The following is a 144,179-nucleotide window of genomic DNA, read 5'->3' as shown; positions in this document are numbered from 1 at the left end:
GTGAGAGACGGAGCTGTGATTCCCTATAAGTTATTCATTTGACGTTTCCTCCCTTCTCAGCGCTTTGTAGGCTGGAATACATTAGCAACCTGGCAGAGTGGAGAGGATGCTAATGTGGAAGAGAGGGAGAGGCAGAGGAGAGAAAGAAAGGATGAGGGCAGTGGAGGGAAGGAGGCAGTCATTAGAGGAGGAGGAGAACAGAGAGAGAGAGAGGACAAGGCTTTATGATGTGTGGGAAGGCGAAGTGACCTTCCCTCTCACTTTCATCTTGGCTTTTTTCCTCCTGTTGCCTTGTTCTCTGACACACATACTCAAATACATAGTGCATGCGGGTGCACATGCATCTACACACCTATGATATGGACACAAGGCATACAATCTTGTCCTCTCTTGAATGTGCATACCTGAGTGTCAATTTTTTATACTTCTTTCCCTCCTCCATCTCTCTTCACTGTGTAGGTCCCATTGCAGCCGGGCCAGTCTTTCAAGTTCACAGTCCTGGAAACTCTGGACCGAATCAAGGAGGAATTCCAGTTCCTTCAGGCTCAGTATCACAGGTACTGTGTAGAGAGATATATATATATATATATATATATATATATATATATATATATATATACACATACATATACATACATACATACATACATAGAGGTGCATAATATTGGAACTGCAAAACCTAATTCTCTCTCAGCCCGTTCAAAGCTTTACACTTCTCGTGTTGCCTAAACCTTTACATTACCTCCTTAGTAATGGGTATAGTTTTACAGTAATTAGTGAAATCAGTGAGGGATCATTTGTTTCTATCTACATTCACTTTATCAGCGTATGTCAGGTATCCTTAAACCATCTTAGTGCATCTGTTTTAGTGCAGAGATGTAATTCTGTATTTCTGCTAATGTCTCATGCCATCACACTTTGTTAAATGATAACTGAAGTTGTTACTGAGATTATAGTTTCAAACTGAGTACAATGCAATGTGGGCGTTTTTTTTACTTTCTGCAGCTGGAGGTCGCTGATGGTCATGTAAGGAGGCTCACCAGAAGTGACCTTGGCTAAGAGAGATAAACCATCATAGGTTAAAATATCCAGCTCCTTGCTCTCACCTCAGTGAGCTACTGAACAGCCTGCTGTGATTCAGCAACACACTTTACTACTTGGCATTGGCCAGGTCGATCTTAGTGACACACACAGACCAAACAGGAACAAATCTGCTCATGTGCATCGTGAAAGGTTCTGTGATTAGCATTGAGTACAACCATACACAGTGTGCTATAGTTTTTCATCATATTAAACCATTTGGCTTTATTTTTTTCTGGATGTTGGCCTGATAAAGTGGCTTGTAAACTGACTATAAACTACAGTCACATTTGAAAAGTGTTAATGATGCACCGACAGTAGAACAAAGCTACGTTGTCATGGCCTGTTGGGTTTGGTAGCAGAACTATAAATATATGGATGTGCATAAACAGACACCCTTCTACACATGTACAGTAGGAGTGATGGATTGCAGTGGTGAGTAAGACACACCCTGCTAGCTGGTGCTGCCATGAAGGTGATATTTTTCAGTGTCACTCTCAGCAGTAATAGGCAGCATGACCGTATGACTAGAAATCATTTTTAGGCATCCTTATATAGCCCTAAACTGTGTTTGACCTCTGCAGTGTCTAAGTCCTGTGAAAACTGTAATTTATTTCACCGAACGCAAATAAACCGTTTAATCCTTGTGTGTGTCCTTTCTCGTCCTTGTTCAGCTTGAAGCTGGAGTGTGAGAAGCTGGCCAGTGAGAAGACTGAGATGCAGCGACACTACATCATGGTGAGTCCACTCAAACCTTTACAGTGATTTGTTAGTCTGACTGGGCCACTTAGAAACTCTGAGTAGAGTCTGTTGGGGTTCTAATGTAGGATTTACAGTCAGGGGACTTTTATCTGTGGTTGTGATTAGCACAATTGACCATTTCAGTGTTTATTATTTAAGAACAGGTCGGTTTTTCTCTTCCTGTGTTCTCTAATTCTTTCTCTTAAGATTTCTCAATCTCTGTCACCTCTGTTTTTTTTAGGTTTTGTAATGAAAAAATGATGCTAAAATTTTAAAGACATTAAGTTTCCAAAGTCACATGTAAGTTAGCACATTTACTGTAAATCGTATTTGAAATGACATTTAAAACAAATGCAGAGGGTCGACCACATGCGGGTTTGTTCATATCTGTTCATTATTTATTTTAAAAATGTGATTTGTGGTACATAACCATGAATCTCTGTGAAACTGGAGCACTCTTTCAACAATTTCAACAGTGTAATTCTATAAACTTTTACAAAACCAGTGTATCATACATTTTTTTCCTCTTGTGTACTGTTTATCTCGCTCTCTCACGCAGTACCTCTCTGAGATTCCTATTTTGCATATTGTTCCCCATAGTTTTCCTTCCTCAGACCCTCTGTCTTCCTCAGTCTGTTTCTCTGTCTACTCTTCCTCTCTCTGTGTTTTCTCTTGTGCGCTAACAGCCCGAGATCCCTCTGTGCCGGTGTATCTGTGCGACTAAAGGCTCACATGTATCGTAAGCCTACGTCTGTGGTACAAAACCCACATGGAGCCGACCAGAATACGATATGCACCATCTGTTAAGCTGCTCGCATTTCATAAACCTGGGAGAGCAGGCAGGATCAGGGCCGTAAGCTAGATAGACACAGATGGATAGACAGAAAGAGAGAGAGAGAGAGAAAGAACCAGACAGGCATATAGACTGACAAATAGACTGAGCACGAGAGAAAAGCAAGCAGGCAGACAGGGATACTGGCAGACAGACAAATGGATATAAAAACGCTCAGACAGACAGGCAGGAGATAAACAGATAAAAACACACACAAACACTGAGGAGACGCTACATATTCATCTACGCTTACACACACACACACACACACACACACACCCTTGTGTTCTTCTTTTCTTTTGAACACTGTGCTTTAAAGATCTTTAATCATCAGGTCAGACCTAATACTAGTTTATGTAATAACTGGTAACCAAATGAAGTCAATACCAATCAAAATATAAATATTTCTCTGCATAAGATATATGCCTTTGATATATTAATGAGATAATGACGCTGACATTGTAGTAATTATTCTTATGAATTGCCTTATTCAAAGTTAGACTGAAAGGAAAACTGACAAGTAAAATAAGAATAAAGTGTAGCTCACTAGTTGGTCAGGTTGAGTAACGATGATGTTGCATATACCCAGAACTATTTTAAATAAATCAGATGCTGCCCACAGTCATTTCATACAATTGCACAACTAAAACCTTGTTGAAGTTTTTTTTTGAGGATACTAAACGAGACCTAAACCTCAAATGGTCCCTTAAAAAAACAAAAGTGAAAGTGAAAACTGACCTGATTTTGTAAAAAATATACTTGATGAAAGTCAACGTGCTTCTCAAAGTGGGACTACAATGCAAGAAGACACATGCTCTTGCAAATATAATATGGTGCAGAACACACACACACACACACACACACACACAAACACAAACACAAAGAAAAACCTCTGAGAACCACAGACTTCTCAAAAACACCACTTCCCTAATCTCAGGCACTCCCCATTTTAGCTGTGGTTTTATAGAATTAACAGCCCAGACAAACCTCCACCTTCCCCATTGTCAATCCTCAACACCGATCCTATACAACCGGAGTGATGGCGTGCCAGCAAAGATACAGTTCTATGTCTGTCCAAAGACAGAGGCAATGGGTGACATTTGATCGAACTTTGTGCATATTAAATGTCACGGCCTTTGTGACCAGTGGGCCATAGCTGAACTGAGGAGGGGGAGAAATGGCATGGAAGTATCCTCTCTGCTGTTTGTTGAAGCTCAAGACTAAGCTTTAACAGTTCCCCAATGCAGGAGGTCAGGGAGCTGCAGATGCAGATGACGTTCCCATATAGGTTAGCATGGCAGACGGTTAGAACTCCAGGCCAAATTACTTGAACTGGCGCTCACTGTGGCATGGAGGATGGCTAACACAGTGCTATGCTACTTCATAGTCACCGTTCAGAAATGAGAGGAAAGAGGGAGAGAAAATGAGAGGGAGCACAGTGAAAGAGAGGCTCAAAGGGAAAGATAGCTTGAGAGAAAAAGGCTCAGAGAGTGTCAGGAAAAAAAAAACAGGGAGGCTGCTGAGGGAGTGAGGGAAAGATACAAAGGGAGGCAGAGATAAAGAGAATAAAAGAGGAGAGGGAGAGAGTGATAGAGGCAGGAGAGTAGTACAGAAGGAAAGAGAGAGAGGGAAATGATGAAAAGGAATGAGAGAGAAGAGGGAGAGAGAGAGATACCAGGGGACAGAATCGCAGTTTAGGAGGAGAGACGGAGAGAGAAAAAAAGATGCTGTGAAGGGATGAAATGCAGAGAGAGAGAGAGAGAGAGGGAGTGAGACAGAGAGAGGAAAAAAGAGAGTATGCAACACAGACTGCAAGAGAAAGAGATAGTGATGTGTTTGTGTGGGGGGGCGTGAAATGAAAGAGAGATAGAGAGAGAAAAGGAGAGAGGGTGCATGCACAGACACGTAAATAATGTGAAGCAACAACGGACTCGCTGTGCCCACAGAGGAGATAACCCAGAAGGCTATATTTAGCTCGTTAGGCCTGTCATCCACACTGAGGCCTGTTTCCACAGGCTGGGGCTCTGCTCACCACGCTGCACTGCTCCTGCCTCTACCATTCATCAGTTGTAAGCTCTTTAAATACTGGGGTGAGGGGTTGAAAAGTAGGGAGATGCTGATAAAGGGTTACACATGACTTATTCATGGGGAATGACTTTAAAACAGCGGAAGAGATGACAATTAAGAGAAGATGCATTTTTGTCCCTATACGGTGGCATTCATTGAATTTTATTTTTACGTTATGTAGAAGCTTTTGCTTTGTGCTGTGAACTACAGCGTCAGTTGTCTGGGCAATTGCTTTACGTCAAAGAGACGAGCACCTCAAGGCAGCTACTTGAAAATCAGTGGAACTTCCTGGTTAACTTAAATACATGCAGTTCAGCTGTTTTATGGTAATAGCCAACTAGCTATTTTGTGTTTCCACAAGATTCGTTTATTTATACTGATATTTGGTTAGAACCTTTACCATCTCGTTGAGTTTTAGCACTATATTGAAATCCATTTTTTAATATCTAGTGTTTTCACATTATTGTTCTTTCAGGCTAATGTTAATCACTTAAATGGAGCTAATATTTCTGAAATAGGTTAGAAATATCCAGATTACGTTTCACAAGAGACTGAAGGATAATGCCAACAACTGCAGCGATACTGCATTTGCTGAAGAGCTGTACTTTTCTACCAGCCACCATGTTTTAACAGAAGGTGTTTTACTCTGTTGCTAGAAATCTCCTTATGGCATGAAACTTTTCGAAGTCGGGAAGTTTGTCTTTCCCCACGTTTACTGCTTTAATTCTATAGCTGGCAATGAGAACGTTTTGCATATTTCACGCTTGGAGAGATGATGCCATAACCCTCTCAAATAGCTCCTGTCTGTGGAGTGTTGCTGCAGTAAAACAGCAGAGCCAGGGTTGGATATAGTGTATTTGTATGTTTGGCAGACCCACTCTCTTTAGCTTTTTGGATGGAGTATATGTTTTATGCTGGCTGCTTTACTAGACTGGATCATTTCTTTGCATGTGTAGGGAGACATTGGCAATGTGTAACTTTAGTGGTAGCAGCAAACACACACACACACACAAACAAACATAAAATCACACACATGGAGAGTGTGTGTGTGTGGGCGCCTAGCTTTTCTCCGGCTATTGTATTTATTATTCATGGCTCTCAGATTTCACTGCTCTCCAGGAATTCCACTGTGTATTTTTAAGTAAGGCTGCATTGTTGCCCTGGCTAATCAGGGATGCGTATGTGTTGGTCCAGTGCTTACACGAAGTGCAAGAAAGACTCCCACCTGGAGAAGTGTGTTCACTCCCGTCAGCCTTAGGTCGTGTTTTGCAAAGAGCAGATACATAAGTTCTGGTGGAAGGTGAAAGAAGGTGAGGTAAAGTAGTTGTCTCACATTATGAACCCCCAGAAGTCACAATCTTAATCTAAACACACCTTTGTGTCAGTCTTTACTCTCTCTCCTTGCTTTCCTCACAGCCGAGTGGACTTTTTAAGTCGTGTTGGTTTAAAATGTGAAAACCTTGATCATGGTCTTAGGTCTGAAGGTTTTTACCTCATTTTTTTCTCTTTTTTTTTGTTTCCAGAAACCCATTTTCCAGTGTCTTGACTGTTCTGCAGCCCCCCTTTCATTGCTTCTGTCAAACACAAAACCCTTACAGAGGAGTGAACTATCCGGCCCTTTTAATATAAAGTATGAGAAAGACATTTCTAGTGGATGGTGACAGCTCACCGTTGGGAATCACATTAGGTGGTCCCTCCATTGGTGTGTTGGTGTGGATGTGTGCGTTTGTGTTTAAGTGCGATACAGAGACGCTGCAGGGGTCTGGTGTTAACAGCCATGCTCTTGGCAAGAGAAAATACTGCTGCATTGAATTTTGTGATACAAAATTATGGTGAGACATGTTATATTGAATTGCATGTGACCAGATTTTCCCCAGTGTGCAGGGAGACTGTAGACACACGTGGACTGTGTCCTTTTAATTGAAATCTGAACTACCGCACTGTTCACACATGGAAAAAACTTAAATTAGATCAGTCTGACCAAAAATAAAATGTGCAGTTTAAAAACTATCAAGCAGTGAATGAATAATTACAGACATAACCGATCTGAGAATTTATGTATGGGAGCATTTTGGACTTGATGCCATAGATTAAAAAAACTTGTGATTAAACATAAGGCTGTTTGGTGCTTATTAAAAATGCTAAGGTGTTGAAGCGGCGTAACAACCGTAACAAAAAAAATAATCACATCATCTGTTTGCAGCTTGATAATCAGACTGAATTGAACATTGATTGCTTACCTTGTTTCCAAGTATAATCAGGACCCTAAACAGATCTTTACTTAACTATTCAATGTGTAAAACTGAACCACGTGGGTAATGACAATTAACCATAGTTAACCACCAGTGACTATAATATCATTTCTGCTGTTGCTTCACGATTGTTATAATCTGCTTTTACCTTAAGCATCCTATAGGAGGTATACATCCATAACAACATACAAGTATAAATTGGTAGTTTAATATTGACACTTAATATTACAGAGTAAAAATAATTGAATACTTTTCTTAACTGACCAAATGTTACTAGTCTAAAACTACGGCTGATCCCAGCATTTTCAAATAGCTCTAGTTTTTACATTAATACTGCATTGGTTTGAGTTGATGAGATCATTTTTTTCTTTCGTTGCTTTGTGTGAATATTGTATTTTGTGTATTGGCCTTGAGTCGTGGCTTCGGTGTTTTTTCTCATGCCTGCCATGTGGTCATTCTTTGCTTGTGAACATGCATATATACATCTGTGTGCTTTACTCATCCAGCACAGCTCCTCAGGCAGAGACGAAACATGTATATGTGTGTGTGTGTGTGTGTGTTGGATTAATGCAGCGCTTTCAACCTCTTACTCCACTCCCAGCTCATCTGTCTGATTCAGGCTGACACACTGTGTTCTCTTCAGCAACATTACAGTCACAGACTGCGTGAGAAAGAGGGAAGAGGAAGAGGACAGGTTAGAAAAAGTGAAGGAGGTGGGGAAAAAAATGGGGAGAGAAAATAGAATAATTAATGAAAGAGATGGAGACACCAAGATTGAAAGAAAAAGAGCATGAACAAAACAGAGATGAAAGAAAAATCTGAGAGCGGGCACAAGGGCATCGCCAGAGAGAGCAGACCAAAATAAAAAGAAAAGAACAAGAACCCTGACAAAGACAAGACAGTAAAGGGAGAAGAGACAACAAAGACAAATACAGGGCATTTTTGTGTGATATGATTTTTGTATGACAGAACATATGCGATGGATTTGAAGATGAATAGATAGAAATAGATGAAGAGAAAACCGAAGAATGGGAGAAGTTGAAATAATTCTGATGGAAGAGGGCAGGAAGCAACAGGGGTCGGTCCTCGCTAAACCAAACGTTGCTGTGCCATAAGATAGTGGGAGTTGTCCAGGGGATTTAAGCAGGGCCAGATGTAGGGAAGGATTGAGGCTGTTTTAAGAGTCTTAAACCCGTCTGAACCGTCTGGAACCGAAGACACCAACAGGACGTGAGTATTCATAAAGATGGACGGGGACTCCCTCCATATATGCTATATACTGTAAACATATTCTTATAGATATAAACCCCTTTAAATTCAAGGTCAGTGCTATCCAGTTGTTCTGGCTTTGCCTCTGATGAAACTGTCTGCAAGAGAAGCTGCAGAAAAGCAGAATATCTGCCGTGACTGATTTAGTTGTCACCAACTGACAGGACACAATGGAGAAGTCAGAGCCTGCTAGCCTAACCTCTGATGTGGGTTAGCACAGCGTGCTAATAAATCTTTTAGCATCAACGATGTGTGTGCGTTTGCGTTTGTGCGTGTGGGTGGGTGGGCAGATGAAAGAGACAAACTCACCCAAGAGACACCAATGAACAATACTTTGGTTAAGCTTTTTACACACATCCGTAGCAACACACCAATAAAACATGCAGGAGTAAACACCAGGTGTGTGCAAGCAGGTCACACACACATATAGATATAAGCATGCTACAAAGCCACACAGGGTAGAGTTGCGCACACACATGAATGTCCCATTTAGATAAATCACCTTGGATTAGACCCACTTCCTAAAGCTCATTTTAAAGTCTGCCAGCGTTCTTCGCAGAATGCATAGAGGAGATAGAGAGAGAGAGAGAGAGAGAGAGAGAGCCTGGCACAGTTGTCTGACACTCTCTCAGCACCATGGGGGTGGAGGATGGGAGGGGGGGAACGAAAGAGCAAACACCCCCTGAAGAATGGAAGAGTGAAAAGGAGGAGGGGAAACATGAGAGTGAAGGAAGAGAGAAACAGAAGGAGGGAGAGAGCAGCCCGGTGAAAGAAATGCTGGAATGCTTTTTTGTCTGGCATGCCCTGATGATGACAGTGCAGTGTGTATGTTATTAGCAGGAGATCAACACCAGATATGGGGTATGTTCAGAAGAGCAGAGCGTTACGGTGCGATCAGATAAACAAGAATTACACTGCAACCTCATTTATCTAAGGTATCCCGCCTGCTTGAACTGACATAACGAGCCAAAAGGCAGGCCAAAAATGTAGTGATGATAATAGCAGTGAGTAAGATGTAGACTCAGTCTATATCCATGTTTTGTTTTGTTTTTTCTATTTTAGATAAACTGGAAATTGAAACCAATTTAAAGCTCCAGAGATTTTATTCCCCTCAATTACATATGGTAGAGAGTTCTCTCGCAAATGGAGTTGCAGATGTAAGTCCTGTCAAAGTTTAAAACCGAACACAGTGCTGTTGGGCCCTACACGGCTTTACACAACATGTATACAAAATTGTTTTCTGGTTTTGGAAATAATGAAAGGACGCTTGCACATGTTGTTTTTTTTTTTTTTATTGTTAATATTCAGTCTCTTTAAACTCATTTTCTGACATGGAATTATGAGATTGAATATATTTTGGTAAAATAATACCACAATTTCATATTACAGTTTCGCTGAAGGTAAATAAACAGTATTGAATAATTTCCAAGCCCTGTGTACACATTGCCAGCAAAACCTTACAAACATGACGCTAGTGCCTCATTATCTTTGTTGTAGTTTTAAAGTTTGCAGCTTTATGGCATATGGATTTACTCTAATCTCCTGTGCTGTGGATTACTTTGCAGATACATTCACCTCAGTGTATGCTGTAGTTTTTATTCAGAATGCAAAGTATGTTTTTGCAGGCTTTCTCAAAGAACAGTTCTTGTAAGGAATCATTTTTAGCTCACATTGAGATTGCATACTTCACAATTCATTTGAGAAGAACTGTACAACACAAACACATATAGTACACACGCGCACACTGCTCTCTTTTTCTGTTCACTGGGTGGGCAGTGCTAGGTGTTCTTGGTGAATGACGTCAGGCAATTGGCTTAGTGCCCCTCTGTCAGGCTTAACACATAACAGACACACACACGCAAATGCACCACATGCATCTAGCAGGCTCCTACACACACACACACACACACACACACACACACACACACACACACACATACATAGACAAGGGATCTTGGACAGAGCGGAGAATTTAAACAGAGACACAACAGAGGAATTATATAAACCAGAATTGTGTGTTTGAGGGGGGTGAAATTGCACACCCAACAGACCAAACATGTAGTGTAGTACTGCAAATTTAGCTACGCAGGCAGTACAGCTATTGCTATGCAGCAATCTAGACCACAGTCATAGTGCAGCTATGCTTCCTGTTGTGCAGACTGCAGAGTCCACCTGTTAGCGGTTGGTGACACACACGATATCAGGACTATCGTGGAACCTGATTGGGAAGCAGTCCTTCCCTATTTAAGACACACCGTACACTGCAGGATGTAATGTGGTTTATCTTGTCATTCAGTAAACATTAGTGGTAACTGTTAACATGCAGTACTACACTTGAACATTCACAGAATACAAAGCACAGTTGCAACTACACTACAGTCCAGACTCCCATAGAGCGTTGTCAGTAGAGTGCTGTACAGACTGCAAAATAGCACAATAGTCACTTCACTGCTGTCTAGCCTACACCCACAGGACAACTGGTACTATATTTCAGTCAGTTAGTCGTCTCCTTTCTGCCTCTTCAAAGAAATCCTTTACTGGTCCAAATTATTGTGGAACTAAGTTTGTTGTACAGTTAAATGAGCAAATGTTTATCTGGAGAAACTTCTCAGATGCCAGATCACTCAGCTTTTAGCTTCTTAACACATGTCACAGTTTCAAACCCTGATATTGTAACACTGCACTCTGCGCTGACAATCAGCGTCTTGTCTCCTTTGGGTTGAATGACTCAGGTTTAAGCCCTGGCAAATGAAAAACCTTCTAAATTGCTTTAAGCTGTCCTGAAGGTGACACCGTTGTCTGTCTGACTTTATGCCAAGGAAGTCTGCATAGAGAAAATTACCCTGCAGGGACCAATAAACTATTACAATCTAATATTGTTATTAGCAGTAGTGTTGCAGATCTCTGGTGACTGTTCAGTGGGGGACATTTCTACACAGTGAAAAACAATACGCTGTAATGTTAATATACTGTTTTTCTCGATAATTATAACTTATGCTATGAAGTCGTCTTTTATATGATTTTACCAGATTGTCATTATCCTTATGGAGTTAAACTGTATTTACTGAGAAAGTCTTTAATAAGGACTCTGCTTACAACTATGTTACAGTGTCTGCGGGGAAGACTTACCATCATACATTTATTACATTGCTGTCCATAATGTTGTGATGGTTGTATAGTACCTACAGTCAGCCGCTTTATTTTAGTTCACACTGGAGGTCTCTTGCTGAAGCCGGATGCCGAAGTGAGCTCTGTTGCCACTTACAAGGTTTCATTGAAATACTGGGGACCTGGTTGTAGCACACAGCACACTACACCGTTAGCATAGTGTGAAAAAAGTGAGATACTAAATGAAAAGAGGATGATAGAGAGAAGGGAATGAAAGAGGAGTGAGCGAAAAAGAGAAGTAGCGAGTAATGATGGCGAGGTGGAGAAGCTGATGGGAGAGATGGAAGGAGAACTAATAAGGAGAGACAGACAGGAATTGAGTTGAAAAAGATGGGGAGGGCCGAGGAGAGGTGTAATGATGGAGAGGTGAAGAGAGATGCTGATGAGACATGGAGAGAAAGAGAGAGAACAAAGAGAGATGTAACATTTCTTTCATGCTGAGAGGGCTGAAGGAGAGGCAGACATAGAAACACAAAGAGCTAGCTCAAGTATGTTTGTGAGTGTGTGCTTTAATTTATGTGTTTTTAGATGTGTGAATACTTGTTTGAAACATTTGAAAGAGATCCTAAGATATATGTGTATGTTTTGTGTGCATGAAAACATTTTTTGTGTCAGTCTGTCCATGAGAGAAATGGAAGGGATAAAGCTAAACACACAGCCAAGGTAAGCTTGACAGGGGGAGAAAAAGGAGAATATATAGATATAGAATTTGCCAAGGATGAGAGAGACCAAATATACAAAACGAGGGAGCCATGCAGAAAATGGAAATAGAGAGAGAGAGAGAGAGAGAGAGAGCATGAAATGGAGAAAGAACATAAAGGAGAAAGATGATGGATAGGAATGACTAAAATGAGAGAGTAGAAAAGACACAGAGTGTAAAGGACAGATGATACAGCAGATAGAAAACAACAGGGGGGATAAAAGAGAGAGATTAATAGGAAGGAGATAGAGGTGAAGAAGGTAAAATATGTGAAACAAAGGATAATTGGCAAAAAAGAGAGAAAAGCTGTGCAGAGTGTGAGGGACAATGCAAAGGAGTAAAGAAGGTGATAAAGGAGAGACAGCACAAGAGGGCGACAGCAAAGGAAAAGCAAATATCAAAGGACTCACACATACATCGCAGACTCTGTACCAGGGACCCAAATTAACCCTTTGACTCATCAGACAAAGTGACAAGTACATGAAAAAGCTTTTTCCTGGCCAAAATGATAAATTCCTTTTGGTGTTTCAGTAGGTTGTGTCATTGAGATAATGGTGTTATTATGAAGACAAATTATGTTGAAGACAAACAGAAACATAAAGATTATAATATATTGCGTATTTTGTTATTAAGTCTATTTTCATCCTAATGGACGCTTAATATTCTTTTTGAGAAGTTTTCTGTTTCTGCCTTTGGCGTGCTGGTGAGACACAGAACACTTTATCACCACAGTGTCCACATTAAGAGCAGCACACACCAGTGACGGACACTTGTTGCAGGATCCTTACTGTTATTATTCTGCTGTTTTTTTTTTTTCAGCATAGACATTCGCTTTCCAGATTGAAACACAGCAGCCACAGTACAGTCGTTGTCTGTGCTGTCAGTTAAGATCATCTTTTTGAAATACTCACCCATTTCAATAGTCCCGCACTCGGTTCATGTCTCTTCCAATATGCTTTATAGATGCTATTTCACATGACGCGACACTGTCTGAGTGTGTTGCTCCTCATACCGTAGTCAACCTCATACAACTTTGTTTCTCACAGAACTCTCTTTGTGCAGGTGCTTCGTTTGGTTTCCATTGTAAAGGCTGCCTTGTGCTCTGTTTAGGCACAGTAGTTACCTGGTTATGGTTAGGGAACATTTACAGTCATGGTTTAAATAGACTCTTGATTTCTGTCAACATGCTTTATTATTCAATCTGTCCATCTCAATGTCTTTTCTCAGATGTTTCGTGGCTGTAGAGTATGTCCACCTTTGCTTCTGACAGATAATAATTTATATGGTCACTAGAGGCATGTTAGGGAGTTTTTGTTTCCTGACTCGTGATATCAGCACTAACGTTTCTCCCAAATGGAAAAAAAAAAAGTATATTTTATTGAAATTATATTTAATTAAGTAAACTGCCAGGGACCACTGTGCAGGTGATGGGTCATCTTAGTTCAATTATACAAGCTGATAATCTGAAAATGACATAGACGTTAGTTTTCATCAGATGCATAACATGGTCAGATTCTGTTGCTTTTCTTCTAAACTAAGACTCAAACACTAAGAATTCAACACATTCCCTCAGACTGAAATTGAATTTATACATGGGTAAAAAACTGACATTGCCACTGAGGCAGCAAAATATGTCAGAGCATGTCGCAGCCTCTGGGAGAAAGAATGCAACGACATATGAAACTGTCCTGAGCTCCTCCAAAAATCTTCCCGTTTTTGTATTTAGTCCACCTTTTTTATTCAAAATTTCTTAGTGTAGTTCTGTACCTAATTATGTTCATGCCAATAAAGTGAATTTGAATATAGATAGATAGGTAGATGCATGGATTGAGACAATGATCGCAAGTGACTAAAATGAGACAGGAAGTAAAAAGATAGAAATGGAGAGTTAAAGAACATCTGACAGCACGAGAAAGAAGGAAGGGAATAACTGGAAGGAGAAAGGAGGGCAGAGAGAAAAGACGCAGTGACAGCTTCTGAAAGATAGAGATAGGAGTGAGAGGGAGGGACTGAATGAGGTGGGGAATAAATGGAGAGAGAAGAGAGTGATAGAGTGAAAATGAGCAAGAGAATACCGAGAGGACGAGAGAGAGAGAGAGTCGTGTCTCGCTCTCATCAGTCAGAGTGTTGCTCATCCGGCAGCAGAGGCTGTCTTTGTCTCCGTGACGGATCCTCGCTGTCTGTGTGCCACTCGCCGCCAACACCATTACAGAATATTACTGATGTACACGTATACACAAACACACATACAGAGGAGAGAAAGCAACACGTTTAACAAGTGCACACATGCAGAGGTAGCAGCATAAGGCATTTAGCAAACACACACACACACACACGCACAAACCAATATATTTATTGTGCTAGTGTCACATATATATGGGAACACAAAATACAAATAGATTTACTGTCATTGGCCTGATTGATTAATGGCCATATTGTGTGAGCTCTAATCTTGATGGTGACATCTGATTACAGGAGCTGGAGTATTAGTCAACAGATCTGATGTGTCTCAGGTCGAGGAAAGCACCGCTGATTTATGAACTCTAATTACTAATCCTTTGCCAAGAAAACAGTTGATTGTAGACTTTGGCAGATGGCAGTCTCAGTTAAGTTGCTTTTTAAGTTGTTGGGTGGATTTTTTTTCTTTTCTTTTTTACAGATTGCATTTAAACCTCTCAGATGTGGCCTGTCTCAAAGTGAGCTAGACCACTTCCAGATGTGGTCTTAATAGATCTCCAATTGCAATGACTTTACAGCCTGCATTAACCATTAACATGTGTTTCTCTTTAAAATATCAAGACAGATTGTATGTTAGTACCAGGTATAAAAGGGATATTTGATTATGCAACGTTAGACCATACGCTGTACCAACACTCAGATACTCATAGTGCATGACATTCTAAGCAAACATTCACAGAGGAAGGCTCATTATTCTGATAGCCACCAGACATATGTGTTCATAGGGGCACACACGCACACACACACACACACACACACACACACACACACACACACACACACACACACACACACACACAGTGTTGTGTTCATTTGACAACTGTGCATAGACTCTAATTGTCAAACTATAACCCTCGCACCCCACACACAGACACACACATGCTGAGACACTGATTGCACATAACTCGCACCGAGACATAAATACCTAATTATTTATACACAGACACACATTTGTTGTGCTATGCACACACACTCTTTCTCTTTCCCATCTTCTGTCTCTCTCTCTCTCTCTCTCTCTCTCTCTCTCTTTTTTTTATTAAAACCACAGTGACAAAATGCAGCATATGCAGCTACAGTGAGCAACAGATGTTCAATGAAAGATACTGTGTGTAAGACTGAATGTGTGCTGTGTATAAAATGCTAATGAAGCTCTGTCATCTATGTTTGTCTCAACAGTACTATGAAATGTCCTATGGTCTCAACATTGAAATGCACAAGCAGGTAAGAAGGATTAAACTCCAAATGTTTTATTCTCTTTACATTGTTGGGCTGATGCTGCCATTCGTGGGGGTGTACCTGTGTGTGTGTGTGTGTGTGTGTGTGTGTGTGTGTGTGTGTGTGTGTGTGTGTGTGTGTGCATGTTTGTGTCATTTTCTGTGTAGCAGCTGCATTTATTTAGTAGATGGGAGGATGTGAATGTGTTATTTCACACCAACGTATGCCAATGTGTCATTGTATGTGGGTGGGTTCTTACTCCCGTGTTCTTTTGTGAGTTGAATTTAAATAAAGTGACATCCACATATGTAATTAAAGTGGACACTTTATTAGAAACACATTTTCACTACAGTGCTGCCCAGTTTAAGTGTTAAATCTAAACAGTCTAAAGTAAGGTAGTGTTTAGCACATGGTTGCTGTCTGACATCACATTGTTTTAATGTTTACTATATTGGCAGCCTGAATGACTTTATTGTATATTTGGATGAATTATGAATTATTATCACGGCTGATGAAATATTTGTGTGCCTTTTACTTGGTTATTGTCAAAAGCAGCTATAGGTGAGAGGAGAAATAAGTACTGATATGAGAGTTAGGCTGGTAGAAAGAGTAACCGTAGCAATGGTAAAGTTATGTTTTATGGTCAGGACGGGTGTGCAAAGTCACCCACTGATTCTCTGAACAATGTAAAGACCAAATACCAGGTTGAAGGTGATAAAGAAAAGGTCAGTGTGAATTGTGTGTCATTTCCATTTACTCTCACAGCGATCCTGTACTCTTGAATGTAGTAGATACGTCTGATGAGCAGCGTATCCTCCGAGTAACAGGTGACTGCTTGTGCGCCCCTACGCAGTGTGCTAATTAGCCGTCTGAGTCAGGAAAGGAAGATAGATAGGCGCTCTGCCAGATACATGTCCACACAGACAGACGGAGGCAAAAGGCAGACAGGTAGCTTACATGAGATCTATGTTGACAGACCTCCATGCAGATCGACAGAATCATTATCTAGGTGAATGGCATATCCCTTTAAGGTGACTGCCTGTGTCTCGCTCTTTCTTTTTCTCTGTCATGCTCACTTGCTCTCTGTGGTGGACTCAGACACTGTCATGGAAGACAAGGAGGGATTTGTTTTTCACATTTTACAATGAGCTCCCAGCGTGCCCTGCATATGCATTCAGAAAGCAGCTCATTGTTTGAAACAATCTCTTAAAAACGCCTTGAAGTGAAAACCTCTGCTCTCTGCACTTTAACCTCATAATCATTGTGTCATTTAGCTATCACGGTAATTATAGCACAGACATGTCAAACAGTGGGTTTCTGTCCAAATATCGACTGTAGTGTACATACTTAATCCAGACACCAGTGCTGGCTGAAGTTATGTCCCATGCTAGAAGTTCGGGATTGATCGGTATCAGCTATGTTAGACCTCAGTCCACATCCCTTGTTATTGTAATGTTGTGTTATTGTGCTGCACATGATGCAGCTCCCACACATGTGCCATTTCCTTCTGTTAAAGCATGGGTACCTATTTTGGATTTACGTTATTGCAACAGAGCAGCCTCAGCAATCATACAGCAGGCGGCAGTTTCCACAATGACACAGAGCCTTACTCACAGTGCCTCTATTAGAGGAACATTTTGCAGGCGAGATTTGACTCTAAAGTGATGCTCTTTCTGAGTTGGTAGATTTGTTGTTATTGTCCCAGTCATCTTTTTTTTTTTGCAACACTACTAGAATAATATTAGGCACAGTAGTAATAATAATAATAGAACTGCACAAAACCATACAAGAGCACCCACAAATTAATGTGGGTCAGTTTAGCATGTTAGATTTCAAGAATTACAATAGGTGGATGTGTTTCAATTGTCATTTGTCAATTGTCATTAAAATCCGAATCAGCCACATTTCACCAAAATAACTAGAAAAGCAAATGAGAATTTTAGTTTATTTGGCAGCATCTGTGTGTTCGTGAGGATACTGTGTGTAACAGAGACAAGGCAAAGGCTGTTGGCATGATTCAAGATGAATATTACTGACAATGACTTAATTCATTGCTTGTGATGTGTCTTAATGTAAGTTAACATTTAATTAAAATGAAAACAAGGTGTGCATATTACCCAGGATCGTGTCAACGTAATTCTTAACAACAGAAAAAAATAGCTTCATGTTTGAAGATGAAATTTTGTAATTTTTCTCCTGTACCATTCTTTCCAAATCCAAATTCAGTTAGATCCAAATTCCTTCATTTGGAAACTGACTGATGGATGGGAAAGATTGATTCCTCAACCCCACAGCAGACACAGCTATTGACAAAGCAATAATAAGAAAGGGGGTGAGAGAGACCAGTGGACACCATGTGAGAGAGAGAGAGAGAGCGAGGGACCAGGGAAGAAAGAGGTCAGGGTATTGGGAAAGCTACTTTAAAAATATAGCTTTACGAGCTTCTGATCATTTTGCATTGGTGCATGAGAAAGACAGAGAGATGGCTGGCAGCAGAGCGAGGCAGAACTGGACTGTCAGCTCTGGTCGCCAAAAAGAAGAAATGGACTAGAGGGCTGGCTGCACCTCTGAGAGATGGAGAGAGGAGCAGAGACGGGAGGAGGGGAAGATGACAGAGGGAGGCCAACGAGGGGAGAGTGAAAAATAGGAAAGAGAGCGGGGAAAAAGGGGATAGGGAAAGATGACAGAAGGAGACCAAATCAGGTGAATGAGAGCAAAAAAAAAGAGGAATAGATGAAAAAGGAGAAGCCTGGCTTCAGTGGATGAAGCTACAAGAACAGTGATCAGCAGGAATATGAGATAGAGTAAACACAAAAAAAAAAAAGGATAGTTGAAAAACAGCATATGGGAACAAATGAAAACCAACAAGGATGGTGAAAGGGATAAGAGTGGGGGTGACAGGAGCGTCAGAGAGAAATATGAGGCAGATAGTAAAAGAATTAAAGTATCACAGATAATAAAGGAAACAGACAAGGAGAAATCAACAGAAATAGAATAAAAAGAAGAATGTGTGGAGAAAGATGGATAGAATTTAAAATGAAGGAACTGGTATAAAAAAGATTTAGTGATAGAAAAATCTAGCGTAATGAATTTGAGAGAAAAGGAGAAGTTGTAGAAAAGATGTTACTGTTCAAAGGGAGAGGGGATGGAAAAGTGAGTAGGATAGTCTGAAAAAAGCGAGATCATTTAAAAGAGGAATCTGATATGAGACTGCAAGGAAAAAAAGAGCACGTAGGGAAAAAAGTAGTTAAGAGAGAAAAAAAACAGATGTGACGGGGAGAGCTAATGTTGGAAAAAGTGAACAGGGATGAGAGGAAAAGAGGGGGAATGAGATTAATTGAACGGATGAAAGAAGAGAGGGTAAACAGGAAGGATGGAGCTTTAGAGGAGACAGATAAAGACCTCAGAGAACAGATGAGGGGGAAAAGGAGTTGGAGATGAAAATGGGAGCCAAGAAAAAAGCAATGGAGGGAAAAAGGATGGCGAGAGAGGGAAATAGAGAGAGAGAGAGAGAGAGAGAGAGACATCAAGAGAGGGAGGGGTGCTTTGAGCTGCAGTGAGAAATAATGAATCATGAATAGATTTAACAGTATCTGGTCTTATTTCCTCTCCTCCTCCTTGTCCTCCTCCTATTTCACCCCCCTCCAGCTTCCTCCTAACATCCTGTCAAGATCACTGCTATTGCCTCTCTTCCTTCTCTGTCTCTTTCTCTAACACACACTCTGTCATTATCAGTGGCAGGGCCATCTCATGTCCCGGCATTAATTGAGCTGTAACAGTCATCTTGTGCCTCCCTACCCTTCCCTTGAGCTTCTTTTGCTTTTTTCTCTCTCTCTCTCTATCCTACTCGCTTTTGCTGTTTAAATTTCATACTTGCTCTTTATCTTCACCCCCTCCCCACCTTCCACTTCCCACCTCTATTTCACAATCTTGATCTCCTTCATTTCCTTTCTGTTTCTCTCCCTTCTTCTCTTATTCTCTGTCTCTTTTGGAGACGATTCTATCTGAACTATATGAAGGCACAGAAACGATAACACCTCCCCCACTCTCTGAGCTGTATTGATACATCGAAACACACGCACACACATGCCATCACATTATCTCACTTGGTTCACTTCCATTATAATATCGCGCGTGTGTGTGTGTGTGTATGTATATATATATATATATATATATATATATATATATCTCACCCCAGGAGGAGTGAGAGAGGCTATAAGGACCTTACACTGCTCTCTCTGGTTGTTCTATATTCATTGATATAGCACTTTTGGGGCCTGGGTAGTTATTGCCCATATCCCCTTGCTATGTGCTGAGGCATAACATGTATATTCAGTGACTTAGTAATTTAGACAGTGGCTGTCAAAGGGCAGCTTATAGATTTAATGATGCTCTGTATGTGTTTTTGTAAAGTTTGTGGCGAATGGATTGAAGCGGGCTTTGTATTGACAGCTGATTCTTGCAGCACGATAACAGGATGATGGTGGGTGGTGAAAAAAGAATAGACTTTTTGTTGGATTTGTGTTTAGCAAAGGGCAGTGGCAGCCTCAAAGCTTGTGACCAGAGTGTAGCCTGGGAAAATATGAAAATACAGAAGGCAGGAAGTGAATGAGATATGCTTTTTGTTCCATCAGCATTTAGCTTCATAGGCCCATTAAGCAAGGCAGACATTTGCTCAGTGTTAGTAAGAAGACAACCACAGCAGCACTAAACACTAGCTAAACATACTTGTTGGCAAGGATTGGCATGCATTTATTGTGAATTTAAGGTAGAAGTCTATAATTTTGGTCCAAAACCTTCCCAATCTTGGTATGTTTAACGTAATCTTGAGCAAAAAAAAAAAAAAAAGAGAATAAATAGAAATAGAAATAGAGCAGAGGCTGGTCTGACCCAATGACTACACTACTACATGTGAAAAAAATTTGGCTCGAGTGAAAAGTTTAACAAGATCTAGGGACCATTTGTAAGAGGTCTAGACAAAGTTATGGAAAATAACACCATGTCTTCACAGAAAGTGTAGTGTTAGCAGAACAACATCAGCAGCTTTGTGCGTCACAGGACAAAGGAGGTGTTGACGCACTTTGGAAACGTCCTGAGCGAAATACTGTACACAGTCGCATCAATTACGTGTATAAAGTACTTGAAAATAGATTAGAAACATACAAATATGCTTTGGTTTGCATTTATGTGCAGTAAAACATGAGCCTTTATCTGTCCTATGTAAACAGCTGGAGCACATCTGTTCTGTCAGACGCACAAGAGGTGGATGACTGGAACACACAGCTGAAATGTGTCTGTACTGACACACTGTATAAACCCTTTCTCTGATAGATTATTGTCAGTTACCTTATTCTGCAGTGACTGTGAAAATCATGGGCAGCTGTGTTAACATGATCACTTTTACTTTTACTGTGTGGCCATGCACGTCCTTCTTATCATCATCCTTTTTATTCTCATTCACTCAGGTAAAAGACCTATTGGTACACGGATCTAACATATTCAGCACTAGTGTTGTCTTAAATGGATGTTCCTGGGTTTACCTGCATTTGAAACATGTTCAGTCCGGGTTTGACTGACAGTTTAACAGCCCTATTGGTACATAAAGGTGCACTTTGTGATCACATCATTTGCAGTATCTCCACCCAGCTCGGCGTGACTAGAGCTCTTAATCAGCCAAAGTAGTTAAGAACACCTGTGTGGGTGTGCACAGGCTTTACTATTTGAGAAAACTGAAATTATAAATGTATAGCTACACACATTTAGCTGTGCGGATATAACAGCAGGTACAGTTGTGCTAATAAATTTCCATACCCCTGGCACGGTTTCAGAAACACTGGACATTTTCATGATTATGCAGAAAACATTTCTTTCTAAGGAAAGTGTTTAAGAAAAGTGTTTTACATGTTGAGTTATGTTTTCCATTTTTCCGTATGGCAGGAATGCCATTTTGACTACTAAATACCAATAAACCATATATAACGTCAGTGGTGAACACTTCTACTTCCACAGTGACACTAAATGATGTTACATGGTAAATTGATTTTCCTACAGTTTCTATGTACAAGTAGCATGCATACGATTTTGCTGGTCTAGCAACTACAATGACACAGATTTTGTAAATAGTAACATATTTGTTTCTCATACCTTGCAGTGAAATGTGTATTTTGACGTGCACACATACTGTTTATCTTCATAGGTGCAAAGGTAATGGGTGTATTCCTCAGCAGCTTGTATTATTTCTTTGCTGGGATAGGGGCCCCAGTCAGACCCTGGGGCCAGCAGTATTTCAGTCATAGCCGAGGTACATGGTTGTCACTGAACATGTTGGGATTTGTCAGTGCGTCACAAAAATGGTCAGACCATAATGCCTTTCAGAAATAAACACCAGAAATTAGTGTCTTTAGGAAACAGCAGTGCATGAAAAACACATGTTGCATCATACAGTTACTGTCCTCCTCAGCAGGCATTAGAGAATCGTATCGCTGGGAACAGGCAAATCCCATCTTTGACACCAATTTGGATTACTGTATGCTGTTAATTCATTATGATTGTGTATGTACGATGATTACCACTTTTAGGTGTGTATAAATGTCTTCCTGATTTATTTAGAAATCAATATCTAGAAACCAAACCGCAGGATGTCTAATTTAAGCCTTTGTGTGTGTTGGCTGATTGAAATGCTGTGGATTCAAGGGTTAAAATCCTTCAAACAAGATGTGCTTTTTACACAAGGTTACACATAGAGATCTGACACCAATTTACAGTAGGTTTGCAGGAGAAAATCATGTTGTTAGGAAGCTGCTAGGAAGCTGGGATTGTAGCATATTTGTTTGCATTTTAATAGCCTGATACAGAAGGATGCTAGGCAACAAGGCTACTGGGCAGCACGGGTGCTTAATTAGAGATTAGACAGTAGGAACCTGGAGGGGCCTGTGTAGTTGAAAGCTGGGTCACAGTTGGATTTTTATAATGTTATTAGATGCTACATGGCTTTATAGACGGTTAGGAAACAAACATGGTACAGATGCAGATTTTTGAAATACTTTGATTCTGCTCAACCCACAATATACAGATACAACACTCAGCTGGCAACAAGAAGAAAAGATGGAATATAAAAAACTACACAACTTACAGTAAGTGGATCACAGATTTATAGACAACTACAAACAGCCACACAGGAGTGTGATCAAGGTGGAAAGAAGCAAAGAAGAAAAACAACAACAGGAAGATTGATGCTATATGCTAAAGGCCTTTCTCTTAAAACTAATTACCAATTGATGAGTGTGTTTAGTGCGATCATGTTTGTGTTGACAGCTGCATCACATTCTTAGTCAAATTATTCATAACTTTTTCAGCTTTCTGTTTCATTGAGATTCAACCTGTCAGTAATAAACACCTCATATCAGTGTCCCAGTTTTACCTTTAAAGGTAAAGGTGTGTGTAGTTTAGAGTATAATCTGTAAGTGATAATGTCCTAAATGATGTATTATATCTATCCTCCTGATCCCTCTTACACATTCCCATCTTTCTGCCCATGTTACTTGATCCTCTGCAAGATTGACGTCACAAATACTCTGCCCCCATGACAAGCAAGGCAAAGTTCTCCTGTTGTTTATCTTGTTTATATTGAATTAAAATCAGTAGAATATCACCTCAAATCTTTTAATCGTTGTTAAAGCTTCAGAAATATAAGTATCTGAAACACCTGAGCATTTTTTTTTTTTATTTCAAAGCTGGAATTTCTTTACATTTTCAAATGAATTTTTAAAAGAATATCCTTCATAAAAATTTAACAGGCTAATGGGCAGAAAAGTAGCCCGGTGGTGAGAAAGAGCATCTCATTACTGAATGGTGTCAGTGTGTGTCTGTATGTCCTTGAGCTGGATATCAAACCTCTTGCTGGTTACTAATTTTAAGCCATTTGGGATAATAACAGTGTGAGATAAAAGCTTGGGTAAAGCCAAACATAAATCACATAGCACTAGGGACCTTGAACTTGATTATGAGACTCTATTAATATTAGCCAGTATATTATTGAAGTTGTGTTAACATTTAAACATTTGCATATATTTTCTCAGTAGTACCATAAAAAAAAACACAAACACTACTATAGATAGCATCCCAGGTTGAGTCACTACAGACCGTATAAGATTGAGTTTTTCCATATATTTGGCCTTTACATATTGTGTCAGAATGCGGGATTTACTGTGTGGCTCACAGAGCAAGCAGGATATTATAGGAAGCTGTGTTTGATAGTCAGGATGCTCAGCAGCCAGACTGTTTCCCCTGTGGACTCCTAAGGACAGATGAAGCAGCTGGCTGTCCTTCCTTCCTGCTCTCTCCTTTCACTCACCAAACATATGAGGCTGGTAGTGTCAGAGTGTGTGTGTTTTTTTGGGATAGAAAAGAAGGAGTAGCTCGGTCCTCTTCTTTCACTCTTTTCTTTTATGTGTTGGTTTGTTGCATAGGAAATAATGTCAGGCTTCTGTTGGCATTTTTCATACGCATAAAAACGGTTTTGAATCAAGCTGAAAGGAGAGCTCAGAACAATCTGAGGGCAAAAGACAGAAAAGAGGGTGAACTCTGAAGATATAAAAATGAATAAAACAGAAACAGGGATTGAGGAAGATTAAAACGGAGTACAAGCAGGAGAGCAGGCTCACATGAGAGAATATTTATCTGTTTTTGTTGTATTAAAAAAAGTGTGTGTTTGTGTGTGCATGCTCTTATCCTCTCACCTAATTAGCCAGAGCTGTCTAGCATTTTTATGCATGTATTCGTGCACATGTGTGCAGTGTGTGTGTAAGCGTGCATCTGTTGGTATATTTGGCTGAAGTTGTGACCTGAATCCTCATCTCATTGGGGAGAGACTGAACGGGAATGAGAATGCGAGCGAGAGATGCCTTCATTTTCAACTCACTGCTCCGGTTCATAATAGGATTGGGCTTCTCTCTTTTTCCCATTTTTCTTTCTCAATCTCACCCCAACCTCCTTGCCTCATATTTTTTCTCTCTGTAATTTTCACCACCTAGTCAGTTGTGGTTTGATTTTTTTTTTTTTTTTGATTTTTTTTTTTTTGTACTGGTTTTATTTAAAAGACTGGATTAGCCTGCATATGTGGGTCAACTAGAACAGGCTTTTGGGAGGTCAAATGAATTTGTATGCCTGTGTTTATGGTATGTGTTTGCACTCTCTGTGATCAGTGGTGTGTGCAGTCCCTCTTTGCACATGTAGCATCTGTGATGTGTGTGTGTGTGTGTGTGTGTGTGTGTGCAGCTTTGATGTCTCTCCCTGTCTTTCACTCACTGTCTTCATACACTGTGTGTGTGTGTATGCTTGTGTATACATGTATAACAGAGCTCATTTGTGAATAATGAGGCATAAAGAGAAAGTGGCACACAGTGTGATATAACCCTTAAGGAATGATAGAGGTTGAGAAAAGGAAAAACAGTGAAAGAGAGAAAGATGAGATGAGAAAACAAGTGATTAAATTCCCAAGGAGCTAGCCTTTTAGCGTAATAGCTTTGTCTCTCTGGCAGAGGAGCTCTGAGTAGCTACACAAACCATATGGGGCTTATCTGTGTGTGTGTGTGTGTGTGTGTGTGTGTGTGTGTGTGTGTGTGTGTGTGTGTGTGTGTGTGTGTGTGTGTGTGTGTGTGTGTGTGTGTGTGTGTGTGTGTGTGTGTGTGTGCGTGCGTGCGTGCGTGTGTTTGTGTGTGTTTGTGTTTGTGTGTGTGTGAAAGCAGCATGTTCAGTGACCAGTGCTTGAACAAATAAAGTGCCAGTGCTCTGGACAAGCAGCTGCAAACATGTTGGTTTAATGTTAGGTAACATATCGAGCAGCATGTAAGTCTGCTGTACGTTCCATGTGAATTCTGTTTCTGTATGAAAATACATTTTGTTTTTCATGTGTGCAGGTAATTATTTTTGAAATACTGTAATCAGATATAGCAAATGACATTAACAGGTGGAAATTTAATGCACACCGTGTTGTTTGCTTTTTATTAGGTATGGCAATGCTGATCATTCCGCTCACCACTTTAATGCAAACAAAAGATCTCAACAAAAATGAGATGGATTGGCACGAGATGTGGTTTCCACACAATTTGTTAGAATTGATTTGGTGCTCCCCTGACGTTTCTGTTATTACCATTCTGAGGTTCACAGTGCTGATCCTGAATAAAATGTCTTAACAGGTAGTAGTAAAGGAATCATTACCTGCATATTAGTACTGTCATTGTGAGCTTGTTTTCATAATGGTCTTAGGAGTAATTGCCATTATATACCAGGGTAATTCTGTAATATGTGAGTCATGTTTCCAAAAGTGAAGGACAGTGAAATGTCATGTTGAAATATAGCGAGTAGGGAGACACAGTGCTAACACAGATAACACCACCTGTTTCCTACAGTACAGTACTACAGTAAACCTGAGGCTATCAATGCAGAAATCTGCAGCAGCTGAATTCAGTCTAGACCGTTCTTCAGTTTTCTGAGTTTCTTCAGAGCTGGAGTATTTTTCTGCTCCTGAAATTCAAAGTCCATTCCCAACAAGGACGTTCTGGACTCGGAAAGTTTTTAGTCGGTGCTGACTGTACCTGCACTCACCAGGACATAGAAGTACATCAAATAAATTATTGAGTACTAATGTGGCCAACAAATCTGATGTCCCAGTACTCTGCGTGGACCAGTCCGATTAAAACACAGCAATATGTAAATGCATATGTGAGAAACTGTATTGTCCTACACCATAGTGTGCTTGAATGAGACTTCTAATAACAAAACTCATTAAAGTGTGTGTGTATATGTGTAATGCACATTTTTGTGTACCTTTGCATGCATGCGTGCATCCTGGGTACCCAACTCTGCTACTTCGGCTACTTTGTGTCTCGTTGTGTTACGGCCGACATGAGTTTGAATCCGTATGCAGTCTGTCAGTGCAAGCTGGTGAGCTGGCACAGTGTGAATATGACTAATAGCTTAGTGTATAATATTGCCAAGGAGAGCGAGATAGAGACGGTTCTTGTTGGTTGTAAAACTACAACCCCAACTGTGAAGCACAGGTTTTGTGTCTCATAGTCACATGCCCTAGAAAGGTGATGTGTGGATGTTTATACCATTGTGAAGATATTGTTGCACAGTCCTCTCATCCTCAAAGGGACTTTCGAGTGTTGAAACTTCCTTTGAGAGTTCAGGTTAAAGTTAGGATTAGATTAGGGTTAGACTTTTAGTTGTGATGTTTGAGATTAGCGTTCTGGGCTAGGAAGCCCCAACTCACAGCAATCGGAAGACACAGCAAGGTGTGTGTGTGTGTGTGTGTGTGTGTGTGTGTGTGTGTTTTTCAAATTGCTTGTGTATTTGCATATTGGGGAACACACATCTCTGTCCTCACATACTGTACATGTGTTTGTGTCAAGAGGCAGTCTGTGTGTGTCAGAGCGGTAGAAGTGAGCTGTCGGTCTTTATTTTTCTTTCTAAATGTTTCTGCTGCCGGGGCTGCTGCCTATCTTGTATTGGTTCTGCACTGAAGGTTGAATTGGTGTCTTTATGTGTGTGTCTGAGGAATTGTGTGTGCTTGTTGGTCTCATGCTGGGAGGCTCTGCTTGCTCTGCACACAGCTCTTTGTACGTGTGCTCTCCTCTGCTCTGTTTGGATTGGTTTTCTGTGTGCCCTTATTGCTTTTGTGTGTGTGTGTGTGCATGGCAGGGTTTTTATGTACATAATTTTGACTGTGTGTGTGTGTGTCTGTGTTCACAACTGTTTGTGCGTGTACTTGTATGTGTGTAGTTGTATTTGTGTGCACCGTTCTGCATGCACGTGTTGTGCGTGAGTGCTGCGGTGCTCGTGTGTGCTTTGCTGCTCTCCTTTCCACTCTCTCTCCCTCTCTCCCCCTTTCTCTTTCTCTGTTTCCCTTCCTCTCCTTCCAGAATAGAGGGGCCATCAATCAGAGGCAAGGGGGATAGAGGAAGGCTGGGGAGGGAGGGAGGGAGGGAGGACGAGGAGGAGGCGAAGAGGAGTTGGCTTAACGCCAGGGATGAGGAGCTGGCACGCTGCCCAGAGGAGAGAGAGGGCGGAGAGAGGAAAAAACAAGACTGGGGAAGAAAAGTAAAGAGAAGGAGGGTGGAGGGAGATTGTGGAAGCGAAGCAGGGCAGAGAGAGAACAAGAAGGAGAAAGAAATGGGAGAGAATGAGAAGAAGGGCAGAGAGGGAGAGAGAGAGCAACAGAGCAAGGCCAAGTGCACTGAGGGAAAACAGAGGGAGAGGACAGGCAGGGAGCGAAATACTGGAAGTGTAAAAATGAGGTGGCAGAAAAGAGAAAGAAAAAGGTTGATTGCATGGAGAGAAATGAGCAGAGGGGGCTGAACGAGTGGAAGCAGGAACTGAACAATCAGTGGGTGATTAGTATGTCACCGGCTACAAATATTTACCTTAAACTGTTCACAGAGGGGAGAGCAGTCCAATTAGAAAGCAGGGGACAGAGATAAGCTCCAGGATTGTGTTTGCATGTGTGTGCGATATGTAAACACCCTCTGACTCTTGAAAATAAATGAGGGTATTCTGCAGCCATACACACAACCTACAAAGCCTGTGAGGCAGTACGACAAACACTTCATATCATCTTGTGCTATTTTTTGCAAAAATATCAGAGCAGATGCTTTGCCTTTGGATAATTACAGTGACAGGACATTACACCTGTTGGGGAAGACGCAAGATGATGATCATTCAAAAGTTTCTAAAATGAGATACTGTGTGTGTGTGTGTGTGTGTGTGTGTAGACCTACTATTACTTATCGTGTGGTCGTCATTAACCTAAAGCCCGAGGTGGTCTCAGTACTCTCCTTGTCACCACAAAATTATTTTGGGAAACATTTTTTTTTCCTATTAAGGTAAAGTTGCATCCTCTTTAATTAACATCTTATATCACAGATTCGCTGATGCAGGTGGTGACTTTGATATTCCCACATACAACTGGAATCTTCTGCATGTGAAGTTGTTGTCCAGTCAGTTTTCCAACCTATGTCCAAGTATTCAAGCAAGAAAATACTGCAGTTACAAGCAGGAGGCCATATGAACTGAACAGGAGCTAAGTGAGATGTTTGTTGAGTAAAATTCAAGTAGAGGCTCATTCACACACACACACACACACACACACACACACACACACACTTGCTGCCCCATAAAGCCGGCTCACTCAGCTGTAGTGGGACTCAGAGGCTGGCACAGCTGGCGTTGCCCAAGCACTCTGGGCACCGTCGCCCTCCTCCCATGCCAATCTCAACCCACACTCATCACATTTAAATTCACGGAGCTTTATTGGCAAGATAAACGCGGCCAGTGTTGCAGGCCGTCATTCTGGGAGACCAAATACAATGCTGATCCTTAACAGTAAAAGCAGCTTCCTCTTTGTTCCAGTTCAAGTTCACTTCAGTGTGAGGAGTGAAAAGTGTACAAGGAAAACGTGAGTCAGTTCATCCCTTCTTTTGCGTTCTGCAGTCAGTTTGCAGTCCATAATTCTGGTCTTCATTAGAAGCTATTGCATATGAGCTTATTTCTTTCCATATTTCTTTCATACTTCTTACAAGCCAGTAAATATTCTACAGTTACACAACACAGGATGCCTTGTCTTTCCAAGCGTTTGAATGAAAACATCTGGTGCAAATCTTCTCCATTAAGAGCTCCTCCCTAAAAAACAAGCCTTATCTTTGTCCGACCAGTCTCATCCTGGCTCATTAAAGAAAATTCTTTGTGCTGATTCACTGTTACACCATCCAGCTAGGAACTTATTTTGGGAACGTGATTATTTTACTTTTTATGTAGCCTTGCTGTCTCATCTATTTCTATTTCAGTTAATCATTTTCTAAATTTGCCTTTTGACAGGCAGGAACTTGTTGCATTCGCACTGTGGGTTAACCATGTGGGTGGCAAGAGGAGTAGTAGTAGCAATTGCAAAGTAAATGCAGGATAATGATTTTTTTTTTTTCCAGTCAAGAAAAATAAAGAATTACTACTCTTATGCAATGCACAGCAGTAATTGTTGTGATTTGGTGCAGTGAGCCAAGTGTTTTATCTCCTGATTGACAGTTGAGTGCAGGTGGTAAATGTTGGGTCAAAGGAAAACATGTTGCTGTGGCATCAAATATAACCTTCACTTTTGAATGTTTACATTTTCTTGAGAACTAACTCTGAGTTTTTCTTCACGATGCTCCGTCGTCTGCAGCAGAAATAGCAAAATGTGAAGATGAAATTAGGTGGAGAAAATTCACTGCCCATTTTTTCAGCACCGACAACCTTCTGCACTTCTCTTTATTTAAGCCACTGTGTATGTCTAGCACTCTGCAATTCAAATAGGGCAGTTTTTTGGCCTTGATGTAGTGTACCATGTTTAGCTATAAAACCAATAGCACACACTACAACAAGTCTGTCGCTCCAGTCCACTTTCCTAACCTTTTTCAGTGGATACAAACAGACGGAGGACTGAAGTCAAAAGACATATTAAAGCTGAACAACATAAGGTGAAAACACTTGTCCTTCACTGTAACCGTACCAAAGCACTGCTCATTTGCACAAAGTTGCGTAACATTGCTACTTCTGCCAATCTGGTCAGATCTATGCTCTGGCTACGACTGTGCCGTCTGTTGGGTGTTTTCTCTAAGTCGTCGTTTGAAGCGAATCAATGAAGTTTGTTTTGTCTGCATTTGTTCTGGTGTGAGCATGAGGTTACTTAAACAATCTTAGTAGTATTTCTTTGTTTGTTTGATATACTGTAGGTATTTTTTAAAGTTTCGTTTAATTGACCATCCAATCAACACAGAATACACTAAGTAGACGTGGTGCTGGTAGGTATTTGGTGTATTTGTCACACAGGTTTTATTGATATGCAGCAATGAGGCAGTGTGATTATATAAACGTTATGCTGGTTTTCATTATCATCCTGTCAATGATATGACAGGATGACAAGTCTGAGCATGTTGCCACTGTATGTCTGTGTCTGTGTGTGTCTGCGTGTGTCTGCGTGTGTCTGCGTGTGTCTGCGTGTGTCTGCGTGTGTCTGCGTGTGTCTGCGTGTGTCTGCGTGTGTCCGAGCCTCTGGAACAGGCTGTCCTTGTCGTTATCCATATTCTGAAGAATATTTAGGGGAATTTTCACTCTTCTAAATGAAAAGGTGTTGTTTACCTCTTCTTCTCTTCTCAAATATATTTTAGTTATGTTTCATATAAAGCCTCCCTCTGTCTCTGCTTCTCTTTGTCCTTTTGCCAGCTGGCATCATATCTGCCCTCAGGTGTTTATTGACCAGCCCCCTCTTTCCTTTTGTATCTACCCATCCATTCATCCCTCCATGCATTCATCCCTCTATCCACCCAGTCTTTGCCAATACTCCCTGGTGGCTGTGCTTTGGCAGGGCTGTGGAATGAGACTGTGCCATGTTGTTTCTGACACCTGGCCTAGATCAGAGCGCTTCAGTCCAGCTCACTTTCACTCTATTGTGAAACCCATCGGCTGACTGGCATTTTGCATTTATAACATCATCCACTGCCTCTCAGCCAGAACATGGAGTTGGGGGTGATGTTGCTGTGCTGCAGGAATTGAATCGTTGACAACACAGTGTTTTTTGTTTTTTTTTAGGAGGCATAAATTGATATTGTGCAACTTTAGGTAGATTTTTAGTTTACAGCTTCTGTTTTGCAGTTTCTGCTCTGCTGTTTCATCTTTTGGTATTTATATCTGTTCATTTACATATATTTATACCATATAGTTTTCAGTCAATGTTATTATGGGCTTAGAAACAGTAAAAGACAGCAGCATGTCAGGGTCTGTTTGGTTCTGACATATGGTCCTCTCAGATGTTTTTTTATTCTGGCCAAAAGTGAGCCAGGTTATATGAACTGATATGTTGGCTGATGACAGCCTGCTCTTTGAGAGGTAGCAATAATGGTGTAGTTTATCGATACAGAGATATATCTGAGTGGAGTTATTTATTCACTGTAGATACAGTGGAATAAAGTGGACAATGTATGTCCTCATGTACAAAATGTTACCATTTGTCCCTAGAGTGAAATCATTTTCATTATAGGTTAGAGAAAGAGATGTGGTATTGATAGAGATTACACAAGTTGCTGTTCATGTACCTGGGCTTTTCCTAGTCGCCACTGTTTAACTATTGGGATCATTATCAGTGTCAAGAATGACAGCATGCCCTGTCTGCAGGCTGCCATTCATGTAAGAGCCTCGTACAGTGACGTTTTTTATTTCCCTACTGTAGGAGAGCAAGAAGGTTGTGGGCTCAATTCAGTTCGAACCTGGATTGCATGTTTTTCTCTGTCTGTGGGTTTGGGGTTTTCTTTGGGTACTCCAGCTTCCTTCCACAGTCCAAAGACATACAGGCTGGGGTGAGGTTAATTGGTGATTCTAAAATGCCTGCAGGTGTGAGTGTTTGTCTCTCTTTGTGTGTCACCCCTGTGATAGCTCCGTTACCCAGTGTCAGCTGGGATTGGCATTGACAACCCTGGATAGCAGCAATAAGCGGTATATAATGGATGGTCAAGCAGTGAGGTTTAAGAAAAGTGATATAATTTTAATAAAGGAATATTGATGACTTTGGTTATTACATGTTAAAGTAGTGAACTTTGTTACAGGCGCAATAATCTATTTTTTCTGCCATCTTCCTCTGCCCCACTCTCACTTCCCTCTCTGTGGTCGACCTTCATATACAGTACAGGCACACACGGTGCACACCTCACAAATACAGAAATACACTGGGCAGCTTAGGTACAACCACCTGCAGCCACAAACATGTATATGGCGTGATGAGGCTCTGTCTCTCCAGTTCATGAAGTCTTAGTGTGTGTACCTTTAACTCTATTAGAACCATTTTTAGCTTTATTCTATCATTGTGAGGACATTTTGGAAAAGTGAGGACAGTTTTTCAGACTCCTGTTTGAGGTTGAAGGTTTGGTTTTATGGTTAGAATCAGGTTTTGGTTAGGGTTAGGCATTTAGTTGTGATGGTTAAGTTTGGGGTAAGGGTCTAGGGAATGCAATATGTATATGAGTGTCCCCACAAATACATACATCTCTGAGCGTTTGTACGATGGTCTATACAGCCCTCTTAGCCACCGCATTTCCCTCTGTTGCCCATTTGCCATCTTTCTCTCCTCCTCTTCACTACCTTTAAGTGTCACAAACATGTGTTAGAGGACAGAGGGATACAGAAATAGACAAAGACAGAAAGAGGAAGGAAAATCAGAAAATGTGTGTGTCTTTGGTAACGTGTGGCTGCAAAGAAAAAACAACTGATGTTAGAGGAAGTAAAGGGGCTGCTGAGGGAAAGGAGGGAGGATACATTAACACAGAGGGAGAATTATATAGAAAAATAGAAAGATGAGAGAAAACGAGACAAAGAGAGCGGGGAGGGGGTGAGGGGAGAGGGGCAGGGTGATGGGAGGAAGAGGATGAATAGGGTAATAATGGCTCAGTGTGAGAGCTGTTGTAGAAAAAGAGAGAACGGCTGAGTGAAGAAGAGAACAAAATGAGGCTGAGGGCACTCAGACAGATAGAATTAGACACACCGCAGAGGTTCAGTGTGTGTGTGTGTGTGTGTGTGTGGGACAGCGAGAGAGTGTGTGCTGATGTTTTTATGTGTTTGTGTATGCTGTATTGTGTGTTCATGAAGCCGTGGATGGTTACCAGGTTTACCTCGTGTGTGTGTGTGTGTGTGTGTGTGTGCGTGCGTGTGTGTGTGCGTGCGGATGGCTGAGTGGGGGTACGGTACCTGAGAGCAAGATGTTATTCACCATTTGCAGACCAAGGAAAAGCATTTTTATGGATTTTTCAAATTTTAGGAAATGGACAAACATAATGGCACTGAATAGCCAACTGTGACAGGTGGAGAGCTTGAGAGAGAAATTCTCAGAGGTTTTCGCCTCTTTGTTAATGTGTTTGTTCGCTCATATGTTTGTGTGTGTTTGAGAGTAAGAGCCTGAGGAAGACTGAAGTGGCTAAGAGTGCGTGAGGCTGGGCTAAATGAGAGTGTGATGGTGCTAAAAGACCAGATGATGACTGGAGCGTTAATGCTGCCTCCATCCTTCCACCTTTGCTGTTCACTCCCACATTCCCACACATTTTTCATCTTGCAGTCCCGTAGAATTGCCACTGACAGTTTTCCTTGCTCATTAAGAAGGTGTTTTAATGCTGCAGCGGCTTAATGTGCTGTAAGGAGATATCATATGAGCTGTGCTCATTGTGTACTTATTATCCCATAGTATGCAACACGATAATATATCCTTCTTTATCTGTATCTTTTGCTCTTTCATTTGCTTCTCTTTTCCTCACAGGCGGAGATTGTCAAGCGTCTCAGTGCCATCTGTGCTCAGATCATCCCTTTCCTCTCTCAAGAGGTAAGAGTCACCACGGCAAGACACACTTGAGCATTAACACGACCTACTGTATGCCTGCACATAGTCAGGAGATGAGTATTCACTTGCAGGCTTATTTTATTATATCACATTTCTTTGGCTGCAGAATAATAAAGAAACTACAATATATCAAATACAAGCCCATCATGTTAAAAAGGAAAATAAATGAGTAGTTCCTCCTCCATCCTGTAGAGGAACAATATGTACATCAGTTACAGATGTGCTTATTGAAAAAGTGTGCAAAAGCAGAAACAACTGCCCATTATTATTACAAAAAAAAACTTTGAGATTGTACTTTGTCGTGTTGTAGTAGATTTTATAATTGAGGCATAGATATTAAACATGGACTGTGTTAATCAATATAAACTTTTCTACTGTCTCATTTTAATGATTTTTTTCTTTATATTAATGACAACATTCATTAGCTTTCATTTTGTTGTTAGGATGTAATTCCCAGAAAAACAACTAATTATTGCAATAAGTGACCCTGTGTTTGATCCTTCCATCCTCCCATTTCCCTTATATCTTCATGAAACACAACATCTGGATAAGTAATAAATAAATGTTCCAAATCAAATAAATTCAGTTAAATATTGCAAATAGCTGAAGCTACGTTCAAATCTGCAGAATAAGCTAAACCGAGCTAAATTCTGTTTGTTCTTAATTGTTGTGTTTTTCAAAATGCTGGAAAAAAATGTCACATAATAAGAGTGAGGGCACAAATGCATCTCTTACATACAAACCATGCTGTTATGGCCTTAAAGTGCATATACTGTATAGTTCAGTTATAAACATACTCACGAGAGTTGACTAGTGTGACAGTTGTAATTTCCATTGCTGTCTTATGATCAGTGCTGTGATCTTTGAAAGAACCACTTTGAAAGATCCAAGACCATCACGTCAGTTGTTTGTCAGCTGATCCTTGTGACAGTAATAATTTCATGTCCCAAGGTGCTTTGGGTTCGCACATGTGCCAAATGATCTTTTGTACCAAATGATCTGTGTGAAATAAAAAAAAAAAAAAAAATTTCCCCCAGTATCACTGTAACTGGAAATAACGACAAACACTAATTGTGGTATTAAGAGCCATTATAGGATTTCATAAAGAAAACTCCAGGATTTTAAGAGTAAATAAATTAGATTGTTTTCAGATCATCTATATCTCATTATGTTTAAATTAAATACAGCCACACCTAAAAATTTGCTTTGTGCGTTCTTATCATTACCATTTGTGCATGTGTGTATGTCTCCACTAGTTGTGATTTAATGCAATATTTTAAATTCTGTCTGCATATTACAACCTAAATGTATATATATTGTCATATAGTGTTGTATTTTTGTTGTGGCCATGATGATATAACCGATTAGATGAAAGTAAACCCTTGGCATATTATTCCAGTGTGTGTGCATATATATTATATGAATGAGTATGTAATGGGGCTGTACCTGTATGTGCGAGTCTGTAGACCGATATACAAATCACACGTTTACTGTATGTCTGTGAATGGAGACAGAAAGGTCACAACTTTGGCAGTTTAAACAATATTGACAATGTGTGTTTGTGTGTGTGAGCAGTGCATATTTGCTTTTGTGTCAGTGATAACATTGGGATTTTGTGTAAACAGAAGTGAGGTTTTTGTTAGTGTGGCACTGAGCATGTGTGGGTACATGTTTTAGTGCACACACGTGTCTGTTTAAGTGTGTTCCTGCTTGTGTGTGACTTTTATGTTGTGATTGTGTGATATTATGTGATTGCGTGGTTGCTCAACCCAGACACTGATAATTATACATCCTGTATTAGCAGAATTTGGTAGTTTCAACACATTTTTCCAGGTTTGGGCGATGTAGCACCAGGGATGTTACTGCAGTGTCATTGCTGATTGTACATGGACGATACTGTGCATTGTGGTGACACTACATACTGTGACACACAGCATGGATAATAATTCTGTCTTCTTCCTTTCTTTTGCTGTTTGTGTGTTTTATGTACTGTGTATTGTGTATGTGTATGTCTGCAGCACCAGCAACAGGTGGTTCAAGCAGTGGAGAGGGCCAAGCAGGTCACCATGGCTGAACTCAATGCCATTATCGGGGTGAGTCACCTCCATTCATCACAACAACACATGCACACACCTACGCATACACACATTAACTCATGCTGGGGCCAGGCTGTACGGCTTTCTGTCTGATGAGATACTCACTGAGTCCAAATGTATGATTATATAGTCTTTTATTCTTGCCGCAGCTCGACTGACGGCTGTGACAGTCACCACAGTGACACTTGCCAAATCACGTCTGTCTTTTGATGGTGCCAAGGGACAGTTTCTGGAAATGAGAACGTAAATGCAGAATGGCAGCTGCATTAGTCTGTATGACACTGGCCGTCTTGTATTATGAAGAGCCTAAACAAAAAATGAGAACAACCCTGCACCTGTGAGCTTGCATGGGGTGTCTGTCCCTTCAGGAGAGGTAAAATTAACAATGTTTAAATCCAGTAGTGCTGCAGGACCTAAGAGCAGCAAGCTAGCCTCCAAAAGGTATTTCACTGAGCACCACTACTCAAATAAGTTAACGTTAGCTATATCAATGTGATGTGGGCCGGTCAGACCTCCAGGCTGCCAGGGAGAGAGGCCTTCTGGGTGTCCTCCTCTAGAGCCACTACCAGGCAACAACATAATCATGACTTATGCATTGTTGGTGTTGATGAAGCGTCTCCTCTCCGGACCAACCTGGTGCAGCCATCTCCTTATTGAAACTTGGACCATGGACAGCGAATATTTAATTACCAGCTGTCAAGGGCAAGCTGCACAACAGAGAACACATTTGGAATTCTGGACAGCAGACTGCAGTTTTCCTTTCCAACACTGCACTTGAACCTGACAAGGTGACAATAATAACACTAGCTGCACTGTGTGTTCACAACTTCCTCAGGGAGAAGGCGTCAGATGCCTACTTGCCCTACTGCAACCTTTGCAGATGTGTAGGATGAAATCCGCAGGATCATTCCTAGAGCTTGTCGAAGGGATAGAGGACTCTGCTCTTCGGCAGCGAGCAGGGCACAGATGTCACAACCGCTATCAAAGTTCATTGGGATCATTTAAAATCATGCTTTCTTTCACCTGCGAAGTCTGTTTCCCGGCAGAAACAAAATGCAGGAGTTGTCTACAACTTTAAGTCACAACTGTTCCCTTGGAGCAGAATATTATATAATATCACGGACACAGTTGATTCTGTTCATTTAGTATTGAGCCAGAGTCTTTGCAGAATGTGCAGTTAAAGTTAATACATTTTTCTTCAGGTTATTTAAAGAAGAAACTTCAGAATTTGAGATATGTGTGCTCTTATTGTAATTCAGTGTCACATAACATCCACAGTGCTTGCATCCCATGCCTCACTCTGAAACTTTGCAAATGTGCAAATACTGCAAAGTTACTTAGAAAATAAACAATGAAATGGCTTTTAAGGCACAGTGTAATCTAATGACAATACCTGAGAGGTTCAGTGAATGGTGTAAGAGCATCAGAATAAGCAGGTGAAGCAACCTTGTTCACAGAAGCTCTTCATCACATGGCTCTGGTATTATGCTCAGATGGACCACAAGTATTTTGGATAGTTGATTATATTGATATTGACTATTGGGTCCCTGCCAAAGTTTCTGATGGTGAGACTTTTAGTTCAGTTTCACATGCGTTAGTCTCATCTTGGTCAATGGGTCTTTGATAAGCTTCATTTTGGATTTGTCTTGTTTTTCATCTGTTTACTTGATGTGTGATCAACATCCTGACTGGCACCAACCAGTGTTAGGGCAATTTTTAGATTCTTGGTTGAACCCTGACCTGGGAGGGCTGCCAGAGATTTAAGGAAGATCATTGGATTAGATATTTCTGTGGTGAAAACGTCAGGCAGTTGACGCACAGATATCTTTAGAGTGTTATGTATTCGGAACATGAGCGTATGCGGCTATTTATTTATGTTTAGTGTCCACTTGTTGGCTTTGGCTATTATTGGAGCCAGCATGATGTTCTGACCTCTGAGACACTACAGAAAGTCAGCTGATTAAATTATGTCTCTACATTATAGATCAGAGAATTCAATCATCAGATGAGGCATTAGTGTAAAACTCACGATTCAGTAGGACAGGAATTATTTTACCAGCTGATGCTGGTATGAAGCCAGAAGAATAAGTAGTGGCAGCAGCAGCTGTGACATTACATGCTGTTTAACAATTTTACTGAGCACTGTTGCTGATTTTGGAGGATCTAAGTGAATACACCATGGAGTAATGAATCACTGCCTCTAGTGAACTACCTGGGGATGAGTGATTTATAAAGCTCCTGACTAATATCAGTTTAAACGAGGGACTTTCGAGAAATAACACGGCATCAACTTTACAGAGTAGCTAGTTCAACTCTCAAATAAACATGGTAACCTTTGCTCAGTCTCTCAAGTGAGTTCTAATGACATTAAATAGTGTCAGAGCAGTGATCGCATTGATGTCTATTTATTGTACGACAACAAGTATGATGTGTTCGCTGCATTAATTACAGCTCAGTGTCAGGGTTTCTGTGTTAAACACTTTAGTTGCTCAGCTCCTGAACGACAGATGGCTCATCTTTAAATTAAACTGAAGGCTGAACACAAGACGACTGACACACAATAGCGTATCAGAAAAACATACGTTAACTGTAGAAATATTTTTCAAACTCAAAAACGCACCTCGCATTAAATAGCGCACGATCACCTGACCAACACCGACATATCACACACACACACACACACACACACACACACACACACTTCTCTGCACCTATGTCTTTACACATGGAGACGCAGTGATGCTCCTGAGTGCTGGAGTAGATGGGACTTTCCAGAGCTTGTCAGAGCACTGATCACATTACTGTCTACTTAAAGCCCTTTGTTCCTCCCAGCATTGCAAGCACTGCTGTCTCAAGGTGTTGTGTGTTTGTGTCTATGTGTCCAACACACCAGCTTGACAAAACAACACACATCATAATGCTTCCCTCAGGATAATAGCCTTTCTTTATCTGTAGCTGCTCTTCCTGCTCGTTCTCTTTTTTTTTTTCCTCTGTCCATTTCTCTGTGTTGATTTCTGGCTTTTCTCATCTCACCCTTTTTTAATCTTTTATCATTCTCTTCCTCTCGCTTTGACCCTGTCCACGTTTCTCCTCTCTCATTGTTTTTGCTGTGTCTTATCTTTTGTTCTCCCTTGCTGCTCGTCTTCTTTTCCTCTTCCTGAACTCATTTACCTCCTCATCCTATCTTCTCTATCCTGTTCATCTAATTCTCCTTCACTTTTCGTTCCTTCCACCATGTTTTTCTTATGTTCCTCTCCATCATTTACTCTCTAACTCAAACATTTACTTTTACCCTCCCTCTGCTTTCCATTGGCCTCTTTCTCCCTTTTCCTGTTTCTGCCTTTACTTTATTATAAATCCCATTCATCAATTCACTCTTCTTTTTTTTACCGTCTTGGTTTTCATCCTCACTTCCTCTACTTTCCCTGTGTATCCTCCATAATTCAATTTCCCTTTACCCGTCTTTTCTTTTCCTTTCTGCACCTTGCTGTCCATCTATTTCACCCCTTAATCCACTAATCTCTTTAACATCCTATCTTGCCTCTCCTTATTTTCCACTCTCACTGTTGAACTCCTCATGTGGATTTCATTTCATTCACCTCCCTCCTGTCCTTCTCGCCTCCACTCTTTCAAGCACAATCCCCACTTCCCCTGACTTTCTCCTTCTCCTTTGTTCTTTGTCACTTTCTCCTGATCAATTTCTATCCCTCTTTTCTTTATCCTGTCTTTTCTAACCACCCACCTTCTTGTACGGCACCATTCCTCCCTGATCCCTGATCTCTGCCTCCCCACTTCCTCCTTTCCCTGTGGCCACAGCAGCAGCAGCTCCAGCACCTGTCTCACCACGCCCCTGGCATCCCCCTGACGCCTCACCCATCAGGCCTGTCCCTGGGTGCAGGGGGCTCAGGACTTCTGGCGCTAACCGGTGCCCTGGGAGTCTCAGCCCACCTTGCCTCCAAAGACGATCGCAACCATCTTGATCCTGAGCATCTCCGAGGTAAAGAACCAAAGAATTTTGATTCAGAATTCTGTTCCAAAAAACATCTTTAAACATTTGGGCAAGATGATCATGAAGAGCAAAATCCAGCATGACTAATAAGATGTAGTAAGAAAGTCAATGACAGCATGCTCTTGTCTCCTAATAAAGTCAGTCGTTTTAAAACTTTGGACTCTGGGAGTAAGTTATATCACTCTTCCTCTGTTAGATTACAGCAGAGCTATGGCTGCCAAAGATAATGTGATAACAAGTTAATGCAAATTCCTTTTAATGCAACATTTTTTTTGGATGCACAATTAATGATCACATGTTCTATGATTATTGTTCACCTTTCCTGCTTCAGCCTCCAGACTGTAATCAGGAAGCACAGGGGAGACTTCTGCTCCAGGGCCGAAGTTGTCTTCACTTCAGTTAGCATGGTCTTAAGGAGCTATAACATTTTTTAGATGCACAATCGCCTGTTTTACCACGTTCTGCTGCAGTGCCTTGACTCGCCTTTCTCTCTCTCTCCTAGTTTTAACTCGACACATGCTCCACCCAAAATACACTGAGCTGTTCTCACAGAGACTGTGTCACTCTTACCAGCCTGCCCTGTAGTTTGGGGAAATTAGGAAGCAGTGCATTGTAAAGTTGGACACTACATAATGTTATTATTACTAAGTTACGTTACATGCAGGTCAATAGGCCCATCTGTTGGTGGCTGTTGGGCTTGAGTTTGCCATGTTGTGCTTTCGGCATATTTTTCGAGCATGCACTGCCTCTGAGGGGCACTGGAAAATATTCTGGGCGGTATTTAAATTGCATAAAGCAAGCAATCTATTCCACTACTGAACATTTGAGAAGATGTGTAACAAGTTCAATACAAGTGCGGTGGTGAGTGACAGAGTAAGAGACTCATCCAAGTGGGAAATAATCCAAATGAAACCAACAGACGTGTGCAAGGATGAGCTCTTTTTTTTTTTTTCCATAAGACGTTTGTGTTTCTGCATGTGTCTTTATTTCAGTTTGATATATTTAATACAAGAATGGGCAGAACAGCAGTGAGAGAAACTCACAAGAGCTGCAGAATAAAAAAGATCATTTTATCATTTAAGATAAAATGTATAGTAAAACATACATCATGTGTGGTGAGGAGCTTTTTCATGATTTCCACAGCAAGTCACCATCTTCACTAAATTTGAACTTCCTTGTTTAGACTGTATGGACAGACATATTCATGTGCTTGAGTAGGAGAAACACTTTCTCCCCGTGAACTTTCGTTCACCTCGAAAAAAAATATCTTATCATTGCGCTCTGTTTCAGGAGCTGAGCCAACAGAAGCTTTCTCATGAATTAACTGAGAATTCAAAAGGAAAAAGAAGGAATGAGTGAGAGTAGAAAGGCAGATAGATGGAGAGATCACTGTGTTCATATTGGCTTGTTAAGCATATCTGCATGTCTGCAGCTGTGTGTGTTTCTGTTTGCACATATGAGAAGAATAATGAGTAAAAAGATAGTGAACATTGAAAGAGGCAGCAGGGGAAGACAGCAAGCTTTGTCTGGTTGGAGAAGAGAGAGAGATAGATAGAGATGGGAGAGGACACTGGAATCAGGCACAATAGTGGGTCTGTGTCTTTATTAGAGGAGCAGCCTTAGCTCAGCCTAACCTTGGCTGACTGGGGAGACTGTTATTATTATCAGGACTGACGTCAAACTTTCTCTCTTTTCCCCTTTCTCCTGTCTCACTCTCTTTTTCTCTGTTCTCTGTCCTCCCTTCTCTGCCCGTTCCCAGAGGGAGCACCCAGCAGGGTGAGTAGTTGTATATTTGTGTACATTGATACAAGTGTTGTGTACACCCACATTTCACTGGTGTGTGTGTGTGTGTGTGTGTGTGTCCGTATCCCTGCATGTGCGTGTGTGACAGTGATAAACTGAGGGAAATGGAGACGTGCTGTAAAGTGGCCTCTAAAAAAGGCTGCGTATTGCTGGAGCTCAGCCAGGAGCAGCACAGCTCAACACCAGCACAATAGCTGCTCAGCACCATCAACCTTGAGGTTCTCAAGGTTTTCTACATCACAGTAACATCTGAGCTCACAGCATTTCGCTGTTATCTGGAAGAAAGTACAAATTGAATCAATGGAGGAACAAGTAGCTATTTATCAGCAGCCCAAATGTTATTGTAGTCTACAAGACTTGCTTAACAAATTATATGATTCAAAGTTAATGGAAATGGTATGAATGAGCAACTCATGCTAAAAATAAAACATGCAAATTGTTCCTAAGAAAAAAAAGACTAGAGTAAAAGTTTCTAAACATTTATTTAAGTTTCCACCACTATTATCTATTGGATGTTTCCCAACAGAACGTGTGCTGCAATATCATTAGTTTATAATAGGTGTACAATCGCACAACTATCATTATGGTAGTGAAGTGAAACCACAGCATTAGAAAACCTAAAATGCTGTTCATGCACCTTCTATGATCATTGTGAACAGTCCATGAATGACTTGTACATTATAGTACATTGTCTAAATGCTTAAGTATTTAGCTTCATTTTGTTTTAGTGCTGCTGCATAGACCAAAAAGATGCACCCTGATCTCTAAGGCTACTGGTCTCTGTTAATCCATTCACTGTCATAGTGTATTGTGTATTAACCGGATCCTTTCAAAAAGGTTTCCTGTGTTTTGGTAGAAACTGTAATCAGTGAAAGAAGATGAAGCAGGAAGCCTCAATAACATTTCAGGTTTTCCTTTTGTTGTGTTTCTTCTGACATGATGACATTTTGCTATAATACAGCTTTATGTGACTTTGTTTGGATTAAAGTGTGTGTGTGTGTGTGTGTGTGTGTGTGTGTGTGTGTGTGTGTGTGTGAGAGAGAAGAGTACGACTAAGTCATTGTCCAATTATACTAACCCAGCTGTGTGAAGTTCAGATTCAACTGTCCTTTAATTAAATGTAAAGGTGAGATGCGAGAGACCTGTCTCAGGTTGATATAACTGAAGGATGAAAAAACACAAATTCAACTTGAAACAAACTAAGTAAATGCAACATGCAGTCACACATGAAATGTATACACGTGTTCATTTTGCCTCAAGGTTTATTATTAGGATTATTTTTTGTTTTTGCATGTATTTTGTGTCGCCTTTAATTTCCTGGAGAATTAAAACAGTGCAAATGGGATGATTGAAATTCAGTGGATGTCTATGGTTTGTCCCGTTCTCTCTCTGTGCTGCAGATTGCTGTCCTTTATGGAAGTCATGTGAACACTTTCTAACTGTACTGGCTGCAATGGACAGCTAGCCTTTATTAGTGCAACTCTTGATAACAAAGAGAGGGGGGGGGGGGGGGGGATTAGAGGGGACCTGGACAGTGAAATTGGAAAGGGAAAAGGAGACGGATTGAAGAGGAAGAAAAAGACAAGAAAAATAGGGAGGGAAAGGTTGTAAAGAAATACCAGCAAGCCTTTTGTTCTGGCTTTTATTGGGAAATGAAAATGATTTAAGAGCACTACTGACTTTATTTCCCTCCCCCTCTCTCTATCCGCAATGAAACCCTTAGCATAATTTAATTGCTAAACACAATGCTGATTGTTAAGCACCAGGAAAATATTTCTCTCATGAGTTGAGGTTTGTGCTTAGGCAACTTAGGCAAGCATTACAGCGTTTGGGAAGGGGCGGGGGGAGGGATGCATATCAATTGGCATTTGTCAGAGAGCGCTGCATCAGTAAAACCTACTGGAATTTTAAATGGAGGGGAAAAAAGGGACAGTGAGAGGAAGTCAGAAAAAGTAAGAAGAGGATTGAGGAGGAGGTGGAGAAGAAGAAAGAAGAGAGGGAAGTTTGTTGAGCTGCACTGAGGTCCATTGTGTGGTTTCTTCCCTCCTCTGTTCAGCACTTCTTCCTGTCGGCCCCGTGGGCTCCTTCCTGTGTGACTCATTGGTGTGTTAAACCCTCACTGTTCTTGTCTTCCCACAGGGGGACAGAGAATGACAAGTGGCCTTCGCCAAGCTTCTAGCCCCTGCCCCTATGCAAAAAACAACACAATGCTTTGATCTGCTTTTTTGAGTACTGAGCACCAGGCCAGGCTGTATTGTAAATAAGCCTGCACAGCTTTATTGCTCAATAATGAGAGTCATATTTTACATGAGGACTGGTGTCGAGGGGAGAGGACCTAACTAGCTTTGTAGGCTGTCCTGTGTGTATCCATGGCTACGTTTGAACCTGTGCTGACGTCTGCTGATTTTACCATGTGCCGGTGTGTGTGTGTGTTGTGTACTTGTATCCTGTGTGTTTTCTGCTAATGTATGTGACTCTGTCCAGTGCACTTGTCATTGTCTATACGTGAGCTCATGTGTTGTGTCAGAGTGACTGTGTCTGTGTTTCTTCACACCATGACCTGTATGGTTGCAGAAGCGTTTGTGTTTTCAGGATTTGTTCAATACTGGGATTGTAAAAAGATGTTTATTTTTTTTATTGTTATATTTCTGCATTGCAACCTTTCATCACCTGCTTTTCCAATGTGACAGCATGGGGAGTATTGGCTCATACATGTATTTGCGTCCCTGTCTTTCACCAGAGTAAGTCAGTGTCATCAACAGACAGTCAGCCCCCTGAGGAGCGGCAGGGTCCATCAGGAGGCTATTCCTCGTCACAGGGAGGAGCCGAGGCCAAGAGGAGGCGCTGTGATGACAAAGAGTCTCTTCCACCACACTCCTATGTATGTGTTTGGGTCTTTGTTCATCTAAGATGAGATAAGCCCTAAAAAATGTTAAATCAAATGCTGTTAGCGTCTTATTAATATGCATGTCTAAATATTTTTTACACTCTAAAGTCACATAAGACTGGGACATGGGTCTGTGTGGCTTTGTGTGCACATGTGATATGGCCTATGACATTATAGGCCGCATGGGGGTCGGGGCCCTGCGGCCAATTAGAGCTGTGTTTGCTTTGGATGGGTCCAGTGGGGAAGAGCAGGGAGCCAGAGGCAATGTAATGCCAGGAGAGAGACAGCCAAGGCAGATAGCTGTAATGAATTAGATGTCTGTGTGTTTGCAGTCTGGAGGATTGATTGACACCGGGAGTCTGTCTGTGCGAGACGGCCTCCAGCTAAATCAGTTTGGCATCAACAACAACAGTCCAAATCTTCCCATTAGTTCAGTGTGAGAAAAAGCACAGTTTCCACTTTCTGAGTGTTTTTCCTGTCTTTCTGTCTGTCGAGCCACGTTACAGCTCCCTTTTCTCTCTGTTTGCCTTTTGCTCTTCAGTATCTCTCTGTCTCTTTATCACTGTCTCTCAATTTCTCTACTTTTCCCTCACTGTCTTGTCCCTGTTTTCTTTTTATTCCATTTCTCTCTCTCTCTGTATTTTTGTTCTAGGAATAGGCTGTAGATATAGACCTGTTTTGGCTCTGTATAATTAGCTACTGATGTCACTCCACACTGATGTCAATACGAATATCAGGCCATGATCACATCAAAGCGCTGTTGCCATGGTGACTAAGTGCCATCGTTCTCACCCCAGAAAAGACGAGAGAGGAAGAGAAAGAGAGCGATGGCTAGGCGAAGAGCAAAAACGTGCCGTGGATGGAGAAAGAGCAACAGTGTGTGAGTGTGGGAGAGAGAGAGAGAGTGATCGAGATGGTGTTTGTGTGGGGGAGATGTTTGGTGAGAATATATGGCACATATACCTCTGTGTTAAATGTTGCATGGTGGACAGGCAGTGCAAGGGAGCAACAAGCAGCCAGCGATACTGATACATATTGATCTGTGTGTGCACTTCTGTGGCAGTGTGTGTGTCTCCATCTTTGTTATTAAAGTTCTCTGTGTACACATATCGTATATTGTATGTGTGTGTTGGCGATAGAGAAAAAAAACTGCTGTCTTACCCATTTTATGTCCTTTTTGCTCCTCAGGACAGTGATGGAGACAAGAGTGAAGACAATCTAGTTGTGGACGTCTCCAACGAGGTAAGACTGTATTATTTAAATTACATGTTATGTACTTATTGACTGTGATCGCTCTAAGTGATGAATGCATTGACATTTACCATGTGGCTTCTCACTTCTCGTCCCCATATAGAGCATTTAAGCAACTTTAGCAGCACACTGGTAAACACCACGCAGCATTTATCTGCTAAAGGGCCAGATATTTCCCTCAGGAGTAGGTAGAGACCAAAATCAAAGCTAAAGGGAGAGTGAATATTGGACTTATATTCATCAGTTGGACAGAAACAGGACTAGAAATGAATGCTAATGACGCTCTGTGTCTGCAGATACAGCTGCAGTTAACAATGTCAACCTAAATGCTAATAAAATGTATTGTTCAAAAAAAAAGTGAAGTAAATTAAAAGCAAATTCATCTGTGTGTATGCTAAGACTTCAGCATACCCTGATGACCTGTATTTTGTAAACAGAAGTATTAAAATAGCATCTTGAATCACCTTTAAAGCTTGTAGGTAACTAATTTAGAAGATTAAAGGTAAGATTATTAGTCTGAGTTAGTCAACAAAGTGGAAGAAGAGAGAAAGTGACAGGGATGAACGGGTCTGGATCATGAATAGTCTGGTAACTTCAGCCAATGTTCACGTTTGAAAAAGTCATACAGCTCAAAAAACATCCCCATCACAAAATAGTCCTTCAGATTATTCCACCCTCACTATAAATGTTTACTCAGTTTTTGTGTTCTTTATTAAAAACAACTAATGCACTAACAAAATTCACACTTCACTCTCGCTCTGCATCTTCACTCTCACAGCTACGTCCTTGTGCAGGAGCTGTACATATACTTACCAAAAACATCTTTGATTTTCTTATGAAAGCAAAAGTTACAAGCAGCCTTTGTTCGACAGAAGCTCCCTGACACTGTGCTGCAGACTGCACATAAATAAAGCATGAATCCAACATTGCGAGGACCAGCGCTGCTCATGGGAATAACTATAGATGTACTTGGCACAGCTTCGAACCGCCCTCCATCTCCTGCATGACCCTGCCTGTCTGGCTGTCAATTGTTCAATTTTACACAACTTTTGTCTGTGTCAAACTCCACTTCTAAAACAGTTACGCTTTTAATTGAATTTAGTTTTTGACTCAAGTATATGACTCAGAAAATATGTTTCGGTGTCCTTGGTATTTTATGGATAGATTTGCCCTTTTTCTTTGTTTCCTCTGTATATTGATGTTGGACACAAAAGCACAACTGGTCTCCTGTGATTTAGAAACTAGTAAAAAAGCTCCAAGTAAAAAATGTAATAAAAGTGAGCAGTTGGGTTTTAGAGGAAATGTATATGTTTCGGGGCATAAACATGTGCAAGCTTGTGCATGTGTATGTGTGTGCATTTATAATTGCATATGAGCATGTGCACATAAGATAAACTTTATTCATCACCAAAGGGAAATTCAGGATATGATGCCATGTGCTGTAACTGGACGTGAAGGTTGTTTGAGTAGATGCTCAGTTTAGTTTTGGATTCTTTAATTGTAATTAGGTAACATATTGCACTAAAAGACCTAATATTATTGTTTAATACTTGATTATTTATTTTGTTTTAGTTAGTTGGAGGCAGTGATTATTTCAGTTCATACATTTAAGATGTTCCACTCCAGTTGGGCTCATGTCAGCAGTTATTTCCAGTATTGATTGATCTCTGCCAAATAGTTTTGAGATTAATAGAAAAACCACATGCACAGCCCAGAGATATGCACAAAGAGAAGCAGCTTTCTTACACTTGAGAAACTGTGTGTGAAATGTGAAACGAGTCAGCAGGTATGTAGCTACTTTAGCCTTTTGCTGCAGCTTCCTTGTAAAGAGCACAAGCTCCTGTGTAAGCTCATTATCAGCCAATGCTGTTTTGTATTTTCTAATTCTCTTCACATCGACCATTTTTGTGCATACTTTTGCTCTTTCCTACCTCTTGACACCTCTGTTCCTTCATCTCTCTCCACTGTTTCTTTTTCTTTCACTCCTTTTCCACCACTCCCACCCTGCTCCACCTCCTCCTTTTCTCCTCCCTTCTCTCATTAGCTAACTGCAGTCTGCTTTATTTAATATATGCAAAGCCGTTTATGCCCCTGGAATATTTTAGTTCTTTAAATACTTCATGCAGTGTAACAAAATATGTTTTATCTAAGCTCTCTGTATTTTGATTTTGCACACAAAAGTGGAACCACTCTCTTGTGTGATTTGGGAAGTGGTACAAAAGCAGGAGGAAAAAATGTGACAAATGTTGGTAATGGTAGAAGAAGGGAGGGAAATTCTGTCTGTGTGTGTGTGTTTTAGAGCATTTTGAGGATGCGTATGGGCATGTATGTCCATCTGAGTGTGTACACGCCATGTGTTGTTGTTTTAGGGTTGTTTTAGTGGACGATCGTGTGTGTGTGCATGTACGTGCATGTATAGGCTTTAAAGCGTGTGCTGATCGCTGTGACCCAGTGAGAAATGCTTACTCCAGCACTCTGTTCTGGGTGATGCAGCGCTGGCTCAAGAGTGGAGCTGTGGCTCCAATGATGAAAGCAGCAGTAACAGCAACATTATCTTCAGGTCTCTTCACTTCTATACCAGCAACAGTGACAAACACTAGTGTGATAGTGTTTCCTGAGCTCTGAGCAATGAGTCCTTTAATAAATCACAACACAGACTGTGAGTGTGGAGGTTATGTTGTGTGGTTTAAGGCAGAATATACTGATTATTCCTATGAGCGAATGTACAGTAAATTGCAGTTCATGGAAACTGTTACACATGCTAGCACAACATTCAAAACAAAATAAAGAACAGGCCCAGCAGCTATAATGAACAGGGATGCACCACCTGTGACTAAAAATACAACAAAAAGACTCAAGCAGCCCTGCAACCAAACTCTGCATAGAAAAAAAATGCAAGGGGTCTTGTTCATGGTCTTGGTTCTTCAGGTCTGAGTGTGATGATTGGATAGAATCCAAAAAGTAGAGCAATACAAGTAAAGGTGTTGTGTTTTTGGCAAATTCCGAACAGGACCAGTCCAACTTATTCTAAGGCATTACATATGTGGTGCATGTGAATGTGTAGGAAGTGCATTTCAGAAACACCATGGTGAAACTGCTTGCTTGCAGAATGCTTCATTAAAAAGAAAAGGTTATGACGAAATGCTGGAAATGGACCTGAATTCAGCTTAAGGGCTAAGACTTAGATCGGCCAACAGATAAGCTGAAAGAAATAAACACAGTTTCCCGCATTTTATTTTGTTTCTCCTTGTTATTCAGGAGCCTAACTCTCCTGCAGGCAGCCCTCCTCACTCCCCCCATGGGAATGGGTTAGACCGTGCCCCAACCCTAAGGAAAGAGCTCCCAGGCTCCTCAAGCACAGGAGAGGCCCCCTCGACCCCAAACCCCCGCAGCCCCACCCCAGGGAAGGCCAAGGACCCTGCACAGGTAAGATAGATAGATTCTTAGGGACTTGCTGCACATGACTTACTGGGAAAGTCTGTGTACTTTTCCTTATTGCAAAACTATAATTATCTGAATTATTTCCAGTCTTTCATCTAAATAAGATGGTATTTGTTAAATAAGATGGTATTTATTCACTTTGTATCCTTAGGTATTCTATAGGAGCTCTATTCCTGTTGCATCTTGTTCTGTCATTTTTGGTGTTTTAAGCTATTGCTATTGTGGAATAACTACATGGAAGAACTACATAGATATCTAGTGCAGATTAATGTAACTAAAACAAAGACATGTAGTTAACAGGGAGTCTGGAGGTTGTTGTAATGAGGGAAGACAATATTTTTGTTATATTTCTTGCTTCACTTCTCTGCAGATGGATAAGTCCCAGTCTCCGCTGTCAAAATCTGGCACCCCATCCCCATCCCACCGTGAGGCTCTTACCCCTGGAGCCCCAGGGGCTCCTGGTCCCAGCACGTCCTGCCTTCGTCTGGTCAGCAAATCAGCAACCAGTGCAGACCCTCTTGGTGAGGCGTTTTACACAAGATAGATGACGTTTTAAAAATGAAAAATGGTTTTGATATTGGAACTGTTGACATAGGAGCTTGCTAAGATTAAAATACATGAATGTAGTACATGTACATGTACATACTTTCTACACTCAGTGAAAAAGTAACTTACAACTTATCTCGAATTGTAATAATGTAAACAGAACATACTCACCTTGCCCATAACTTTAAATTTATTTTGAAATTTAGCACCCAGGATCACCAAATTAGACGGTCTACCTCTCCCTTCATGTATCTTCTTGACCCTCAGTCTTTCCTTTTCCTCACTGGCTTATGTTGTGATATTACTGTGGTCTTGTCATTGTGAATATGTCACTGTGCCAAAATCTCTTGATTTAGTCAGAGCAGCATGTGTCTATAGGACTGATGTCTTACAAATAAGAAAAAGTTATGCTTGGTCAGAAGTTGAGTTTCCTGTTCCGCCACTTTGTTGGTGTGTTCGAAATAAAGTTTACTGTAAGACAAAGTTATTCATTCTTCTGCCCCTCTGCCCCTGCCTTTGTGCTTGTGTTCTATGTATTCTTCCTGTTCTTTCTTTCCATCCTTCAATCCCTCTTTTTCCCCTTTCCCAGCTCTCCGCAGTCCCATGTCTGTGCCCCCTGGTTCGTACCCGGCTCATTTTGGCGTGGTGTCCCACGCAGGACTTAACGGGGAGCTGGCCAGCCCAGGAGGTTTTGGTGGGGCTCTTACTCTTTCTCCACAAATCAGCGCAGCAGCCAGCGCCTACTCCCGAAGCCCCATGGTGAGTAAAGGCCAAATTATTCATCTCTGTCAAGGTTTGATGAATAGTTTTGTATCAGCTCTAACCCTCTAACTGTCATAGCGTAGCCTCAAAGCTAGATGAATGTGTTCTGTGTTATCAAGTAGTGTTGTTCATTTATTATTTACTCAGCGTTCATGTTTGCATTCTCAGATTCACTTTGATAGTCAGAGGGTTTTGTGTTTAAATGGCTAATCTGGATCACAAAATGCTAACCTGAGTAGCACTACTGAAAAAGGTTAAGACTTTCATCAACATGCTGTCTTCAGTAACTGTGCACACACTGAGCATCAGAAAGATTTATATGAACTCAAACTAAGCCAAGCAGTCCAGTCTGAGTTTTATTACTTTCCTGTGGCCAACATAAGTCTGTACATGTAGAGTAGCTCCAGCTTTGTTGAGGTGTGTGTCAGGCCCATGTAGCTGCAATCAGAGTAACGTAGCTATAAGCCAGGATGTTCACTGCAGTGCCCTGTTCATCATCAGTTTGAGGAAGGACACTATACTCACATCACATATTAGAGTCAGCACACTCACACACTTTTCACTGTCCAGACTTTATAAGCCTGTTTCAACTTTAAAGAAAAATGCATGTGAATAAAATGAGATTGTCGTTGGTCGTTGTCAAGCTGCTTGTCCACTGTTTTGTTCCTACCAGGTGGCGTATGACTCTCGGTCTCACCTCAGGGCTCCGGGCCTGGCTTCCTCTCTGCCTGGCTCCTCTGGTGGAAAGCCGTAAGTTAATGCTTCTATGGCACATGTGCTGCACATTACACGCACTGAGGCTCTACTCCTGCACACGTGCGAGCAGAAGCAGCTTCACTATGGGATAAAAACTCATTACCTGAAAATCATGTTTTAATGTGTTTCTATTTGCATTACTGGGATCTAATATTCTTAATTAAATACCAAGTCAATTTTCCTGTGGTCCAATTCCAAGTTGCACACGAACATTGATTTTCTTTTCAAGTTAATACTAGTTAAATAATAAATAAGACAAATATGTAGAAGCAGAGCAAAAATAATTTTGTCAGATTACGAAGATTGATGTAAATTTTTGCATATACTTTAGTCAAAACTATCTGAATGATAATCTAATAATATTTGGATAGGACTCTAAATGAGTGATACACTAGCTTCTTCCCTATTTTTTACTTATTCCTTTCTCTTTGCTTTAGTTCTTTTCTGTTATAAATACTATGTAAATATGGAAGATGTCTGTAAAATTGAGCAGAAATAAAATCTTTTGCTCTACTAGCTTCTTCTTCTGTGTTTTATATACTGAGATTCAGGGATGGAACTAGAAAGTTTTTCATGGGGGGTGGGGGGCAAAAGGATTTGGTAGGGTTGCATGAGAAGGTGTTATATGCACAGTAAAAATCTAACTCTACTTTCATTGAACAAAAGATTCACAAATATATTTTTATAATATATTTATTCTTCCATCATTTTAATAAACACTTCCCAACAGTCTAAGTCTTAGACAAAAGGAACAAAACCAGTGTGGGGGATGAGCTGGAGCTGGAGCTGGGGGGCAGCTGCCCTCCCTTGGCCCCTGTTGATCCGCCCCTGCTCAGGTCTTTTCATTATTTCACATTAAAACCTGAAAGCTCTGAATACTGGAAATACTGATAATGTCTACAGCACCTACTTGAACACACTTGGACATACTCTCCAGCCATAACTGGCTAAAGAACAGTGTTTTTTTGTCATTTGTGGCAGAGCAGCAATTCAATCTTGTGGTGCTAATTTGAAATTATAAAATAGCCTTGGCTCCCAACCGCTACAGTATCGATCAGCCATTAGCAATGCCACACTGTCTGCCCCGTAATACAATCTGCCATTATGCATTCCCACCCACAGCTACGGTCGGCCAAGTAATTGCCAGAATTCAGGCAAATATTAGTGAAATTTCAAGGCCATTATGGTGTCATCAGACTGTACAATTTGCACACTGATGTGTGTGTGGTTGTTGGCGCATCATATGTATTCACCCTTAGTTTTTCTTCCTGCATGCACATATTTATTGACTGATTGATTCATTCCATCCAGTCTTACCTGTCTTTAAACCATTTCTCCAGTCCTTCAGTCTCCTTCACAGCACCTAACAGTCCAAATTCAGTGTATTTTTAGTTCTTCAGCTCTCGAGTATTGATTTGTTTTTGTTCCCTTCCTTCTCTTTCCTCCCCAGTGCTTACTCGTTCCACGTGAGCGCAGACGGCCAGATGCAGCCGGTGCCCTTTCCCCCTGATGCCCTGCTGGGCCCAGGAATCCCTCGCCACGCCCGTCAGATCCACACCCTGAACCACGGAGAGGTGGTGTGTGCCGTCACCATCAGCACCTCGACGCGTCACGTCTACACCGGGGGAAAAGGCTGCGTCAAGGTGTGGGACATCAGCCAGCCGGGCAGCAAGAGCCCCATGGCCCAGCTGGACTGTCTGGTGAGATGTGAGGGAAGGAAGCCAAGAAATAAGCACGTCACTGACAGGCATTCACTCATCAGGCAAACAAACATGAGTAAATGCTGTACAGTATCTTCACTGAGCTGATTTAGTTTTACTGGCTGTAAATGTCATAAATCCTCCTCGATTTTTATAACTGGCATCATCGAAATGTCCACATTAATTTCCTCAATGTCCCCGATTATATTACCATTCGCTCTATAAAGCCTCATACCCATGTTTTTTTTTTTTCCTTAATGCAATTACTACAGGTATAATCTAACTAGTATTCTTATCATGTCCAATCAGAACAGGGATAACTACATTCGCTCCTGTAAAATCCTCCCTGATGGGCGAACCTTGATCGTTGGCGGGGAGGCCAGCACGCTGTCAATCTGGGATTTGGCCACACCCACTCCTCGTATCAAGGCGGAGCTGACGTCATCTGCTCCCGCCTGCTACGCTCTTGCCATCTCCCCTGACAACAAGGTCTGCTTCTCCTGCTGCAGCGACGGGAACATCGTCGTCTGGGACCTTCATAACCAGACGCTGGTCCGGTAAGAGGAGCAGGAGGAGAGGACGGTAAAAGGAGAAAAACAGCCAAACTTTAACGTCTTACAAGTAGATTGTTGTCAGGAGAGCAGAGATGGGAGAGAGACAAAGGTGAGGGACAGAAAGGTTGGAGGATGAGGGAACATTTCAGAAGAAAGCAGAAGAAGGAAAAAGAGGAATGAGGATAAAATGAGGAGAAATGGTCGCAGTCTAGAGCTTCCTCAGGCAACCCCGTATTTAGGTAAGAAAGAGGTGGGATGAACTAGCCACAGGGGCTATGCATGAGATGAAACTGCCAGATCTGGCAAACTAGGACTAAAAGAAGGAGAAACAGAGGGAGTTGGGAAGGGAAGTATCAGGTGTGGGTGGGGTAAGTGCAGAAAGATTAAAATATATTCAGCCTGACACGTCCAGTAGAAGAAAACAAACACAGGATGTAGAGTCTGTACTGAGTCTGTAGATTGCATATTTATCTCAGAGTCTGTCTGTGTCTCCTCCCTGCAGGCAGTTTCAGGGCCACACAGACGGTGCGAGCTGCATCGACATCTCCAACGACGGCACCAAGCTGTGGACGGGAGGCCTGGACAACACAGTCCGCTGCTGGGACCTCCGAGAGGGACGCCAGCTCCAGCAACATGACTTCACCTCTCAGGTACACGACCGAGTACATAGTGCTCAGAAATACACACTCATACAACCACATACTTCACAACAACATGTCAGCTGAACATGTATGTAGAAATAAATTTAACGTGCAGCTCATTTACACACACACACACGTACACCATGACCTCGCCTTGCTAGTACTGAAATAAATACACACCAGTAGAAGCACATAAACACAACCATGATTCCAGTTTATATACACACACACACACACACACACACACACACACACAAACACACAGTCTCTCTCATTCAGTCGACTGTCACAACAGAGAAATAGAGTTGACCACTGTTGTCAAATGAGTTTCGATCCACACTGTAATGACTGTCTCTCTCTTCACCTCCTACTTCCTCCTCTCTTTTGCTATTCTCCCTTTCATTCTTTGCCAATACCTCACTCTTCATTTATTTACTCTTTACTTCCATTATGATTACACTATTTTATTTTTAACTGCACAATCTTTCCTCATCTTTCTCCTCCTTGATATTCCTGAACCCCTGCTGTCTACCTCTTTATCTTCTGTCCTCTCCTCCTATCTCTCCATGTTTTTCCCTCTATCCATTTCACTTTTCCCGTCCTTATTTTCACATGCCTTTTACTCCTTTCCCTTCCTGGTCTCCAGATCTTCTCTCTGGGCTACTGTCCGACAGGCGAGTGGCTGGCTGTGGGAATGGAGAGCAGTAATGTGGAAGTCCTGCACGTCTCCAAGCCTGACAAGTACCAGCTGCATCTCCACGAGAGCTGTGTTCTCTCACTGAAGTTCGCCTACTGTGGTATGTGTACATGCTGTCTAACTTTGACTGGTCCCTAAACATATCTAACTTGCAATACAGCCATGGACCAATACTTACCACTGCAGTCTAAGTACTATATATTTTGCTTCTTTCACACTTTAACATGTAGTACTGTGTGTGTGTGTGTGTGTGTTATTTCAGGCAAGTGGTTTGTGAGCACAGGAAAAGACAATCTGCTGAATGCATGGCGGACACCATATGGAGCTAGTATTTTCCAGGTAAGACACAAGCGCAGTGCCCTGAGAATCTGTATGCTATGTGCATGTATGTGCACTTGCACTGACTTGCATTCATACTACTTGACCTTGAGTTAAACTTAAAGTTCTGACCCTAAAATTTAATTACGTCCCCACAATGCATGTGTGTGACCAGGTTTCAGTCCCCACAACGTGAGCAATACCAGGCAGACAGACATTTGTTTTTATGTCTTGTGGGGACTTGTAGGCATTTACTCATCTGTAACTTTACCTCAACCTTAAACCAAGTTGTCTCATTAAACTTCAGTGATTTACATTGTTAGGACAAGGATTTACATTGTTGGGACGAGTTCCCAGAGTAAACTGGTTTCGGTCCCCGCAATGCACAAAAAAGGAACACACATACACTTTTGAGGCAAAATAGAGAAAAAGATGAAACATGAGGGCAGCGCAGTGGTGTAGTGGTTAGCAGTGTTGCCTCACAGCAAGAAGGTTCCTGGTTTGAAACCCATCAGGGGCCTTTCTGTGTGGAGTCTGCATGTTCTCCCTGTGCTTGTGTGGGTTTTCTCCAGGTACTCTGGTTTCCTCCCACAGTCCAAAAACATGTATGTCAGGTTGATTGGTGACTCTAATTTGCCCATAGGAGTGAGTGTGAGTGTGTGAGGTTGTTTGTCTCTATGTGGCCCTGTGATGGACTGGGGACCTGTCCAGGGTGGACCCCTGCCTTTCACCCAAAGAGAGCTGGGATAGGCTCCAGCAGGTCCCTGGGACCCTGGTTAGGACTAAGGGGGTCTAGATGATGGATGGATGGATGAAACAGGAGATGAGAAATGTGTTTTTAAATTCTATATTTGTTGATTTAAGGTGACTTGTAAAGGTCTGTAGGGGGCACAGGCTACACAAATACACACATAATTCCATCATGCCTTCCAACTGCTTCATTTGAGAAAGAGTTGAAACTTGCATATTCAGGGATGCAGTATTTTCAGCCAGTTCATCTGGGTGTGAATGAAACTAGGTGAGATGAAGGTGTGTGTGTTTGTGTGTGTTTGTGTGTAGCTGTGTGGCTGTCATATTCCTGTAAGCTACAGTGGGCAGCAGGGTTGGCGGCTCTTGTCTCTCCCTGTGGACTGAATGCTGCTATCTGCTTTGTTATCCAAATGCCAAATGTTTCTCCTGCCAAACAGCTCCCTCCTGTCACTGTTTCACAGAGCTGCTTCTCTCTAAGTCTCTTTTCTGGTTTATCCTGTCCTTCCCACTTTCTGTCTCCTTACTTCTCTTTAACCCTGTGCTCCTCTATTGCTCCATCTACACTCATATTTCTGCTCTCCCTCTCTCTCTCGTTTATTCTTGTCCTTTCTGCCTCTCTGCCTATGCGCTGTGTTAATCTGTACCTACCTCTACCCTCCTGGTCCTTGTCTGTGTGTATGCCCGTTCTTTCTATCGTCCCTTCCATAATTTTTAATCCTTTTTTTCCTATAAATTACTTCTTCACTTTTTCTTCTCCCATTTATTTGGCTGGTCCATTGCACAGCCGCTCCTCCTCCCCCTCTGTGCCATTTTAATAAAATAAGCTAAGCTGTGTTCACAGTATCAAGGTTTTCCTAAGCTTTTCATTGGCTTCTGTTGCATAGTTGCTTTATAGGATCTAAATAACAACTGAGGTAGTGTTTGTGTTTTGGTTAATTCTGTCCAGTAGGTCAGGTAGTCTTTTTATTGTGTAGTCTTTTTTTTTGTAGCTGGAGCTGCACAATTTGCATATTTTTATTGCTATTTATTTTTATTGGAATGATTAGTCATTTAATTGGTTTGTTGATGAGCAGAAAAAAATGTGGATGTCAGAATAAAAATTTCAAGCTAATCTCCAGATTTCGCAGTGTTAGACAAAACAAGCAAATTAATGTATATTGAGCTTGTGATGGTTATTTTTATATAGACCAAAGAAATTGAAATGACATGCTAATGCTACATGCTAATTTCCATTGTTACATTAGCCAAAACCTTGTGCTTAACTCATAAAACACCAAGCGCAATAGCTAATGTTAGCATCAGTTAAAACACATGGACCATTGTGACTGTATCTACCTGTTTTGACTACCTGGTTGTGTTCAATTAATCTACAGACGTACCTTCTCAGTGTTTCCCTCATGTTTTGTCAACTACAGTGGTCAGTGATTGATGTATATGTGTTTTTGGGGGCCAAGTAACTAATTTCTTCCCAATAGGTCAGGCACTTCTCTATTTATTTGTGCTAATTGTAATTTGTAATTTGGTTTGGTTCCTTTAAAACGTTCTGATACATCTTATAAAAATACAACTTAGATATTTTTGTCATGGACAAAACAGCTAAGTCTTGGTCCTATTTCCACAGTTGTCCCTTTTTCTAAAGAGAGACAGACATGCAGCGTATTAGAAGCAAAGAAGTGAAGAACTAGAAGACTGAGGAGTTGTTTTCAGAAAGCAATTAATGTAAAAAGTATTAGACATCCAAAACAGAAATGAGATCATAAAGAGTGCAATGCTAGTAAATGTTAAGTCTCTGTTTCAGAAAAGGCTTTCCTCAGTGTTTCTGCATTTTATCTCTCTGTCCCACTCCATCTGTCTCTAAAGCTTTACTTTCCTCTCTTCCAAACTCATCCTTTGGCTTGTCATTGCATCCCTCCCTCCTGAGTGCCCTCAACTTCCCCCACCTGCTATCTTACTAAGGTATGAGGAATCCTGTGTGAAATGGCCTCTCACCGGTGGCGTGATGATTGACAGCCCTGCTGTGCCTGTAGCACAGAGGAAGTGAAGGAGGGAGGGAAAGGAGGCGAGTTCAGAGAGGAGGAGCTGACACAAGGGGGGACTAAGTGAAAGGGGAGCCTAAGAGGAGAAGTGGAGGAGAGTCTGGAAAGAATGGAAGGAAGATAAATGATGATGGAGCAGTAGGAAGGAGAGGAGGTGGAGTATAGGGGGGGGGGGTGTAGAGGGAGCTTTAGCTAATCTAAAGCCAGGTGCCCCATTCTGGCTTTCAGACAGAGGAAGAAAAGAAGGATGGTGCATTTTGCCAGTTCATGGATACCATCAGACTTGTGCTGCTAGTGATGCTTAAACCTGGAGTTAATGAGACTCTTTCTCTTTCTCTTCCTCTGGAGTGAAGCAGAGAGACGGAGAAAAAGGAGAACGAGAGCTATGCATCTCACGCTGAAGCAGACAAATGAGTCAGCATCCTGGAGCTGTGGAGTTGTCTGTTTGGAAATAATTGCCGACTGTTTTGAAATGCAAATATGTCTTGTATGATTGAGTATTAAGTGATGACTCATATCTTTTCTAACATTTCTCTTTCTGTGTTTCTTTCTGTTTTTCCTCCATCTGTCTCTTGCTATTATCTCTCCCTCTCCCCGGTTTGTGCCTGTGTCTCTCGCCCGCTCCCAGTCTAAGGAGTCCTCGTCTGTGCTGAGCTGTGACGTCTCCCCGGACGACAAGTACATAGTGACAGGCTCCGGGGACAAGAAGGCCACGGTGTACGAGGTGGTGTACTGAGGGGCCTGGACGAGATAGGAAGGGACAGGGACACGAACTTTGGGGTGTTTTTTTTTTTTTTTTTTTTGGTTTTTGTTTTTTTTTTTGCAGGTGGTGGGGTGGAGGAGGCGCACCCATTTGCCCTGCCAACTTCTCCCACTCCTCATTACATCAGCAACAGCAGCCCCTTTGTCTCAGTCCTCTTGAGTTCTCCTGACCCTCACCCCTAATGCATTACCCCCCTCCCCCTTTTTGCTGTGATATAAGCTACTATGGAAGCTCCCAAATGCACCTTGCCCTCCATCCCCTTCCACTTTTCACCCAAGGATGAGGCATGATCGTAGAGAGAGAGAGGCAGAAAGGGAAGCAGCGAGATAAGAAAGACAAAGGAAAAGGGGCGGTGGAGCATAAAGATAAAGTCAGGAGGACAAAGAGAAAGGCAAAAAGGAAGAGAGAAAGCGAGAGTGCGGAAGGAAGAGAAATGAAAGGGAGGAAGAGGAGGATGAAGAGGAGAAGGAGGAGGGAGGCAGGGTAATTAGGGCTGTTTCCTGATTAAGAGCTCAGTGGAAGGGAGGCCCCCAGAGGAGGCGCGGAGCAGCACTGTGGGAGCGCCAGCCAGGAGCACTGATACCACACAATCGATTCATTAGCCAGACAGTGGAAGCCTTAATGAGGCTGACGCCGCAGCTCGCTCTCCCCAGCGAGCGGTGTCAGGAGCTGGGGAATGATGACGCTCTGAGATGGAGGGGGGGCGCTTCATATATTCACATATGCTGACATGAAACATAGACCCTCACACGCACGTCATCAGGCAACAATACACACACTCAGATACACCCCTCGAGGTAATCATAGGAACACACAACACAGAGCACCAAATGAAACATTCATCGCAGCGCTCCCCGTCTCACTGCTTAATATCTATTTTATTTTGGTCTGACAGAGGCAGCTTCTAATGAGCAGCAGAGTCAATGGGATTCTCCCATGGCCCAGAGACACAAACAGAGAACATCAGCTGAGCCGTTACCTTTAATTCCTCCGGATTGTTCTCCTGACACCGGGCGCTGCATTCACTCTCATTAAAGGCACTGTCAGCTAGATGAAGTAGCAGCACACCAACATCACTGTAAAGCAGACGAGAGGGCAAATTAGCACCATCCGATTACACTGTCATCAGCAGCCAACTAAGCAGCAACTAATCCGATTCCTTTCCAATTTTATGCAACTACTTGCTGTTTTTACTTCCGAACCATATGAGCTTACCTGTTTATCAGACTCATTATCGCCATCTCTGCCTGCTGATGTGCTAGTGCCCAAACCACAAATCTTGTTTGATAAGCTGTTGCTATTAATACAGACGCTAAACAGCTTAAATGAGAAGTTTGTCATATTGTGAAATATGTTTCTTCATTTTCCTGCCTAGATTCAGTTGAGAAGATTAATGCCACTCATGTACGTACGCAAAGTGTGGAGCTAATTTTAACACAAAGACTGGAAATTGGGAAACAGTTAGCCTGGTGCTAATTGAATGCCACAAAACCCGCCTACCAGCACCTCCAAACTCACAAGTTAACGTGTTATATCTAGTTTGTTTAATCCATTCAAATGTCAGTGTGTAAAAATGTGCACATTTCTTAGTGGACTTAAGAATCTTAATCAGCTAGCTCTCAGCAGGAAAGCGAATGAAAGTTGTCCCTTAAATGTCAAACTTTTTCTTTAGACCTGATTCTTACTTTTCAATCCTTGTATCATATTATCCCAGATTGGCAGACGACCTGTATATCAGAGCTCACTGCTTCTGTAGAACATGCCTCACCAATGTATAGAGGACAAAGGCACATTTCAAGCTTTTCTTTTGTTACTCAGTTGTTTTTTTTTAACGAACAACGATTCCTCGTCTAACATAATGATCTGTTTATATATTGGGTTTGCCTGTGACTGCGCTGGGGAAGCAAAGAGGAACACACACACACACGGAAACATAAAATCAAGTGGAACACAGGTGGGAATTTTTTTTTTCCTAATTAGTTTTTCTTTAATCAGTGTGTTTTATCCTTGGCGATAGTGACAGACAGAGGCCACAGAACATCAGCCAATCTGTGTAAAGTAAAAAAAAAGTGGGAGAAATGTTCCTCTGATGTTGGTTGTATTTGTTTTATCCCCCTTTTTCAAACGTGGTAGTAAAATACTATAGTCTGTTTTCAGTCCTTACTGTGTAATTATACTACATTTCCGTTAAGTCCAGGTCAGTGTACAGAAAGATGTCAGCTGCGACATGACGATACAGAATTAGCCATCAAAGAGGTCCCACTTTTTACTGCATGCTTGTTGCACTAAAGCTCCAATTCTGCTGATGGAAGGAGATAAATCAGATTTTATTCAGTCACTACAATGATTGTTCTGACAGCCGCAGTTTATCAGAAGGGTGAATCTTAGATCACGGTGTGCTGTTTAGTTCAGCTGTATAATATTTTAGCAACATGTGTCCACGTTTGGCACTGCAGCGCTAATGCAGGAAAGAATTACGAGGGACTAATACAACGGCTGCTGTACCAGCGAGAAGTCAAAATCATCTGTACAGTTTAATGCCTTTGCCTGCCTTTTTCCCTTTCTGCCTGTCAGCCACAGGCAGACCTAAATGATATTCTCATACACAAGCTTGTACACTACTCTGATGCTGTATAATGGCTATGCATTTGGTGGTATAGTGTGAATATTTGGGACATTGTATTTGATACTCTTTGACTGTCAGTAACGTCTGTCCCTTGCCTGTGCTTTCTCTGTTCAAACAGTATAAACTCTTTTCTTTTTACAAGCTCATGTTTAGTTCCTCTTTTAAAAAGCCAAGGACATTTTTTTTATGCACTGTGTCTTCCCTCCTGATGCGTTTCCAATGTGCTGTACAAAAAGTACTACTTGTGAAAAATAAAACAAAGTCGTGTTCATCCCGTCAGTTGTCTCCTGCATTCATTGTTTTTGGCTATGGGCTCTAGTGGTTGTCTGCGTCTTTGGTTCAGGCTGAAATACAGATGACTACAGGTGTTCCCAAGTGAAAGATAAATATATTGTTTCAAACTTAAATTATACTTTTAGTATATAGAGTGGGCTAAAACTTGCCCAAACACTGCCTGTGTTGAAACATAGTAAAAGTTTATTTTTGGTAAGTCTCCAAAGTACAAGATTAATAAAGGGTTACTGATACAAAAAGCATATGCAAAGTCTATTGAAGTGAAATCAATAGTGAATTAGTAATTTAGCATATTTCTTGAAAGTGCACTTTACTGTAAACATTTTTACATATATTTAGTTACATTTTCAAAAGGTATGTTAAATTAACAATACACAAAAAGCATCTTCAAAGTAAATTTTTGTAAAAGTACATTGAAATAATTAGTAATTTAGCATATTTCTTGAAAGTGCACTTTAAACATATTTTTAGTTGTTTTCCAAAAGTATGTTAAATTAACGATACAAAAAAAGCATCTTCAAAGTAAATTTTTGCAAAGTACATTGAAATATCAATAATTAGTAATTTAGCATATTTCTTGAAAGTGCACTTTACTGTAAACATATTTTTAAATAGTTATATTTTACAAAAATATGTTAAATTACTGATACAAAAAAAAGCATATTCAAATTTTTGCACTGAAATGATAAAAAAAAAAAATTTTTGCGTATCCCTTAAAAGTGCACGTTAAAGATATTTCTAAATATATACACATTTCAGTATACTTATTTAAAGTACACAGTTTGTGTTTCTAGGTGTGGTAAAGTGTTCTCTTGTAAGTGTTCTGGAAGCTGCACTGTAAATCTGCTTTACTACATTAAAAACATATTTTTCACGTATTATTGGGTACTTTTGCTTACCAAACTAGTACACTACTGTTAAAATATACTTGAAACATTTCATGTACACTTGTTGCAAATGTAAAAAAATATAGACAGACTTACTAATACACTTTGAGCCAAAGTAAATGTACTTGAAATATTCTCTGAACTTACATACTCACATACTTGTAACTATACAACTATGTATGAAATACAATAGAACAATGTTTGAAATTTGTAAAAAAAAAAAAAAAAAAAAGTACATAAAGCATATTTAAGTCTTTCTGAAAATGAGCCCACTAATCATAATTTCTTGTAAAAAACATGTAACTTTTCATGTATTACTGGGCACTTTTGCTTACCAAACTAGTACACTACGTGAAATGTTTCAAGTATATTTTAACAGTAGTGTACTAGTTTGGAAAGCAAAAGTACCCAAATACTTTTTATGTAATACATGAAAAATATGTTTTAAATGTACTAAAGCAGATTTATAGTGCGGCTTCCAGTGTATTAAGTGCAACTTAAGTGGTTTTATTTAACAACTTCAAGTATAATTAAATTTACCATTTAAGTATAAGTATACTCAATGTACTTTTTAAATGTTCAAAATATATATTTTTGTTTGTTATATTATTCTAATATGTTATTTATGATCTATCTGTTTATTATATTTTATAGTCACATTTCTATGTTAAAGTAAATATAAGAGCTGCAGGACAATCTGAATTTCCTCCATGGGGGAAGGATAAAGTTTTTCACTTGGGTGGTAATCTTTCACCGCAGTGAAGCATAAGCTCAGTTCTTCCTGAAAATTGAAGTGTTTTTTTTTTTTTTGGTCATACCTACAGTCCTTGGTTTTGCCCTAAAATAAAACAAGAATCTGTAAAAAGTGCTGAATATTTTCTTATTCTACCACGATCTTGTAAAGTTATATGAACTAAACTATTAGAACTAAACTATTAGTAACTTTTAGAATTAGTAATAAATTGGACTGTTATATATTCTATATATAACAATATTCTAAAAAAAAAAAGTCATGTAGGTGCCATCAAAACAAAAGGTGATTTAATGAAGATCTTTCTAGTCACATCAGTTTTATACTCACAGGTTGCAGGGTTGTTTTGCTATATCAGGGACACAGGGTCTAGACTATCCAGGCAGCCGGAGCTGTGCCATGTCGGAAAGGTCTGTCTCAACCACAGGTCATAGCTTCTTCAACAGCGTAATGGCCCAAAACATCTACAAGTACCAAGAGTGCCTGAGAGGAAAACACTGGACTGTTCTAAATGGCTCCTAGAGTTCTGATCATAATCCAATGGAACATCTTTGGAAAGAGGTGAAACTCACAGCAGGGAAAAGGCACAGATGAAGAATCGGGGCAGGTTGCTCAAAGAGCTGGGAAAAGTACATTAATAAGCTATGAAGAGTGTTTGTTTGCAGCAACTGCTTCCAAATGGTGTGTGACAAAAGATCAGGCGAAGGGTTGATGCAATTAGCTGACATAATCACCTGACATATTTTTGTGATTTATTTAGGTGATGTATTTAGACAGTATTCACATTCACGTGACGTACTTACATGACCGACATATTTAGATGTATTTGCAGAGTATAGTGGGTGAGCCTCAACCGGAGTGAACCACCTTCTTGGTCATGGCATCTCCCACAGTAACGTCACAACAGCTGTGGCTTTAAAAATGCAGGAAAAAAAAAAAAGAGTAGAATTTCAAAAGGAAAACCAGACTTTAAAAAAAATCTTAAAATTTATTAACAGAAATCAAATGACAGAATGGACAAACTAAGAGAATGTGAATTGCAAATGCTTGAAAATTAGGACATTTCTTTTCTTTAATGTTTGGTTTTAAACAAGAGAGGTACCAGATCTGTCCATAACAAGTAGCAGATCGCAGTCAGTCCAAAACAAAGAGGTCCCAGATCTTGTTCTGGCAGGACCCCCTTACCAATTGAGCCCCACACATAACGGATACATCGTCAGCCTATAGGTAGACATGGTGAGCTTGTTAGCAAAGTACAGAGCAACATTACCCTCATTCATGATAAACGTATTTCCTTTGTCAATCAGATGGACACACAGCAGTAAGTAAACAGTCACTTTAAAAAAAAAAAAAAAAAAAAACATTGCAACGTCATGTTTCTGCATAAGACATTGAAAGAAAAATATAATAAAAATCAATCACATCAGTCTCCACAGAAAGAACCAGTTCTGTCCAGCCTTCGATCAACAGTTTTACTTTACTCAGATTTCCATTTATTGCATATTTTGAAACCATATTCACTGGATTATCTTAATGAGTCTAAGTCCCCAGTGAGACGACCCTGCTATACAGTTTGACTCTGGGGTTAAAATAACTTCATCTAGCAGTTCTTCGCTGAACAATCTGACCAAAGCACCGAGCAGGCAAAAGATCTGTTTGTTTATTCTTTACTCAGCTCCTGACACTAGCTGTGAACTGTATGAAAGCCATAATAGCCTTGAGGCCCTTCCACACTCTAATTACAGGTAATAGAAGGTCAAAAGCTGTATTTCCAACTTGGCCAAAAGAAAGTGAAAGAAGCTAAATGAATTCATATCCACCTGCATGGCAGCAATCCATTACTAAGAACAGGAGATAAATGCCCTGCTTGTTTTTTCCTCAGGTTTTCTTCTCAGAGTTAAAGCTTTTTTTTTTTTTGTCTCAGCAGGACAGCAGGAGCCATAATCACTGAAGAACCTCTTGGGTATTATTGCTATAATAACCCATTCCACAGCCTATTGCACTGCACATCACCTTTGTCTCACCACACTATAAGCCAAGTCAGCACAAAAACAACTGTTCAGCTGCATCATTTACCCAGAGCTCCAGTCACAGAGGTGCTCTGGCACCTTGCTGTGAGTACACACATTTCTGCTTGATATGTCTTAAACAAATGTTTTCCTTTTAAACATCCCAGTTAAACTTTGGGAGAGTCTGACTTGGTTTGGTGGTTGAAAAGGCCCTTTTTACAGCCTAACAGGCACATACATGCACGCGCACACACACACACACACACACACACACTCACACACTCACACACACACGATCTGCCTCATTTCCACCATTTGCACTGGTCTGAGAAAACTGATATAATCTAAGCTGTTTTTGTAAGAAGACGCTTAAAGGAAAAAAAAAAAAAAAACCAAAAACAAATGATAGACTGCTGATCAGACAAAAACGGCACAGAGACAAACCCCACACTACCACCTGTCGTCTCAAATCCAAATCACCGATAACATCCTTGTTGCTTTTGAGAACTTTATTTACATGTTCATATATAGTAAGGTTCATGATGCAGTTGTGAAAATACCTGTCTGCCTATATGTGCCCTAACAAATACAATAGAAAAACACATTTAAAGTTGGGTTTTAAGGATCAAGATGACGTAACAGAGGCGACACCCCCAAAGCTGGAGAGTACCATCCAGTTGATTCTTTAAACTGGCTTCAGTTTTCTGTCCTCTAGGTTGTGGTTTGCTGTTCTGGGCTGGTTTCCCTAAACACATCTCCAAAATAAGTTCTTCTTTGTTCTTTTGTAAAAGCAAAATAAACAAATAAAATCAAACAAAGAAGTCTCAGGACACTTTAGAGGAAACCGAGCCCTGTTCTGTCATGTATGTACTGGAGATGATACAATCATGTTGCTGCTGAAACTTAACCAGGAGGGGGAAAAATAAAAAAAATAGCCCCCAGCCCACCACCCTGCCATCTGCCATGCATCTGCTTCCCCAAGGAGCAGCCATGTGCTGCTGACTGAGCTGGACCGGACCAGCCCAGACTAGGCCAAGCTGACCTAGGCTGGGACTCTTTACACAGCATAAAATATGGACTGTATTTTTCCATTAGGGGTTTCCAGCCCTCCCAGAACCCTTCCCACATTTCCTCTGTCCCACGTCTGTCTTTTTCCAGTCGATGCGGTCCAGCTGTTTACGAAAAATTCAAAGGCTAAAAAAAATAACTGTTTGCTAATTTCTTGTTCACTACAGAGGTTTTATTTTGTTTTTAAAAAAGAAAGGGAACAAAAACAAAGGTTCTTTGGAGGAATCCCACAATTGCGCAGCTATACACTAACCAGCGTTCTCAGAGCATAAAAAGTTCAATGTTTGTTTTTTTTTTTTCCAGAGATGTGACTTTGTGCCCCATTGCTCGCCTTTCTCTCATTTCTTCCACAAACGTAAACAAAACAAATTACGAGTCGACTGTTTTCCATGCCACCGGCGCTCTTTACAGTCATTGGTGAAGGAGAGAGACTTGGCCCCCTGATTCTAAGTTTTGCTTTTTTCAGCCAATCAGAGTTCAGTAGATGACTTCATAGACTGTGGCCTTCTTGTCGCCGGAGCCGGTGACGATGAACTGGTCGTCTGGGGAGATATCGCAGCTGAGAACCGACGAAGACTCCTTAGACTGAACACAGAAAGAGGAAGCGACATTAGCTACAAACAGCCAACGAATCATTGTTTTATACAAACAGTGACAACATTTCACATACCGGCTGTGGTTCAAGTTCAAGTCAAAACTAAAGTATGTCTATATCCCAAACCCTCTAATGTTTAAACACGATGATGGAAAATAGGAAAATCTGAGGCTTTTGACAAATTAATGATCAGACCAGAGACTGCATTTTCTCATCATATTTCATACTTAATTGTTGAAGGAGACAAAATAAGGAAAATAACACGGTCAGGATTGTATATTTCTGTGCATTGAATCCAGTACCAGACGGTTTACCTGGAATATGCTGGATCCGTAAGGGGTCCGCCATGCATTCAGGAGGTTATCTTTGCCTGTGCTCACGAACCATTTACCTACGGGACGAAACACACACAGCCATCAACAGATAAAACCTCAGGGGAGGTGAGATACGGTGAAGCTTGAGAGAAAGAGCTGCTTTTGTAAAGAAAGGGAGGTGAAAAGAAAGGCAGTGTTTCTGAATAATGAGAGAAGCAGATCTGTTCTGCTTCCCTGTGATTAAATACCCTCAGGTAATGTGATGTAACCAAACCATCAATCTAGTCAGTCAGTGTGTGTGTGTGTGTGTGTGTGTGTGTGTGTGTGTGTGTGTACCACAGTAGGCGAACTTCAGTGAGAGAACACAGCTCTCGTGGAGGTGCAGCTGGTACTTGTCAGGCTTGGAGACGTGCAGGACTTCCACATTACTGCTCTCCATTCCCACAGCCAGCCACTCGCCTGTCGGACAGTAGCCCAGAGAGAAGATCTGGAGACCAGGAAGGGGGAATCAAAGAATGGAGGAAGTGATGAAAGAGAGAGAGCATTAATAACGATCAGCTCGTCAGGACATTAATGCCTGTTAGTGTGCTACAGCAACGAGTCTGATTTGGGCTCGTCCACATGCATGTGTGTACCTGAGAGGTGAAGTCATGTTGCTGGAGCTGGCGTCCCTCTCGGAGGTCCCAGCAGCGGACTGTGTTGTCCAGGCCTCCCGTCCACAGCTTGGTGCCGTCGTTGGAGATGTCGATGCAGCTCGCACCGTCTGTGTGGCCCTGAAACTGCCTGCAGGGAGGAGACAAGACTCAGATAAACATCAGCTTGCTGTTGCATGGTTCTCTCATTTCCCTCTCACTTTCTTTACAAAAGGATCACACAGGTCAGTTTGTACGTTTCAGCCCAGTTAACCACTACCTGTCAACAGCTTCCCTACTGATAAACATTTCCCAGCATGCAAAGGCCACTATGCCCAATGATTTTACTTCACTTAAGCGTGCTATGAAATTCAACAGATTAATACTTGCATGACATACTGCAGCTAACACACCACACATCATTATGTTTTTTTTGTTGAAGTTCATTTATTTTGCACAGAACTACACAGAAGGAATGTGAAGCTTCACCATAAAATAGTCCCGACACTAAATGTTGATCGAGAGAAATATTAAATTACAGTGACCTAGAAATGAAAACGTGCTATTCAGTCTTCATTTAGTAAAATCTTGTAACTATTAAACACTCATTAGCATCATACTGAATGCTTTATAAAAAAATCTAATGTATTTGGTATGTGTTACAGAATGCAGTGGTGAATTCACTGGAATATACTAAATAGCTCAGACTTTAAATACAGAAACAGTAACTTCTAGGAATATAAGCTTAATCTTTCTCCCTGTTGAAACATGCAGACATATACAAAAGCTAAAAAACTGTCTTTTCTTTATGACACGTTGCTCTCAAGTTCACTCTTAGTTGCCCCAACCAAACTATCTCTCTCTACTTTATGATTGACAGTGTAATTTTGGTATATTTCCTTCTTGCCTGTGTGCTCCTTGCTCTCTTCTCATTTCCCTCACCATTGCTCAACTTCCTTTTTCATCACTCACCTCTCCTTCGTTATTACTTTACTAGAATCTGGCTATTTTGCAGATTCCATCTATGAAAACTAGTTAAGCTGATACAGTCTCCGTCCTCTCCTCCTGCTCCTCTTACCGGACCAGCGTCTGGTTATGAAGGTCCCAGACGACGATGTTCCCGTCGCTGCAGCAGGAGAAGCAGACCTTGTTGTCAGGGGAGATGGCAAGAGCGTAGCAGGCGGGAGCAGATGACGTCAACTCCGCCTTGATTCGGGGGGTGGGTGTGGCCAAGTCCCAGATTGACAGCGTGCTGGCCTCCCCGCCCACGATCAGTGTCCGTCCATCAGAAAGCAGCTTGCAGGAGCGAATGTAGTTATCCCTGTTCTGATTGGACACAAAACACAAATATAAACTTATAGCCAGTCGTTATGGTTGTAATTGATGTTATGTAACTAATCGACATAAAAGTTGTATGAGTTTTTTTATGATTCATGTTAAATGTGCATGTGCAGCTATTTCACAGCAACAAATGAAGATGGCAGGTGATTTGAGTACAACACCTCAAATCTAATTTTTCACCCAAAATGTGTTTTTATGTGTGAAAAACATAACTATCACTTTTGGTAGTAAAACATTGCTATAATTCACAAGGTGGACAACACACCTTAAACACAAAATAAGTACCCATCTAACAGCTTCCCCTCGTCCCTCACATCTCACCAGACAGTCCAGCTGGGCCATGGGGCTCTTGCTGCCCGGCTGGCTGATGTCCCACACCTTGACGCAGCCTTTTCCCCCGGTGTAGACGTGACGCGTCGAGGTGCTGATGGTGACGGCACACACCACCTCTCCGTGGTTCAGGGTGTGGATCTGACGGGCGTGTCGAGGGATTCCTGGGCCCAGCAGGGCATCAGGGGGAAAGGGCACAGGCTGCATCTGGCCGTCTGCGCTCACGTGGAACGAGTAAGCACTGGGGAGGAAAGAGAAGGAAGGGATCAAAAAAGGCTGCAAATTAAAGACTGCAGCAAAAAAAAAAAAAAAAAAGAAAACGAACAAAAATCCTCTTTTTAATCAGTGTGAAAAACGATTCAACACACAAGAATGTGTTTAACTTTGATGGAAAGTGACAAAACCTTGATATGTGCTGGTGTAGCTACCTCATCCACTTCAACTTATTTCTGCGTTTCCTAGAAATACTTTTGAGAGACTGACACTAAGTGTCTAAAGCCTGACATTTACTAATAATGTGCAACTACTTGAGTCAATTGAAGCTGCTCTGCAATTACCACTGATGTCATGTGGTCTATATTGGCCATTCTTCTGGAAAAATGAGAAAAATACTCCAAAAAAAAGGAAAAAAAGCCAGAAATGAAAGGAACATTGTTAACAATGGTATGAAAAGCATTTTTCAAGTGGTACATGGGTGAATACTTCAGAATTTCTTAATGCATGAACAGGGATGGTTTAACTTAAATAAAAGAAACCAATGTGCTGATCTAACCTAAGAAAGGTCTCAAGGCTTTTTCATTAAAATATTTTCCTTCTTTTCTCTCCTGCTATAGCTTTCAGTGTTCACGGTTTCTCTTCTGGTGTTGGAAATCAAACTTTAGGGAGGACCTGAGTGCAGATATTACAGAACAGGTGTGGATTTGAATGATAGTAGACAAGGAAGAAGAGACTCACGGTTTTCCAGAGGCAGCTGACTGCAGACTGGCAGGCAGCCCAGGGACCCTCATATGTGGGTGTGGAGACTCATAGCCCACCTGGAAGATACAGAGATAGCCTAATGTAAGAAAAAAAAAAACACAGCTAAAAAAAAAATAAATATGTGGTTAGAGTAGATAAGAGTCGAGAGAAAGAAGTGTTCAACCATGAAAATGGTCAAAGCAGTATCTGATGAAGAACAAAAAACAGAATGAGATCATAAGAAAGAAAAAAAGACTAACAGCCAAGGTCATAGATCCTTAATGATAAATGACAATACAACACCTTTGCTTTCCTTTCCTCTCGCTCTAAAACACGCCCTCCTTTCTCGCCCTCGCTGATGCTTTATTTTCTGAGGTACTGTGTGTGACACTGACACTGGAAAGACAAATTATCTGCTCACCACAGGGGACCGTCCGAAGCCTGCGGCGGCTCCATTCATCTGAGGGGAGACCAGGTGGAGGCCGGCGCCATAGCCTGCTGCCCCAGGCAGGTCCCCGTTCACCCCTGGAGGGGGTAGGCCGAACGCCCCTGGAGGGTATGCTCCCTGCACTGCCAGGGGGTTCCTCAGACCTAGAGCTGGTGGAAGGAGAGATGGAAGTTAATTTGTTTTGAATTATTTAATTGAAGGAATCAATGAATTTTTTTTTTTTTTTTTTTTTTTTACAGCATGCCATGTTCAGAGAGCTTACGTCGGCATAGGCTAGAATGAGCTGCACGTTTTATTGAGATAACTGACTGCAGAGCTTTTCAGTGTGTGAGATGGCTGTGACTGACAGGCTGTGAACAAGCTGCAACAAAAGACTGAATCACTAACTGCAGCACTAGACCACTACTGACCCCTGCTGGCCACCATACCTTCCTGCAGCGAGCCGGTACTTGGATGTGTTCTCACATGAATATCGTCTATATTCTGTCTGCGCATGTAGCTGCATTGACGAGCGTGTCCACGTGTGTGTGTGTGCACGTGTGTGTGTGTGAGAAAGCAGAGCCTAGGCTAACAGGTGACGTGAGGGAGAAAAAAAAAAAAAAAAAAAAACAGGGAGAAAGAGATACACTGGAATAGATGGAGGCTCATTATGAAGCGGCTCACAGTCACAGTCCATCACCTCTCCTAATCTTTCCATTTAAAAACTGAGGTGCGCTGAATATTTTTGCCCACAGCTGCTTATTAAGTCCAGATGGTGGCCGGTGGTGGGAAGCTGGCTGATACCCATACCAACTACAGCGGCCCAATACTGACAGAATTATTAAATGTAACAAAGCCAGTACAAGCTAAAAAGCAATCTTTCTAGAAGATTCATATTTTTTCAATTGATCCCTGTATGCAATGACAGCTTGTGTCCCTGAGAGAAGGACAGGAAACATTTGTCTTTTGGTCTTGTGCAAAATGGGGAAAAAAACTTTTCCAGCTTTGTGGGCAACTTTAACAATTCTGTTTCACATTAACTTAAGTTCAAGATCACTGATCCCTTGTAACAATAAAGTAGAGATTAAATGTTCTTTGGGGAATAAAATAAAGCTTGTGGGATGTTCTTACCAAGAGGGTCAACACCAGGTTTTCCCGGGACAGGTCTGAACTGCGGGGGCCCACTGGGTCCTGGAGTGTTGGACTCCTGAGACATGGGGGTCCCTGGCTTCATACCTGGAGTACTAGACTTCTCCCTCTGGGATAATGGAGAATAAAATGTGTTACAAAGAAGGAAAAATGGCAAAGGAAAGCAGACAGATAAAAAAAGGAGGATGACTGAACCCAGAGGGGACCTGAGCAGCACTGAGGGATGTCAGCAGCCAGACTGAATGTGTGTGGGATGTTGAAAATACAGCATAATAACTCAGATGAACTATTGACCCCAAATGCAACAGCAGAGTACAGTGTGTGCTGACAGCATGGAAACACTGATGTCTATTCCTGAAATATACCATGTGTGTTCTCCACAGAAGTATGCCTGCATGTGACAGTATCACAACAAAAATGATTTAAATATTTATCTTTTTATAGTCCTGTGTGTCACCACCACACGAGTTTGACTCTTCCTACAGATGTTTCTATAAGCAGAGGGGCATTGTCCCCGTGGCAGCTGAACTGTATCACTATATTAGGTCTAGAGCAGGTCCAATAAAATATTTCTTGTGCATATAAATTATTTAAGTAATGCAATAAAATAAAATGATTGTTAGAAATGAACCTAAATTCTCTCTGGTTTTGTAATAAATTCATTTTGGATCACTCATGTCATGTGACACAGCCTGTTGTGACGTGTGAGATTAGATGTGAGCTCACTCTCCTTTGTGCATTCAGCTCTTTCAGTTTTGTGCAATTTTGGACATTCAGTGTTTTCTAAAAAAAAAAAACACCCAGTTTCAGATGAAGTTAAACCAGAGCCACTGTCAAACTCCGCCTATGGATGTTTCCATCTACCTGTGGGGGCTCTTTGCTGCGGGAAGGGGAGGCGGCACTACTGGAAGAGGCCAGGGAGGTGGGGCTGGCCTGTGGTGGACCCTCCTTGCGGGATGGGGGCATCTTGTCCAAACCATTCTCCCTGGATGAGTAGGACTGCACACTGCGTGGGGAGGACGGATCCTGAATTCCAATAATACATAAAACTTTATTACACAAGAGAAAAAAGTTATTTATTTATTCATTCTGCAGCATTTGGCACCGAAAGCCAGTTGACCTGAAAAACTCAGTGTCTCCTCTTGCTGATTATCCATATTCTTAGCTTGTTTGTGATATTAACTGCTCATGCCAACTATTCAATTATTCTGCCTCTATTGATTGCAAACTAACTGCGGCGAACATAAAACAATTTCCTGGCACTGGAGAACTTTTTCCAACAAGACCCACCCTATGTAAAAACCCTTACTCATTATTATCCTATTTATGTTGACAAACCTCAATATGCTGAAATAATAACATTAAAAAAATAGGACTTGGCTCATTTTTTATTTTGGGTAATTATGTGAAACCAGCTTTATTTTTCAAGCTTATTGCGATCCATTACAGTGAAAGTATTACACAAGGTGGTGTTACACAGCACGAATTGCAATCCAGTGTGTGTGTGTGTGTGCCCATGTACTTTATGGTTCTGCATGTTAAATGAAGGCACAAAGGTGGAGGAGGACCACAGCAGCATTATTGTTGTTATTCAGATGTACTGCTGGGTGTGTATACATGGTGTACGCAGATTACAGGGGTGAAGTGAGGCCAACAGAGACTAGCGGCCACCTACTAACCTCATCCACCACCAAATTATCATCACTCTTATCTGCATCGCTGCCCTGTGAGAGAAAAAGGAGAAAGTACGTTAAGACAATCCATTTCTGTTATATGATGTATGTGGATTACATGTAGATATATACAACAAAGTCATACAAAAAAACAGAGTGTGTGTGTGTAACCTAGAGTATTTGGAAAACCTGTATAAAACATTCCTACACTTTCTTAAAAGCTTTCATTTGTTGAACTGCAAAAAGAAGAATGAAATATTTTATCTTGTTTGGAAGTAAATACAACCAGATGTAATTAATTTTAGAAGTTTAACTTGCAGAGGTGAAATCCTCTAAGGCATTTTTAAATTTTTCTGGTTGAGCAAAACAATAATGCTAAACGTCTTAATAAAATAAGTACCCAAATTTCATTTATCGGCCAATAAAAACAAAATCCTTTACGATGATTAATTTATCTGCTCTTTTGCAATGACACCAATAGTACAGTAATGGCAACAGGGAGTGTGAACATTTCAATTACAGTTTAAAAAAAAAAGAGCATAGGTCTCCATAGTTCAGAGAAGTGGTTTCATCTGACGAGAACTGGCAGAGCTGGAGGCAACTTTTCTTTCCATTACTTAAACATTTGACAGTGTTATAAAAGCATTCTCACATAGTCTGTCATGAACTCCTTCTCATCAGCTTTCCTCTTCTTGCCATTGCTGAGGTAGTCTGCTTGGCGACCCTTATCCCCATTGGACAAAGAGCTCTGCAGAGAGGAGAGAGAGAGAGAGAGAGAGAGAGAGAGAGAGAGAGAGAGAAGAGGGGTGGGTTGAATTGGGAAAACAGAAAGCAAAGGCAAGGTGTGCATAGGGGGCACAAAGAGGAGGAGGAGTGAAGAAAAGCAAGTGAGGGCAAAGAGGAAGAAAGAGGGTGATAATGAGGTGAGAGGGACTGCATAAATCATGTCAGGCTGGTAAGCTGTGGAGATGAATGTGAAAGAATATCAGCATGCATTGATTGGCCAGCTCACTGCGGGAGTGAGAGGAAGAAAGAATGCTTCAAGTTTTCTTGTAGGAGGCAGAAAAGACTAGGGCAGTCCCAGCATGCCTTGGTACTTTACTTTTGATAAATCATGTATTTCACAATGTCATAGTGGTATTTAATATGTTTAGAGAAAATTGTTATCACACAGGTACCAGCATCAGTGACTGCACTAGTTTAAAAAGCCAAATTTAAGCTAATCAGCTGTTTTTGTGTGAGCGTGAATGGAAATTAATACTAATTCCAAAACCAGAGAAGATAATCAAAACGTTTAACTGACCATGGCTAACAACAGTCTAAAAGTATTAATGGATAAAGAAAAAAAAAAAAAAAGTATTAAACATTAAAAAATGTTTTGTTTTATAAACCAGTGTGGGGACAAAGCATGCTCATTAAAGCCTGTGTAAAATCTGTAAACTGCAAAAACCAACAGTGCTTTACTGTTTTGTTTTTACAGGTCTGTCATTTTTGAATAACTTCTACATAGTTTCCTAGACATTTAGACAGAACTATAAAATGTGCTACTAATTACAGGGAAAATATAACACGCAACATGTATAAAACACACACACACATTTTATAGATTTCCTTTTGAATGCATGCTACATGCACTATTACTTTTATGTAATGAATGTTCATTACATAAATGAACAACAACAACACTAAATGTTCCAAATTATAGAGTACTCAACGAGGTAGCACAATTGTGACTGTTCACTTAATGCATATTAGTGATTGTGAAGCAGTTTTGTACTTACTGGTCCTGCTTCACGGTCTATTCAATCCAGGCAGCAGCACCCAACACATCCAGGTACCAGGATACCAGACAGGAAAAAGAAAAAAACAAAACACACACATACACACACACACACACAAGATTATGTGCCATCACTTTACATCACTCTGCAGATGACTCAGTGGAAAAAGATCCCTGAGGAGTGTTATTATCAGCAACAAACCTGTGCCCTGCCAAAAACCCAAAGCAAAGCCAACCATAAGAATCCATCAAGCCAAGCTCCAGTGTTTACTCTACTCCCACCTCAGCTGAGACGTTTTCATCTCCAAGAATGGAATCCCACCTCAACCTCATCAAGAGTTTTTACACTTGTATGTTGAGAAACATAAACAAATAAACAAACCTCTGTGGTGCTCTGCGGCGGCAGCAGCTGCTGCTGCTGCTGCTGCCTCTAGGTGGGCTCTCTCATCCTTGGCGGCCAGCTGAGCTCCCAGAGCTCCAGATAGTGCCAACAGGCCAGACCCTCCGCCGAGTGCCAGGCTGGGGTGGGGCAGTCCTGATGGATGTGGGCCCACTGGCAATCCCTGGGCATGCTGTGAGAGGTGCTGAGCCTGAAGCTGTTGCTACAAGGACAAGAAAGAGAAGAAGAAACAGAAAGAAAGAAAAGACAGAGGTGATTATCGGGTGATTTAGAAGCACTGGAGGAAGTGAATCGAAGTAATCAAAAGGAGGAAAGCATGAAGCAAAGAAAGGGAACTAAGTGCTGCGATGTGCACGACAGGACACGGGTAGGTCAAGGCAGTGGCTCTTTAGTAAAGGAAGCTTTGCAGCCAATAAAAGCTAATTAAAATAAATATATTATGTAAAATATTTTATTTCTCTGTATGTAATATTTACTTTAAATTATTTGGAAAATGATATGAAAAATTGGCTTGAGCCAAATTTAGTCTATAGATAATTATATTTTAGAGTGGGCTAATAGGTGTTTGCCCCAGTTAAAGGTAAAGAAAAGGAGGACAAAAGATATATCGGAGTATAGGGTACACACGCTATGAGGCAGAGGGGGGAGCCCACGTACCCCTATCGAAGCATTTAGCTCCCCCATGGTCACCTGTTTGGCGCGCTCCATGGCCTGGACCACCTGTTGTTGGTGCTGTGGAATAAACCAAGAGGTCAGTGAGGGCAGGGGAAATTAAATACTCTGGCATAGAATACATTTTTTTTTTTTTTCCCCTCTGTGAATTGAATTTATATTAACCACATGTAACGTATAAAATATTCATTTACAATGAGCATCTTTGAAATACATGTGAACAAATGTAACATTTTTGGTGATAAAGAAAGTGAGTGCACTCATAGGTTGTGCTCATATGCAGTCTGCGTGGCCATGATTTATTGATAAATGTGTGTATTCATGTGCACGCCTCCTGTGTGGGCCACTGTCAGACAGGAGGGAGACTGCTGAACGCCAAGTGTGTGTGTGTGTCTCCCACACCTCCTGTGACAGGAAAGGGATGAGCTGCGCACAGATCACATTCAACCGCTTGGCAATCTCCGTCTGAAAGAAAAAAAAAAAAAAAAGATACTGTCACTTTGATGAACACACACACACACGCACGCACGCACGCACGCACACACACACACACACGCACACACACACACACACACACACACTTGCAGAACCAAGATTGAACACAAACAAAGACACCAACACTTACAAAGGTTATACACACAGTGTGACTGTGGCCTGCTTCTCCCAGGCCAGTGTGGTAAATATTTCAGCTGCTTACATCTGGTCTATGCAAATGGAAACTCTGCCAGGGAGTTTGGCTAAAATATTCATGGACAGCATCTGCTGTGGCCACAGCCAGCCCATACAGTTTGTGTGTGTGTGTGTGTGTGTGTGTGTGTGTGTGTGTGTGTGTGTGTGTGTGTGTGACAGAAGGAGAAAAGACAAGAATCATCATCTTTTCTGTGTGTCTACACACAAGTGTTTCTAATGTGTCCTTGAATGTCTGTTTGTCTATGTGTGTGTTGTATGGGTGCATTTTGCATGCTTGAGTGTGTGTGTGTGTGTGTGTGTGTGTGCTTCCTGCTGGGGGTCAGTGATTCTTGCTGTGGGTGTGTGTCTGTCTCGATCTGCTCTACTACACAGCCAACTCTTTCCCTCCTCCTCACCATCTTTCTTTTTCCATTTCACTCCATTTATCGCAGTATCCATCCCTCGTTCCACTTCTCCTGTTCCCAGTATTAGCGCAGTAATCAGTGTTACAAATGCTGCCATGTGATGTCTAACACACACACACACACAACACACACATTTAGCGGCAGGTCCAACAAGGCCGTTAGGGCCAGTAATGATATGCATGCTGAGATCATGACAACATCATTATGGCCGCAGGCTGTTTGTCTTGTTGACAGTTAGACTCTGGTGTGTGTGCGTGTGTGTGTGTGTGTGTGTGTGTCTAAAAGAAAGAATGTATACACACACTCCCCACCCCATTCTCTCTCTTAAGTGATTTATTGATGTTGGACTGAACTTCCACCCCCTCCTTTTTCTCACTCTTCCTCTCTCATGCTCTCTCTCTCATTCCTCCTGCTTGCCCACAGCTCTCCCTCCCTCCCTCCATCTTCAATTTTTCTGCCAGGCAGCTTCCCCCCCCTCTCTTCTGAATTCATCACCCCCCACCCCAAGGGAGACACAATGATTTCTTGTTAGAGAACTCCAACTACTAAATGACATCTTCAGGAGAGAGAGAGAGAGAGAGAGAGAGAGAGAAAGGGAGAGGGAACACGAGCAATTGGGAGAAGGAGGATAAAGAGGGAGGACAAAATGAGAGAGGGGAAATGAAAAGAGGAGGGAGAAGAAGAGGAAGAGGGCAGATTGGGTTGAGGAAATAGCAGCCAATGAATGAAGAATGTGGGAGGGAGAGGAGAAATGGAGAAAGAAGAAACAGAAGGAAGGCGGGGGAGGAAAATCGAGATTGGGAGGTGGAGTGGCGGCAGCAGCACGTCAAAAGCGAAACGATTGAGATGGTGAAATGAATGGAGAGAGAGAAAAAGAGTGTAGACGGGAAGAAGGCAGTGACCTGATTTAAAGTGAAATTCAGCATGGACTCTATGTCTGCAAGGAGACAGAGGTGGAGGAAGGGTGAACAAAAAAAAAAGCTAAAGAGGAAGAATAATCATTGGAAGGAGGGAAGAGGAACAAGGATGGTGAAGAAATGAGATTAAGAGAGAGGAGCATTAAAAAAAAACGTAACGTAAGACAGCAATTGAAGAGGTAGGAAAAAAGAAAAATATGGGCTAGAGAAGCAGGGGCAAGAGGGATCATGGATGGATGGATGAGCAGAGGTCGTAACAGACAGGGATTTGTGATGGGCGAGAGTAAAGAGGCTGTTCTGGAGATGCAGGGTAAGGCAGAGTATTCCCTGAGATGGAGAAATGAGTTCTGTTTGTGGATCCTATTAATGCCTCCACAGCATAATATACAGAGAGACAGGACTGACCTCACAGTGGCCAAGACAGACGCACAGATACTTTCTTGAAAGATGTTACTTACAGTAGAGATAAGAGGGCAAGGCAGTGATGATAATGCAAGAGAATCATGTAAAACTTTCTCTCACACACACACACACAGTACGAGAAAGCTAGACATCACTTACCTGTTTGTGCATTTCAATGTTAAGGCCGTAGGACATCTCATAATACTGAAACACAAGAGAAGATCAGTTAATATGCTTGATCGCACATATAAAAATATAATAGAGTGGCGCAAGCTTTCATGAGTCAAGTAGGTAAACAAGAAGGGTTGGGTGAACTAATATTTATGTTCAAATGGAATAAAAAAACACAGTGATTAGTTGAAATGCATGTTTAATACTCTTAGCTTTGGACAATTCTGTCCCAAGCATGTGCAGTCTGTGTGCCCATATGTCCCTAAAACAACATCACCACTAATTTCACCTTGCCTCTGCAGAAAGTCAGTGGCTCTAAAATGACCCTGAAATAGTCAGCGGGTAGAAGAAGGTGACAGACTACTGCAATAATCATCTCTAATGTGAGCTTTCTGACCCCATGTGTTATTTGGAAATATAAGGAGTTGTGAGGGCTGCTGGGAGGAGGAGGAGAATAGCAGAGTGAAAGAGCCAGGTGAGGGTCTCTCTGTCTTCTGCTCCGTCTCACTACCTTCAAAGATGGGTGGAAAGAAGAGCATTTTAAAGTCAGATGCCTCGAAAAGTGACAGGCTGACATTTACTTTTCAGCGTGGCTGGTTGTGGAGAGAGGAGATTGGCAGGTGGGCAGCCAGAACAGCCTGGCAGGATGGGAGAGGAGATGGCAGGGGTCCTCTCTCTCCAGACATCTTTCCTGGCAGTATAAGTGTGTGTGAGTGTGTGTGTGTGCATGCAGGTGTGTGTGTTTGTAGCACAAGTCTGCAACTGTGTAGGTGTGTGTATCTATTTGCTTTGTGGGTTATGTTATGCTGTGTGTGTGTGTGTGTGTGTGTGTGTGTGTGTGTCTCTATGTTCCTGCCATGTGTGCACCCTCTTCTTTCTGTGTGTGTTTCTCTGTGTGCCTCCATAAAAGACGCCTTTCCTGGCAGCTGGCAGCTCTGCTTTGCAGTTGGTGTGCCAAGTTTCGCCTGTTGCTTAGCAACATCCAAACTCCCCCAAATCACCAGCCAGAAAAGGAGACTTGGCTTATGCTTGATGCCAACTACCCCCCCTCCTACCCTCACTCAAACTTCAATCCCCCCACCAGTCCCCACTTTGTGCCAAAATTGCCACATAGCTCTTTTTTGGCACAGCCGGTTCTGGGCAGCCTGCACTCAGTCAGCTGTGGTCGGTGTGTGCCTCTGATCACAGGTAAATCAAGGCTGGAGGTTTACAGGCTTAGAAAAAAGAAATAAACAAACAAAAAAAACAAAAACAAAAAAAAAGGAGTTTTGGCCTTCCCTTTATCCAGAAAAAAGATCTGCTGATCTTGTCTCAATAACAAAGTACAGAGCCCCAAGTATTCACATTAAGTGCTGCAGAGGAACGTGTTGCTGAACTATCTTGGGAGAACAGAGTATCTGTGCTCTCATTTGATTCAGTGCCCAAATTTTCTGGGATTCACACCATGATCACATCATGTTCGCTTCTTTCACTTCCTCTGCCCTTAGTGATGACATGCAAAACCATCTAACTTATGGGACTATGTGCAAGAAATTAGCAAATCAAGCTGCACTATCATATGTGATCAGACAAACAGGATAGGGTGTGAAGGACAAACAACCATGAGCCTCCATAATTCATGGTCAGACTGCAATTGGCCACATTCCCACATTTAGTAACTACCTTCATTAAATCATTTCAAGATCAATAAAATGTAATTAAAGAATGAAAAACTCATAATTTGTTAACAGCCAAAGCTGATTTTTCCAAAATACTTGTATCACTGAACCGACTCTATAGGTTATTCACATGTAAGAGCCTGAGACCAATTATATTTGGGTCATTTCTGCCTAAAAAAAAAAAAAAATTACTTGAATGAGTTACTGAATATCGTATCATTTTTGTCTGCCAGGGTAGGCGGCTCTATTCCCTGTGGGACACATCCATGTATTTGCCCATTATGATATAAGACATGGCAGATACTGTACAATATAAATAATATGTACCAAAACTGTAATTATGATACTAAGTTTTTGAATCAGCGACATCACCTACACTGTGCAGTATCGACTTTAATTTAATATTTTCATGTTTGGGCTTGATTTAAAGTCACGAAGGGACATCTGAGCACAGACGTGGTTAATTATTTGAAAATGTTTAATATTAAAATACAATCAGGTTTTTCAACAACGCTTTCTATTGACCATAAGAAGTCAAAGGTCTTATATTCGATAATCTGTGATACAAACAAATTGATGTAACGTAAAAGGCTCTATACACAGCCCTGGACAGAAAAGGACACACACATCAGCAGCATACCCAGAAGTACATCTCTCAAATATAAGAACAAACACTTGCAAAAAAGCACAAGGCTGCACATCCATGTAAATGCTGTTTATTCTGCAGTCTTATAATGCGTGTGTGGTTTTTAGTGGGTGTTGTTTGGCAGCTGTTAGCAGATGAAAGGGATTCAGAAGACTTGGCACTGCACTTGTGAGTGTATGAAGAGAGACAGACAGCCTGCATGTGTGTGTGTGTGTGTGTGTGTGTCTCACCATAACATAGTGTCTCTGGATCTCAGTCTTCTCTGTGGCCAGTTTCTCACACTCCAGTTTCAAACTGCAACAAAGAGAGGGATGGAAAAACAAAACAATTTAGTTTTGATTTGTATCATAATCCAAATAAAAATACACAATGCAATTAGCAACATGACAACAAATTATCCACTCACTCCCCCTCAAACCTGCTCCCCTCACTCACATACTTCCTCACACTCAGTGGGGGAGGAGGGAGCAGGGTGACTGGGGTGCTGACAGCCCATTATCACCACAGAGCAGAGAAGAAATAGACAAAGTCACGCTTGGAGCCTGAAATCCAGCCAAGACTGCAGGCAGGCACATCCAAGGTGTCTGTCTCGCGCTCTCTCCTTCCCTCTCTGGACAATTTTCAATCTATCCATGTGACCTCTACTCCTTCGTATTTTGTTGCTTCCCCAATTACCAGCGAGTCCGTCTGTCTTTGTCTGTCTGCCTGTTCCCCTTTACTTTCACCTTCGACAGCACGTTGGCAAGTTTCAAACCTCTACGTTGGCTAAATGCACCAGTTCTGTCTGAATATGTAGCAAATCTCTGTTTTTTCTGTTTCTCTTCTTCAGCATGACCCATGTGTGATGCTGTGACCTAGTCAGCCACAGCAATGTGGTGTGGAAGCTCTCTCTCACACACACACACACACACACACACACACACACCTGTGGTGACAGCAGCCGAAAGCATCTCCCATGTGTCCCATATTTGTGTCTGTCTTATGTCTCCTGCTCACACCAAAACAAGTCTCCAGTCTCCTCTAAAACTATTTAAGGCCAATGGCATGCACACAAACGTGGACGGACACACAGAAATACACAATATGCTCTACCTGTGACCCACTTCCCAAGTGAGGTACTATATTTTGTGCCCATGGCAGTTTACACCGAGTTGTTTGTGGGCTGTAGATAGATTGATAGGGGTGGGGGTGGAAAGGTTGGGGGGTTGCGGTGTTGTGTGGTGAGGTGGGACGCTGGAGATGGTGGTGGGGGGGAGGTTCGTTTGGCAGAGGAAAATTAGAATATGATTAATACCGCAACATTACCCCCAGCCGCAACAGGTAATAACGGCCCCATCCGCTCCCCTTCTCCAGCACCGCATGCACACACACATAATTGACTCATTTATCATTGCCAGCCAGTTGAGGAGAAGAGGAACGAAGGGAGAGAGGGAGAAAAGTAGGACGAAGAGAGCAGAGAGGAAGGTGGTGGCGGAGGGAGGGAATAAGGATTAGACCCCCACCCACCCTATAGATTTTATTACAGTGGAATTGCCTCTTGGCAGAACTCACTCACAGCTGGGCTGAGAACTAATGCGACGGTGTGTGTGTGTTTGTGTGCACGGCCTCTGTGTGTTCATCGCGACATAAACTTGGGATGAGGTTGGAGAAGCAGAGCAATGACTAGACATACAGCCATACACTGGTCTTACTATAGTTGTGAGGGCACTCATTGATGAAATACATTCTCTAGCGCCTTACAATAACCCTAACCATTAGAGCTAAATGCATAACCCTAACTCCACCTAATCCTAAAAACCAAGACAAGCATTCCTCGAGCCACTCTCAGTTTATGAATGCACAGTCTTTTACTATTATTTATCGCTCTTACTTCAGAAACCATAGAAAAAACAGTTTGTTATTGAAATAAGATGCATCCCTTTTATTTTCTAAGGAACAAACATGTTAGCCAGTGGCTCGCTGGTGTATTTTTAAATAGTTTGTGCACCACAGCGGAGGTCCATGGTACAGATTAAGTAGCTAAACCGGGTTCTGGATTCACAGACATTGTAGTGTCAAAATTCATTGGTGGTCTTATTGTCTGGATGGAATATGTGGACAATAACAAAAAACAATCACTGGCCTTTAAATAGCACTAAAAGAGAGCGAGAGAAAAAAGAAAAAACAAAAATCAATGACTGTATCCATAACATCACTCCTCAGTATTTGCAACGGTATGCATAAATTGCACAATGGTATTACAAGGTTGCATAGCAAATGTATACGCACACGGTGTGCAGACAGACACTTCCTTTACGGGAAAGGCACCAAAGTCGCACTCAGAAAGCAATAACCCTTCCCCCACAAAATGGACTTCAAGGAATGAAATTACTGTGTGTGTGTGTGTGTGTGTGTGTGTGTGTGTGTGTGTGTGTGTGTGTGTGTGTGTGTGTTGCCATTATGTGACTGTAGGAGCATAAAAAGAGTTTGAGGGGGAAGAAAATGAGGGAGAGAGAGAAAGAGGGGAGGAGAGTGGTGAGCAGGAAGTGGGTATTTCATGTCGAAATGATTGCCTGTAATAATTAGTCTTTGGCTCAGCCCCATTTACTGAGAGAGGGAGAGAAAGGAGGTTTGGAGGATGGAGAGAAAGAAACAGCAACACGGGGAGAAACGAGCAAGCGAGCGAGTGAGCAAGAGAGAAAGAACCCGCAAGAAAAAAGGCAATATGACTGTGTGTGTGTGTGTGTGTGTGTGTGTGTGTGTGTGTGTGTGTGTGTGTGTGTGTCTGCTTGCCACGGTGGGCTCGGTTCCTCCAATCTTTCACTGGCGGTGACAGGAGATAAGATGATCAGCCGAATGCGCTACAAATCTGCAGCCTGCCAGCCTTCAGACAGCTCTGTCAGTGAACACACACAGGAATGCTCGCTCACACACAAACACAACACTTGCAACATGGAAGCATTTGTGTGTGCGTGTGTGTGTGCAATAAACCCACAAACTTAGAGCCTATACTGTGTGTGTATGTAGACAGAGAAACAATTGCACTGGAGCACATACAGTAGGTACACCCACAAACACACACCAACCTGCAAAGCAAACACAGGCATACAGACACTCTCTAATGAGAGCCTACAGATACTGAAGCATCTAATTAAGATCCTGGACTTTGTAGAAATGTGCCGACTGCATGTTTGAATCAGGCTACTGGCTGTAAATGTAAATGTAAAAAACTCTTTCCCTCCCACTGTTTGTTTTTCTTAATATTTTTACTTCCACTGCTCCCTCATTGATTATTTTGCATTTTCTTTTTTTTCTTATTTCTCTTCTATAAAACACTTCTCTTTTATTTTCATTATGTGAGTATTTTTTTTTAACTGTGTTCACAGGGATTCAAAAGAACATTGACTGTCTTCTCACAAAAAGGTACTGGTATGAAAAGCCAACAAACCAACAATCTCAAAAACAGGTGATAAAGTGATAACTGCATCAGTTCTCTTGATAAAATACAGTACAATCATCTGTGTGACAAGAACACAGGGATCCAACAACTCACTAGTTAAAGCTGTTAATTGTCATATTTAGAGAAGTACAAAAAAAGGCTTTTCTGGTTTGCTTAGTCTTCGTGATGAGAGTGATTTTCTCTCTCTGGCTTTTGGTCTGTAGTTGCAAGAAAATTAGGTGAAATAAAAAAATAAAAATAAAAAAAAAGGCAGATTAATTGACCATAAAAATAACTGCTTGTTGATTTTTGTGTCTGTAGCACTGTATCAAGGAGAGTCAAGTGTCCTTGATTTCCTCATATAAATCATTGTTTGCCAATGTCTATGCAAAGACACAATTAAACATAAAGGTATCGTATTAGCCCTGGTGCTAACACTTCTCTTTAACAATACCCAGGACTAAAAGTACCGATTAGTTTTTATTACAGATTAATCTGCTCATGATTTCCTTGATTAATGAGTGAAATGTTTAGGTCTATTAATATTATGAAAAATGCCCTTCACAAGTCTTCAGACTGCTTGTTTTGATACATTTAAAAAAAAAAACCAAACCATTTAAGTAGTTGAAACCTGAGTTTTGGGGTTAATGAAAGGACAAATGATTCATCAATTACCTAATTACCTTAGATGTTAACACTTAATTTTTATTACTGTCATCTGAATAAAATGTAGCAGAAATTTTATACGCCCTGCGAATCATTTACTATCAGTGTAGGGTTTTTTTGTTTTTTTTTTTCCTGAAAACATTCTGCCATAACCTCTCAGCAATAAGCTTCGATTCTTATTGATTCTCGCATGCACCTACAATATTTATAATATTTATGACTGTTCTGCAGCCTGGAGCCAGTCACTGTCTTGGTAGACAGGCATAAAAACGTGACAGGAGTACCACACAGATACACAAATAGCAGCATCACACATGCATATACACACACACACACACTGATGGGAACCATGTAGTGACTCCTCCAGTGTCATGCCTTTACAGTGTCAGGACCATTTAGCCCTGAAGCCTCCAGGTATGTGACTGTTCACTTTACATCTCATTAACTATTGATCAACCTTTCCTCTCTGCTCCACTGGAAAAGCCTTCAGCTTCTCCCTCTCTTCTCTCACACACACACACACACACACACACACACACACACACACACACACACACTCACACACACACTCACACACACCCACCCAACTTGCTTGTGTACGGTTTCATCATCTCTCAAGGGCGTACACAAGAGCAAAACACACATGCACACACATTTGTAAAGCTATATTTATGAGGTCACTCATTGACATAATCTAACCCCTATAGCCCTAAAACCAAGTCTCAAACGGCCCCCTGAAGGTGTGTAAGAAAGTGAGGACCTGCCAAAATGTCCCCGCACTCATTGTACAAAACTGAAACTTATCCTCATGATGTATAGCCGTGCATTTGCAGACATACACGTGCACAAACACATCCACACCCACACACACACACACACAAATCCTGGCTCTTGTAACACAATAGCGGGCCAACCATACCCCTCGCTCCTGCCAGACTCACTGTAAGGGCTGCTCTTTTATAAATGTTTACCAGACACACGCACAATTAAACAGCAAGAGGTTGCATCACACCAAGCCACAAAATAAAACGCACACACAGCTACAAACCAACCACACACCATCAGCCCTCCCTGAAGTAAATGTCATCTCATCATTTGGGGACTGACTGACAAGCAGTTAAACACAGAAGATCCCTGATATTTTATCCAATTATAACTGCGCGCACACACACACACACACACACACACACACACTTCATTACATTTATTTGTGATATGAATGATTCTAAAGCTACAAACTAGAGTCAATGAGGGGGTGCAATGAACAGTTTATTTGTTGAGTATTTCATTTCAGTAAAGGAAGTGACTGTCCCATTTTCTCACATCTGAGAAGATGGAACCAGCCAATATTTGGCATTTTTGACTTCTAAAAACCATAAACCCATTAATCAACTCAATTATTTCATCAAGTGTGAATGACGATGAGCAGAGATCAGCCAGTGACATCAGTTTTACATGAACAGGGTTTAAGACAAGTTTGGCATGTGGTCTGTGTGGAAAAAGGTGCTACACGTCTGGGAAACATCACTGGTCTCTCTCAGTCCCGTCACTGTGGCAAATTTTAGTATTTAAACTGTCGACAGCCAAATATTTAAGGATGACACACACACGCACATGCACACACACACACACCCTGAGCAAGTGTCATTACAAGTGCTGTGTAGTATTTAGGCAGAGATAAGTGGAAAGAATCTTAAGTGATGAGTGGCCACATGTTAGTGGTGAATGCAGACATGCTTGCACTATGGCTGATATGCTGATGTAGCTGTGTCAACAATTTTTTAATTTGAAACCATCACCGAGGATATTTTTGCCAGTCTTCAGTGCTGAGCTGTTTCAGGGTTAAAACCTGGTTTCAAGGTTTAATTAGGTGGAGGTTAAAGTTAAGGTAAGGGCTAGTGGTGAGATTAAGCTGTGACCTTTAAGGTCAGGGTAAGGGACTAAGAAATGCATAATGTCATGGAGTGTCCTATAGAAGCATAGAGACAGAATTGCAGTAATGAGAGCCCTGTGTCAGCAACTCCTCCCATCTCCCCTCAGTCTGCTGATTACAGCCTGTTAAACACACACACACACACACACACACACACACACACACAAAACAAAAATCAGCACAGCTGACCCACCCACCCATCCGTCCTCCTGCCCACACACACAGTTGCACATGATCAGCGTTAATCCCTTCCCTCCGTCTTTTTCCTGCCGACTAATCCAGCATCTACCAGAATCCATCCACCTTCTCCGTAGCCAAAATACACAACTAAGCCCTGCTATTTCGGGACAACATCTATTTGTGTGTAGAGATAATTAGGGAGGTCTGTAAATGTGTACGTGTGTGTGTGTGTGTGTGTGTGTGAGCACATGCGACTGAGTCTGCCTGAATAGGTCAGTGTGTTTGTGTCTGTCTCTGTGGGACTACAGGTCCTGTATTCTCTGCAGGGTTAAATAGCAAGTATTCTGACTACATGAAGGTGTGGCCTGAAGTCAGTGGGTCAACCTGTCTACTGCTGAACTAAAACCAGGCTACTGCTAATCATGCTGACCATTATCTGTCTGGTTCTGTCCAAAACTGTTGCCAAATTGGCTTTTTATAGGACTGTGTTTGATAGGCAAAGTGGCATCTAACAGCCTCAAAGAGTTACAGCAGTATGGAATTGCTATTTTTGTTTCTAAAGGATAACTCTTGTTTTTACTGTATAATGGCTGTTTTATGAGCTGAAAGTTGAATATGGCTCAAGAGAAGCTGACACACATGACTGGGCTCCTTGATGACTGGCCCTACACACAAACACAAAAAGCCCTCAGTTAAAGCTAAGGGAAGAAGTTTCCCCATTTCAGCTGAGAGTTACCATTAAATATCATGACAAAAAAATAGAAATTACATCAGCTAACCATCAGGCAATAAATTATAAGACACCCAATACTGGCCTATAAACTTAGTCACACTTCAGCTAATATTTAGTCTACCCAAAGTCACAGCAAACAAAGTGAACAAAATATTAGAAACACCTGTCAGTATAAGACAAAGCAACTCAAAAGCACAGACCAGAACATTTACTCAATAAATATGGCACATTCTCAACAAAGATAAAGGTATAATAATAAATTGTATTAAATGTAAGGCAAATATAAACAAAAAAATGATTTTGTCTATTTGGGAATCATGCATGGTTGTCAATCAGTTTCACCAACTTCTGTGCAAATGAAAGGACAACAGGTGCAATGAGTGCAAAGCAAGGCAACTCTCAAAAAGGGGGTGGTGCCTAGAAGTTGACTCGTGTGCACATTTCTGAGCAAACTGTCAGAAACACACTACATGAGAGCGGCATGAAGGCCAAACATCCTCTATTACGACCTGTGCTCACAGCCCAGCACCATGCGGCTTGATTGGCATTCTCCACAGAACATCAGAACTGGCAGGTCTGCCACTGGCGCTCTGTTCTCTTCACAGGTGAGAGCAGGTTTGCACTAAGCACATGTGACAGGCGTGAAAGAGTCTGGAGGTGATGAACCTTACGCTGCCTTTAACATCATTATAGCCAACAGTACCCTGACTGCTGTCAGGTACCGGGATGAAATCCTCAGAGCGACTGTCGCTGGTGCAGCGAGCCCTGAGTTCCTCCTTGTGCAGGACAATGTCCAGCCTCATGTGACCAGAGTGTGTAGGCAGTTCCTGGATGATTGAGGCACTGATGGCACTGACTGCCCCTCATGTTCCCCTGACCTAAATCCAATCGAGGACCTACTGGGCATTATGTTTTGGTGCATCTGACACCACCCAAATACCACCGCAGACTGTCCAGGAGCTCACTGACGGCGTGATCCAGGTCTGGGAGGACATTATTGGGAGTACATACAGGCACGTGAGGGCTATACACACTTCTAGTCACATTATGAATTGGTGTTAATTAGGATGAGCCTGTGGTTTCAGTGCGATTTTGGATACTGCCCTCTACGGGCTGATGATTTTGGTTTTCACTGACGGTTATGTCATTTCACTTAAAGCAAATTATACGATGCAAGTGATGTTGATTTAAAATGTTCCTTTAATTTTTCTGAGCAGTATGTAACTATTGTTATATTTGCAGTGTTTTAATCGTCTGTGTTTTATGCTCCTAACAAGCGATGGGCAGCTCGAGACATCCACAGGAAGGTTAAACAATCTTTCCTGGAAACCTTAACCAGGCTTGTTAAAACAGCACACGGTGTTATTGACACTGGAAATGCAGATGGAATCACAAGCTCATTCTTGCTCCCAATCGTGTTCTTAATCTCATCATTCATTTATTGTTTATCCTGCTTGCTAGTTCTCAGTACCAGTGCTTGGCAAGAGGTGATGCTCTGGGTGTTTTGTAATACGATGTGTAACGTTGATCTGTTGCCAGAGAAGCTGATCACAGTGTTTCTACCCACAGATCCAAGGGTGACTCATGTTCACTGAATGGCTTGATTTGTCTAAGCTAGTGATTCTCAAACTGCTGGTTGACAGGGATACTGCAAATACTCTATGAACTTTCTTTTTTTTAAAAAAAAAAAAGGCAGGATGAGTTACACACCTTCCTGAGCATGTACGTACATTTTTTTGGACTGCATTTCAGTCCTATTCAGGTGTGTAACATAGACGTATTCATACAATTAGATGAATCTCTGGATTCTTTGGATGAAGGTTTGAGCATGTGGAGGGAAAAGGACAACGGACACACAGGCTTGTGTGTGTGTGTCGGGGAAGCAGCCATCACCACAGGGCTTAGGGAAGCTGTGGACAGAGGGGGCGTACAAAAGAAGTTTGAAAGGGGGGAGAGGGAGTTTTGACCAGTTAAAATCAAAGCAGGATGAGAGGAGAAGCATGGGGGGGGGGGGGGGGGGGGCTGTGAAGGTGTCAAGAATTGAGAGGAGAGGGAGGCAGAGAGAAAGGAAGGGACCAAGAGAAAAGGCTGGGATCACACAGGCAATATAAATCCCATATTCAAAGGCATTTTAGGCACATTCCTGCACATCAAACATACATACACTCATGCAAAAAGTCTGCGTGCTTATATATTATATACCTGAGCTAATGTATGCATTCGTTCCAGAAGAAAGAAAAATATGTAAATATATTGCTCCAGGAAACTGTGCCAAGAAAGTTAGCCAAAACATTTCCTAGACTTGCATTATCTCTGTCAGAGATCAAGTGCATGTGTGTGTGTGTATACATTTAAGAAAAGAGAGCAAAAGAGGGTGAAAACAACTATTTTTCACTTGGATAAACAGTTGAACCTAGTTCAACGTTTGCCACCGTGAACTGCAAAATAATGCACAGCAGCACACTGTGCTGACCAACCAAATACGTTCACATTCATGGTGACTTTGTAATATGAATTAGGAAATCCTCTCAGTCATCCAGGCAGATCATAAAATGGTTGTTGCTGTGATACATTACATAGTTGTAATTCCTGTCTCTGAGTGTCATAAACTGATTTTCAGTGCTCTGGTATCTGACAGGCCTTAACATCAGGGATCTATTATCCAAAGCAGCCTTCCTTCATCCTATTTCATCATCTGAAGTAACAAGCACAGGTAACGTATTATTATTTTTGGGACTTTCCATTTTCTTCAGTGCTGCTTATAGTCTGAATCCCAGGCAACAGAGGGAGACTTGAGGGGAAACTCCAGCACACGCTCATTTAAAAAAAACCCACACACCCACCTGTGGTACTGGGTCTGCAAAAACTGAAACTCTTCCTTGATGCGGTCCAGAGTTTCTGGATAGGTCAGTTTCAGAGACTGGGGTGCCCCCGATGCTGCCGCTGCTGCTGCGGCTGCAGCTGCCACCACTGAGGCGGAGGACCCCGGGGGTGGTTGCAGAGGTGCCTGAAAAGAAGAGACAGCCAGTTTAGGAATTTAACTGAGAAACACACTAAATGTTTTTTTTTTTTTACAATTATAAACTATGAGGTGAAAGGCTGTTCTGCATGACTAAGTTTAACTTGGTTTCTTCAAACTAAAGACCAAAATCTACATTACCAAACACGTGCATGAAGAAAAGATTTAACTATATGAACACCATATATGCATGCTTGTCTGCATTGTGAGGGGCTGCTTAATAGGAGACACTATCATTGCCAGCAAAACCGGATGTTTGTAGGTCACCAACTTGGATGGGAGGCCAAAGAGGTTCAAGAACTTCCTAGCCAAACGAGCACATTTTGTTTATATGTAGAAATAAAGACAGAAATAGAAAAGTGGGAGGGGGAAAAAAAAAAAAAAAGGACCCCATCAGAGCTGAGGACCCTTCCCAAACCCTGTGCTTGCTTTTCCTTCTCTGCAGGGTCCAGAGCAATTAGGAGACTACAGCCATAGCGGTAATGCTGCAGGACAGGCAGACAAAAAGAGCCTGAGAGTGGGACTGGGAGAGAGGAGGGGTCTGTCCGTCTGTTTGGCTCTTCGTCAAATTAACAAAGCAGAAGCTGACAAGGCCTGAGACAGCCGGTTCACAGGCTTCACAATGGTCACATATGACTTTGAGGTTAAGTGACAACTATTGCATAGTAATTGTCTTGCAGAAAAGCACCGAGTAATCTTAATATGAGTCTGTTAGTTAATTAGATTAATTGCCATCAAACAGGTTTTACTCTTTTTAGAATGAACCACTTATTGTTTAAGGGCATAGCATATAGACTGGGATAAAGCTGATCCACTATTAAGTCAATACAGCACTGACGACAACGGGCAGGGTAGAAAAAAATAAAGATATAAATCAACATAAACAGTTGTTTTGATCCAGTATCTGAGCAGTAAATAAACGTAACACCAACACTAGGTCACAACAACCCAGTAAATGAGTGCTCACTCCAAACTGAGTATTTTTCATGTCTAAATGCCAAGTGGGGTTGCTCAATGTCTGAATTTTACAAGATGCTATTAAGTCATAAAAAAAATGGCTAAAAAAAGGTAATATCTGATTAAAAGTCCAGATACCTCAGTTATTTCACAACAACTACAACACTGTTGAATATATCTGGTGGCTTTTTTTTTTTTTTTTTTTTATTGTTCACATTGAATTTGTACAGATTTGTACATTTTCTAAAAATATGTGCAAGACCTTCTTGGGGAGTGGACACAACTGTTCTTTTCTTAAACTCCAGCAGACTGCAGATGCAACTTGCCAACCACTGCTGAAAACTTTCTGAGTTTGCCCTGAAGCAATATTTCTTCTCTCAGAGGTAGTGGCAGAGGGCAACTAATTTTTCTCTTATGCATATTCTTAACTGGCAGTCATGTACCTTTGCTAGGTTTTGTTAGGCTCTTGGGGGAATTATTATAACGCTCTCAATTTCTTTGTGCAACTTGGAATGAATATAAGCCAAGAAACAGCTCTGCATATTTATTTTTAGAAATTCCTCCTTGAATGTTTGTTGATTTTATTTCTTCCATCTCCCACCTAGTCTCACCTAGGGACTATTGCCTTTGCTTAACGTGTCCTGTCCCTTTTATATGCCATGTACTTCCTACAGAGCAGCCATATCAACCTGGGTAGGTCTAAATGTGTATAGGGAAGACTTTAAAATATGTTTAATCATTGGAGTTCTACCAGCCTTAATGCTTGGATATTTGAAATGATGCTAAAAAGGATGCAGAATGTAAAAGAACTAGATGGCCAATTAATTTTTCATAATTCACTTCCAGTTGGGAGGTTTGGCTTAATCACACCCTACAGGTCAGGACAACACAATGAAACATCCCAAAAATAATCCCAAAGACAAACTGCCCACCTTCGCGGCTAAACAAACCAGTGAATAAGTCGAGTTCAATGACAGGTACCTACATGTGGGTAGAACTGAATGACAGCAGTAATGATTCATGTGGATTAAAAAAAAAAAAGAAAAACCACCACACCCCACACACACCCCACACACACCCCACACACACCCCACACACACACGTCTCATCTCAATGTCCTACACATCAGCAATGTTTGTCACGCATTAATGATGTTTAATTAGTGACTTAATCACAACATCACTCAACTCCAGTGCCAAAAAGAACACCAGGGGAGTGTACGAAAGATGTTAAAGATATTTGCATGTTGGCACAAGAGCAGAGGGTCGGTACTCACAGTCCATACATATAGTCTATGTGTAAGGAAGCCTAAGTAAAGAAGGGTGTGAGGAGACTGTTGAGTAGAGGAGAGACGAAGGGAGAAAACTAGAAGGCAGGTGGAAAATGAAAATGGACAGATAAACCAGAACATATACACAAAAAAAAAAATATCAGGAGGCTCAATATGTTTTGAAAGAAAATGTTAAAAAAAAAAAAAAAAAAAAAAAAGGGGAGAGAAAAGAAAACATAAGGAAAGGAAGAAGGAAGAGCAGCAAAGGAAAGAAAAGAAGATAGGAAAGAGGCTATGGCCTCATTGTTCCTTCTAACAAGCTGCACTCAATCCGTCGGCCAGATCCCCCTCCCAGAGTACACCCCCCCACCCCCACCCCCACCCAACACACACACACACACACACACACACACACACACACCTTTCCCTTTCCATACACAAACCCACCATCACACACAAAAATACACACACTTTTTTTCTCACACAAAACTCACACACATACACACACACACACACCTCCTCTTTCACTCATCACACAGAGGAATGACTCTTCACGGGAAAAAAGAGCACTAAAGCCATTTTATAGGAGGCTGGAAGGAGGAAGAAAGAGGGGACTGTCCTTTCTCTTTTTCACTCATTTTCCTCACATTTCTTTTTTAACATTTTTCAGGGATTTTCTTTTTTCCCCCCACACAGCCATGTCCTCAGATGACAGGTACAAGAAAAGGAAGCGCCTTCCATTGAAATGGACAATGCTTGAAAGGGTTCGTCTATTTTCTAATGTTCAAAGGAAGGGACAAAAACAGTCTCTTTACTGTCTCAGCCACTCATGACCTTACCCACAACTCCACTCTGCTGGTTAGGGTTGTTGCTACGATTTACACCGGACTAGAATGGACGCATGTGACAGATGCTGTCATGTAACACGGGAAAAAAAATAAAAGAATCCTATTCCAGTATACATAACTCCTTATCTAATACTCTACATATTCCATGAACCATGGATTTTAAGCGTATCCCCTCCCCTGATCTGGCTGGAAGCCTCACCTGATAATCCCACGGTAAATTAGCCCCCCCCCCCCGAATCCCTTAAGTGTCTTCGTGCCAAAGTAAACAAGCAAAATGACATGGGCTTTTATTAAAACAAGGCTTACACAGAAAACCATACCTGAAAACCACTGTTACACAATCACACAATCTTTTTCTCATGCGATTGTAAAGTCAGCTTCTGTAACGCTGAGAAAGGATTGCATGACATTATGGTCCAGCGTGAGAAAGGAAAGCTTTTGTCTGATATGATTAGAGATCATCTGATTACTCAACTGTTCAGATAAATCAGTGTAGAGGTGTTTATAGCCCCCGAGCAGCTTCGTGTTGTTGCCAGTGCTGCTGTGATCCGTTCTGCTGCAGAAAGCCAGCTGAGAGAGATAAAGGCCAAAGTTACCAGTATAAGGACACCTACCACACAGGCTTAATTCAGAAGCCCCAGATATGACCCTGTCATATTAGATGTACAGGCACACACACACTGAAACTAATCACTGTCTTAGCCCAGGAAAGCCTAAATGAATTGCAATTATTAAATGAGGACCTGATGATGAAGAGAGAGAGAAGGGAAAAAAAAAAAAAAAAAAAAAAAAAAAAAGAGTCGTCTGTGGGGAGAGAAATGATTTAACGAAACTCCACAACACTTCAGTGGGACAGAATAGTGGAAACAATCCAATAAGCCCATTTTAGACATGTTAACTGTTGAGAAACAGCTGAACATTAACCACAGCACTATGTGGGCAAGGCTGCAAGATGGCAGATCAGGTGATATGCTCTGCACAAACATGATACCCGGTGTCACATGCAAGACAACCCATGAATGACACACGTGCACAAATGCACAAACTAATTTATGCATGTGGGAAAAAAAATGGTGCAGCAAAACTGAATCAGCGCATGCATTAAATTCTGGCATGAAGGGACCATTAACATTGTGGCATTCCCTGAATGAAATCATTCCTGTTTTCATTTGAGTTGCCTCTAATTACACCACAAGCAGCAAACCACCATGACCTCACATCCTTGCTCTAACCCCCTACCCTCAAAAAATAAAGCATGTGCGCACATACACATACAGACAAGACTACACACCCACACATGCCCACTACAAACACTAATTGGATGTGTGCGCGACGCAGTTTTCCCACAAGTATTTACAAGCACACATGTACTTTATTGTATTCACACATGACATAGCTCCTACGTCAATACTGATGGGAATCTACAAGATGTTTCTGAATCCTCACTACCCACATTGACTTACAGCGATGCATAATTCGCTAATGGAATTGAAATGGGGCCATCTCTGTTATGATGTGGCCGTGTGGCCACAGGACTATTAGATTCACTTATAAGAACGCTCTGCATCTTCTTCCTAAGGCTGCAAGTGATGCAGGGAGGAACAGATTTCTCTTGGGTGACCTTTCAAATCCTCCTTCCTTTCCGTTGCAATTTTAACCACTCAACATGTCTGTCACATACAGCATCAAAGAAAGACAATATCTTCCAAACTTCCATGTTTATTCACAAATTTTTCTTCCTTTTCTGACATTCAGAGTTCGTCATTAAAATTCCTGAAAATTGACTATGCCCAGATTATGGCTTCCATCATATACCAAAATCCCACCGGCAGCCAAACAACTTTAAACTCAACAAAGAAGCTTGTTTATTCATGCCATTCATGCCATCTCCAAGACTGTACACAGGCACAGCAGGGCTGAGAGCTAAATGCTAATGTCAGCATGCTAACATACTGCTGTTTATGGTGTATAATAATTTTAGGGTTGAAATATTTGCTAATTAGCACACAGTACAACCAAGACAGTAAAATATCAGTCTTACATGCATCTGTTCATAAGAAGTTCTGATTAAAATTTCTAGTGATGATGACTTTGGGGATCACTAAATTGATTTCAATTCTCCTGCTGGGAATGTCTAACAAATTTGAAGGCAATAGCTGTCAAGATGTTTCACTGAAAACCACGAATGTGAATCTCACGGTGGTGTTAGGAGAAATGTCAGGGGATCAACAAAGTCGTCAGAGTCCATCCTCTGCAGACCATGGATGTCTGAGGAAGAAATTCATCTTAATCCACCCAATAACGGCAGATATATTTCAGCCTGCATCAAAGCAGTAGATCAACTGACCAACTGGCAGACACCATCATCCACAGAGCCATGCTGCTAATGTGACTAAAATATACCTCACCAAATGTTTAGATTACAGTTTTATTTGTTTAATTGGAGCTCACTCACTGTCTGTCTCCTTCAGCTGGGAAGACACTGTGCTGCTGCCTCCCTTCATATAGCTCGGCCCATTAGTCAGGCCACTAATTACACTGCTTACCCACAGAGTCGATCATCTGAGTAAATACCCACCAAGCTCTCTCACTCCCTCTCTCATTTGACTACCACCAAGGACGCTGTGGGAGTAGATCTAACCCGGAATAGCATTTCTGAATGTGTGTATTTGTGTGCATTCACCCACGCGCTCCTAAAACACACCTCCCCATCTCAGAGGGCCATGAAACATGTCAATACACTGTCCTTTCTCAAAAGCTTTGGAAGTTAAAGCCTCTTACATCAAATTATTCAAACATGACTGTCACCGTTCAGTAGTGATTCGCATTGTTAAAGCAACTTGCAGTGGGGAAGAAAAGACAGAGGACCATGTCCCCGACCTGAACCACCCCACCCACTCAAACGTTGCATCAAATAGCTATCTGCTTGGCTCTGCACTGGAGGAACATGCTGGTAATCTCTCAGTGATTCCTGCACTTAGAGGGGAGTGGCTGCCAGGCACCTGTTTCATTAGCGCCACACATCTTTCATACTCCCCCCCTCTTCCTCGACCCCCTCCACCTCCTCACTCCTCTCTCCTTCCTCCCGCAAGCCTCGTTATTCAAATTTCCCTGCTGTCAGCCCACATTAGCGAGGTGCCACAGTTTGCCTGTCAGCTGGCTTAATTGCTGGAGGTGCCTTCTTTTATTAGGTAACCCCCTCAGCTCGTTTGTTCCTTCCACCGAGACGCACCTCCACAACAGCTTGTGTAAACCTGAGATCCCTTCAGCCTATTCCTTCATTTTCTTCTGCCTTTTCCTTTCTGTCTCTCTCTCTCCATCTAATCGTTGGCTGAGAGAACCAGGAGAGCTCCTAATCGATAGCCACACTCTCACCGCTGGACAACAGCAGTGATAAAGAGCTAAAAGCATGCTAGAACCGGGGGAGTTGAGGCATGCTTCACGCTAGCTCTGAGGATGAAGAAAATGCCTCATCCTCAGTCTCACTCTTCAGTCTGTGTGTCCTACCTACTGTAATCTACGTCTCACTGGCTAGATATTAATTAGGAAACACCACGTCATTGATAAGTGGAGCTAGGAGATACCAAAACAAAGATCTGAGCTATGGTTACACTTGAGCTGAAAATACATTTTTGTGTCTAATAAACATACTAACAAAAAAAAAAAAAAAAAAAGGTTTGTGAATTGCCTTTGTATAGTTTTATAAATCCATGACTGGTAAACAAACTGAGCTTTTCCATGTTAACCCAAACAGTCAAACATCCATTTTGAAGGAAAAAAAAAAAATTAAAATGTATTGAACTGTTAACAGCTGGCCGAACGCTAAAACACAGTAAATACAGCTCTAATGAAGCTGAAGCAGGACGTAACCCAGGAAATCTAATAGATATTTACAGTATCAATAGAAACAATACAATATACATATCAATACAATAGACAGCGTAGATAACAACCAACTCAGGAAAGGCCGTGACAGTGTTAAACAGTAATATAATAGATATGACCGACAGCCAAAACTACAACTAATGAATGTTTATAATACAAATTTCACTATAAAACCACAATTTGTAAAAACCTATTTTATCCCATTGATAGGTGCCCGTGGAGGATGAGAAGGGAGAACACGGGTGAAATAAGTTGTCTCCCACAGTAGTAGTGTCTTAACAACCCCCTCCCCCAATCCAGGGCTTTGTTAAGAAGAAAATGGTTGGTAAAGGGCTGAAATATTAACAACCTGATTTACTGTCTTGTTCTGATGCTATGCTTTCTTTCTTATCCCTTTCTGCCTGCGTCTACAGTATTTTCGTGTGTGTCTCTGCCACTGTGGCAGATTTGAAAGAACACTAAGGATCTAAGACAGCCAGCCATGCCTGCCATGTGCGATACACTACTCAGCGAGTTTACTATATTTGGCATAAGACCGAATCTCCAAATCCTCTGGCCACATACAAGAACCTAAAGCATTTTCCAGAATCTTCCCAGATCATGTTCACGTAGTTTGTACACCCCAGATTGTTAACCTCTGGTGAGCAGATTTTCAGCTTAGGTGTGTGCTGTATTTCATCAGTACATATAATAAGAGTGATTAAAAACACAGACTGATATTTAAATTTGTCCATTGCACTTCCTACCATACAAACTATGTCACAGTATCCCTGGTGGAGTATTTAATAAAAGGTTAAAGCCCAGTAAAATCTTTAAAATGTGGTTTGCATGTTTTGTATTTATGTGAGGAAAAAAAAAAAAAGACTGTTGTAGGATGTGCTGTTTAAACATGCAGGTAAATTTTGAATTTAAAATTTATTTAGATCACGACTTCTACAACAGATCAGTCTCCAGTGATGACAGGTTAATGTCAGCCTTGGGTTTCAGAGATTAAACCCTTCGCTGGGTCGAGTGGTCCTTCACTCCAAGGTGCAAACGAGGCACCGATGACCCGAAGACTTTTGAGGACGGGCGCCTCACATGGTGCTGTTGAGATGTGTGGAGGGTTGAAATGAAACAGGGCCATTGGACTAAACATTCCACCCAGACCCGCCACAGTCTGCTCCTCTCACCCCGGGACGCCTGCCCATACATTAAGATGTGGTTTGGAGCTCTCACAGGAACACAGCGAGGAGAGGCTGGATGAGAGGGATTGGGTTTACAGTGCAAACCACAGACCCACAGTCTGCCTCCTGCCCTGCCTCCCTGCAGTCAGTTACACTACATACACATCTGTCGGTGTGTGTGTTATTTTCTGGTGTGTGTATGTGCTGTATGTTTGGATAAAGGGGATTCACAACATCGGTTTATCATTTCAAAGAAAGTACAAGCTGAAACAGAAGTACAACAAATTTGACATTTTGCAAAAGCACAAAAGATTCAAAAATGAAAATACTGAGAAGAATTAACTAAAGTAGTGTAAGTGTACAAGTTATATTTAACAGTGTTTCCTTTTTTTAAAAAAAATCTGGCTTCAATGCTTGGGACATGAATGTCAAAACACTGTCAGAGGTGGGGTGCAGGGTGGCATGGCTGAGGGATGGAGATGAGGGTTAGGCAAATGAGCAGGTCTTAATTGATACTTCACACAGCTGGAGGACCAGTGTTTATGTATTTCAGCCGGCTCAAAAGCTCTCCACCTAACTCGACTGAAACAAATTAAAGCCATACAGCATGAATTTTTGCAGACAGCATGTCAATCTGTATTTCACTTTTACAGGCACATTATTAGCTGTTACTGAATAGTGGTTAGCTTCCTGGGAAGGGGGGCAGCTTCTAGTTTTTAATCGTTCAAATGGGTAAATTAGGGGCATGAATCAGCCTTGATGTGATTGAGAAGGAATAAAAAGCAGAAGCTGAATTCGTGGAGAAACAACATTAGCAAACTTGAGAAGGGCAGACCTTTGGGTGAAGGTGTCAACAAGCCAAGCTGACTCACTTCCCCACCTCACAGTGTGAGAGGAAGGGCCAAACAAACACACACTTCGTCCTCTGGGTCAACTCCACTACAGGCTCCGTGTTTCTAAGCTGATGGTGCTGGAGACCAGACCAACAACATGAAATTCACACACAAAGATACTTAGCAAAGTTGGAGGTTGTTTGAGGGCGGGGTGTGTGTGTGTGTGTGTGTGTGTGTGGTGGGTGGGGGGTTTACCTCACTAAACCCACACTGACAACAATCTGCCTGACCTTCATGAGATAAAGATGAGACGAGATAATAAAGATAATAAAATATGATAACGCCGTACAGAGCATCACATATCCCCCACAAAAGAGTCGCCAGAAATACATCGTAAGGACGACAAAGACAAACAATTTCCACTCACACTTTCTTGTTGAGGCTCAATGAGATTTTTTATTTAATACAGGCACCTTGTATTTAAAAAAGGACCCCGTAGTAAGACAATAACCGTGTAAAATAATTGTTAGCAGCAGCAGCTACTTACCGGTGGTCGGTTTTGAGGAAACATTGTAGCCGCCGACGTGTGTCTCTCTTTTTTTGTCCTTCTTCTTTCTCCCTTTCGGGGCGGAAAGCTTCGTCGAGAAATACGAGCAGCCGATGTACTATCGCTGGTCTCAGAGAAGCATTTGGCCTGGTTTCAAAGGTAGAGGCAAAGCTAGTCTCGGCTCGCCTCAAGACTCCTTTGTTCTGGGTTATATCTCCAGCCCCACACCGCACCGCGCTCCGACGTGTAGTAAGGACGGGCAGAGGAGAGGAGAAACACCCGGTCCAGGGGAGCTTTCTTCCAAAAGTCCTCAACTTCGCGCTTGCAGCAAATTACGATTATTGCAGCTCGTTTGCGTCTCCGCTGTGTTTCCTCCGTGTGGAGCATAAAGGCCAGAGGGGGTGAAATGTGGTTTGCTTGTGGCTTCGGAGACGGACACACCACCAGCACATTCAACGCAGCCGCAGCCTCTTTTGTCTCACTCGTTGGCCTGCACTCTTTTCACACAACACTCCCAGTCCCTCACTTCTCTCACCCCCACCACCACCACCACCACCACCAGCAGCAGCAGCCCTCAATGGGACATGAGTAGCTTTCTTTAAGGAGGGAGGGGGCGACCTAAAGACACGGTTTGCTGCTTCCCCCCCCCCTAAATAATAATATGCTGCTTTTCACATAAAAAATAATTTCCCCAGTCTAAGTGATGAACGGAGGCCAAATCAGAGCATCGAGCATTCACACACAATGCTGCTCTTCAAATAGCCTGATGATATTTACAAAGAAACCTTGGCTGAGTTTCTTCTCTTGTTAGTGCTGCATTGTAACCAGGCTCATAGCGACGTAACAGAAAAACCATCCACACCATTAAGATATTTTATATGTATTTTTTTTGTTGTTGTTTTTTTTTTTAAAGTGCATCAGAAATGAAGATTCACAAGAATCGCTCAGTGATTGAATGAGATCTCCACGTGGGGCTCGGCCTCGGCACAGTAAACACTGGTGAGATGAGCCAATGAGAATTGAGGGCGCCCACGTGGGGGTGTGCTGACCGGGCTGCTGATTGGAGGACGCAGGTAGCACAATGCTCTTGCGCGTCAATCAAGCAAGCTACAACCGCTTTGTGAAGTTAACCCTTTCCTGGGCACATGGGGGTGATTGGAAATGCCAGGAGTTGTGTGGCGGCTGTATCAAGATTCAGTGGTTTTCCTATTTCTCCCCACAAACCCTCAATGCATCCAAAAGTCTTATATTTCAACCCATTTCGACCTTGTTGACGTGGAAATAAATAGACTTTGCTCTGACATCTGTATCAGCCTGTTCTTTCCTAGATGTCAAAAATTAATCATGACCAGCGGGAACTGACCAAATAGTTGCAAATCAGAGCCCAAGGAGGCAACAATACCCTGCAGGAGTAGAAATTGTGATAACACTGCAACACGACATGGGTATATATTGAATGTGTGCATTGTTGTTACCTGGAAAAGGAGGATAATTCAGAAGAAGAAGGGAGAAATGTTGGAAAAATTGGTATTCTGGTGGCAAGACCCCTTTAGCAGGGCTCATAATTAGAGAGAGAGAGATATTGAAAAAGCAATTTCTGACAGTGGAAATCACAACCTGCCAGAGGTGGAGTTGGAAAATATAGATGGGTGTGTGTTTGTGTGAGAGTATATATACGTGTGTGTGTGTGTGTGTGTGTGAGAAAGACACAGCGAGAGGAAAGGCTGAGCAGGAGGTAGGGAGGGAGGAGGAAGAGAATAAAGGATGAAGGACAGCAGGGGGGATGCTGAGAAAGACGAGCCAGTAGGAGGGTTAGAGATTGAACGAGAGGGAGAGTGCACACGGGTGATGAAAAAAAAAGGTGTGTGTGTGTGTGTGTGTGTGTGTGTGTTGAGCAGACAAGTGAGGGAATGAAAAAGAGAGAAGGGTGAGGGGGAGCAAGTGGGGAGAGTGGAGAGGGAAGGAGAGAAAGAGGGGAAGAGAGAGAGAGAAAGATTTTATTGCCATTTTTTCCCATGAATTTTAATGCACAGTACTGGTCTCCCTCCCGGATTCTAGGATCACATTTATTAGAAAAAAAAAAGTCATGAGGAATGCAGTGCTTTGCAGTCTGCTGCTGCTATGTGTGTGTGTGTGTGTGTTGGGGGAGAAGTGCATGCTGGGCTGGGCGATGGGGTGGGGGTAGGTGGTCGGGGTGGGTGCACAGGATGTATGAGGCTGCGTTGTGTTGTGCTGAGGGGAGGCATAATAATATAGATGATAGAAAATGATAAGTGAAGGACACGTATTATTGCTATTGGCAGGTCAGATGAAGAAGTGCGCTAGGTGTGCATGTTTGTGTATCTGTGTGTGTGTGTGTGTGTGTGTGTGTGTGTATTGGCTGAGCTCCAGTGATTAAATACACCAAGTGCCCTTTTCTCCTCCACAGAGGCCTCGGTGCAACGGGACATCAAAATGGCCCCACAGTGGCAAAGGATACAACGGTCATAAGACCACAGGAACTTTTGGTTTTAGCTCAGTCATGTGAGTTTGCAAAGAGAAAAACCTGCCAAATGCATATATGCTGAGTGTAAGTAGACCCATGCTCACCCACGCACACCTCTATCAGAGCGCAAAACAGTGGAAAGCACCTGAGGGAGCAGCAACATTGCTTTATAATTTCTTAGCTTAAGGCGAAAGAAAAAGGAACAACACTGAAAGCCAAGGTGTGGGTTATCCATACAGTGGGCAAATTACCATCAAGCAGCAAAACATCAGAGGGAGTGTTTTTAAATGAGGTGATGAAAGCAAGTTCACTTCCCATGAAACTTCAGAGATGACTTCATTCCCTCGCGGTTGCCAACAGCAATATCAGTGTCAAACTGTGAGTTTAATATTAGCCCAAAAATGATGCCTGAACAACACTGGACAAGGTCTACTGGACAGATATCCTGTAAAGATGAACACATTTCTTTTGTTTACTGGAAGGCAGCATGATGAGACGGGTTATTACAATGTTCCACTTGGATCAATACGCTTCACCTGTCTGATGCTTACTCCATAGACGCCGACAGTTATGGGATTGTACCGGCCTGTATAAAATCCTCTGTAAAATTCAAGCTTAAAAAGAAAAATCCCAAATCTATCAAAATTGATGGTGCTGCTGAAGTACAATGCATTTCCTTGCCCCTCCTTGCCGTCCGGTCAAGTATTTTCAATTCCAGCGATGAAAAGCCAAATCTAAATGAGATGAAGTAGCTCACTTCATTTCACAGTGCTACAGCTTCTTGTGTGATCTGATAGTTGAGAAATGGTCAGCTATGTCAAACACTTGGAGACAGTCCTTCAGAATCAAACGCTTTCCTTCAGGACCCACCGTTTTGCAACAGTCATAAACGTACAAACAATGGACACAACAGGGAAATCAACTTCTGCCATAACGTCACAGCCTCTGTAGACAACAATGCCTGGGAGCTACAAAGCGTGTTGCATTTGAGTCCTGTTGCATTTCTCCTTTGACAAGGAAAGGTGAATTCCTAGCTGTTCTTAAAGTATTCAAATTTACCTAAAAAGGAGAGAATTTTAATTTCAAAATAAACCCCAGGACAGAAATCAATGAACTCCAACCATGAAACTGAGTTAAAAGATTGGATTTTCCCTTTAGTTCAACAACATCCATCTCAACAGCAGACAGAGCCCTTCTTTAGAAATGCCATCCCTTGGGAAAAAGGATGATGCTGGAGGAAAGTGCTTTAGTTCAGGTCATAAACTTTTGGTTTTGTGGTATTCCTGTTTACTCCCCACCCTTCCCAGCCCCAACAGCCTCTTCCTGATTTCCTGAGTGCCTTGGGGATGGGGTCGAGAACGGTTCCTGCCCTTCGTGGCCGTGAGTGACAGGAAGACAAGGCCACAGTGTTGTCACGGTGGTGCAACCCCACCCCTCGTCCACCCACCTTCACCCCCTCACTGCCGCCTCACTTTGCCCCCACCCTTTCCCCTGTCCCTCATCAGACAAGCTGGGTGTCAGTGCAGAGACGGCACTGTGATTTATTGGTCTCTTCTCCTCTGGGACCCAACCACCCCCCCAACACACACACACACACACACACATACTCTCAAACCCTCCCTTCTCCTGACCACCCTCCATTTTTCCCATCCTCCCCTCTGCTCTAACCCTCCATCCATTCCCTCCCCTTCTGTCCTCTCCTGCTGCATGGCCCCTGGGGGAAAGAAGGGGTAATGACCCACATCAGCAGCAGCCATGCTCACATGCGCACGCACACACAGAGTCACACACATACCCACACCTCCTCTCCTCTTCGCCTTGCAGGCAGATACAAATAAATACCCTCTGTGACACACATACGCACACGTACGCACACATAAAACAGACGCTGACACATTCACGCCCACAGGCATGTGTATCTGGGAACTCAGGAATTCCAGTGCTGTGCATTGTTTCCCCACTCAAGTCTCCTCCGGTGCTTAAACCTCATAACACAACCCTGAAGATCAATACTGAATCAAACACTTCTGTGATATTTGCTAAATACTTCTTTCTGTTTTGAACTAGGATCCTGTTCTCATCGAAACCTGTTGTAACCTCAGGAAGAGGGAAAGTCCACCTTTCCTTTTCTTCGGCATTTTGCTCTTTAGAAAACAGAACAATGGACTGATTTGTGTCTCTTTGCAGTGAAGTGGAATAAACTCTCCTTTCGACTTTCCAAATATCTGTGGATGTACCAGCTCACACAGTTTGGCCATGAGATTTAAAATTGCACACACGGTGATGAAGCAAGAAGACTTTTTTTCTTTAGAAAAATTAAGTTTCTTCATGGCATCTTGTTGCAGAAAGATAACTTTGCATTCACCCGCGGAATTCCTGGACAAGGTCAACGTGAGGGTTCATATTCTCACATTCTGCTGCTGTAAGGGCCAAGCGAGAAGAAAAACAACTTCTCACAGGCTGATTTTGAATTCAGGCAGTCGATCCGCGCTGAGGGGAGAGTGAAGAGGTTAAATCTGAGCGTTGACTTGCAAATCCTACTGACAGCGCTCTGTGTGTGCTGTCACTCATCTCACATAGCAGAGTGATGCTCACTTGCAAAAAAGTATGCAGTCACTGCCGCGGCTTTCCATTTTACATGAGTGCTGGCAAGTGGGAGAGTGCAGGTCAGGTGTTAATTTCTGTGTTTATGCACTTAGAACAGGAAGGAGAATGTAAAAATTCATTTCTATGCAAAACAGATCCAGTGATGCAGTAGTGAGTAAAACTATCTGCTGGATGTCGACAGAATTTGGCTCCAATACTAGACCGTCCACGACTTCCAAACAGAGGATTTTGTTATAAAAGAACACATATGCAGCAAATACCGACATTAGTGTGATATAAAGCAAGAACTGCGGTGTGAAAGGCAGTAAACATAAACGTTTCAATACAGTGTCCACCTTCAACACAAAACAGTCCCTCCCTCACCAGTTTATACCTGTACAAGTGACAAGCCGGACCACTGCGTTATACTGCCACCTACTGTTCAACAGGAGCACTACAGCCAGATCAAACAAGATATGCTTGGCGTTTATGTTGGTCCAGGGTGCAACAGTGCAATGTAGTTAGTAAGTCATGGTCTTCACTCTTATATAACTACATTTTATATATATGGCTGCTCTGTAATTGTATAAGTGAATCCAGTGTTTTGTTTGCTGCTCATTGTTTTCAGTCAAATGCAGGAAATCACCAGATGGGCCGACTGCCCTCAGCCCAGAAGCTGGGGGTGGTTTCTGGTGGCTCAGGCTGCTGTAAGAGGGTGAAGACTTTTTTACAGTGAGTGACAGAAACACTGATGTACGGAGATTACTGTAGTGCGCAAAGACGCCATTTTCCCGACAGCAGGTTGCAAATATAAATTTGTGCCACACGGTGTCGCCACTACACCACACTGTGAATACACATCTAATCCATGTGATTCTCAGGAATCCTCCACAAAAAGTCATTAATTTGTGTGTGTGTTCAGCTTCGATGTCTGGGAATTTGTTTGTGCACGGTAAGTCAACACAGGCGCATTACATTATTTTCCTTATTGACACATACAAGCAGGTAAGCCTGGGAATATGATCTGCACACTGTTTCTCCGCAAACATCAAGCCCAGGGCAATGTTAGGGATTTGCTTCAGTGAAACTAACACAGAGGTAAGTCAGCAGTTGTGACAGTCCAGACTAAATTCAATCTTGGCTTCACGGTGCCTGTGGACAGAGCTACATCAGTTGAATCTAAATGGTAAACTGCTTTTACACAGGACCTCCACTGATTTATAGAAGTCCTGTGCCACCGAGTCAGAGCCTAATATTTTCACACGTTCCTGCAAATATTTATTATGTAATAAAAGTTTCATGGATTGAAAAATGAAAAATGAGGGTTTTTTAAACTCTCTTAAAATACTTGCATATCTAACTTGTAGGCATATTTATACCTACAGTGAGTGTTAATGTTGGTAAAGTGAGAGAAATATTATAAATATCATGTGAATTCATCTTCAAATGACCAATGATCTATGTCTGTCCTCTGATTGACTGGTGATCTGCCCAGGGTGGTCCACACTGTGTGTCCTGTGTCAGCTAGAGTTATACTGAACTGTAGTTTTCCTCTCTGCAGTGGTCCAGTCTTTAAGGTGAACCAGCAGTGGCCTTAAGGTGCTGGTTTGCACGTTTGAACCAGGGTGAATGCTGTTTCATGCCCCTTTATGTTAATCTGATGGCAACATCTGGTCCCTTTGATGGGAAAGATTACAATCTCAGCCACGAGGAGTTAGCACTTACTGCAAGTCAGCCCCAAGTTAAGTTAAATTACAACATCCACATTAACATAAAACTGAAAGATCAAGTAAAGTACAAGACAGCACTTTTCACTTTCCACCAGCAGAAATGATCCAGTTGTTAAGAAGTATTCATCTGTTTTTACTCTCCTGTGCTCTTTTTTGTACTTCCCAACAGCTGTGCCACAAGTTAAACTCAAGGACTTTCAGTGACACTACAGTCCAGTGTCCCTGATACACAAACCATAATGCTACTATTCATGTCTGTTCTGTTTATATTGTGCAATAAATAAGTCTTTCTTTAACCACATTATCTTTTGATTACTGGGGTAAGTACATCTTTCTTTCTTTCTTTCTTTCTTTTGCACAGTTTTGTGTTGACACCACTTTCCCTTCTTCAGAAGGTTCTTAAATTTCAGGACTATGCACCACTCCTTCTTGTTCTTGGCCAGCAGCATCTACACTAACATTTTCCCTTCTTTCAGCCATTATTCCTTCTCGCTCTGCAGATTTTTGAGCAGACCCAGGCATCCCATATCCCCTTGTGGGCCTTCTGTCTCTGCATGCAGCTACAGGAGCAACAGCTACGCAACAATAATCATAGTTTGAGATTAAAGATAATTCCACACTGTCTAAAGAAGGATTTTTTTAAAGGCAAGAATGAGCTCTGGGAGTCAAGAATCAGATGTAAATGCATCTTTCCGGCCATAATGTATTAATAGAAATTTATTTCATTGTTAAAATAGTCCAACTAGCACATATAGCAGGAAGAAACTTTAGATGCCTAAAACAATTTCCTGCATAGCTCCAGGATTTATTGTCAGCAAAAATCTATGTTATCACCAAGACAAACCGCATTTGGAAAAATGATCTGAACAGATATGGTAAATGACAAGTTTAGAATAATGTATAACAGCCTCATACGCCCCTGTGGCTGAGGGATGGTGTGCTCACTGTAGCTGATTTAGTAATTAGTCAGGCCATTTAGTTTGGGTTTCGCAAAAAATGTAGTTAAGCTGTCATTTGAAAATATGTTGGTATTTGTGAACTGGCATCACTATACTGTGCGAATGCTGAGTTAGAGGGTTGGAATTGTGTGTGTTGAGCTCCCCAATGAGTTACACATGCTATGTCCGGCACTATGAAATCTAATAGTTAAATGCTATAACTTGAAGAGATCCATATCGTATGAGATGGGTGGTCTCTGCATGAGTGGATGCATGGCTGCTTTACAGTGTCTCACTGTATGTTAGTATGGAATTTTGTGTAAACATACAATACGGAAACCCAACTCCACCTTTCCTCATTATCATTCTTCTTCATTAATAACTGTACTTGTATTCAGCCACATGCCCTTGACTACACAGCACACTTCTCTTTTCAATGACATCATTCTCGCTTGAAACATGACCTTGGGCTATTTCCTAAAAGATGGCCTGTCACACGTGGCTTCAGCGTCGTATCCAGTGTTTGTTTACCTCTCCGTGTCGCTACTATTCCCTGCTTTCCCTTTAACCACAAATCTATAAAGTTGTGCATGACTTGCATTGCAGAGGGGGATTGACACGAAACCCCTGGGTGAGGTGAGAGGAATGATGTGTATAAATATATAAATCCCTCATCAGGGTCACCGGTGGTGGTGGTGAGGATGGCTAACAGCCAAATAAGCTGCTTCTGCTCCTTTTCTCTCTGCTTCTCTCTCCCTGAGTTGCCTGAAAGAAATGTGGCATTATAAAGTGAGGCCCCTACAGCTGGGCTACCAGAGCACAGAACTGCTGTCCAAGACAACGTGTAAAGGGCCAAGAGACTGGAGTCTGGAATCTGGAGACAAGAGCGCTTCAGACTGCTTAAAACCACCTCTCCTGCAGCCAAAGGTTTCTCCTGCCTCGCTACATTTTCCTCACACTTCTTTCCAGTAGCTCATTGCAGTGAGAGTGGTGTGTCATGTCATTTTTGCTTGGCTTGCTGAGGGCTTCAATTGAGGCCTTGAAAAACACATTAAACAAAACAAAAAGAAATTTAAGTTGAGAAATTAAGGCTGTGACCAGTGACTATAGAAATATAGAAATATAACACTAAACATGCTGCTGACTCTAGAGCACAAGCTTATATGAATGAATACGATATGACAATGGTATGTTTATATCAGTGTAAAATTGGACAAATTGGTATAAACATGTTGATGTGATGAAGAGACAAAGATGAGGCTAATCTCATGGTTTATCATCATTTTGACTTCTCTGGTATCACTTTTGTATGACAATATCACCCAGCAGCTTTCTGAGCCTTGGAAACTACCTACATTTGCTACAGGATAAAACCAGCATCTGCAAAAAGAATAAAACCGGACAGTCTAATAATACAACTCTTCAATCAATTCAAATCCAATTCTATAGTTACACAACATCTCAGTCAGGCTTGTTGATCTGCACTGCTGTTGTTGTCATCATACTCATCAGACTCCTTATCTCACACTGTCTCCATCTGAGCCCCCCACAGCTGAATTCAACTGGTGAAATCCAATTTGCCACCAACCAAAGGAAGTGAATCATAAAATGAACCGCAGGGTCAGTCTGGTCTGTTATTGTGACAACAAAAAGCAAAAAAACATTCACAAGAAACATGACAAGAACACGTGAGCACAATTAGCCACAAATCAAATATTCAGAATAAAGTGAATCATAAAAAGATAAAACCAGAAATACGTACAGTTTGAATAAATGTGGGGATCAGTTCCAAAGGCATAGCTGCAGGTTTGGGGCTGGAAAAAGTGAGAAAAACAATTTCACTCAGTTCATTGTAAATGAAAGGAAAAAAGGTTGTTGTACTCTGGTCCATTTAAGTGTAACCACCCTATAAAGAGAAGAAATCAGGTATTTGGGTTAACCTTAAATTGTACAAATGTATTTCATCAACAGTAGCAGCTTTATTAAAATGCAGCCTATGTGAATTAACATATTAAAAACTGTGATCGTAAAATAATTCCCTCAGCATAGAAGGGTTAGTGCAGACAATTCCTCTGATTTTAGTCTTGTGGGCTTAATTATAACCCAACATATTCACACTGTTCTTTCAAATTACACAAGGCCATGACACCGGCTGATGGATCTGCATTAATAACACGAGTATGCCTGAGTGTGTGTGGAGAGAGGGGGTTAATTAATGTGACTCTCTGTAGAAGCAGTATTTTTTCTATGGAGCAGGAAGACTAGCTGCTGTCTATAATAGGAAGAGAAAAACAACAGAAACTAGCTGCTCATTTCTGGAGGCATTTTAATTGCTAGAATACAGCGCCAAGCTAAAAATGTCTCCTCTGGCCTCTAGCATGAGAAAGTAAGAGAGGTTGCTCTGTGTAACACCTCTGATGCAGTGCTGCGGAATATTGTTGTCAATATACTCCAATAGTAAATATAAAGCACATTCATTCATCCATCCATCATCTAGACCCCCTTAGTCCTAACCAGGGTCACAGGGACCTGCTGGAGCCTATCCCAGCTCTCTTTGGGTGAAAGGCAGGGGTCCACCCTGGACAGGTCCCCAGTCCATCACAGGGCCACATAGAGACAAACAACCTCACACACTCACACTCACTCCTATGGGCAATTTAGAGTCACCAATCAACCTGACATACATGTTTTTGGACTGTGGGAGGAAACCAGAGTACCTGGAGAAAACCCACACAAGCACAGGGAGAACATGCAAACTGCACACAGAAAGGCCCCTGCTGGGTTTCAAACCAGGAACCTTCTTGCTGTGAGGCAACACTGCTAACCACTCACCCACCGTGTTTCCTATATAGCACATAGTGATTTAAATGTTTCTGATGTTATGCACATCTGAGTCTAATTTCAAATTCTTCCCTTCCTCAATCAAATAATCACTTGAAAACAGAAGAAACGACTACACTGTTGGTTCCAGACCACTCATAAAATCACCAAACTAACTCCACTGATATCTTCTGATGTCTTTATTTAATCTGTAAAAGTACACTAGGTCCTACCGATGGTCAGGAGCGCCAGCACTTTCTGGCTGCAGTCCTGACTTGTCTGCATCACAGTGTGTTGGTGAAACACTATAAGTGACTTCCCTAGAGGTGCTTTCTGCTTTCAAGTGCTGCAAATGGGACGCAAACTGTCCCAGCTCAGTAGACGCCACAAAATAATAAAGTTAAATTTAACACAGGTTGAAGACCAAGACCAAGCCTGTGTCTCCCATTTATCACTTCTAATCATGGAAACCCTCAGCTCGCTTCCACGTCTGTTTTGGTTTCACACTCCCTCTCCCTAATTCCCTTTTCTTCTTGCCTGTCTTCTCTGTGTTTCTCTCACTCCATTTCTACAGGGACCTCACACAGCGATCAATTGTTGAGTGCTGTAACCCAGGACTTGCTGATTGTTCTGGCTACTAAATTTTATTCAGTCTCGTCTCAATAAATTTGTAAACAATTCCCTGTATGTAGCTCACTCTCTGGAAGTTAATAAGAGATTACAAAGAGTGTTACACCATCCAAAGTCAACTTTTCTATGAGGAGATGTCAAGCAGCCCATATGTTCTGGCAGCACCCTTATCCCACCCTGACTCTTTACTACTGTTTTACAAATTCCAGCTTGAAACCATGTGGCTGTCGCCCACCGGGACTCTGGCCGAAGTGGGCTGAACAACCGAGAATATAACATTCAGCTCCATCCAACAAAGCGTCGAAATACTGGCAATGAAGTTTTTTCTGTTTACTTTCTCCAATGCTGAGGCTTCTCCCACACCACTCATCTCATGAGCCACTTCACACCAGGCTCCAGGTCATTCACAGATTCCTCCAGAAAGGTCTCATGATTTGTGACCAGCCTTTTATGAAACTACTGTTATTAAGTTTATTGAACAGTATTTAACAATATTGTTTTCCCAAATTCCAACTTTACTCATAACATACTGATTTAGTGTCCAGTTATAAAAATAATTTAGAGCATTGGGAATGCAGAATCTATTGCATTTACATTTTAATAGCGAGTGTCCTACTGTTCACTAATGTCCTGGTTACCAGGGACTGCATCTCATAATGAAACAAGGCACACTCACCGTTACACACACACACACACACACACACACACACTCTTACCATACCTAAATGGCTAGTCATGTAAATACAACATGTTTTCGCCCTCCTAGTTGTTTTCTGAGGCTACAGAAAGAAAAAAAAAAAGCTTCACATACACACAACTTCCACTACATGTGAGTGCATAATATTGTTTTAAATGAGGGATGACTGTGGTTTTCAATACCGTTGCCAGGAAAGTCACAAAAAAGTCCCCATGGGTCCTGTGTTTATTTCATTATAAATATATATGAGATTATTGTTGTGGAGCGTGCCATTCTCTGGCTGGATGAACAGGGGCAGCAGGAGTGACTTGATTAACCCTTTTGTAAATCCTGAACACTTGGTTTTAATTATTCTAGTTTAAAAAAAAAAACAACAACATATAAAAGGTCATGTCATGAATCAGTCACTTGACAGTGTGTCTCCAGAGGTGAAGCTATAAATCTTGTTCACTGTACTGGGCTGTGTGCAGTAATCTTGAACACATCTCAAAAGCTGCGCCAAAATATGCACAATTTGTAGTTTGGCAAACTACGACTAGAAGCAGAGTAAGAAAGATTGTTTTTCCAGCGTTTTGGGCAAAGTATTATCAGATTTCTGAGCGCACATGCCGTACATCATGGTGGAGGATTGATTACATCATTTTCAACAAATGCCAAATGAAACCGACGGTACCGTCCACACACTGTTACAGAACTCGCCTCAGGTGTGACGACCTTCTGATGTGTCTGATGAAACATTTTTTAATATCATTCAAATGAAAAATTTCCCATCAACAACTTCTTGACAACAAATTTCATACCAGTTGTCTGAAAAAAGTGGAAAGGTTCCTTTGTGCAGGACATGTGCTTACTGTCACCAACTATCGAGCAGTGTAGACATGAAATATATCAAGCTTCAAATATTTGTGTCATTGGTGCAATTACATGATAAAAGCAGTGATGTTAAATGTATAAATTTAAAAAATGTATACATGAATGTGGATTATATCTTTATTTAAAATTCTTTACAGGCTATAGATATATACATACAAGAGCAAACACAAAATGAACCATAGCTACAAGTTAAGATTAAAAAAAAAAAAAGAGATTGGCCCACCAGTATCCATTCTAAGGCATTACTCCTGTAGAGCTTTAAACACACTGAACCATATTACCAGCTAGGACCCTTGGCTTCCACAGAGGAGGAGGAGAATCAAACATCATGATGCTTCTACGTCCTCACTCTCATTTAGACTAAGAGTCTGGCTGCAGAAACACAGATGATGTAGATGTAGGGAGGAGGGAAGGGGGTTTACATGGCACTTCACCACAACCAGTTCCAGCTGTTTCTTGTTGTAAATCTGTGTTTTAAACATGTAGACGTCCCAGAGGACAAAGCTAACTATGGAATATCCCGCCTTTCTCTCAGCTTAAGGGCCTCACAATCACTACCAGGTGAGATTCGCTCTGTCCCCCAGGGGTCTGTGTACTGTACAATAATGGTGTAACACAAATAAACCCCATTTATCAACACAGGAAGGGGAAAGGAAGATAGGCAAACCTTTGAAGTGGAAACAGGGCTGTGTTACGAGCTTCAAAACACATTTGGGTATGTAACCTTTTATCATTACAACAGCCCTTTAAATGCACTGCCAAGGCATCTGGCTTATGTTTGGACCCTGAATGGGATCCATCTGATCCGTGAAAGCTTGGATATATAAATACCTTTCACGGATGATGAAACATGTCCCATGCCTTAGTAGATACAGTATTTATGGCTCATAGTGGCAAGCAGAGGTGATTGCACAAAACCTTAACAGCGCTGGCATTTCCAACCTAGAAGAGCAAAGAAAGAACTTGTATTTAAAATAAATTAAACACCACTTTCAAAATGGCTGTCATCCTTCTCTGACTATTACTATTATTGGAGAAGTTAAAAATATAAAAGATTAAAAAAAAACAAAAGAGAGGCCAAATTTGATAATATTTGACTGTCAAAATAATAGTGGTAAGTCCAAAAGAAATGAAAGCTGTCTGCAACTATCACTGGTCTCTACCTCTGCAGTCCATATCACAAAGGGGAAACATGAATTAAACACAAACCCCACAATTCAAATTTGACATTTTGGGAAAGCGTCACTACTGTTGCAGCGTACATTCAAGCCCTACAAGTCTCAGTAGACATCCTCCCCTTAGCTCAGACTCAGACTCAGACTAGCTGACGGTGTCCAGTCAGACTCTTTATCTATACAGATATGGACAATGATACAACATGACAGCTGACAGCAAACCTTTATGTAAAGAAACACGGCTCAGTGCCGTTGTGAGGTTTTCAAGACAACAACAGAACTGGAGCCGCAGTATACAATTCCAAGTCAAAGCAAAACGTCATGACACGGTGCAGCTGTATGACACTACATGGGAAAATATATTGGCTATTGGAAGGTGAGACACTCTGGACTGACTGGAGGATTGAAATAGTGGGGGCAGATATAGGGGTTGCACATAGTCTATTGGCAGAGTGGAAATTTCTGGTACTACTGCATTAGCCCAAAAAAGTGTGACTCACCAGGAAGGGCAAACCTGTATAGTCATTTTAAAAGCATTGCATTGTTTGTGAGAGTAGTACACAGACCTGTTTGTATGGCGGTTTGGCAGAAACGTATTTTCAGATCTCAGATCACAGGTTTGTGTCCAAATATTTCTTCCAGTCTGGTCAGGTCAGTACACATCTTCTCTCAAGGCAGCTCTGGGGAGCTCTGAGTGTTTTTGCTAACGGGATCTGCTCATCTACTGTGAGCTGGTTTCCATTTCAACGTTTGTTATGACCTGCAAGTCCTCTAATGTGTAGCCAACTTAAGGTGCACTAAAAGCAACTAAGACAAATTGTGCTATGACCAACATTTATAAACATCTCATCTTTCTTCCTCCCATCACTTTCAACACATTTACTGCTCTTCATACAGAAGTTAACAACATAGAAAACACATTAAAGCTCCATTAAGCGATACTTTCTATATGAACATTAAAAAGCAAAATTTAAAAAGAGCTGGTAGTCCTGCCAATTCCACTGAAAATCAACATCTTCCTGTGCCAGATCTCATGTGCCGTGCTTCACTGAAATACAACCGCTCTCCTGGTTTTAGAATCAGACTGTATGTTATGTGCTTTCTGCAAAATGATGTGCAATTTAACAAGAAGCTGTTGAAATAAGTGGAACCTCTATGAGGCCAGTAGGTGGGCTAATACAGCCAGGAGTCATTATTACAGTTACATCCATCAGGTGGCCAGCTCATGTTTCTACGGTGTTACCTGACGGTCAGCACAGTAGCAAGGCACTGGAATGTCATAGCTTTGTTGTTGAGGGTTTGTAGTTTTTCGCTTAATGAAGCTTTAAGCAGTTAAAGTTTAACATCTTTTAAAACAACATGCTCCTCTCTCTCTTACAGGAGAAAAGGAGGTCATCATGTTATCTTTGAGTGGGGCGTCAGGCAGCCGCCTCAGTCAGTCCAGTGGTTGAGGAGCAGGTAGGATGTGAGTGGTTGACACAGATGGAGCTGGGGAGTCTTGGAGGCTGCAAGCTACAGACCAGATCCCTACCTAACTCATTGACACTCCAAATTTCATGCTCACAGAGCTTTGCACGTAACATTAAGAGTCTTCAGTGTGGCAGCCTACAAAAGTCAGGACTGCAGCTGATCCTGGCCAGTCCCTAAACTGAAGACTGTCGTCTACACAGCCCAACTATCCTACTATCACACAGGTTTGGGGTCTGCAGGCTGCAGCCTTTGTTCCCCGGCGTCAGCCCTGATCACACAGGACCAGGATTGTGGTGATAGTTGTAATGGTTGCTGTTCTCGGAGTCCGCAATCTGCAGGCTAGGCTTCCTCTCTGGCTCGTCTCTTTCAGCTCTGTCTGACTTAGTGCAACGTGGAGGACGTTTCTTAAAGAAGTCTGACACGAAGCGCACCTGCAGAAGAGAGGAGAGGTGTTAAGCTTCGGTCACTTATAGGATGTTACTCCCACAGAGATTGTGTAAGTGTAAGCACGTATAAATTACATGGAGGTAAGGGCAGGGCTGGAAACTGTGATTACATATGTCTGGACAGCTATGTGCACAGCTGTTAAGTGACACACTAACACTTAGACGCGTGCACACACACACACACACACACATACACACACATCTGAAAGGAACACACAGAGAGCAGCCCTGTAGGCTATAAAACACTATGCCCAAGAGGGTCTCTAATTGCACACAGCAGTGTGAAGGCCAAAGGTGCGGCCTTACCTCCCAATTAATCATACATGGATGCACACACACACACACACACACACACACACACACACACACACACACACACACTCAGCTACTCCAGAATTTGCAGTGCTGACAGTGGTTCAATCAAAACAGGGATAACCAATAAAGACGCCCATCTGGATGAAGTGAGGAGAGTGGACCTATTGCCTGAGAACCTGCCAGTGTGACTGTTTGGGTTTGCATCAAGTCACACACTACTGCTGTCGCACTTCACTCCATTCATACTTCCTGTTTATACAAACTTAAACTGTAAGGTTGACATGAAGCTGAAATATGAATTAATCAGTGGGTGTTGTGCTTTGAAGGGAGTATCCCATACAGTAAGACTTTCATTAAACGTCATTTTTATGATCCAGACAGCCCCACCCATGTTTGGATTTCCTAAAGCTAGAAACCACAGGAATAAGACTCAAAGTTGAGATATCATCAGGTAAAAACCCTGCTGTTAAAAACCTTAAAAGTGTTTTTGTTGAGTGGATTTGTCTCAGAGACTCACGTTGAGCACAGCAACAAGTGCTCCCTGCAGCAGCCCCACCAGTACGTCACTCCAGTGGTGCTTGTAATCAGAGACTCGGGTGTAACCCACATACACCGCGAAGGCCACCAGGAAAAACTGGATAGTGGGTCGGAGCAGTCTGGCCCACTTAGCCACCAGCCTTGCCTGCACATAAAGCTGAGGGACGATACACAGTGGAAGACGAGCACAGAGGATGGTGGTTGATGGGGAGAGTTGAGGAGAGAAAAAGAAGAAAAGAGAGATCAGGTGAAAAAGTGTTTATGTAAGTGTTTCTTTCTGATCTCGCTGTCAACTTGCTATTATACAGCAAAAAAAGATGTCATTAGTGGTTTTGGTCCCCAAAACGCTGCAAATCAAAGGTTAAGATGATGCAACTGATGTCTAGACCAACTTTTGTTTGCTTTAACATAATGTTAGATAATTGCACTGCAAAATGCTGACACAGCAGTAATGCAGCATTTGTGTTTTGCGAAAGTTTGCGCCCCCTACTGTAAAAACAATGATATAACACTACAGGTGAAAGGTGTTGAAGGAAGAGACTGGCTTTGCACTACATTTCTCCTAACACAGTCACACTGAACACTGGAGGACACAAGCTGAGTATCCCATGTTATCTGTTTACACTATTTGCCTTGCAAAGTCAGTGCAGCCCAAACCGCTGTCTGGAACTGAAACTAGCTGGAGATATCCTATCTTTCCTTTTCTTATTTTTTTTTTTAAACGGAACATTATTGCTTTGCTTGGCCTCTTGAAACTTGTGGCGTAGCACTGGTGCCTGGCTTTTGACACAAAGAGATGAGGCCAAGGGCAATGAAGTGGATAGGGCTGGAAGACAGAACAAGCACATGATTCCATAATGCCACAGTGCCTCCATCATTGCTGGGAAAAGGGCAGCTGAGGCCTCTATTTGTCTCAGTATCCATATTCCTCCCCTGAAATCTCGCCATGTCCTTTTATGCCCACAGGCACAAACTGAGCCTATGAGCCTTTGTCTCCTTCTCAACAACTAGTCTTTGAGAACTGGTCCAAATGCATGAGCCTGTTCTCAGAGGAACCCATCTGGGGACTGTTAGCGTGTCTGCCTGACAACCAGATATTTGCATGAACATATTACCATATTATTGTACATATGGATGCAAATTTACATTGTGCTTTAGGAATTTTAATGATGGCTTGAAACATATCTGCTGTACTTACTGCTAGGAAGAGCATGCAGTACATCCCAAAAGAGGAGTGACCCGAGTAGAAAGACAATCTGGAAAATAAAAAATAATCAAGCATTGGCATGTTTATATTGTGTCACGTCATTAGCATCATCGTCACTCAATTCTCTAACAATACCTAAAGATCTCACATTCTCTGTTTTTTCAATGTGTAACAATTAGATTTAAATGTCAACATATTTTCCTCTATAAGCACAACGTTCAGGCATGACCCCCAGTGTCTCTCTCCTACCTGGATTCTGTGACGTCCTGACGTGGACCGGTGCAGTTAATCACCTGCATGTATCCCGTGCAAACCTTGGGGGCACATACGGCCATGAAGTTTGGCCTCGGGCGGCCGATGGTGAACTTGGCAAGGTCGGTGAGCGACTGGCCGACAGACGCTCCAAACAAAAAGGTGCCTACTACCTTGTAGAGTGCAGCCACATACTGGTTAAAGTCTGAGTTAGAGTAAATTTTGTTTCTGTAGACCAGATAAGCCTCTCCAGAGGAGATCTGTGGGAAGAAGGAGGAAAACATTGAAGAGTGGTTTTTTTTTAAGCTTTGTTACAATTTTTTGCTTCATTACAATAAAATTACTCTCCTCCTATAAACAGTAAATGCTTTGCACAATTCCTAAAGGCCATTTAGTAATGGAGCACACAGCACAGGATGTTGTGAAATGAGTGAAGTCCTGCAAACTTTCCAGGATTTTAGTTTTACTGAGGATTGAGCGGGTTAAACTTACAATTACAACAGTGCAGGAGATGGTGACAGACGCCATCATGCCGGGGGTGATTGTGTCCGGTTTTATGGGGTACATGATGCTCTCGTCGTCACAGTAAATCCCCCTTTGATATGGCTTATAGACGATGCTCATAATGATTGAAGGCAGTGCCGCTGTAATGAAAACAAACCAGAAGCATTGATTAGATCAGAGGGCCACTGCCCGGCTTGTTTTCAGTCAATCAGAAGATGGAAGATACCAATTAACTTTGTCCTCCCCCTCCACCCTCAGCAATGACTAGAGCAGAGATGGTTGGAAAACAAGACAGTGGCCCTAAAGGGACATGGCTTGGCCGCCCGTGAGCTAGATAATTCACTACATTTAGAGAATACATTTATGGAAAAGTGAGAATAATTTATTGGTGTTTCACTTGACTGGACTGACAAACCAACAACTGAGAACATTCAACGCTGAGAGAAATGTTTTGGAATAACACATTCGTCTCTTTTCTACAGGATTTCAGACATTACATCATCTCATAAGTTGGGAAGTGAAAATGTTTCTTTAAGGACGGTTAAATTGTTTTCTCTCTCCTTCATGACCTTAGGGTCTAAAATCACAGTGATCAAACAACCCACGAGAATAAAGAAAACATTTGAGAGTTAAATGTCAGGTTAGAGATGCACAGCAAAAAATTACAAAAATAAACAGAGGAAAATTATATTTATGTGCAAAGCCATGCGGGTGTATGTAAAATCACACATACCCAGCACGGTGAAGATACTTATACACACACACTGACAAGAAGCTTCTTAAGTTAAACAAATGACAGCAGACAAAACACACAGCTTCTGAATAATGTGGCCATGTGCAAAAAATAAGACCAAATATAGTCACTCAAGGCTCCGGAGTGCACAGATGATGTCCTTGAGATGTTTGGAAACATTAATCCCAAAATAAGTCACTCTTCGTCTTCCTTTCCCTCTTTCCTACTCACATGCACACTTAGCAGCTAAGTGTGTGTGAAAAACTTTTATGTCCATTCCAGGTTTGTAGTGATAAAGGCTAATGAAAACATTTAGAAAAACGCAGCTGTTTGAGAAGTTTAAGACCATAACAGGGAATGTTTTATAATAAATACATTTGGGGGTGTAGTGTGACTCTAGGCTGACACATGTGACTCTAGGCTGACACAGTTTAGAGGCAGAGGTGGTTCATCCAACCTTAAGACACCGAGTTGTACAATGGCCAAAGATGCCATGATAGCTAGATGATAAAAATATGTATCTTTGATATATAACCAGTTTATCTGCCAGTAGGTTTCTTGATAATTTGATTCGATTCCAAGGTGACAAAACCAAAAGAAATTTGGTTTAGTATCACAGAGGGTTAAAAAAACAACAACAAACCAGTTATTCAGTGGACACAAATAAGTTTAATGATGAAGTAATCACTTCAGTAATATATTTATTGGATAACTTCATGGAATATCGATAATATCAATAATAAGTAAAGGCTGAACTGATAAAAATGATTTTTAAAAGCTCACTTGAACAGTGCACTCGCCAAAAGTATTACATTTCTGTATAAATGAGTAGAGCACCCCTCGTATTATTTCCAAAAATGTCTGCAGCTGGCATAATTCCAGGAGGATCTAAGGGAGGCCGACCAAGAGGCCACGTGTCGATGGCGACCGAGACTAGAGGAAAATATACGACTGGATGGCAGATCAGGATTTAGCTGAGGTGAACAAACTGTAACGCAGAGTTCAGCTCAGAACTTAACATGGATATGGATCAGCAGTCTACTCTAAATGTACCCTGACACAAATAAACAGCAAAACCCTATACTGCTGCAATTGACAATGAATAGACATAACTCAGCAATGACAGTTTGTGTCTGAGTCTTACTGTTGACTGACATCAAGAGAAACATGACTGGCCCCTTTACTATTCTGTACTCCTTATTTAACAGAACAGACAGACTTTTGATCTGATAACACACTTCAGGAAGCTCCGAGCATTGTTTCACTGATGTAGCAAGTTTCTATAAGTTGAATGCAGAAATTGTTTGGTGTCTAGAAAACTGCTGAGGTTTTCCTCACAGACACTACGAAGACAAAGAGTCTCATTGGCTCAGGTAAGAAAGGCAGTAAAATAGAAGCTTTGTGTTAAGAGGAGAACAAAACCGCACATCATCGCACACAAACTCCTGATAATCTGGCCTTACAGCTGGGTCTGGACTAGACAAACAAGGAACAAAAAAAGGAAATAAATAAAAGATATCAAATGACTTCATGGTAATCATAGAAACAAAACGCGCCAATCTTTATATGACATTTGAAAAAAAGGGGAAATCACAACACAGCTACAGTATTTCAACACTAGGGGTTTTAGATGTTTTATCAGCTTGTCAGTGGGCTAAAAGAAGGTTTACACAGTGCTCAAAAGGTTTTGCTCAAAAGGTTATGAGAGTTTTAACCAGCATGTTTAGTGAACATATATATGCTCGATCACACCTGTTCCCTCCTGGCAGCTTCACACCAACCACCAGATGCCTACTGGACCCCAGTTTACACATCCACCAGCCATGTCAGGACATGGTGAACCATGGGTATAAAGTCTTATTCCACATATTTCCTTTACACCACCAAAATCCTGTTTGTAATAGCTACAGCACAATAAAAGGTCTCTTGTATTCAACTAACATCCTGTCTCCAGCACCTCGGGGGAACGCCCTGATACTGATGTACTAATGTGGCTTTTTGGGTGGCAGCTTCTGCATCTGTATCCTACATCCTGCTTCCAGCTGACAAGAACCAGAACGCATTGTCTTGAAACAACAGTGACTGGTTTGCCTTTCTTTCTCCTTCTGGTTGATGACAAATAGTGGGACACCGACACTGGAGAAAGTTTCATTACATGAGCTATAATTTTCTGACAATATTTAACCTCTTTCATTAATATTTAACCTCCGTTGGCCAATGCCAACTTTTTAAGCAGGTGTGGCATCTTAGGATAAAACCGAAAACTGTGAAAAAAAACTTGTTTGTCCACCAGATACTAACATACTGTATATCTTAAATATATGACACCAAGTTTTACAAGTTTGGCCTTGGAGTTTGGGGGAATGTTTATTTACTTAGTACAACATGATAAACGTCAGTGTGAAGCAGCAGAAGAACATAATTATTTCTATAACGCAGTCACACTGTATTATAACGTCAGTAGGTTTTATGAAGCCTTTAACACTGGCCAGTGTGGGACCATTAATCACTGCAGGGCTGGAGAAACATCAAAGAGAAGTACCAGCAGGTACCGAAACACTTTCTACCACCTAAAAACCTTAAAAAGGCTAAACAACATTCAATTCTCAGGTGTCATGTGCATTTATCTGTTTAGCCATATGCTAAAGGATTTAATTGTTTTTTTGTGCTGACTAAATCCTTTTAAACAAACATGAATTTTGCCAGTTGGCCAAATGGCACAGGCCGTGGCACCTGGTCTTAAATATTCCTCTCCTGGCTTGTAAAAACGTGTGAATTATTTCTTTATTCATAAATGAAGCACTAATTCAGCTGACATATGACTTTCACTTGTTAGTCATGAATTACAAGTCTGGATGAAAATTAAAGCGTTCAAATAAGATGATGATGTAAAGTGTCTTGACTTCCGTCATGGGCAGAATGAATGGATGCATCCTGTGTGTGTGTGTGTGTGTGTGTGTGTGTGTGTGTGTGTGTGTGTGTGTGTGTGTGTGTGTGTCTTATGAGCGGTGCCTCGGGTGGATGTCAGAGAAACAATCCAGCCACTCTTCTGAAGAGCAGACACATATACATACAGTACACAGCTTACAGGCAAAAATAGATGCTACTGCAGACAAAATAGTTCACCAGCATACCACAAGACAACCCCACAACCCATACCGGCACTGCTCCAGTGCTACAGCCACTTACAGACCGAGCAGTGTCTCTGTCTGAGCTAAATTCAGACGTCTATGATGGGTTTTCTGTCAAGAAAATCTGAAAGTACATATACATGGAGGAAAGGTAGAGGTACTTGTTTAGGATACAGGAGAACCTTCTTTTTAGGTGCCTATGTCTATGGAGGGAGGGATTGAAGGGGCTGCCAGGAAACTACTCTCAGGCTGCCAGTCAGAAATCTCCAGCCTGAGCCCCTAATGGGAGCCTGTTTGAAGTCGCAGGGCTCTGTCTTTCCTGTCTCAGATTAGGGAATGCCAACTTTAGAGGCTTTAGTTGCATTTTAAGGCTTCTCATGGCTGCAGAACAGCATTCATGCACTGGCACCTCTGTGTCTCTCCCTGCTGAAATGGGTAATAGTGCAAACAAAGAGCTGAGTAATTGATGATGTCAAGGCGGTCTGAAGAAAATATCTCAGAGGAGCCTCATGAAGGATTTTAGCAGGAACTGTAACCCCACTAACAAAGATGTCAGTGTGAGAAGAAATTAGCATTTTCCTTCATTTCCTTCTTCCTTCTACCACTGCTGAATCACATCCTCCATTCTGGGTTTTCTCTTTTCTTTCTCTCTCATTCATTCTTCTCACTGAAGCTACATCTCTGTCATTTTCGTCCACCCACACACTTCTCCCTCTGTTGTAAATAGATAGACCTCAATGGGACAGAGCTTTATTTAGCTGGCAGATGTGCAATTACGCCAGACCACGTGGACCACAATCACACTCTGGGGCTGAGATCGGAGGCTCATTATGTCCTTTCTCTGCCTCTTTGTGTTTCTGTTTTGTCAGTTTTTCTGTCTCTCATTTCTTTCCCTCTGAGCCCTGCTCTATTTTTCCTGATGCCTCGAGTCAAACTGTGACGGGCTGTGAGAGCACCTCACACCTACTTGCCCTGGTTTCTGTGACATAACCTGCTGCACCTGCAGAACCACATGGGTTACTAATTATTATCCTGCATTTAAAAAACGTCCAGTCTGGGTTTTCATTGTGCACATTTTTAGGTCATGTAAAGCCTGAGCGTGGAGTCTGAAGGGTGTTCTCCTGAACCTGGGCTGCCCTGCCTGTCTAAGACTTTCCTTCAGGGTCACAGTTGGAACACAAAGCTCGTCCAACTAATTTCTTCCACTCTCTCTTCTTGTCTTCCAGCATGAAGGTCACTCAGCAACTTCTGAACAGTATTTCTCTCTATTCCGATTCATATTTGCTTTTTGTGGGTTGCTGTTGTTTTCTCACATTTATTTTTCGTCTATGTGTCACTGGTAATTCTCCATTTCGAACTCACGTGTCCTTTCACCGTGGATGAGCACAGCACAGAGGCAGACATTTTTCTTTTTAGCTACAATCAGTTTGCACTTTTTTCTTCCTCTCTCTCTTTCCTTTTTGTTTCCTCCCATGTCAAACATGCTTTGTTGACATGACAGTAAGAAACCCGTAGCACCAAAGCTTTATAGTGTATCAACAGCGGTGATGTTACAGACCTTTATGACCTTTAAATGTGGCTTGCATTGACAAAAACAACCAAACGCTCCCTGTTCTTGACTGTTTCACTCCAAGCTGGACTGACTAATGTGGAAGGTATTTGCTGAGCCTACAAACCTCTGCTGGCGTTGGCCTCTGGAATTCTAATTCACAAGAGAAACGCCCAACTTCAATCACACCAAATCTTGCTGCTGCTGCTGCTTCTGCTGCTGCTGCCCATTCTTTATTTTTATTCTCACCGATTCGCTCCGTCCATCATTTACGCATGCTTAGCTTCAAGCAGTGCAGAAGGAGACGGGGTGACAGGCGAGGTCAGACGAATGGTGGGAGGGCAGCTAAATCTGGTTTGACAATCAAAGAGTTTGGGTTTTGGACTGGATCAAAGGAGTAGGCCACACAGGTTTAAAGCTAAACCCAAAAAGATCTGCAGGAGGAGTTAAAAGACTGTAAGTATCCTGGACGGTACAGAGCTTTCTGAAAAATCTCAAAATGTGTTGTGTCACATTTAGAAACATCTGTATAATGAGTCCTCAGTAAAATCACACAGTACAAATGGAGCCATGTTTATCGTTTGTCACCCACCAGTGATAATCTTAGTGACACAGTTCAAATCAGGACTACTTTTTCTAGTGCTTCTTGCTCCTCCTCACTCACTGGCACTTCCCTCGCCATGTATATGTTTTTCTCTCTAACGTTACTGGACAGAATAAACATGTCTGAAGGTACTTCCCCAGCATCTCAATCATGGCACTAAAAAAGACATTGGAAAACTAGATTTCTGCCAGAGGAACTGCACTTTCTTTTTTTTTTTGTAAACTCAAAACATATAAGGTTCCCTTTTTGACCTTCTAACTTCTGGGAATGTCACTTTCATGTGGTAATGACTTAAAAAGAAACCACAGTGAGAAAAGATTCTCATCCACTTTTGACTATGAACTGATAAAAGACCTTATGTTGACCAGAAATCATTGTGCAATTACAATCATTTGGAAACCAACAACAGGCTCATTTTTCTCCATGCCTCTTTGATAAAAGGGCATCAGTTTCCATGACACAGAAAAACAATTCCCGACTGAGTCTTTACAGCCTTTCTCTGAGAACTCAGGACAATCAGTCTTCCCAACACAAATGCACGAGAGGCCAAGCTCCCAGGAGACAGCGCTGCAGCTCAGCTAACCCACATCCAGCGAGGTCAGAGAACAGGATGCTTAAACTGCTTACAATTTAATTATACAGTGCAATCACAGTCTACCTGAAGGAAAATAATGCGAGGAAATAGGCAATGACTCTTTGAGGGTTGTACTTCTGTGGGGGTTTTGGAGCAAGCTCTATTGTATCAAGTAATGAATCACTCAGTAACAACTTAAAATACCGAGAACAGTTTGATGTTTCAGAGCCGCTTGATTCTTTAGCTGTGAGCTGGAGGAAGGAATGGACACACCAAAAGCTGCGTACGCAGACTGCAGCTGCAAGTATCTGATATTACATCCAAATTTACAATAAAGTACCAGAACCCACCCACTCTCATTACATGATGAGAATTTGAACTGCTTCCTCTACATACATGAGCTAGTTGTGTGTGTGTGTATGTGTGTTATGAAAAATGTCACACATGTTTAACAGAACTGGTTTGTCAGTGTATTTAACAGCACAACAAAGAGTGTGTACACACACACACACACAAAAACAACAAATGTGTGTGTGAGCTCTTAATGTGCTTAGTCACGCACTATCATATCTAGCACATTAGTCATAACTCACTGCAGCTCATGTCAGCTACACTAGACCCAGAGACAGACAGCCTCCTCTTCTGAGTGCTACACAGCGTACCTATGAATAAGAGCGCTGGGCAGGGTGAGGTTAAATCCCAGTCTTTTCTCTCTGTGCTCTGAGCCAACACCCAACATGTATTTGTAGTGAGTGTAGATTTACACATGCAGAGGAGGAGACATGAGAAGAGGGAGACGCCAAAGAAAGAATAAGCAAGAAAAGGAACCCAAGTGCTTCCAATGACCAAGAAACTCAAGACCAAGACAGAAAAGCAAAAGCAAATGACACAAGACAGACCAGACAGGCTCCTTAGCTGTAAATCATACAGATATTTGACTGATCTTGTGTTGAATCTGCCACTTTCGAGCTCTAGGCAGCCATTTTGCATTGGATTTCTCTATTCAGGAATTCAAGGTATATTATAAAAACAGTTGAAGGCATATCTATTCACTCAGAGTTGTTAGTTCGACTGGGCAGGGACAGAGAGCAAGCAAGGAAATAAAATCACTTTCTATTGGTGCATCTGCTGCGTTTATCTGGCCTGGGAGATTTTGTTTCAAGAACATGTTGAATCAACACAGATAGGAGCTTTTAGAGTCAGAGGTGAAACCAATAGGTGAGTGGAAGTTTAAGAACATAGAGATTTTAATCAGGGAGGAAAACGTTCAGATTCACATGTGAGTTTCTTGTTTAATATGACAAATGGAAATAGTCCAAAGACGCAGACAAACCCAAGTCAAAGCTCTGTTTTCATATAGGCTAATGGTCAGTATAATTACATGCTCTGCCATGTTGTTACTACAACCGCACATAAGCTTGGGCTGACTTGGTGATTATGTGAGTGGGTGACATGGGTGGTACAACACAAGGGAGGAGCGAACGGGTGGGATGCAGACATCCAGACCTGACCGACCAACCCTGACCAGACTCTAATCCCAGACATGTGACAGCGAAATGGTGAGGCTTATCAAGTTCAGCTGTCTGTGGACATTCCCGCAGATAAAAAAAAAAAAAACACTAAATACCACTAAGCTCTCTGAAAAGCTGAAATGGCACAGCCGAGCAGATCCGCACATGTAATGAGCTGTCATCTCCATCTCTGTCCTCCCTCAGGCTTCCCCACCGTCACCAACATAGACACAACAGGGGATGAACACTCAGCCAAACACCAGGCATATTATACAACACATGTCTGCCAATGGCTTGTGGCATCAACAAGAAGAAACAGTCTCCCACCTAAGTGGTACATTCCACGTACACACATCATCACTGGGGCTGCATCTGAAATCATCTTCTTCTGCTGGTGATGGTGACGAGTTCACACATATGTTGGTTTTTGTGATATAAATATATATATGATAACAGGACACTTACTGTTATCATCATGGAGGACTGCAGGTGCCATGTAAAGTATTCAGATCATGAAATTCATCGATTGTTTTAAAAAAATAATGTTTAAATAATGTTTTATGTTTTGGAAACCCCTCTTTAATTTCACCTGTTTCTTTTTATTGTCCATTTAAATATCAATTAATGAATATCTTGTAAGTTTATAAGTCCTATTTGATTGTCTTAATTAATGCAACCTTTAATAACCATTTACATGACATCTGCTGTCAACCATCTCATTTACCGTTCAGCTCCATTCATTTAATATTAATGGGGAAAGGCAGAGGTGGCTTGAAAACGCTAATTATCCTTATAAACATGCCACTGATATGATTCATTGCCCAGTATCTCAGACAAAAAGCTAACACAGCGATGATTTGCTGCAGTTGCGGAAAATAAAATGACCCCTGACTTAACAATAGTTTCTAGAGCACAAGAGGAAGTGATATCTGTGGAAATGTGCTGTGTGTGGGAAGCAAGGACTTTCTTGGAACACCGGGCTGCTGGCAGACAAAACACTGAGGAGAAACAGAAATAAGCGCATATGCAGATCGCATTTCCATCATCAAACATTCAGCTTCCTGGGGCTGTGTAAAGTCCTGCTAAAGTGCGCTGGTGAGCAGGCTGCAGCAGGCACCGAGGCCGGGAGGAGGAGGATAGTATTTCCTCTTATGTCCCGCCATGGTTCAACTTAATGTCACATTACAACAAATTCCGGTTGGCATCTGCAAAAACAAACGGGGTGAAAAGGTGCTCTCTCATTCCCACTCCTGCGCCCATGCGTGGAAAACCAGGTCCCTGCATTTGGCCTTTAAAGAGAAAGTGGGATCACTTTGCTAAAGTGTTTTCCTGAGGACACTTCAGCTCAACAGAAACGTGTTTTCGTGACGTGCTGATGTGCAAATAAACAAACAGTGCAGAACTTTAATAACTAAAGCAGGTGAGAAGCTGCTGCTCCCGCACAGGTCGGGACAACAGCGCGGTTCTTAGATTACATGCAGGTCATGCTGACATGGAGTGTGTGTCCATAACTTACCGACTAAAACGCACAACACGTCCATCACCACGTACAGCTTCTTCTTCTTCACCTCCTCCATCTTCTCCCCCTTCATTTGTTTCAATTCAACAAGTACAAGAAACGACAACTACCAAGGTGAAGTCAACTAGTCCATCGGTTCTCGCTTGCTTGGGAATAAAAGTCTAGGTTATGCAAACAACCAGGTAACCTGCACTACGAGTTCTTCCGGGATCCTCTTTCCTACCTGTGCTAACACGGACACCATAGGTGTGTTACTCTCTTAAAACGACAACGCGTAAAGGACCTTGTTGCTCAGTAGGAACGCGACGACGCAGGACTCTCGCTTCCATTTGCGCACATTACTGGTTTGGGTACAAAATGAAAAGATCCTCCGATTTCAGAGCGCTGGACGCGTCCTGAGAATCCAGAAGAAAAAAAAAACTCCTCTCTCCCCACACACCACAGCACCGCACTGGTCCCTCCTCCCAACTTCCTCGTCTGGCTCCTCTCTGGCTATCTGATCATAGCCAGGCTCGGGGTTTTTAGGCGTGCAAAGAGCAAAAGAGGAAAACGGTCAGCGGTTTGCTTGACTTGTTTTTCCTCTCCCCGCCATGCAAGCCAACTTTTTATGCGTGTTGTGTAAAAAGGAGTGAAAACTGTAAGGAGCAGAGCAGGAGGAGGTTCCTGAGAGCAGTAAACTCTGCACCAACTGTACTGTCAGGTCAAAAACGGGAAAAATACGGAAACAAGTAATATCCTGAAGTAAATGAGCTCATCATCTGTAAGTAAGCTGGACTTCAACAAGAACAATTATGGGATTCTCAAAGCACTGCAATAAGACTGTGGCTTTAATTGAGGACACAGCCCTGCACGATCCCGCTCCATCACACACCTCTCATGAAAGACCAGCAGGAGAAACACTTCACCTGTTCCCACTCTTCCCCCACATGAGGCTTATACTGGAGCTGAGTGAAGAGCAAACTGGTTCCAAATAGGGTCCAAACATGAACGTGAACACCTTCATGTGATCAGGAGGTGGACCCACACTGAGGGTGCTGATGTGTGTTAAAGAAACAAAACCATAAAGGGCTTTATAAGTTCTGCCGTGGCTGCAGCAAAATTTGCATGACTTAACAACAGCGTGACTCCAGGCCTCAGTGTGTGTGTGTGTGTGTGTTCGCTCCAGGACGCCAAGATGTTTCCCCACCAAGATTCAATACAAAGTCACCACTTTGCTGACTCCATCCAGCATTTTAGAGCCATGCGTACATATTTACATTTAGCTCTGTTTGCTTGACAAACATCATGTTTACCTCAAATCTATTAGTTCAGCATCCTTGCGGTAAGTAGATAATCTTACATGCACACACTTGTTGTTGCAGCTTTATTGACTTTTTGGCACATTTGCAAACAGTAGAATTAAACATCACATTGAAAGCGTCCAATCCTCCACTGCACAGCTGCAAATTAAAACATGACTGTGCAAATGAAGCATGACATGAGAGAACATCTGGTAAAAAGAGGAAGTCTGCAAAACTGAGATTTCTCTGCCCCCTTCTGGTTGTTTCTAACAAATTATTCCTAGTTACTAAAAAATAGTAAATAGTAACTCGTTATGTGTGTTCGTTATGTTTCTAAATGTCTGGAGGCCAGATATTCTTTTATTCTGGCACAAAGAAAGAAGCACTATAAATCTCTAGTCTTGACATTTTAAGGTTTGTTCATCAGGCCATTAACTGCAGTCTGACAAAACGTTGGTACATTTGTACATTAACCTTTGGAACATTTGTTGAATGTAGGTTTTCTAATGTATTTTTAGTGAAAATCCCTGTATTATGCATGTTTCCACACTTGTCTGAGCTAAATTGGATCTTTAATGTGACTTTATTAGCCAGTGACACCAGTTACACCACTATCCACGTGCAGTTTTATAGTTGACTGAAACTTTTATTTAAGCAAATCTATTGTAGTTTAGTTATTGTGTTTTAAGAAATGTATACTACCTATCATCTGAGTGTAGAACAGTAAAAAGGTGTTAACTTTACTTGAACCTGATCTCTCAGATTTATTTTACAGGTGCAATTTGTGTTTCTTCTCCCTGAATAAACAGCTCGTGTGGTCTTGTCAGCTTGTGATCAGGCAGTGAAATCTGGTCTGGAGCACAAATACCATAGAGGGACAGAGACATTATATACGTTGGCTTTTCCTGCTGTACACACACTGCACATGCACATAATATTATCTCATAGTAAAGCATGTACTTATGCAGCTTGAACTCTTCTATCTGAACAAATTAAAACATTTTCTGCAGCTCACTGGATTTACTGTAGTTTTCACAGGACACACTGGATCAATGTAGTATAGTCACCATATAGCGTCAAACTACACGTTAGCTTCTCTGGGTACAATAGAGGTAACAAAGACCTACTATAGTGAGTAATATAAGTAATTTAATATTACACTTTCAACTTAACAGCTAAAAGCTAACGATTGACAGACTTTACTATTTTACATTTGTTTAGAACAAAATGCCATAAAAATGGTCATTGGAACCAGAAACCACCAACCCATGGACGGCTGGATTTAAGATTCACTCTGAAAATTAAAGTGAAAAATTAGAATAATCCAAATTTCATCACAGCAACTCATAATGTGACTGAAGTTTATATATGTCCATAGTCTATAGTCTCTATAGTTTTCTGTGGTATCAGTGTCAGACACAACACAGAGCATATGGGCCAAGTGTCTGTGTGTGATCAGACCTGCTTGTTGTGTTGGGTGATGACTCCATGCTGCTCTTCCATAAACTGGGCCATCCACACCAGAACTGCAGCTGTTCTGTTCCTTCACCTGCAGCTTGGGGCCATTAGAGGGCACCAGAGAGCCAGGCCAGATAAAGTGGTGATACTGACAGGAGCGGAGAACAAGTATGCAACCAATCAGCTGAGTGATGAGTTTTGAAAACCTTAAGCTCTGTAATGAAAGTAGAAATCCTAAATTCTAAACTTAATAAATGCACGTTACTAGACTTGGTGCATACACGTCCTACTTTTAAAAACAGATTTTAAAGTGCATGGACCACATATGCCACAACATCTAAACACACACACACTTTTTGTAAAGGATGTGTTCATAAATATCATATGTTGTTTTGACAAGTGCCATATAAAATGCATCAAAAATGAAAATGCTATTTTCTTGCTGCTGAATAATGATGGCTTTGTTTTAGTAAGTCCGGGTCGGGGACTGGTCCAGCACGTCTGAAACACCTGGGTGAATTCTGACTAGACCAGAGTGTGTTAATCACAGTTGACTTAGCCATACATCTTGTTAGCAGCTAATGGTGCTGTTAATTGTGTTATAGCACAACAACAACACAAACTGTATTGCAGCAGGCCACATTTCCTGTATAAAAGGGAAATGAATGAAATTATTTCCACTCAGTTGAACTTTTACATGAATCATCAAAACTTTAAAATCTTCACTTGTGAACACTAACATAACACATGTGGCACCACACATCTCACAAAGAAGAGCAGGCACTGCGCCAGTCTTTAAAATAACCAACACAAGCGTGACACATTTTAATATCACCATTCACCGGTATTCATTTTAATTGTCCCACCCCCCAAAATATAATAATTCTAAACAAACATAACAGAAGCAGTACAATATATAAATTGCAGGAAATATAAGTAAAAATGAAGAATTAACAAAAGGCAGTGATTCCACACCTTTTCCTGCCCCCATCCTCATGTAAACAAAACAAACATTGATCTGGAAAAGTCTTGGCTTTAAACAGGGATCACAGGAAATATCAGCATATTTATAACGAGGAATAAATAAAAGGACAGGTAGATGGAAGAACTTTGGGCAAAATCTTTTCCTTTCATGTACCTTGTCTTTTATATCTTTAAAGACAGACAGTGAGTAAAAAGAAAATACCACATATGTATATGAATTAACACAAAATATATACATTATTTAGTGACTAAAAATGTATGAAATTGTTCCTAATAAGAGGCACATTAAAGCCTGAATTATTCGAGGCTCTCTCTGTGAAGTACAGTGAAATACTGTGAGATGATAAAAGTGAACTGAGAATATAAAAGTCTATCACTCTCAAATTCATGAAAGCTTGACAACTCAGTTTGATGGGATCATGGGAATTTGGCATCTGTTGCGCAGTGTTTAATAAAAATCGAGGGCTTTAAAATACAGAAATGTTAGACATGTAAATGTTCATACATATGTGGCATTTTTCAGTATATTTCATCAGGTCTGATATGATCATTATGGATTGGACATTACTTAGAAGATGCTACTTGTTGCTGGTTAGAAAATTGGTTATTTTCATAAAATCAAGCAAATCGGCCAGATGGGACCTGTTGCAAAATGAGGTTTACTGAGTTACCCAAAGGATGGTCTTTGGTCCCATGACATACACTAGGCACCTCTTAATCCAAAAAACTCCCTCTAACTGTATCTGAGCCCTGTCCTCAGTGACAGAGACTGATTCTTACTGTTCATGGAGGGTTATTCTCTGATCAATGGCCTTGGAGATCACCAAAGTTTCAGGGACGTATTGTATCTTAGCGTGTATGTTTTACACTTCCATGTTTTTAGTTTCTGCTTGTCAGCCTGTACTGTGTCATGTGTCATAATATGAATGGTGGTTAAGTTATTGCACTTTTATAAATCTCCATCTCAATCCTCAGGGGAAAAAATAATGAAGACTAGAAAAGGCTAGAGGTTCAGAGAAGCACAGACATGTGGGAGGTTGAAAAGACTGAGCCAGTCACAGCAGAGAGCGTACTAAATAAACTACTCCAACATTGTCTGAATGGACAGATTTCACTCCGTACAGGGACGAGATCTCCAAAAGCTGCGGCGGCAAAAGTGCTGAGCAGAATGCAGAACATAAAGAAACATCGGATTGGCTATTGCCAGAAGAGGTTGTGTTAAATCTGAGCAGCAGTCACACGCCTCCATCTTTATAAATAAGAAAATGAAGCAACAGCTGTTCACACTCTGAGTCTGTTTTAAGAAGAAATAAACTGTTAAGAACATGCTTCTGTTTGTTTGCACGGTCACTGCAGCTCTCACGACCTGCACTGTGCTTTCACAGGTTTCTAATCCTGACATCAGTGAACTGAACTGTTAACGAACATAATCAACACCTGGAGATAGCGATAAACACCCTCTCGTTTTAAAAAGACAGGTCAGACAGACAAGGAGTAGGTCCATCCTTAAGGTTCGGTAAATGCGCTTTCAGTCTTGGTTTTTCCCAGCCTGGTGTGGATACCAACACTGAACAACGATTTTGACACAGGACAAACCACAAACGGTACCACTCAATATGTTTTCCTCATGTCCTGTCGCTGTGTGAGGGAGTGGGGATGCTGGACGGGAGAGGGGTGCAGCAGGCTGCCAAACGCCTGGAGGTGTGACGGGAGGACAACAGATGACGGAGGCGAGGTAGACGGCAGGCTAAATTCCACCTGCAGCCCATGGGGGGAACTAGTACCATCACCTGCTGGACCACAGTCGGGGTGTTCACAAACAAAAGGTCCACCACGCATGTGTAGCTGGAAGAAACAGGGGCCCGGCAGGCGATGGTCGTCATGGCAGGATGGAGGGCTCCCACAGGCCTGATAGGAGCTCTGCAGAGAGGGCTGGGACTGGAGATGGGCTGGAGCAGAGGGACAACAACTTCCGGAGGCAGGATCCTGCAGGTCGTCCATTGGCAGCAAAGAGAAGGGACAGCTAAACAGCTGCTGAGGACATCCGTCACTACACAGCTCTGACAGCCCCATCAACAGTTCTCCATCTGGACAGAAGCAAATGAATTCAGAAGCTGTGCTGACTGAGCGACCAGATGCCTTCAGCTGCAGTTATGTAATCTCTTACTACTTAATTAGAGGCTCCCACAACCATTAGTGAATTTACTTTTATGAATTATTATATAATATGGAATCAATAAGGAAATGATGTGTGGTGACACACCTCTTAAATTACCAGCTGTGGGATTTCAAGGGTTCATCTATTTGCATGAGACTCTGTGACTTGTCCTTTCTTACCAACCACAATAAAGCACTTACAGAGCGAGATGAATATCTGTGGTTTGCTGCATGTTTCATTTTGTTGATTGCATTGGAAATAACATATTGTAAAGTCTGTGTATGTGTGATCCTTATGCACCACAGCAGTTATAACAAATCAACTTGCAAACTTAAATATATAAATATTTCTAACTGTAAAATATGATTAAACATTTGCCACAATGAATTTAGTTTTCATTTTGATTCACCAAGGTTAACACTTGAAGAGAAGATATGACCGTAATAATCAAATGCACTTAAGAGGCAATTCATTCTTAAAATATTCAAAATTACCTGTAAATGAATGTGGAAAATTACTCCATAGCCAGAATGGTCTTCATGCTTGTTTACATTAGTTCTGTTTTTATCTGGGCTGTTTTTAGCATTTGATTGTCTATAGAAGATAAAGTAATGGGCTTCATTTTCAACATGAATCATTTATTTTCTCTCTCACTCTCCTATTGTCTTTACCTGCAGGCCCAGCCTGCTTTCTCTGGCCTGTTCGGATGAGTTCATGGCTTTAAGAGAAAGCGGGGAGTTCGTCTGCGCCGGGGACGGCCCTCCTCCTCTGGAGCACCATGTCAACATGCCCAGCATGCACACACATACAGATACAGACGTGCAATTGTGTACGCACAAACACCGCAAGACACACAAAAAGCAAGAAAATAATGGGGAAAACAAGGGAGGAAACTGAGACATAAAACTGATTTATAACAAAAGATAATGAATATGTGATGTCACAATAGAAGATGAAACTACATAATGTAAACAAGAAATTCAAGTGACAAAAATGAAAACCCAAAGAACTGCACATATAACACAATGAATAGCAGAAATGATGTGATTTGTAAAATGTGCTGTAAAGACTTCGGGGTTATGGGAAACCAAACCCAAGCCTCCATTTTTAGACGCTGTCATATGGCAGAATGTGGCGAAGTCTATGAAGAGCTAATGTTCTACTATCAATGCTGTTCTGTTATATTAATTCATAAAACAATCGATTTATTCTACTGTTGCATGAAGTCAATTTAATGCTGAGAAGAGTCAAATTTGGTAACGTCTTCCAGGATTTCAGCCTCCACATAAAGGGCTTGTAAGAGATTTCCTCCGGAAGTTACCTTGTTTATCCAGGTCCAAGTTCGACTGTGGAGGTAATGTGGACTCTAGCTGCCTGGACAACAAGCCTGAGGAACTGTTACTTCCATCCAGCTCCCCGACCTCCCCATCCTGGTCTCCATCCTCCCTGCAACACATAATACAACCACTGTCATTGTAGAGTGGGTGGGGGGACCTTAAATTATCAAGAGGCGATGTCATGTTAAAAATACAAAGAGCAAAAGAAGGACTAATTTCTCCACATGTTCTCCACATGCTGCTTTTGCTACAGAGTTTTATTTTGTTGAGCTGTCCTGTCGCTCTTACGGGCTATTTCTTCAGCAACAGCACTACGAAACTGAGTGAACTGACCCTTTAAGGTCACGGGCAGGGAGGCGCTTACTATATAAATATCCAGTGAATTCCAGTTGGGAGGCATCACTTCAGGACAGTTTCCATAAGGAGTTGCTTACGGAAAGTGATAGACTGAAAAAAACAAGACGGATGAATAAGGAGTTTCTAATGAGGTATTTTGTGGATTACCGTTTGGGACGGCCTGTGTTGTTTAAAACTGCAACTTATGGGAATAAATAAATAAACTGGTCTGGTTAAAGAGGTTCTCAGGATATGACTGTCATACTGGTGTCGGAATGGAAAGGCAAGACAAATATAGAAAACACTCCATGCAAATGTAAATTAAACACAAATACCTTTTCAGCAGAGATCTAAATTTATCTTTTGAAGGTTTAGATTAATCACAGCCTGAACGTTTGTTTACTGTCCATTATTTCATATTCTAGAGGCTTGCAGCACACTGATGAGCACAAATTACAGTAACATGGGATTTTCTATAGGATCAATAAGTAATAAGTTGGAAAGTAAAACAGTCCTCTTGGCAATTTGTTAGTAGATAATGTAGGTTCGAAGATGTGGTCTGTCTGTGTGGACATGCCTGGAATGAATCCTGTCTGTTTGAATCAGGTGCTGTCTAAGACAGAGTCAGTCCATGAGCCTTCCTGCAGTACTCACGTGCTCCCTGATTGCAGGCTGTACTTCTTGCGGGTGAGCCTGGTGGCCTGCTGGGTGAAGTACTCGTGACGGTCAGATTTCTTCCACATGTAGTAATACTCCACACACTCGCCCACAGAGCGCGTTCGGACCTGAGGGGGCAGAAAATGTCACATCGCGTGTCAGAAAAAAGAAATGGTCCCATCAGGTAAGTATGGCGGATGAAAAACAAACTCCAGGAAAGATCCCTGAGGAAAATTGTGGACATCTTGAGAACTTACCTTATTTGCCTGAATGAGGTGGAAGTTTTTCCCGTAAACTCGATAGCCGTGCTCAAAGTTCCTACACTCCTCTTCACTCCAGGCACACAGCTCATCTAAATAGAGTGGAGACAGAAGGCTTATAGTGCTATGCATCTATTTTAATATACCTGCAGGCCTACAATACAATACATGTGTGTGATTAAGCCTGACATAAACCACATAAAACCTGCAAAACATGTCAAGCTTAAAAGAATCTGAAAACAATTTGCATTTAATTTTTTTAACATCTTTGTTTTCATTCCTTCCAAACCACAGGGACAAATATTAGCAGGTGGGAATAAGCCTTCTGGTTTGATGTGACACATTTATATTTGTTGTATATTGATTAATGCGTACTGTCAACAGATTAAATAAGTAAATGGAATGAGGGCCTGAGCTGGAGCCTCGGTGCTGAATAAGAGCTCATCAGCTGCTGTTACATTGAAAAGCTATTAAACACAGTTATTATTTTGCAGTATCCTCTACTGGATAAAGCTCATTGGACTCAATGATTGACTCAGTCTGTGTAACTCCCTTTTATCAATTCTCTTAGATTTTCACGTGTCTTTCGAAGGATGTGATTTTACCTTTAAGGTGTGGATGGTGTGTTTTGATGGTCTATAACTGCAGAAACTAGTTAAACCTGTAGGTGAGTGCATTCTCTTGTGCTCAGCATTAAGGGACTGAGCTGTTCAGACACATGTACCTCTGCGTACTGTACATCCTTGGAGTGAGTCCTCTGACTGCACCTTGGGGGACACCTGTTTGATCAGCATCTTCAGATCCATTTGTTTCCCAGCTACTGTGTGAGCCCTATCTACACAAGTCACTACAACATTTATGATTTGAATTATTAATTTTTAGTGACTTTGTTAATTACACATTTGAAGAAAACTTTCCTTCTGATCTATGTTGTATGTGAAATGTGTTTATCTTTGATCTTGTCAATGAGCTGCTCCTCCACAATGTGTGATAATATTTCAGACAAGATAATCCATCATGTGACTTCTCAGGCAGCAAGACTCAGGGCTAGTTGGTACCAAGAGAAATCATTTAGATATATTATAGATTCCATCCTAAGACATACGAGGCTTGTCCTAATTTCCTGTCTGTCAGCAGCTACTGTTCTGAGTCAAGTAATATACACTGGTCTTTCCTCTGTAGCGACCACAACCTATTCATGTTAACGGAAAGCTGGAAAAAGTAGGACAACAGGAAGGTTCTTACCACCGAGCACTTTCACATTGAAGTGTAGTCGTCTCAGTGCTTCTGCTGCATTGAAGTTGCATTTCACTAGTTCATACAGTGCCTGAAAAAAAGGTGAGTGGAAATATGTTTCTAAAACTACTTAGTTATTTTGGTCCATGTCTCAGGAGCTAACTGGTTAACTTCTCTTGAAATAAGCAGAGCACTGACTACTAATGATAGCATCAGTGTCTGAAATGCCATGTGTGTGATAACCGTACCTGTTCATTGTCTTGAACAGTGTATCCTTGCATTTGTGTGCACGCTACCCCCAACTGGCCACGTGGTCTTTGTGCATCCAGTAAGAACTCCTCCACGGCCTGCACCGACAGGACACCTGGACTCCACAGCAACTGGTCCTCACTGCCGTGGGCTGGAGAGGAACAGGGAGGAGACAGACACAGTGGAGTGAGCACAACAAATCAAAGCTGATTAAAAAAAAAGAGTAAGACAAAGACAAGAGATGTGTCAGAAGTCAGAAATTTAATTCTGAACGATGGACGCGTGATGATTGACTGAGACCATCGATTGGGGGTTTATATTTTTTATTTACGGTTTAATTTCATTGTATTTTTGTACAATGATCAAGTCTAAATTAAATTGAACTGACTTAAAAAAATCGACACAGGGAGCCTTAAATCACCTGAAATGACTTAGTGTTTAAGTTATTTAATACAAAGTTTATACAACACATTACATCAAATAATGGTTAAACCCTGGTTGTCAACACTGATGTTTTAAGTTTCTTACCTCTTTCCTCGTAGGTATAAGGACTGAGGGGGGGTATTTTTGCCTGGTACATGGAGCCAACCATGATCTCCTGACGAAGAAATCAAAAACACATTCAGTCACAGTTCTGAGGTCTCATATATCATTGTAAAGACTTTGGTTTAAATCGGTGCTGCATGGTAGAGCTCACAGGGCCGACCTGCCAAATTTAAGATACAAGGGCTTGATGAGAACCACATCTCAGGTCCAAGCTGCTAATCTACTTTGGTTTTGAAAGGGGTCAGATTTGATCCCCACTAGTTTTCTCTGGCTTGTGTAAATAGTGTGCAATACAAAATATAACGCTTAATGTCAGTCAGACTCAGACTGAGTCCACACTAGATGTGTGTTTTTGACTTGATCGTCTACCTTGTGCTCTTCATTTGAGGGAAAAGATGCATCATCAGAGTCGTCATCTGATGTGTTGACTAACGCGTCTTTGTCTCCACCTTCAAGAGACAAACAGAGAGTAGGATCAAGGACCATTTCAAAAACTAACTTCACTAACACATTTTAGTATAAAGCACTGAAGAGGAAGGAAATAAATAGGAACGCTGCACCTGTTCACTTTTGCCTTTAGATACAGTCAATCTCTCCTGGATAAATCAAAAATACAAAAGCAGCAAACCTGCCTTATATTTAGTTTTCATAATATACTGTAGAGAAATACTGTCATTCATTTCAAACAAATTCCCTACCATGGGAAGGATGTTTGAAATATTTGCTTTAGCTGATGCACTTGCAGTGGCTTTGATATAATTTAGTTTTATGAACTAAAACAAAAACATAGTCTCCTATCAGGATGGTTCAGTGCAATGCACTGTACTAAACCATATTTTATTCTTTCCCCCCATTTTATTTTGAAAATTATTCTAATTTATTTTGTTTTATATTCATGTATTCATCTTTAGACGTTTTTAGATTTTTATTGGCTCTTTTCTTTGGTGTGGTTCTTTCACTTTTTCCTTTTTTTTCCCCAGTCGAGAGCAGCTGTAACAAGGCAAAGCAATTTCCCCCTGGGAATAATAAAGTTCTATTCAATCTTGAATATCAAATTATATAGAAACAAATCAAAGGTCTCATGAAACATCTTGACATTATAAACCCTGCCAAGTCATATTATTAAAACGCCTTATGAGTAACCACCTACAGTCTCAGCTCAGCAAAATAAAAGTATTACACCACAAACCAGAAGCTCCAGAGATGGCCTTTCTTTCAGCGCAGTTTCATTGGAAGAAGCTGTTGATTGTGCCAGTGGGTTTAAAACTATTCATACTGAATTCAAATTATGAACCTGATCCTCCATTTTGAACTTTTCTTTTGCTGAGAGAACAAAGATCATTTCAAATGTTATAGAATAATGTACAATAATAAATGTACATCTTTGCGTGCGTCACCTTGCAGACGGCAGAGCAGATCTGAGGTGTTCGAGGTGACTGAGGGGGTGAGATCATCAGCTGACGATTCTTCTTCCTCCTCTCCAGGACAGAGATCCTCAGTTATCTGATCCTGGACAACAGAAATAAAGAATAGCTCAACCCAGAGCACAGCAAAGAACAAACAGAAGCAAAAGTAGCACTAATAATATTCATTTGTGTAAATTTATTAATCAGTATGTAAAGTGATATTAAACATGAATGCACCGGCATCCTTTGGTTTGTCTCTCACCTTGTCCAGTGTCATGTCTGGCAGGCTGGCAGTCATGTGACAGGTCTCCTTCTCTGGATCTGACGCCGTATAGGCACACAGAGCCAGCAGCTCCTCCAAAGGAAGCTCGCTGGCCTACAAACACAGAGTTACAGAGTAAGACAGTGACCGGTGGAGGGAGGTTACTGAGTGGACGAGGGAGGGAGACCAGGGAGGTATTTCAAACACTCCCACATTTCTTGAGAATAACCATCTCAGGAGATCTCAAGGGCACAGCTGGCATGTTTTTATTCCTCTACAGGCTAAAGGAAATCTAATATCTGAATCAGATGATAATGTAAAGGATGTTTTAGAAACAAACATAAAATAAATCACTGTATGTAATGCAAGTGATGGTATTAACTGTAATATTTTACAAAAGATTGAATGCCAACACTTACAGTGACCAAATGTGTGTGGAGATTCTCAGGCGTCCAGATCATAGTATATCTAAGAAGCGTTGGCATTTGGACTTGAGTAGGTTAATCACTGTTACACACTGGATCCACTGAGAAGTACTAACAACTTTACACAACACTTTTTAAAATCTATTTTCTTGAACGTGTGTGAAAAAAAATGGATAACAAACATTCCACGTTCCCTGTTTTCCAGCTAATTTCTTAGAAACTTTTCTTGTAATGTTCTAAAAAGTTGTTATTTAGTTGTTAATTAGCAGGATATTTCCAAGAAAGATGAAAATATGATGCATCAAGCCACTTTATGTTACAGGACTACTCCATAGAAATATACAGCTTAAGTACAACGGTGAAAGCTACAGGTTAGCATGTACTTCAAACAATATGCAGCAAAAACATGAATGTTTATGTACAGGGTATAAGACAAAAGTCATGAAACATCTTTTGTAAGAAATCATGGTCTGTATATTATCATCTGTTCAACTAAAACAAACCTATAAGCTGCCACTACAACTGGAATTTCCTCATTTGGCCTCTGATGTCAAAACAGCTTTTGTGAAAATACCAAGTCATTTACAGAAAATTACAAGAAAAGTGTCCAGGAAATCAGCTGGAAGGTACTTGACCCAGAAATGAAAGTGCAGTACCAGTGCAGTGTACATTATCTGTTTGTAAAATAACATAGGTCCTCAGGATGCCTTATTGAAAACTGTGTTGTTTATGTACAAATAGTTTATAACTAACTTTATAAATAATTATTAACATCATAAGTATTAAGTCTCCAGTAGAATTGTAAAAACTACTAGTGGTTAGATGATTTAAATGTTACTAGTCTTAAAACAATCAGTATCCCAGAAGGTTTTTTTTTTTAAACCACTGTGATAATGGCTGTGGATACGACACACGATGGCCTGGAGCTATCGAATCTCCATAATCAATGAAAAATATTGTGGCTTTTTATACGACAACCATGTCAGACACATGCAGGGACGGATGAACTTGACCGTACAGTGTGGGATTGTGCTGCCATCTTCATGTGGTGAGGAGACGTCTTCCCCAACTCCTCTAAGGCCTGGTCAGACTCCTGCTTCTCCGGCTCAAGGCCTTCATCGTTGGACCTCATCCACCCTCCACTAGGCCGCAACCTCTACACTTCTCTATAGAGCCATGTCACACACCTACACACACACACACACACACACACACATAGCATTATTTGTATGAGCTTTCAAAGTCATATAAAACAGCATAGGGATACATTACAACAGAGCAACACATTCCTCTGTGTATCTGTGGCACACGTGCACTGATGTAAACAACACGGGATCAAACGGTGGCTGATCCTGCCTCATCCCATTACAGATCAGCAGACTCTTGACTATTAAACCGCTCTTTTTTACCTTCAGCTGCTCTGAGAGGATCATATTAGCCTTTGAGAGTCACAAACTTTTAACAGGGTTTGATATAGTGACATTTTCTACCAAAGACATCATTCAGCCAGGTGGCTATTTTTTTTACGATTTTAGGATTTTTTCTTATTTCTGTTCCTGGTTTAGTTGATCTTAAAGGGCACCTGTAGGCCGACACCTTTTTTAGATCTCAGCAACAAGGCCTTTGTCCTGATCACTCTTAAAATGCTCTACACATCAGAAACCCCCTTTGCAATGTTCAGTTTAGCTGAGCTCCTTTAGCATTTCTCTTCAATGGACAGGATGAGTTTATTTTTAGGCTGTGTGACGGCATGTCTTCTGTTTGTGCCAACAGGTTCTGCTTTAGGCTAAAAGAATATAACACAGTTTGGATGAAGGTATGTAGGCTGAGGCCACAGAAAACAAAAGTGACAAACTTAGAAGTGTAATGGAGAGAGGCCATAAGATGATCCAGTCAACCCTGCCCTGGATCACATGAAGTGCCAACACTCGCCATGCAAGATAATACTTTCTGTAAAATCTAAGTCCCAGTCCACGGGCGCAGTCTGGGACCAGGGGCGCTTTCCTGTGACTTGGTGCTGAACGTGACTTCCTCTCTCCGGCGAGTGGCACAAGGAAATAACTACTTCTC

General features: G+C 41.6%; 4 protein-coding genes across 6 annotated transcripts in view; 1 reads left to right on the top strand and 3 right to left on the bottom strand.

Moving 5' to 3' along the window:
- The window catches only part of tle2b (TLE family member 2, transcriptional corepressor b), a 71,802-nt gene extending 9,922 nt beyond the window's left edge, over positions 1–61,880 (top strand). The window contains exons 2-20 of one of the 2 annotated variants that reach the window (XM_026304756.1): positions 460–557; positions 1,755–1,818; positions 15,524–15,568; positions 33,891–33,953; positions 35,990–36,064; positions 39,887–40,064; positions 41,836–41,852; positions 44,620–44,760; positions 45,955–46,008; positions 49,276–49,443; positions 49,829–49,979; positions 50,594–50,763; positions 51,440–51,516; positions 52,973–53,222; positions 53,532–53,779; positions 54,279–54,426; positions 55,064–55,214; positions 55,377–55,453; positions 58,847–61,880. In XM_026304756.1, the coding sequence (XP_026160541.1) occupies positions 460–557; positions 1,755–1,818; positions 15,524–15,568; positions 33,891–33,953; positions 35,990–36,064; positions 39,887–40,064; positions 41,836–41,852; positions 44,620–44,760; positions 45,955–46,008; positions 49,276–49,443; positions 49,829–49,979; positions 50,594–50,763; positions 51,440–51,516; positions 52,973–53,222; positions 53,532–53,779; positions 54,279–54,426; positions 55,064–55,214; positions 55,377–55,453; positions 58,847–58,954 (2,283 nt within the window). In that variant the 3' untranslated portion in view covers positions 58,955–61,880. Of the gene's footprint in view, positions 1–459; positions 558–1,754; positions 1,819–15,523; positions 15,569–33,890; positions 33,954–35,989; positions 36,065–39,883; positions 40,065–41,835; positions 41,853–44,619; positions 44,761–45,954; positions 46,009–49,275; positions 49,444–49,828; positions 49,980–50,593; positions 50,764–51,439; positions 51,517–52,972; positions 53,223–53,531; positions 53,780–54,278; positions 54,427–55,063; positions 55,215–55,376; positions 55,454–58,846 lie in introns of both variants that reach the window. The other variant, XM_026304755.1, reaches the window with a different exon arrangement.
- A 2,627-nt stretch (positions 61,881–64,507) lies between these two features.
- Positions 64,508–101,721, bottom strand: tle2a (TLE family member 2, transcriptional corepressor a). Of its 2 annotated transcripts, none has more exons than XM_026305221.1 (20): positions 101,230–101,721; positions 91,548–91,711; positions 82,005–82,068; positions 79,459–79,503; positions 77,289–77,351; positions 76,842–76,946; positions 76,197–76,416; positions 75,816–75,832; positions 74,687–74,782; positions 74,041–74,085; positions 73,226–73,387; positions 72,344–72,470; positions 71,207–71,382; positions 70,783–70,862; positions 69,820–70,069; positions 69,236–69,483; positions 68,161–68,308; positions 67,862–68,012; positions 67,526–67,602; positions 64,508–67,201 (listed from the first exon to the last, which is right to left on the bottom strand). In XM_026305221.1, the coding sequence occupies exons 1-20, from the start codon at positions 101,251–101,253 to the stop codon at positions 67,094–67,096; spliced, it is 2,370 nt and encodes a 789-aa protein (XP_026161006.1). In that variant the 5' UTR covers positions 101,254–101,721; the 3' UTR covers positions 64,508–67,093. The 2 variants fall into 2 exon arrangements, with proteins under 2 accessions (XP_026161006.1, XP_026161007.1); XM_026305222.1 differs by having other exon boundaries at positions 76,872–76,946.
- A 14,739-nt stretch (positions 101,722–116,460) lies between these two features.
- plpp2b (phospholipid phosphatase 2b) lies at positions 116,461–130,027 on the bottom strand. The gene is made up of 6 exons (XM_026305358.1): positions 129,513–130,027; positions 119,883–120,034; positions 119,388–119,650; positions 119,130–119,187; positions 117,912–118,088; positions 116,461–117,064 (listed from the first exon to the last, which is right to left on the bottom strand). The coding sequence occupies exons 1-6, from the start codon at positions 129,586–129,588 to the stop codon at positions 116,906–116,908; spliced, it is 885 nt and encodes a 294-aa protein (XP_026161143.1). The 5' UTR covers positions 129,589–130,027; the 3' UTR covers positions 116,461–116,905.
- A 3,100-nt stretch (positions 130,028–133,127) lies between these two features.
- mier2 (mesoderm induction early response 1, family member 2) lies at positions 133,128–143,265 on the bottom strand. Its single transcript, XM_026305633.1, has 11 exons — positions 143,128–143,265; positions 141,685–141,798; positions 141,414–141,525; positions 140,386–140,465; positions 139,999–140,068; positions 139,470–139,621; positions 139,231–139,312; positions 137,983–138,077; positions 137,723–137,853; positions 136,717–136,841; positions 133,128–135,324 (listed from the first exon to the last, which is right to left on the bottom strand). The coding sequence occupies exons 1-11, from the start codon at positions 143,239–143,241 to the stop codon at positions 134,849–134,851; spliced, it is 1,551 nt and encodes a 516-aa protein (XP_026161418.1). The 5' UTR covers positions 143,242–143,265; the 3' UTR covers positions 133,128–134,848.
- Between the last annotated feature and the right edge of the window lie 914 nt (positions 143,266–144,179).

The sequence above is a fragment of the Mastacembelus armatus genome, chromosome 4 (genome assembly GCF_900324485.2).
Source record: "Mastacembelus armatus chromosome 4, fMasArm1.2, whole genome shotgun sequence".
Taxonomy (NCBI): Eukaryota; Metazoa; Chordata; class Actinopteri; order Synbranchiformes; family Mastacembelidae; genus Mastacembelus; species Mastacembelus armatus.
The sequence above is the reverse complement of the archived record's forward strand: the minus strand, read 5'-3'. Positions and strand labels throughout refer to the sequence as shown.

Coding starts and splice junctions, on each gene's coding strand:
- tle2a (XM_026305221.1), bottom strand. CDS start 101,253: ATGTTTCCTCAAAACCGACCACCG. Junction 82,069..91,547: donor TTGCAGACCCAGTACCACAG/GTGGGTGTGTGG, acceptor TCTTTGTTGCAG/TTTGAAACTGGAGTGTGAGA. Junction 73,388..74,040: donor ATAATTTGGTGGTGGATGAG/GTTAGTAGGTGG, acceptor ATTGGAATTCAG/GATCCGTCCTCCCCACGCAG.
- plpp2b (XM_026305358.1), bottom strand. CDS start 129,588: ATGAAGGGGGAGAAGATGGAGGAGGTGAAGAAGAAGAAGCTGTACGTG. Junction 119,188..119,387: donor CAGGACGTCACAGAATCCAG/GTAGGAGAGAGA, acceptor TTTATTTTCCAG/ATTGTCTTTCTACTCGGGTC. Junction 117,065..117,911: donor CACTTGTTGCTGTGCTCAAC/GTGAGTCTCTGA, acceptor TCTCTTCTGCAG/GTGCGCTTCGTGTCAGACTT.
- mier2 (XM_026305633.1), bottom strand. CDS start 143,241: ATGAGGTCCAACGATGAAGGCCTTGAGCCGGAGAAGCAGGAGTCTGAC. Junction 140,466..141,413: donor TCTGCTCTGCCGTCTGCAAG/GTGACGCACGCA, acceptor TGTCTCTTGAAG/GTGGAGACAAAGACGCGTTA. Junction 137,854..137,982: donor ACCTCATTCAGGCAAATAAG/GTAAGTTCTCAA, acceptor CTGCCCCCTCAG/GTCCGAACGCGCTCTGTGGG.